Source organism: Cornus florida, unplaced genomic scaffold, assembly GCF_030987335.1.
Source record: "Cornus florida cultivar Cherokee Brave unplaced genomic scaffold, ASM3098733v1 CherokeeBrave_3.0.0_Hap2_Chr06, whole genome shotgun sequence".
NCBI classification, from domain to species: Eukaryota; Viridiplantae; Streptophyta; class Magnoliopsida; order Cornales; family Cornaceae; genus Cornus; species Cornus florida.
The window spans coordinates 6,871,332-7,015,510 of NW_026775576.1; the positions used below are offsets into that span (position 1 = coordinate 6,871,332).

The 144,179-nt window shown below is 35.8% G+C and overlaps 1 long non-coding RNA gene and 1 pseudogene across 14 annotated transcripts; both read right to left on the bottom strand.

Annotated features, from left to right (window-relative positions):
• Positions 1-12,184: 12,184 nt before the first annotated feature.
• LOC132315368 (small nucleolar RNA R71) lies at positions 12,185-12,283 on the bottom strand (annotated as a pseudogene).
• A 12,412-nt stretch (positions 12,284-24,695) lies between these two features.
• On the bottom strand, positions 24,696-70,069 carry LOC132311082 (uncharacterized). 14 transcript variants are annotated; one of them, XR_009482824.1, is made up of 7 exons: positions 69,645-70,065; positions 69,043-69,112; positions 68,874-68,962; positions 58,327-58,456; positions 54,284-54,437; positions 40,638-40,705; positions 24,696-24,889 (listed from the first exon to the last, which is right to left on the bottom strand). It is a non-coding gene; the product is annotated as an uncharacterized LOC132311082 (long non-coding RNA). The 14 variants fall into 14 exon arrangements; XR_009482825.1 differs by lacking the exon at positions 24,696-24,889 and adding an exon at positions 27,634-27,648; XR_009482821.1 differs by lacking the exons at positions 24,696-24,889; positions 40,638-40,705 and adding exons at positions 43,517-44,275; positions 44,371-44,854 and having other exon boundaries at positions 58,364-58,456; positions 69,645-70,069.
• Between the last annotated feature and the right edge of the window lie 74,110 nt (positions 70,070-144,179).

Genomic DNA, 144,179 nt, shown 5'->3' on the forward strand with positions numbered 1-144,179 from the left:
AATTATATACAAGCCCATAAATGGGTAAGGAAAGGAAAATGATTAAGCCAGCTAATCAACCATATTTGCTACCACAAAGGAGGAAGCCCAGCCCAACAAAGTCCCAACCCTTCTTCATTCAAACGGTAGTTGCAATTGGAACATGCTGTTTGTAATGGACTGTTTATATGATCTCAAATAAAGTTATAAATTAATTTTGAATCTCTAAAGTTGAATTTTGTAATGAACAATAATTTAATTTATTAAATATTTATTATAAATAATAGTTTAACATAGAACTAAACTATCATTCGAGAACCTTATCAAAATATATATATTTATGTTAGTTTTTATGGCAAGTGGTTTTTATTTAAATTGTTAAACAAATATAAATGCCAAATAAACATCAGGCTTTGTTTAAAATCAATAAAATAGTGCTACAATTAAGTAAAGACTAGAGAGATTCTTTCTCCAAAAGTTATAGTTTAAATTTGATATATATATATATATATATATATATATATATAAATATTTAATGTCCTCTTTTTTATTGCGTATATACGAGTAATAATTGATCTAATGCTACCTAGGTACAAACAAATTTTTTTATTGAATTGAACTAGTTTGAACCTCCTGAAAATCTCATTCGTTTTAATGTATTCATTTTGAGTGTTCTTAAGTAAAATTCTTCAAGTTTGTTTAGCTTATTCCAAGCGAGTTTTTTTTTTAATGCAATAAAATGAAAAATAAAAAATAAATAAGAAGAAGAATAATAAGACAGAATAAAACACACAATAACATGATATGTGTATTACAATGGTCCATGACTTAAAAATACCACCGATACAAAATCCGACCACCCAACGGGCAAAAAGGCAAAAATGGAACTTGAAATGAAAACTCGGAATCCAAAAATACAAAACGTGGTCAAATGACCGTTTGGCCCTTGGCCATACTTCAAACATGATTTATAAGACCCTATGAAAGAATGAAAATGGAATTTCCACATCCGATGTAACTATGGTGAGATAATGACTTGGCATTTTTCAATATTTTTTTAATATTTCAAGAAGTTAGAAGTTACAAAAAATTCAATATACATGTCAATGGCCTCCGGCCTCATCTCATACATGTTGAATACATTGAAAAAAGTGCACTTAAGTACACATTACATACATGGAATCAAATTTACACATTTTGACATATAAAGCTATAAATGGCATTTTAAGCCAACATTTACATGAAATGAGAACTTCAAGTTTACAAATCATCCAAGCATGATGTGAATCCCAAATCTTGATCCCGGTACTTAAAAAATGTCCCCACTACGTGGGTGAGTAACATAAAGCTACTCGTAGGAGATGAGCACGTATCGACCTAGCATTTTACAATTCTATCACCTTAAGGTGAACACATGTTAAAAGGGCTCATGCCGCCTAACGTCTATGTCAAAATGAGACTCAGGGATCATCCTAAGCTACTCATGCAATTGAAATGAACAATGACATACAAGTATACATGCTCAAGTACACTAAATCGTATTAAAACATGATACACGACATATAAGCATACATTTCCAAGTATACTAAACCATATTAAGACAAATCATGTAATGTCTAAGCATATGTACACAAGTATACATTTTATATGGAAATCTCGTAAATCAAGTATACGAACATAAGTATACTAAGCTAAAAGAGATACGCCTAAAACAAGTATACACGGCACAAGCATACTAAATGAAATATAAACTCACAGAGCAAGCATACAAGTTCAAGTACACTATATGAGATCTAAATGCACAAAACAAGTATACAGTTTCAAGTATGCTAAGTAAGATTCAAATATCCAAAGCAAGCATTAATTCTCAAGCTACAAGTAATCCATGATTAATAACTTGAAATTGAATGCGAAATCAAAGTAGAAAGACTAGGACATGTGGTCACTAGACAAAGCAAGTGTTTCCGGGTAATTACAACCCATAAGGCACTACCTAGTGCGCACATGTATAAGTTATTCCGGGCAATTACGACCCACAAGGTACTACCTAGTGCGCACTTATGACTTAGAAGACTCTTGTCTCCGTATTAGAGCCAAACCCTAGCCATCAAGTGAAATATGTCCTTACAAGCTTTTCAGAATCAATAAGTCCAAAACTTATACAAAAATCAATAAGTTAGACCAAACTTATACCAAATCCACTAATGCATAAAGCCATATTCCATGCACAAATAAGGTTGAATCCACATAAACCATGTCCTAGAATTCAAGTCTAGATAGCATATGACATGTCAAGCTTCCAATATGCAATTTATACAGCAAAACAAGAATATTTTACAACAATTGAATCACATTACCATCCTAAGCCACAAGTACTAAATAAGCTTCAATTTAGTAACAAGCTTTCAAGGTAAACAATTATAATATTCTAACAAGCTATATACTTACACAAGATATATTTAAACAAGCTTTACAAGTCAATGATATTCTATGTCATGCTAAGTCCAATTACCATTTTAAGAGGCCCCAAGTACTAATTCTACATCCAATTAGTAATATGCTCACAAGGTAATTAATTTCACTACATTAAAAGGGATTTGCAACCTAACATGAAAAGTCTCTAGATTTCATATTAATTCCAAATAAACTCAAATGAATATATATTAAAGGACATAGCATAATCTTCACACATATTATATCCAAAATCAATTTAAGTGACTACAACACTTAAAAATAAAATTAATTAAGCTAATTAATTAATTTTTTCTAGATTTTCAGACATATCTAAATGTCCTCAATTTAATATATGTTAAAGAACTCACCAAGGCCTACTTTAATATCACATTACAAGTTGATTTCATGCTTGATACAACTAGGTGAATTAAACTTTCACAAAAGATAAATATTAAATAAAATTTGCAATTCTTATTCAAAGAATCCCAATTTAATATATATCAACCACCATACCAAGGCCTGAATTTCTAGCATGCCACAATTTAATTCTAAATTGCCTAGCATCATGAGAATTAAATCTTAAACAAAGAAAATAATTAAATTAAATTCTATAACTTGAACAAGGCATGCTCACAAGTTGTATATGCTTATATAACAATCAATACAACATTAATATAACCTTAAAACATCCTCTACCTCAATTGGAGATAAAAATCTCAAAAGCTCACCAAAAAAAAAGTGCTCCGTATCCAACGATACCGAAGGGTTTTGTCGGGGACAACACGATCTACATAAACCCACAAGAAGCTCCATCAAAATCACAACCTGACTTTAAACCCGAACTCAAAATTTGGCCAAAAACGGGTTCTAATAAGGGGGAAAGATGCGCGTGGTCGAGACAAACACAAAACGCGAAGACACTTCAACTTTTTAACAAAGGGAAGAAGGTTCAAATGAAAGAAGAAGGGTGGCAGCCCCCTTAGGCTGCCATAGCAGGTTCTGGTCATGCATGGAGAGGGGAGAAGATGACTTTTAATTTTAAGTCTCCCTATTTATAGAAAATCTCAAAAAGTGCCCCAAACGGGCCCCGCTGGGTCCGAAGAAGTGAAATTTGAGCAGACGCGCTCAAATGGCAAAACTCTGTAAACGAAAAAAATTCAAAATGAGAAAATATGAACAATGGAAGAAAGGACATTAAAAACCGAGTCCCAAGCAAAGAGTTATGCCCCAAACAAGTTCGGCGGCAACTAGGGCCAAAAACCCTGAAACTAGAGAAAAATGACCAGAAGGAAATTCTCTGAGTACATGACTCAATGAAATGTGAAAATGAATTTCATACAAGGATTCAGGCTCCAGACGAGGTATTTTGCAATAACTTTGGTTAATTGCACAATGGCCCCTCCAAAAAGTGAAAACTGCACAACTGCCCCAGAATGAAAATATCTTCCAAAAATATTTTCTTAAAAACCCCTGAAACAAAATATCTCCAAAATATATTTACGAAAAACACCCCAAGAAAATAAAAAGATTCTGAAAAACTGTGCATCCATGCCCCTATGGACACCGAGAGCAACCAGAGTACTTTCTTGCAAAAGTGAATATACGTATTTCATGGAAACCACTTAGAATGAAGATATGTGAAGTCAAAAACCAACTCCAAACACAAGGAGTGAGGTTATGCCAACAAAGTGACAAACGGGGAAAAGACAAAATAGGGAAAAGGACGAAAAGTGAATAGTGTCAAAAAACGAAAAATGTGGAAATGACTCGGTCCTCAAAGGAAGTTGTCAATCCAAGGGAAAGAGTCTCAAAAACCAATTCTGAGCACTTGAGACGACACTAAGCGATGAGAAGCTGAACTCAGAAAAGAAATTTCAACGAAAAAAATTCATCCGTAAAATTCTGAGGAAAAAGGAAAAGAAGGAAATGACTGGGTCATTACAATTTACCCTCCTTAAAGAGATTTCGTCCCCGAAATCAGGAACATTCCCAGAAGAACCAAAGAAGGACCGTACATAAGGTCACACGAAAGAACAGATCATAAAGTACCTAAGGACAACTCCAAAGGTCTCAAAATCAACGAAGAGACACGAAACCGTGAATAGTGAGACACCTCTCCAACGAATTGACATACTAACCCAATGTCAACCACCCAAAAGAGATCAAGGCATCTACACAACTAAACAAGGAACACAACCAGAAGCAACATGGCAGCATGAATCCTGACTAGAACCTGCCTACAATGTACCCAAGGTGTGGTAGCATCCATAGTGTCAAGTGCCCGCCCACACTCACATTACTAGCTAGGTAATGCAAGGTAGCATCGACGACAACTAGTACTCGCCCACACACAACCTGTACGGTAGCATGACAATATAAAGCCCGAATTCGCCACCTGCCCCCAACAAGCTTACCCGTAAAACCTATCGATACAAATGACATTAAACTCTAACAATCATTACCAAAAGCACAACAGAAACAAAGCATTCTGTGAGAGTTGTGATATGGTCCAAAATGTCCGGCCGAACCATTTTGGCGAATCCAAAACTCTGACAACAATGTCATAGGCACCGCTATGCTTAAGGCCTTAAATCCTCAATACGTGAAAAACTGACAACCTCAAGTCTCAAAACACCATTGTCAACCACATCAGTCACGAATCCAAAGCCTGACAAGTCTATGCCTTCAAGCCAATGGATCGGACTTTACAAATCAAATAACATCATCATCGCCCTAGTGACAACGACTCCCAACAAAATAATGCACCCAAAATCCTCCACGTCATGCTAAAGCTAACCTACTACAAGGCTACGCCTAAGAGTCAAGACTTCGGATCAAGCTCACACACACAATCCCAACAACCAAGGTTATACAACCCTAAGTACAGTACAGGAATAATAAAAGAAATGAACTAATTAGGCAATTAGTCATGAAACATATATATATCTATACAAGTATACATTCACAAGTATACTAAGAAATATCAAAATGGAAATACAATATATGTATATACACAAATATACACTCTACAAGTATACTAAGCAGTACTAAATCCATGGTAGACAAGTATACAGTTCAAGTATACTAAACCAAAATGAAATGAAATAAGCAACGTACAAGCATACTAGGTACAAGTATACTAAACGTAATGAAAATCCATACACCAAACAACTAAACACATAGTGTATAAGGGCAATTAAGTATGTTACCTATGATAGGGGTCAAGCATCAGAGACACGCTACACATCACCTATGATGCTAGCATGACAAGCAGATATAGGAAATGAAAACACATCACCTATATCATCACATAACTACCAAATAGTCACATCTCCTAACATATTTCTAAGGCATGCACAAAACAACAAGGCATATAAACATGTAAGAATGACTATGAAAATAACAATCCCGCAAAATCACAAGCAAGAAGGGATGAAATGCCTCTCAGAAGAACAAACTCATTAAAGTGAATCCCAAAACCCGGATGAGTCCAATTCCTCACAGCAAGGAAGTGAATCATCTCCTAGAATGAACACTAAGGTTCCCGAAACAAAGAGTCTACAAGTCTTTCCTATGACTGGCTCAAACACAAGGTGGAATCCTAATGCCACACAAGATAAAACCACCACTCTAAGAAGAAAGGGCACGGGAACCTCGCCGTTAAGGCCTATAAAGACAAAACTTCCAATCCCCAAGGAAGGACTTGAGTCAATCCGACTCATTGCCCCATGACGCTAGAAATAAGACCTCAATGACGTCACCACATCAAGATCACCACGAAACCCCAAGAGATGATGCCCTAGCATCAGTCTCAACCAACCAAGTTGGAACAACCCACAATGCCTAAACAAGACATAAAAGTAAGCAGTTGTCACGTAACACAACAATGGATTACGTACTCACACGAGTAGAAAAGAATCACATAAGGCATGTCAATGTAAGCATCATACAATCATGCTAAGAATAACAAGCACATATGTAATGACCCGGTCATTTTCTTTTTTTTCTTTTTTCCTCAAATTTTGCGGATAAATTTTTTTCGTTGTCTTTTCTTTTCTGTGGATGGTTTTTCGTCACTTAGTGTCGCTTTGAGTGCTCGGAAATGGTTTCTGTGACTCTTTTCCATGGATTGACAACTTTCTTTGAGGACCAAGTCATTTCCATAATTTTCATTTTTCGACACTATTCACCTTTTTGTCCTTATTCATATTTCGTCCCTTCCCCTATTTCGTCTTTTCCCCATTTGTCACTTTGTTGGCAAAACCTCACTTCTTATGCTCGGAGTTGGTTTTTAACTTCATGTATCCTTATCGTGAGTGGTTTCGACGAAATACGTATCTTTACTTTTGTAAGAAAGTACTATGGTTGTTCCCGGTGCCCATAGGGGCATGGATGTATAAATCTTTGGAATTAATTTCATTTGTTAGGGTGTTTTTCATAAATATCTTTTGAAGATATTTTATTTTAGGGGCATCTAAGAAAATATCTTTTGGAAGATATTTTCATTCTGGGGTAGTTTTGTAGTTAACCCTTTTTATAGGGGCCATTGTGCAATTAACGAAAGTTATTGCAAAATGTCTCGTCTAGAGCCTGGATCCTCGTACGGGATTCATTTTCACTTTTTGTTGACTCGTAAATTCATAGAATTCCGTTTTGGTCGTTTTTCTCCAGTTTCGGAGTTTTTGGACTCGGTTGCCGCCGAACTTGTTCGGGGCATAACTTTCTGCTCGGGACTCAGTTTTTGACGTCGTTTCTTTCGTTGTTCATATTTTCTTATTTTGAATCTTTTTTGTTCACGGAGTTTTTCTGTTTGAGCGTGTTTGTTCAAATTTTACTTTTCCGGACCCGGCAGGGCTCGTTCGCGGCACTTTTTGGATTTTCCTATAAAAGGGAAGTGAGATATTTCATTTTTGGCCATCTCCTTCCTTGATGCATGACCAGCAGCTCCCATGGCTGCCAAAAGGGGCTTCCACCCTTCTTCTTCCATTTAAACCCTCTTCCCTTTGTTAAAAAGTTGAAGTGCCTTTTCGTTTTGTGTTCGTGTTGACTACGTGCTTCTTTTACCCTTATTAGAACCCATTTCCGACCAAATTTTGAGTTTGGTTTTGAGTTCAAGTAGTGATTTTCATGGGGCTTCTTTGGGATTCTTGTGCACGACGTTGTCCCCGACAAAACCCCGAAGTATTGTCGTATTCGGAGCCGTTTCGTTTTGATAGCTTTTGAGATTTTCATCTCAAATTGAGGTAGGGGAGTGTCTAAGGATTATATTTATGTTGTATTGATTGTTATATGAGTGAGCATGTTTTTTTTTTATTTTTTTTTATTTTTTTTATTTTTTTTTTTTAAGATTTAGAATTTAATTTAATTAATTTCTATATTTAAAATTTAATTCATATGGCTTTATGTATAACATGGAATTAAATTGTGGCATGCTAGGAAATTAAGTTTTAGTATATTGATTAACATATATTAAATTTGGGGCATTTGGATAAGAATTACAAAAAATATTTAATATTTATCTTTTGTGAAAGTTTAATTCACATGGTGATAGCAAGCATGAAGTCATGATGTAATGTGATATTTGGATAGGCCTTGGTATGTTCTCGAACATAGATTAAATTGAGGGCATTTGGAATTGTTTAAAAATCTAGAGGAAATAAATTAATTAGCTTGATTAATTTTGTTTTAAGTGTTTTAATCACTTAACTTGTCATTTGATGTTATATATGTGATGACCATGACATGTCTTTCAATATACATTAAATTGAGGTTAATTAGGACTAACTTGGAATTTAGAGAATTTAAATATTTATGTTTAATTAAATTCTATTTTATTACTCCATGGATTTAATTGCATTTTGGAAGTTGTTTTTTATATTTAAATCATGGATTTGGATTTGGTGTATGTTCACTTGATTACTTTTGAGCATTGGATAACATAGTTGTTACTTTTATATTTATGAGAATATGTTTTTCCTTATTGAATATATTGTTGCTATATGTAAGGAATTGCACATTTTGTATTTGATATCTTTCATGCCATAGTAGTTGTAGACTTTGAGCATGTATTGTATAAGTTTCCAAAATTGGATTGTGCTTGGTAAATAGTTGATATCTTGTATATACATGTTGATATATATATACGTTGTTGCACAATTTGTTGATTTTGGAAACTTGGGGATGTCGTTGTTTGGCTACGGCTAGGACTTAGTTCTAGTACGGGGGATTGTCCCTCTATATAATCTAGTGCGCACATAGGGAGGTTACCCATGGGCTAGTAACCCTAAAGTAACTATGTTGTCGGTCTGATCGGGCGTGACGTCCGTGTATCCACTTTGTTTGATTTCGTATTTTATTTCAAGTTGATAACTAGATGATATCGTAACTTGTTGTTCTTTGTTTGATTTCCCATTTTAAGTTGCAAGATGTTAACTGTGAGAAATCATGCTTTAAGTGTTGTATTGGAAGTTCCAATGTTGGTTAAATTGCATCGATATCATAATTTATGTTTTGATGTTCAAATGTAGTTTAGGAATGATCTTATAGATTCACTTTGAACATAGAAGTTAGGTGGCATGATCCACTCTTGTTGTTTTCGTATCTTGGATTTCAAGTTGAAGACTTTGAGAATCTAAATCTTGTTGCTTTGTATAACATGTTTCCATATTGTTTGAATTGCATGAACAATGTGATTATGCTAGAAATGTTTTAAGGTAGCTTAGGATGCTTCTTGAGTCTCATTTTGACATAGACATTAGGTAGCATGAACCCCTTGATATGTTTCACCTTAAGGTGATAAAACTGTAAAATGCTAGGTCGATGCATGCTCATTGATAAGTGCTTAAATGTTGCACATTTCAGCACTTAAGCTAGGGTATTTCAGTCTTTGCATCTATCTTAATTTCATATTTTAGTCCTAATTTATGTTTATGTGTATTTCAGGGCAATAAAGTTAAAATGAGCTAATTTTGGTTCACTAAAGCCTTTTTGGAGTCAAGCAAAGATATTCAGAAAAAGTTCAGAAAATGACAAAAACGAGGTCGCAGCCCATTGCTCGTATAGTGTGTTTATTCTTCAAAAGCAGTCAATCTCAGGCCTTTGATGATGTTGCCAAAGATGAAGAAGCAAACCAATGAGCTCGAGGCCAAAATGGAGCTAAATAAGGCTTAAAGGAAATTTCCAACTCTGGGGGATCAATCCCCCAGGGTAGGGGATCAATCCCCCAGGACTTGGCAACATTATAGGATTTTCTTATTGTTTGGGCTTATTTTGTGAACTATTGGGCTTTAATAGGGTTATTGCTTAAGGCCCAGTGAACCATTAGTTTAGAGTTAGTTTTTATTTTATTTAGGAGAGAGTTTTTTTCACTTAATTTTAAGTTTTATTTATTCTGGACGATGATATTACGTTCTCTCGGGGAAAAAAGGAAAAGCTAGGGTTGGAAGAACATTTTACAGAGGCTTTGTCTACAATTGGAAGGAAGAAGAAGAAGGAGCCAAAAGATGGAGAAGGAGCTTGTTGACACCATGATCATCTTCTCCATGAGCTAGTCCTTCACTTAGGGCTGACACCATGATCATCTTCTCCATGAGCTAGTCCTTCACTTAGGGCTTGGATGAGCCCTAAGTTTATGTAACCCTAACCTTTGTTTTTATTTTCTTGGGGAATTATTATGCTGTAATTAAATATATGGCCTTGTGATTTATTTATATATACATGCTTGATTTGACAAATTAGGGCTTGTATTATTAATTCTTCCATTGAAATCTCCAAGTTGATTATATGTCTATATATGATTAATTAAGGATTTTATTCTTCATTAGATGATTGAAAATTAATTCTTCCATTGATTCTATATGAAAATTGCATGTCTATGTGTGATTGATTTAGAATTATACTCTACACTAGATACTTGTTTTAGTTGTGTTTAGTGATGGCCATAGCATGAGACTTAGTTGATACAATTGTCAATTAATTTGATGGATAAAGGCTTAATTTTGATAGGTTGTTCTACAAATTAGCTTATTGTCATTAGGCAATTGTAGTAAAGTAGGCAATTTATGCTTGATTATGTTAATTCATACTCTAATTACAATTAGTATTATCCTCTTGATTGATGTGTGCTTTTATCGGATACATTTGTGAATGTGTATGGTGGGTTATGACGTAGTATTGAATGGGTTTTACACTTTAGTTTAATTGTCATTAGGTAGAGAATTCATTCTTGATGTTGATAATCTATGCTTATAATTGTGATTTGTGATGATAATGTGACCACATCTATAATTACACTAATGAATTCCCCATTAATTGAAAGCATATGGTTAATTGCATGGGCTTAGTGGTGAATCCTAACCCTAAGACTCTCTTCATATCTCTTTAATTCTTAGTTTAATTTAATTTAATTTACTTGTATTGTCATTTCTATTTCCATGCTTTCGATTTCTAGTTTAACCACTTCACCAAAAATCTTTTTCTCTCTCCATATCTTTCTCTTTCTCTCTCTCTTTCTCTCTTGTGCAATCTCATTAGCACTAAAATCAAGTTTAATCCCAACACGTGTTCAATCTCTTGGGTTCGATCCCTACTCACTATATAGTTCAGAGTATAAGTGTCTAGCGCTTTTGTAAATTATAAAATATGATGCCCACTTGACATTAATTCTAAACCTAAAGTGTTGTGCATTATTTTGTGCACATGTTCGGGTCGCATCATAATTTTGGCGCCGTTGCCAGGGATTGACGGTTTAGTTGGAATTAAATTAGGCATTAAGGCTAATTTGATTTTTTTCTTTAAATTACTATTTTCTTACAAATCCCTCTTTTTCAATTAGGTACTTGAAAAGAAAAGGAGCAAGCATTGGATCTTGGCACCATTGTGACGTTGTTGCTACGGACTTTCGTGAGCTTTCTTGAATTTCTTTTACTATAATTGTTCAATTCTCTACATGCTTGCAAGATAGCCCTTGTTGAGGCTATCACATTGTTTAAATTCTTGTCCAAGCATAAGCCCAAAAGGAGGCTATTACTTTCTTGATAGAAAGCATCGGCCCATGTGGAGGCAATTTAATTTTGTGCATTGATATAACATGGGAGTATGGGAACATCGTATGTGGAGGTGGTGAATTGTTGTTGTGGTTTGTTGTTTCTAGGAGAATTCTTCCTATTCTTGACTATCCCACAATTAATGGAAAATCATTTCTAATATCTAGGGAATATGGATAATCTAGGTGAGTATCACCCTCTCAATGGGCATCCACCTCAAAGTGTGCATCCACCCTTGAGAATTCCCCATCCTAATGTGTTTTTATAACCCAATCAAATGCAACAACCTCCAATAATACCAATCAATCCTCAAGATCATGTAGTGTATCCCCCTAATCCTCAATTATCTCTTCGGGATCACTACACTTCCAATGAATACAATGCATCAACATGCATCCAGTTACCAAACTTCCGGGCACAACAATATGAAATCAAGCCTGCAACCATCCAAATGTGCCCCCTTTTATATGGGTTAAGCAATGAAGAACCACATAAACATGTGGATGAGTTTTTGGAAGTTTGTTCAACCGTGAAAATCACGGACCTTTCGGAAGAAGTCTTAAAAATGAAGCTTTTCCCTTTCACTCTTCAGGAAAAGGCTAAATATTGGTTTAACAACTTGAGGGCAAATTCAATCACATCTTAGGCTCAACTACAATATGATTTGCTAAAAATTTTTACCCTGCAAGTAGAACTGATGCTATGAGAGCTTCTATCCGTAAATTCTCCCAAAATGAGGGAGAATCTTTACATGAAGCATGGGAGCGTTTGAACGATTTGCTACGGAAGTGTCCACATCACGACATTCCTAAGTGGCAATTAGTTCGCTGCTTCTATGAAAGCTTATCCGATACCCAAAAAGGTATGGTTGATGCTTCATATGAAGGAGCCTATTTGGACAAAAATGAAGATGATGTGTGGCATCTTTTTGATCGCATGAGTGAAAATTCAATGCATCGTTCTTCATCGTCCCGATTTGGCCAAAATTTGAATGAAGGAGGGAAGAAAACCTCCAGTCTTTCTCAAGTGGAGAATTCCATGGAAATTGCCGCCGAAGTCAAAAATCTTACTCAAAGGTTTGATAAATTTCTTTCGAGCTAAAACTCGACAATTCAATCATCCAACTCTTTCCATTCTCAAGGTGTGATATGCATGACTTGCTCTAGTTATACTCACAATACTTTCAATTGTCCTCTTGGACAAGTTTTTTCGAGTAAGTATCAAGAACAAGTCAATGCTATTTTCATTCATCCGGGAAGTAATCCAAATTCTAACTCCTACAATTCCGGATGGAGTGATCCTCACTTCTCTTGGAGAAATAAAAGAGGAGGTATCATTCCTCCTCTTCATAAAAATTCTTAAGAAAAGTATGTACCGCCCCACCTCCGAAATGCAAAGTCTTAAGCATACCATTCTCCATCTTATCCTCCTTCAAATGTGAATCAATTCTCCAATTCTCAATCTTCAAATCATCTATTTTACTCTCATCCACCTCAAGAGCCTCCTAGAAATCCCACTTTTGAAGACAAGGTTTTAGAAGCTTTGGTTGATCTTCAAAAGGAAAATCAAGTGTTTCATTCGCATTCTGAATCAATTGCAAAGCTTGAAGTCCAAATAGGGCAAATGGTTCAAACAATGAAAGGGAAAGGGCCTATTCAACCCAAACTTAACCAAAAGGCATACTCCATTTCCACCTTGAGGAGTGGGAGAAAAATTGATAACAAAGTTGAGAGACCTAGTGAAGTTAGTGTTCCGGTGCAACCAAGTGTTAGCCCATTTACCATTCCCGATTCCATTCCTACTTCACTAGGGACAAATGGTCACATTAATGAGCAAATTCCATCATCATCATTATCTTCCTCCCATGTAGAGAAGTCTTATGAGCCCAAAGCTCCATTTCCACAAGCTTTAAACGTTACTCCATTTTCGAGGCAAGAAGGAAAAATCTATGACATGATGGAAGTTTTTAAACAAGTTAAAATTAACCTTCCTCTTCTTGATGCTATTCAACAAATTCCACCATATGCCAAGTTCTTGAAGGACTTGTGTACTCAAAAGAGGAAGAACAAGGGACCAAGCCCAAAGAAAATGCTTCTCATGGAGCAAGTGAGCTCTATCATTAAGCTTAACACCCCACCTAAGTTCAAAGACCCCAGTGCGCCAACCATCTCTTGTACCATAGGGAACCATGAGGTCAAAAGGGCTCTTCTTGACTTAGGGGCTAGTGTTAACGTTATTCCTTACTCCATATATCTTCAATTAGGTTTGGGAAACCTTAAGCCAACTTCGGTAGTTATTCAACTCGCCGATAGGTCTACAAAATAACCAAGGGGAATTGTTGAGGACATCCTCATCAAAGTCAACAAATTCTATTTCCCGGTTGATTTTGTTGTGCTTGACACTAAGCCGGTTCCCAATCCTACCACTTACATTCCCATCATTTTAGGAAGACCATTCCTTGCCACCGCTAATGCGACAATCAATTGTAGGTCCGGCATTATAGACATCTCTTTTGGCAACATGATGGTTAAGCTTAATGTTTTCAACATAAGCCAACATCCCATCGATGAAGGCGAGTGTTTCATGGTGAATGTCTTGGATGAAATTATTGAAGAAGTCTTTCCTTCCATTCCTTCTAAAGATCCTTTTGAGGCATGCCTCTCTCACTTCAATATGGACGCATTTGACATTGAAAGCTCCATATATGAAGTTAATTCTCTAATGGACTCCGTGGCCATCTTAAACTTCTCGCCATGGAAAAAATCAAAAGAACCTCTTCCTCCAATCGTAAGTACTCTTTCTTATCAAAAAGAGGAAGAAGTTGTAAGTTCACCAATGGCCAATCCAATTTATGAGGACATTCCTTGTAATATTGAGCATGAAGTCATCGAGGCAACCTTAGTGAAGGAGGAGAAAGTGATCAATGTGGAAGTTGACAAAAAGGATGAAGAAATTGAGTTTCCTAATAATCCAACCAAGTCTTTGAAAGACATTACCTTGCCAAGTGCAAGGTCGATCATGATGGACTTTATTTTCAAGACCGTGGATGAAAGGGAACAAATTGCATCTTCCATCATTTCTTTCCAAATCATTCTTTTAGGAGATGTATTCATTGTTGTGAGAGAACATCCATTGGGGAAAATAGATAAACGGATCAATGAGGATGTCTCATATTCGGTTTTTGATTCTTTCGACTAATGAGTCGCTCCAACGTCTTTCTAGTGACGTTAAACACTAGTTTTTCATAGAGTTTCCCGACTTTACTTCTCCCTCATTTCTCTTCATTTTATTTCTTACATCTTCGTCTAAATAAAATTTTATTTTATTTTCTTCTTTTACTTTATTTTATTTTTTGTACAATTCTGCTTTCAGAAATTCAAAATAAAAAAAAAAAAATTTGTAATGGGTAGTGTAGGATGGTATTTGATTTGATTTCAATTTGATTTTTATTATTATTATTTTTATATATACTTCATTTTAGTGTATATATTTAATTTTAGTTTTGCTTTATTCAAAAAATAAAATAAAATAAAATAAAATTTGTAATGGGCCATGTATGTTAGTATTTTATTTTATTTTTAATTTAATTTAATTTTCTGTATATATTTCTTTTTAATTTTTCTTTGTTTAAAAAAATAAAATAAAGGGGATTGATCAATCCCATGCTGGGCAGAAAGCACAAAAAAAAAAAAAAGGCCCAAGTGGATTGATCCCCCACCCATATGGATCGATCCCTTTTTAACTTGTGCCATCACTTTTTCATTACACAGAAGGAGCAATTTTTTTGGTCTAAAATAATCGATCCCTCCTATTGAGGGATCGAGCGCCCTTAACCTTGCCCATTCACTGCTTACCTTCACCCCACATAAATTCCTCTCTTTTCCCTTCGGATTCCTTAACCCAAATCTCCACTTCCAACCTCCCTGCCCAATTTCTTCGCCCAAACCTCATTGTTCTGTCCTTCTCTTTCGTGGCATCAAAGGCGTTAAATTCTGGCGCCATAGTTCTGAGTTCTTCTCCACCGACGGTTTAAGTTCGCCGTTTGCTTCGCCTTTTATTTTCCGACACAGCTGGGTCATTCTCCGGCATCGCGGTTCGTTGTTCCTTCAGGCGAGTTCTGAATCGCCGTTTCCTTCCGGTGAGTTTTTGGGTTGCGCCGAGCTTGGTTGCCGAAGTGGTGCGATTAGGGAAGTGGCGTCATTCCATTTCCTTCCGGCGATTTTGATTTGTTCAACGGTGGTCGCTGCTGAATATTCTCCGGCGATTCCGGCTGGGCTTAAATTCCGGCGCTGTTTGAGACTCGCCCTTTATTTTTTCGGCGTTGCAACTGGCTGTTCCCTCCAGCGATTTTGGCTGGATTTTGATTTGGTTTCTTCAGCGATTCCGGCGGCTTTTGACTGGGCTTTTCTCCGGCGAGTATGTGGGTAAGTGCTGATTTTGTGATTTTGGCAAGTTTGTGAGTTGTTAATTAGGTTCCAAATTCCACTGTTTTAAAAAAATTTGCATTAATGTTTTTTTAAAAAAAAAGACAGTTGAATTGTTGTTAAAAAAAAAGTGCATAAAAAATTTGAATTGATGATTTAAAAAAAAATTTGTCATTGGAGTAGGGTTATTGAATTTGAACTACTTCCCATATATTTTAATCTTTAAGAAATGACTCGTGTTTCTTCTTCCAAACGTTTCAAACCCTCCAAAGAGACTCCCAAAGCTGTGTGGCGCAACAAACGTGACATTGAAGGTACATTTCGCCACAATGACACGACTGAATGGGCAGTGTTAGAATTTGAAAGGAGGCGTTTGTCCTGCCTTTTTAGACCAGCTGTAGAGGTTGCATATCCCCGTATTGTGCGCTTGTTTTATCAGAATATGGAATGGTTTAGTGATGCGCCGGACATATTAGCTACAACCATTGATGGTGTCCGAATTCACTTTGGTGTCTTGGACATAGCCCAGGTATTAGGGTGTCCACATTTGTGCCCCACTGACTTGCTAGCAGAGAATGGGGAGCTACGTTTTGGCAAATTCTCGGAAAAACCTACTATGCATTCTATTGTTAAGGATATGTGTGACGGGAAGTATGGTGACAAGAAGAAGAAGAATTGTGCCAGCAAGTCCTCACTACCTAAGGATATGTGGTTTTTTGATCAGGTTCTGAAACAGAATGTTTTTCTAATAGGTCATAAGGTACAGCGGGGACAAGAGTTCTTAATAGCGTTGTATGCTACCCACACTGGAGCATGGTTTTCTGTTCCAACTTTCGTCTTTAACCAGATGCATAAATATCGGAAGCATTTAGTGGCGAGTGGGGATCCGAAGGCGAAAAAATGGAAACTTCCGTTTTCGTATCTTATTACCCAGCTCTTTGTCCTTCGGCGCTTCGGGGTTGATAATGATGAGATCTCTGAGGCTCCAAGGGTGACTTTTAGGCTAGCACAGTGGAACTTAAGCCTTTCTCATATGCCAAGTGCCAAGAAGGAAGGTGATGGCATGGTAGCAGGTGCTAGAGAGGACGTGAATGCCTTGGTTGAGGACGTCGTTGGGAGGTCTGAGGAGCAGATTGCTGATGGTGCTACTTATGAGATAGCATAGGCTGTGTCACCACATGCAAAGGAGTCTGCAGGGGTGACTAGGGCAGAGTTCAATGCCATTGTGGGGCAGTTGAGGACCGAGTTGGCTGAATCTCAAGAGCAGCATCGAGTCGAGCATGCTGAGCTTATACAACAGCATACCACTACCCAGCGCATGCTACGAGATCTATATGAGATTGTTTCATCGAGTCTCCCACGCACTTCCACATTGCCACCTGATGCATGATTTCTTTTGTCTATTTTATGCTGTTTAGATTTTTCTATTTTAGGTGGATGGGATTTTATGTGGCTATAGCCAGATTTTTGTGATTTAAAGCTGGCTATTTTGGGAACTTGTAATTCTGGGTTTTGATGATATATTTTGGTTTAATTCATCCATATATTTTTTGTATTGATGTTTTTGCTATAGATATATACATGGATGATTGTTTTTGGCTTTGTTATTCATATTCATTTTTTTTTTTTTTTAAAAAAATACAATAATAAATAAATAAAATAAAAAACATAAAAAAATAAATAAATAAAAATTGCAAAGTATCATTCCGTCTTGCTAGAGACGTTAAACTTAGCCCATTTTTCTTATTTTTGTTTATTTATTTTATTTTGTTGGTTGTATATACATGTTCTTTTCCTTTGTTTCTGTAAAAAAAAAAAAAAAAAAAATGTGTTACCAGTATGCCCTTATACTTGGTTATGACTGTTTTTATCTTTTATCAAGAGCATTCATCTCATATTTCTTTGCTTCTTATTATATATTATTTTGAACTGTATGTATTGCTTATTTCATATGTATTTGATATGAGTTTGCTAGTTTGGTTATACAGCTAGGTTTTTGCATCCAAGTTTAGGGGAAACATCTTTCCTACTGGATCATTGCCGGACTTCATAGTCTTTGCCATTACGGTATACTCTTTCCATCATTTTTCATTATTCTCGTTGCACATTGAGGACAATGTACAGTTTAAGTTTGGGGGTAAGGTCATCATGATTCACTCTATTTTAAGTTGAGCTTTAAATGCATGATGAGATTTGAGATGTGTTTGGCAATGATTTCGAACTTTTGAAGCATAGTGCCTTTGAAAAACAAGTTGTTAGAGCCTAATACTTCTTGTATGCTCTAGGATGCCATTTAGGAGTAAATTTTTAATTTTTGATATCTATTTGCTCTTGTGGTACACATTATTTTGTTGGTTGAAAATGCTTTGAGAGTTGATTCTAGAATTCTACACTTGCACTTGCGCACACTAGCATTCAAATTGTGGGGTACATGCTTAGTTGATTATTGTCTTGGTTTATCCCAATTGAGCTAGTATGCTTTGAAATCTTTCATTCTTGATAAAATGACCTTGCAAAGAAAAGAAATAAAAACACTCACCAAATGTGAGGAATTAAAAAAAAAAAAAAAAAAAAAAAAAAAAAAAACTGCATTTTTTCAACATGTCAACTGATTAAAAAGGAAGACAAGGAAAGAATGTAAGATGTATGATTAGTTTGAGTTCGTAGCCTAACCATTCCGAGTCATTACGCCCTTAGGAGTGTCTTTACACTTAACGCCCTGAGACCATCTGGTTTGGGATTCGTTGGCTCAACGCTTGTTACATGGGGTGATTAGAGAGCTTAAGGAACTTAGACATTGCACATGGTCATACATAAAAAATAAAAAATAAAAATATTTGTTTGAATAACAAGGTTCATTCAATGTCTTGATGTCAGGTACTATATCTGTATGCTAGTTTGAGGGTAAGGCTACGCCATTACTTTGATTTGCTAGGATAGCAACACATTTTGATGCCGGTTCACTCAAAAAGGGTGATAGAATTGATTCAATTTGCATGATTAACTTGCTTGATGTGTGGAGGACCATTTTTGCTTACATGATGTTGAAATGTTGAGAATAACTTAGAAATGGCAGAAATTTGCATACTTAAAGTAGTCTACTTTCAACACTTGTTTGATATGTGTCGTTGCTTCTCAAATAAGAAAGAGCTGTTGATGTTTGTGGGTACCATTTCTGGAAACCCTCACGAGACTTTACTCGTCCAGTAGGGGTTTAAAAGGCTTGTGGCATATGCTAAATGCAATCGTGATCCCTACGAAAGTGGTGTTATCTTTATTTATTTTATTAGTTCATAGTTGTATATATGTTTATTTCATTTTCATGTTGTAGTTCATTGCTAGGGACTAGCAATATTAAGTTTGGGGGCGTGATAACTGCTTAAATGTTGCACATTTCAGCACCTAAGTTAGAGTATTTTAGTCTTTGCATCTATCTTAATTTTATGTTTTAGTCCTAATTTATGTTTATGTGTATTTCAGGGTAATAAAGTTAAAATGAGCTAATTTTGGTTCACTAAAGCCTTTTTGGAGTCGAGCAAAGATATTCAGAAAAAGCTCAGAAAATGACAAAAAGAAGGTCGCAGCCCATTGCTCGTATAGTGTGTTTATTTTTCAAAAGCGGTCAATCTCAGGCCTTTGATGATGTTCCCAAAGACGAAGAAGCAAACCAATGAGCTCGGGGCCAAAATGGAGCTAAATAGGGCTTAAAGGAAATTTCCAACTCTGGAGGATCAATCCCCCAGGGTGGGGGATCGATCCCCCAGGACTTGGCAACATTATAGGATTTTCTTATTGTTTGGGCTTATTTTGTGAACTATTGGGCTTTAATAGGGTTATTGTTTAAGGCCCAGTGAACCATTAGTTTAGAGTTAGTTTTTATTTTATTTAGGAGAGAGTTTTTTTTTTATTTAATTTTAAGTTTTATTTATTCTGAACGGTGATATTACGTTCTCTCGGGGGAAAAAGGAAAAGCTAGGTTTGGAAGAACATTTTACAGAGGCTTTGTCTACAATTGTAAGGAAGAAGAAGAAGGAGCCAAAAGATGGAGATGGAGCTTGTTGACACCATGATCATCTTCTCCATGAGCTAGTTCTTCACTTAGGGCTTGGATGAGCCCTAAGTTCATGTAATCCTAACCTTTGTTTTTATTTTCTTGGGGAATTATTATGCTATAATTAAATATATGGCCTTGTGATTTATTTATATATACATGCTTGATTTAACAAATTAGGACTTGTATTAATTAATTCTTCCATTGAAATCTCCAAGTTGATTGTATGTCTATATATGATTAATTAGGGATTTTATTCTTCATTAGATGATTGAAAATTAATTCTTCCATTGATTCTATATGAAAATTGCATGTCTATGTGTGATTGATTTAGAATTATACTCTACACTAGATACTTCTTTTAGTTATGTTTAGTGATTGCTATAACATGAGACTTAGTTGATACAATTGTCAATTAATTTGATGGATAAAGGCTTAATTTTGATAGGTTGTTCTACAAATTAGCTTATTGTCATTAGGTAATTGTAGTAAAGTAAGCAACTTGTGCTTGATTATGTTAATCCATACTTCTAATTACAATTAGTATTATCCTCTTGATTGATGTGTGCTTTTATCGGATACATTTGTGAATGTGTATGGTGGGTTATGACGTAGTCTTGAATGGGTTCTACACTTTAGTTTAATTGTCATTAGGTAGACAATTCATTCTTGATGTTAATAATCTATGCTTATAATTGTGATTTGTGATGATAATGTGACCACATCTATAATTACACTAATGAATTCCCCATTAATTGAAAGCATATAGTTAATTGCATGGGCTTAGTGGTGAATCCTAACCTTAAGACTTTCTTCATATCTCTTTAATTCTTAGTTTAATTTAATTTAATTTACTTGCATTGTCATTTCTATTTCCATGCTTTCGATTTCTAGTTTAATCACTTCACCAAAAATCTTTTCTCTCTCCCTATCTTTCTCTTTCTCTCTCTCTCTCTCTTGTGCAATCTCATTAGCACTAAAATCAAGTTTAATCCCAGCACGTGTTCAATCTCTTGGGTTCAATCCCTACTCACTATATACTTCAAAGTATAAGTGTCTAGCGGTTTTATAAATTATAAAATATGATGCCCACTTGACATTAATTCTAAACCTAAAGTGTTGTGCATTATTTTGTGCATACGCTCGAGTTGCATCACTCATCTCCTACGAGTAGCTTTATGTTACTCACACCCCTAAGATACTGGGGCATATTTCAGGTACAGGACTCAAGACTTGAAGATTTCATTACCTTGGATCGTTTGGTAGCTTTATGTATCAAACTTGTATTCTTTGATTCTACGTATGTAAAGTGTACATAAGTACACTCCTTTTAATGCATTTTACATGTATGACATGAGGCCAAGGGCCATTAACTTGAAAGGTTACAAGTATGTTTCCTCTAAAACTCAAGTATTGCCATTGTAGCTTATTTGTGAGAAATGGAGGCTTTGTATGCTAAAACTTGTTAATGGAATGTAAAGAGGCTTTAAGCCATGTTGGTACATCTATTTTATCATATTGCATGCACTTGCATACTCACTTTGGCAAACAATACCATCCTTGATGAAACAAAAACTCTAAGTAGCATTTTTAGGGAATTTTACCCTATTCTGTTCCAGGGGCATTTCGGGTATTTCACAATGCATTTTTTTTTTTTCATTTTTCCACAAGAATCACGTAGAAAACTCAATTTTGAGGGGGGGTTTCTTCTTTGTGTTTTTCCAGAAAATGCCATCTTGGCCCTAAAAAATCCATATTTGTCCGAAAAATCCTTGCTGCCAGGTTTTGCAGATTTTTAGTGCAAATGTACTTGGTACTATTCATCGACTTTTTTTTGAAAAGTGTGATGACCGATCCGAAACTTCCGGGGGTCTTGTTTTTAATTTAGGCAATTTAAAAACCTCCCGAAGCCCTATTTCCTTTCCTTGGGCAGCAGCTCGGAGAAATTTTTACCCCCTTGACCAGATTTTCTTGGGGGCATTCTGGGCATTTTACAATGCATTTTTTTTGTTTCCGTCCACAATCGGGGTAGGAAACTCGATTTTAGGGGGGTTTCTTCTTTAAGTTTTTCCAGAAAAGTCCGTTTAGATGCCCGTTTTTACTCTCAGTTGCAGCAGTAGTGGGTTGAAGGCACTGTAGCTGTCACGGCCTTCGTCGGGCCGCCGCGACGTCGATTTTGCTTTTGACCTTTCTCCCTCATCCGGACTCCAAATCAAGTGATTTTTTTTTTAAATTGATTAATTTTTCATTTTCTATCCAACAGTATGCTCGGTTGCACCCATATATTTCTGGATAATTACCATTTTACCCCTTTTAGCTTCATTGCTCGTTTTTCTTTGTTTTGTCGTTTCTCCTTCGTCCGGAATCCGAATAATAAAATTCTTGAGTCCATCATGATTAGTTTTTTATTGTCTTCCCAGTGGTGTGCTCGATAGCACTTGAATCAACTTTTTTACAAAATGACCATTTTGCCCCTAGGTTCCTTTTTGTCCGTTTTTGAAATGACACTTCCACATTTGTTTTCCTTTGGGTTCCATGACCTCATTGAGGGTCACATTGGTGTCTTAGAGACGCATTGTATCTCTAGAGACCGTTGTTTCACCTTTCGCTTTCGCATTTCGGATCCATTATCGGGTCATCTTTTGGTCATCACTGATGCACCGGATTTACAAAACTTAGGCCGTGACAACATGCAATACGCCAAGGCAAATAAGCATTACCATCATGCAAAGCATACAAGCGTAAATCAACATTCTAAAACAGACAAACACATACAATATGCTGAGACCTACAAGTATACGCAATGTACTAAGACAGACTAGCACATATAATATACTAAAGCAAGCAACCATATATATATCATGCTGAGACATTTAACGAAACTTCTAAACATACGTCCACATAAGCACGTAAACATGTGATCACATTCAACATGTTATCAAAAGTAATTAAACACATAGAGCATAACAACACAAGCATGATATGCACCCAAAACCCGTCGTCCTAAGGTTTTTGAACCTAGGAGCTCTGATACCACCTGTGATGACCCTGGTTTTTTCAACCCAGTGTGTCCTGTGATGAACCATAGTTTGACCTGATAACAAATCCGAAATACAGAAGTGAAAATAGAAAACAAGACTCTAAGAAGTCCGTGGAACTTAATGAGAACTGATGCGGAAGCAAAGATCAAAAATATGACAAATAAGCCCCCAGGGGTAAAATAGTCATTTCTGAAAACTATGGACTCGAATGCTACCGAGCACACTGCTGGAAGGAAAACAAAAAACTAATCAAATTAGACCCAAGAATCACTTGATTCGGAGTCCGAAAGTAGAAGATATGAAACTCCAAAGTTTCATAAAAATCACATTTTTGGGTTTGAAATCAATGCAGCAAGGGTACTTCGTAAGGGGTAAAATGGTCTTTTTAGACAAAATTTGATGCAACTGAGCATTCCGTTAGATAGACCGGGAAAAATTAATGAATCTAGACTCAAGAATCACTTGATTCGGAGTCCGGACGAAGAAGATTTGAAACTTCAAAGTTTCATAAAAACCAACTTTTGGGTTTAAAATCAGTGCGGCAAGGGTACTTTATAAGGGGTAAAATGGACTTTTTAGATAGAATTGGATGCAACCGTGCATACCGTTGTATAGACTAGCAAAAACTAATAAACTTAGACTCAAAAATCACTTGATTTGGAGTCTGGATGATGAAGATTTGAAGCCTCAAAGTTTCAAAAAATTAGACTTTCTGGGTTTCAAGTATGAGCAGGGCCTGCACACATTTTCCGAATTCAAATGGAATTTTGAGGGCTTAAATGACATTTTTTGGCAAAAAGTTGTGACCCCCCCCCCCCCCCCCCTAAAATCTTGTTTTCTACATGGCCATATCAAGATAAGATTTTATTTTACAAATGAAATACCCCAAAATGCCCCTTAGATCAGCACTTTTTTCTGAAAAAACCTGGAACGACTTGATTTTCCAGATCTGCGAGTTGTTTTCGGTATCAAGATGATTTTTTTTGTAAAAACACGAAGAAGAAACCCCCCCTAAAATCACGTTTTCTACCCAAATCACGAACAAAAAGAGAAAAGAAACACTATGAAGTACCCAGAATGCCCCTAGATCAGGAAAGGGCAAGAAGTTAAAAAAAAGCTGCTATAGCATAGCAGAAAAACCAAACTTTGCACGGGATTTCCAGTACCAAGATGACATTTTATGGAAAAATACAAAAAAGAAACCCCCACTAAAATCATGTTTTCTAAGTGACCATGTTAAGAACGGAATTATTTCCCGAAGGAAAACCCTAAAGTGCCCTAAAATCATATTATGCAACAAAACTTCAAAATGAGTTCATAGGAAGCTCAAAACACAAACGATAAGGTTTTGCCCGGAAATGACCATGCACGCAAACGTAACTTACCTATTTGGATATGCTACAATCGTCCATGACTTAAAAATACCACCGATACAAAATCCGACCCCCCAACGGGTAAAAAGGCAAAAATGGAACTTGGAATGAAAACTCGGAATCAAAAAATACAAAACGGGGTCAAATGACCGTTTGGCCCTTCGCCAAACTTCAAACATGATTTATAAGACCCTATCAAAGAATGAAAACGGAATTCCTACCCCCGATGCAACCATGGTGAGACAATGACTTGGCATTTTTCAATATTTTTCTAATATTTCAAGAAGTTAGAAGTTACAAAAAATTCAATATACATGTCAATGGCCTCCGGCCTCATCTCATACATGTTGAATACATTGAAAGGAGTGCACTTAAGTGCACATTACATACATGGAATCAAATTTACACATTTTGACATATAAAGCTATAAATGGCATTTCAAGCCAACATTTACATGAAATGAGAACTTCAAGTTTACAAATCATCCAAGCATGATGTGAATCCCAAATCTTGATCCCGATACCTGAAAAATGTCCCCATTACGTGGGTAAGTAACATAAAGTTACTCGTAGGAGATAAGCATGCATCGATCTAGCATTTTACAATTCTATCACCTTAAGGTGAACACATGTTAAAAGGGCTCATGCCACCTAACGTCTATGTCAAAATGAGACTCAGGAATCATCCTAAGCTACTCATGCAATTGAAATGAACAACAACATACAAGTATACATGCTCAAGTACACTAAATTGTATTAAAATATGATACACGACATACAAGCATACATTTCCAAGTATACTAAACCATATTAAGACAAGTCATGCAATGTCTAAGCATATATACACAAATATACATTTTATATGGAAATCTCGTAAATCAAGTATACGAATACAAGTATACTAAGCTAAAAGAGATACGCCTAAAACAAGTATACACGGCACAAGCATACTAAATGAAATCTAAACTCACAGAACAAGCATACAAGTTCAAGTACACTATATGAGATCTAAATGCACAAAACAAGTATAAAGTTTCAAGTATACTAAGTAAGATTCAAATATCCAAAGCAAGCATTAATTCTCAAGCTACAAGTAATCCATGATTAACAACTTGAAATTGAATGCGAAATCAAAGTAGAAAGACTAGGACATGTGGTCACTAGACCAAGCAAGTGTTTTAAGGTAATTACGACCCACAAGGCACTACCTAGTGCGCACATGCATAAGTTATTCCGGGCAATTACGACCCATAAGGTACTACCTAGTGCGCACTTATGACTTAGAAGACTCTTGTCTCCGTACTAGAGCCAAACCCTAACCATCACGTGAAATATGTCCTTACAAGCTTTCCAGAATCAATAAGTCCAAAACTTATACAAAAATCAACAAGTTAGACCAAACTTATACCAAATCCACTAATGCATAAAGCTATCTTCCATGCACAAATAAGGTTGAATCCACATAAACCAGGTCCAAGAATTCAAGTTTAGATAGCATATGACATGTTAAGCTTCCAATATGTAATTTATATACCAAAACAAGAATATTTTACAACAATTGAATCACATTACCATCCTAAGCCACAAGTACTAAATAAGATTCAATTTAGTAACAAGCTTTCAAGGTAAACAATTATAGTATTCTAATAAGCTATATACCTACACAAGATATATTTAAACAAGTGTGATGACCCTGGTTTTTAGGCCAGCGTGTCCTGTGATGAACCGTAAGAATGATCCGATAACGGATCCAAATGCGGAAGCGAAAACGGAAAACAAGACTCTAAGAAGTCAAAGTGACTTTCCATGAGGTCGTGGAACTTAACAAGAACTGATGCAGAAGCAAAAGATTGAAAATATGACAAATAAGCCCCCAGGGGAAAAATTGTCATTTCTGAAAACTGTAGATTCAGGTGCCACTGAGCACACCGCTGGAAGGACAACGAAAAACTAATCAATATGGACTCAAGAATCGCATTATTCGGAGTCCGGACGAAGGAGAAACGGCATGACAACGAAAAATGGGCACTTAAAGCTTTAAGGGCAAACTAGTAATTATTTAGAAATATCCGGGTGTAACCGAGCATACCGTTGGATAGATGACGAAAAATTAATCAAGTTCAAAAAAAAAAATCACTTGAATCGGAGTCCGGACGAAGGAGAAAAGCCCAAAAGAAGAATTGACGTCGCGGCGGCCTGACGAGGGGCCATGATAGCCCCATGCGCACGCCCATGCGCGCTCCCATGCACGCCGCGGGCACGCCGGGTGCACACATGGCTGGCAGCAGCCCATAAAGCTGCTGTGTGGGCTTTTTTTTCAGAAAAATCCGGAACAGAGGCTGAATTTGGAGGCCTAGATGAACTTTTTTGCAAAAACACAAAGAAGAAACCCCCCTCAAAATTGAGTTTTCTATATGACTTGCAAGAGAATTCAGGAAAAACTTAATGTAAAATGCCCAAAATGCCCTTCCAAGAAATCTGGTCCAGAGGGTCGAAAAAGCTGCTAAATTGAAAAACTGAGAGCTGAACTTCGTAAGCAACTTCCGATGCCAAGACGACATTTTCTGGAAAAACACGAAAAAGAAACCGCCCCTAAAATCATGTTTTCTATTCAACCATGTTAAAAGAAGGAAATAAAACTGAATGGAAAAGTCTAGAATGCCCCTCGATCAGAATATGCAACAAAAACGCAAGATGAAATCGTAGGAGGCTCAAAACACAAACTATGAGGTTTTGCCCGGAAACGACTATGCACGCAAACGTAACTTACCTATTTAGACATGCTACAATGGTCCATGGCTTAAAAATATAGCCGATACAAAATCCGACCCCCCAACGGGCAAAAAGGCAAAAATGGACTTGGAATGGAAAACATGGAATCCAAAAATGTAAAATGGAGTCAAATGACCATTTGGCCCTTGGCCACACTTCATACAAGATTTATAAGACCCTATAAAAGAATCAAAATGGAATTCCCACACCTGATGCAACCATGGTGAAGCAATGACTTGCGAGTTTTCAAGGTTTTCATAACATTTCATGCAGTTAAAAAGTTGCATAGAATACAATACACATGTCATTGGCCTCCGGTCTCATCTCATACATATCAATTACATTGAAAGGAGTGTACTTAAGTACACATTACATACATGGAAACAAATATACATATTTTGACATATAAGTCTACAAAATGACATTTCATGCTAACATTTGCATGAAATGGAAACTTGAAAGCTACACGACATCCAAGGAATGCTAGGCGTCACGAACCAAGTCTTCGTACCTGAAATATGCCCCAGTATCGTAGGGGTGAGTAACGTAAAGCTACTCGTAGGAGATGAGCATGCATCGACCTAGCATTTTACAAATTTATCACCTTAAGGTGAAACATGTTAAAGAGGCTCATGCCACCTAACGTCTACGTCCAAGTGAGACTCGGGGAGCATCCTAAGCTACCTTAGAGTCTAAGCAACAAGAATCATGATATACATACATGTATGAAACGAATCATGGTTGGAATAATCCAAAGAACACGACAAGAAGAATGCTTGAGCATAGATTAACATGAATTGCATTTTCAATACAATTGAACTAGGTCTAGAGTAATACATACAACATGACAAAAGCATATTTGAATAAAAGTTAACAAGAATCATATTATCCATGCAATTCAACAACAAAAGAGCATGTTATACAATGCAACAAGGTTTAAGTTCTCAAAGCCATCAACTTAGAATCTAAAGCACAAAATAACAGTAGTGGTTCATGCCACCTAACGTCTATGTTATAAATGAATCAATAGGATCAATCCTAAGCTTTATTAGAACGTCAAAACACGATTTTCAATATCGATGCAACATTGGAACTTCCAATACAACGCATAAAGCACAATTTCGCAAAGTTAACATCTTGTAACTTAAAATGAAACGACAGATAAAAAACAACAAGTTACAACATCATCTAGTTATCAACTTGAAAATGAAATGCAAAGTTAAACAAAGTGGATACTCGGACGTCACGCCGGATCAGACCGACAACATAGTTACTTTAGGGTTACTAGCCTATGGGTAACCTCCCTATGTGCGCACTAGACTATATAGAGGGACTATCCCCCGTACTAGAACCACGTCCTAGCCATAGTCAAATAACGACATCCCCAAGTTTCCAAAATCAACAAGTTGTGCAACAACGCATATATCAACAGGAATATGCAAGATAATCAACTATCTATTAAGCACAACCAAATTTGGAAACCTATACAATACATGCTCTAAATTCACAACTAATATGATATGATGAATGTCGAATCTTCAGTGTACGATTCGTTACACGCTATGCATGAAAGATGTTAAATACGAAGTGTGCAAATCATTATACAAGGCAACAATATATTCAATAAGGAAAACATATTCTCATGAGTATAAACATAGCAACTATGCTATCCAATGCTCGAAACATAACCAAATGAATATACAACAAGTCCATGTCTAGGATTTTGATATAGAAACGACTTTCAAACACAATTAAATCCATGGCTCAATTCGATAGAATTTAATTAAATAAAAATAATTAAATTCCCTAGATTCTAATTCAATTCCAAATAACCTCAAATTAATACATATTAAGGATCATGGCATGGTCATCACCTATATCCATTCTAAAACTCAATTAGGTTATTGGAACAACAAGTAGAACTCTAATTAAATCATGCTAATTTAATTACCAAGGTTCTGAAGCAACTTCAAATGGTCCACAATTAATATATACTAGTAAACAAGTCATGGCCAATACAAATATCAAGTCGGAATTCAAATAGAGTGAATAGTACACTCGGGGTAAATTAATTAATTAAATTAATTAATAATTACTAATTTTCAAAACACCTCCAATTGCTTTCAAATTCAACTATGTTGGAGAGCATGCTAAGGCCTAATTTAACATGCTAACACATATCGATTTCAAGCTAGTTAAGGCCATGTGAATTAATCTTTCACCTAAGATAAATATTAAATAAAATCTTTAATACTTATTCAAATATTCCAATTTTAATACACGACAATGAGCATATCAAGGGGCAATATAAAATCACGCTACATGTTTAAACCAAGTTATGAGCAATCGGGAAAATTAGATCCCGTACAAGAAAAATAAATAATAAAATCTCTAAATTTTATATTTAATCATGCAAACAAGTAGTATAAGCATCACAAGCATGCTATATAACAAGAATTTAAACCTAGAACATCTCCTACCTCAATTTGAGATGAAAATCCCAAAGGCCCACCAAAATAAAAGTGCTCCAAATTCTACGATACCGAGAGGTTTTGTCGGGGACAACACCGTAAACAAGAATCCGCAAGAAGCTCCATGAAAATCTCAACTTGACTACAAACCCGAACTCGAAAAATTGTCGGAAATGGATTCTAATAAGGGCAAAAGGTAGAGCACGTCGAGGAAAGTAATAAATGATAAGGCTGAAGGATTTCTACCAAGGAAATCAAGTGGAAGAGAAGAAAGAGTGAAGGCAGCCCCTTGGGCTCCCATGGCTTCCAGCCAAGAGGAGAAGAAGGCCTGAAAATCTGATTTTAAAAATTAGGGCAACCAATTTATAGAAATCTCAAAAAGTGCCCCGAAAGGGCCCCGCCGGGTTCGAAAAAGTGGATTTTGAGCAAACGCGCTCAAACGGAAAAACTCCATGAACAAAAAAGATTCAAAATAAGAAAATATGAACAACGAAAGAAATAGCGTCAAAAACTGAGTCCCGAGCAAAAAGTTATGCCCCGAACAAGTTCAGCGGCAACCGGGTCCAAAAACTCTGAAATTGGAGAAAAACGACCAGAACGGAATTCTATGAATTTACAAGTCAACAAAAAGTAAAAATGAATCCCGTACGAGGATCCAGGCTCCAGACAAGACATTTTGCAATAACTTTCATTAATTGCACATGGCCCTTACAAAAAGGGTTAACTGTGAAATTGTCCCGGAATGAAAATATCTTCCAAAAGGTATTTTCTTAGATGCCCCTGAAATAAAATATCTTCAAAAGATATTTACGAAAAACACCCCAAGAAATGAAAAAGATTCTAAAGAATTGTACATCCATGCCTCTATGGACACCGAGAGCAACTAGAGTACTTTCTTGCAAAAGTGAAGATACGTATTTCTAGGAAACCACTCAAGATGAAGACACGTGAAGTCAAAAACTAACTCCGAGCACGAAAAGTGAGGTTGTGCCAAAAACTGACAAACGGAGATAAGACGAAATAGGGAAAATGATAGAATAGGGAAAAGACGAAATGGTGCATAGTGTCCGAAAAACGAAAAATGTGAAAATGACTCGGTCCTCAAAGGAAGTTGTCAATCCACGGAAAAGAGTCTCAAGAACCAATTCCGAGCCCTCGAGATGACACTTAGCGACACGAAACAGAGCTCAGAAAAGAAAATTAAACGAAAAAAATTCATTCGTAAAATTTCAGGAAAAAGGAAAGGAAGGCAAATGACCGGTTTGTTACAACAAGCTTTACAAGTCAATGATATTCTATATCATGCTAAGTCCAATTACCATTTTAAGAGGCCCCAAGTACTAATTCTACATCCAATTAGTAATATGCTCACAAGGTAATTAATTTCAATACATTAAAATGGATTTTTAACCTAACATGAAAAGTCTCTTGATTTCATGTTATATTATACCTAAAATCAATTTAGGTGACTACAACACTTAAAAATAAAATTAATTAAACTAATTAATTAATTTTTTCTAGATTTCAAACATATCTAAATGTCCTCAATTTAATATATGTTAAAGAACTCACCAAGGCCTACTTTAATATCACATTACAAGTTGATTCTATGCTTGATACAACTAGGTGAATTAAACTTTCACAAAAGATAAATATTAAATAAAATTTGCAATTCTTATTCAAATATTCCCAAATTAATATATATCAACCACCATACCAAGGCCTAAATTTCTTGCATGCCACAATTTAATTCTAAGTTGCTTAGCATCATGAGAATTAAATCTTAAACAAAGAAAATAATTAAATTAAATTCTATAACTTGAACAAGGCATGCTCACAAGTTATATATGCTCATATAACAATCAATACAACATTAATATAACCCTGAAACATCCCCTACCTCAATTTAAGATAAAATCTCAAAAGCCCACCGAAAAAAAAATGCTTCGAATCCGACGATACCGAAGGGTTTTGTTGGGGACAACATGATCTACATGAACCCACAAGAAGCCACATCAAAATCACAACTTGACTTCAAACCCGAACTCAAAATTTGGCCAAAAACGGGTTCTAATAAGGGGGAAAGATGCGCGTGGTCGAGACAAACACAAAACGCGAAGGCACTTCGACTTTTTAACAAAGGGAAGAAAGTTCAAATGAAAGAAGAAGGGTGGCAGCCCCCTTGGGCTGCCATAGCAGGTTATAGTCGTGCATGGAGAGGGGAGAAGATGACTTTTTAATTTTAAGTCCCCCTATTTATAGAAAATCTCAAAAAGTGCCCCGAACAAAACCCGCCGGGTTCGAAAAAGTGAAATTTGAGCAGATGTGCTCAATGGCAAAACTCCGTGAACGAAAAAGATTCAAAATGAGAAAATATGAATAATGGACGAAACGGCATTAAAAACCGAGTCCTGAGCAAAGAGTTATGCTCCGAACAAGTTCGGCGGCAATTGGGGCCAGAAACCCTGAAACTGGAGAAAAATGACCAGAAGGAAATTCTATGAGTGCATGACTCAACGAAATGTGAAAATGAATTTCGTACGAGGATACAGGCTCCAGATAAGGTATTTTGCAATAACTTTCGTTAATTGCATAATGGCCCCTCCAAAAAGTGAAAACTGCACAACTGCCAAGAATGAAAATATCTTCCAAAAATATTTTCTTAAAAACCCTGAAACAAAATATATTTACGAAAAACACCCCAAGAAAATAAAAAGATCTGAAAAACTGTGCATCCATGCCCCTATGGACACCGAGAGCAACCAGAGTACTTTCTTGCAAAAGTGAATATACGTATTTCGTGGAAACCACTTAGAATGAAGATACGTGCAATCAAAAACCAACTCCGAACACAAGGAGTGAGGTTATGCCAACAAAGTGACAAACGGGGAAAAGACAAAATAGGGAAAAGGACGAAAAGTGACTAGTGTCGAAAAATGAAAAATGTGGAAATGACTCGGTCCTCAAAGGAAGTTGTCAATCCAAGGGAAAGAGTCTCAGAAACCATTTCCGAGCACTCGAGACGACACTAAGTGACGAGAAACTGAACTCAGAAAAGAAATTTCAACGAAAAAAATTCATCCATAAAATTCTGAGGAAAAAAGAAAGGAAGGAAATGACCGGGTCATTACAACCTACCCTCCTTAAAGAGATTTCGTCCTCGAAATCAAGAACATTCCTAGAAGAACCAAAGAAGGACCGTACACAAGGTCACACGAAAGACCAGATCATAAAGTACCTAAGGACAACTCCAAAGGTCTCAAAATCAACGAAGAGACACGAAACCGCGAATAGTGAGACACCTCTCCAACGAATTGACATACTAACCCAATGTCAACCACCCAAAAGAGATCAAGGCATCTACACAACTAAACAAGGAACACAACCAGAAGCAACATGGCAGCATGAATACTGACTAGAACCTGCCCACAACGTACCCAAGGTGTGGTAGCATCCACAGTGTCAAGTGCCCACCCACACTCACATTACTAGCTAGGTAATGCAAGGTAGCATCGACGGCAACTAGTACTCGCCCACACACAACCTGTATGGTAGCATGACAGTATAAAGCCCTAATTCGTCACCAGCCCCCAACAAGCTTACTCGTGAAACCTATTAATACAAATGACATCAATGTCAAACAATCATTACCAAAAGCACCACGGAAACTTGGCATTCTGTGAGAGTTGCGATATGGTCCAAAATGTCCAGCCAAACCATTCTGGCCAATCCAAAACTCTGACAACAATGTCATAGGCACCGCTACACTTAAGGCCTTAAATCCTCAATACGTGAAAAATGGACAACCTCAAGTCTCAAAACACCGTTGTCAACCACATCAGTCACGAATCTAAAGCCTGACAAGTCTATGCCTTCAAGCCAATGGATCGGACTTTACAAATCAAATAACATCATCATCGCCCTAGTGACAACGACTCCCAATAAAACAATGCACCCAAAATCCTCCACGTCATGCTAAAGCTGACCTACTACAAGGCTACGCCTAAGAATCAAGACATCAGATCAAGCTCACACACACAATCCCGACAACCAAGGTTATACAACCCCAAGTACAGTACAGGAATAATAAAAGAAATGAACTAATTAGGCAATTAGTCATGAAACATATATATATCTATACAAGTATACATTCACAAGTATACTAAGAAATATCAAAATGGAAATACAATATATGTATATGCACAAATATCACTCTACAAGTATACTAATCAGTACTAAATCCATGGTAGACAAGTATATGGCTCAAGTATACTAAACCAAAATGAAATGAAATAAGCAACGTACAAGCATACTAGGTACAAGTATACTAAACGTAATGAAAATCCATGCACCAAACAACTAAACACATAGTGTACAAGGGCAATTAAGTATGTTACCTATCACATAGGGGTCAAGCATCAGAGACACGCTACACATCACCTATGACGCTAGCATAACAAGCAGATATAGTAAATGAAAACACATCACCTATATCATCACATAACTACCAAATAGTCACATCCCCTAACATATTTCTAAGGCATGCACAAAACAACAAGGTATATAAACATGTAGGAATGACTATGAAAATAACAATCCCGCAAAATCACAAGCAATAAGGGATGAAATGCCTCTCAGAAGAATAAACTCACTAAAGTGAATCCCAAAACCCGGATGAGTCCAATCCCTCACAGTAAGGAAGTGAATCATCTCCTAGAATGAACACTAAGGTTCCCGAAACAAAGAGTCTACAAGTCTTTCCCAAGACTGGCTCAAACACAAGGTGGAATCCTAACGCCACACAAGATAAAACCACCACTCTAAGAAGAAAGGGCACGGGAACCTTGCCGTTAAGGCCTACGAAGACAAAACTTCCAATCCCCAAAGAAGGACTTGAATCAATCCGACTCATTGCCCCATAACGCTAGAAACAAGACCTCAATGACGTCACCACATCAAGGTCACCACGAAACCCCAAGAGATGATGCCCTAGCATCAGTCTCAACCAACCATGCTGGAACAACCCACAATGCATAAACAAGACATAAAAGAAAGTAGTTGTCACGTAACACAACAATGGACAATGTACTCACACAAGTAGAAAAGAAACACATAAGGCATGTCAATGTAAGCATCATACGATCATGCTAAGAATAACAAATACATGCAATACGCCAAGGCAAATAAGCATTACCATCATGCAAAGCATATAAGCGTGAATCAACATGCTAAAACAGACAAACACATACAATATGCTGAGACCTACAAGTATATACAATGTACTAAGACAGACTAGCACATACAATATACTAAAGCAAGCAACCATATATATCATGCTGAGACATTTAACGAAACTTCTAAACATACGTCCACATAAGCACGTAAACATGTGATCACATTCAACATGTTATCAAAAGCAATTAAACACATAGAGCATGGCAACACAAGCATGATATGCACCCAAAACCCATCGTCCTAAGGTTTTCGAACCTAGGAGCTCTGATACCACCTGTGACGACCCTTGTTTTTTCAACCCAATGTGTCCTCTGATGAACCATAGTTTGACCCAATAACGGATCCGAAATGCGGAAGCAAAAATAGAAAACAAGACTCTAAGAAGTCCATGGAACTTCATGAGAACTGATGCGGAAGCAAAGATCGAAAATATGACAAATAAGCCCCCAGGGGCAAAATAGTCATTTTTGAAAACTATGGACTCGAATGCTACTGAGCAAACTGCTGGAAGGACAACGAAAAACTAATCAAATTAGACCCAAGAATCACTTGATTAGGAGTCCGGATGTAGAAGATATGAAACTCCAAAGTTTCATAAAAATCACATTTTTGGGTTTGAAATCAATGCAGCAAGGGTACTTCGCAAAGGGTAAAATTTTCTTTTTAGACAAAATTGGATGCAACTGAGCATACAATTAGATAGACCAGGAAAAATTAATGAATCTAGACTCAAGAATCACTTGATTCGGAGTCCGGACGAAGAAGATATGAAATGTCAAAGTTTCATAAAAACCAACTTTTGGGTTTAGAATCAGTGCAGCAAGGGTACTTTACAAGGGGTAAAATGGTCTTTTTAGATAGAATTGGAGGAAACCGTGCATACCGTTGTATAGACCAGCAAAAACTAATAAGCTTAGACTCAAAAATCACTTGAAGCCCGGATGCTGAAGATTTGAAGCCTCAAAGTTTCAAAAAATTAGACTTTCTGGGTTTCAAGTATGAGCAGGGCCTGCACACATTTTCCGAATTCAAATGGGATTTTGAGGGCTTAAATGACATTTTTTGGCAAAAAGTTGGGAAGAACCCCCCCCCCCCCCCCAAAAAAAAATCATGTTTTCTACATGACCATGTCAATATAAGATTTTATTTTACAAGTGAAATACCTGAAATGCCCCTTAGATCAACACTTTTTCCGGAAAAACCTAGAACGACCTGATTTTCCAGATCTGCGAGTTGTTTTCGGCATCAAGATGATTTTTTTTGTAAAAACGCGAAGAAGAAACCCCTCCTAAAATTACATTTTCTACCCGGATAAGGAATAAAAATGAAAAAGAAACACTATGAAGTACCCAGAATGCCCCTAGATCAGGAAAGGGCAAGAAGTTAAAAAAACTGCTATAGCATAGCAGAAAAACCGAACTTTGCAAGGGATTTCTAGTACCAAGACGACATTTTTCGGAAAAACACAAAGAAGAAAACCCCCCTAAAATCACGTTTTCTATGTGACCATGTCAAGAACGGAATTTATTTCCCGAAGAAAAACCCCAAAGTGCCCTAAAATCAGATTATGCAACAAAACTTCAAAATGAGTTTATAGGAAGCTCAAAACACAAACGATAAGGTTTTGCCCATAAATGACCATGCACACAAACGTAACTTACCTATTTAGACGTGCTACAATGGTCCATGACTTAAAAATACCACCGATACAAAATCCGACCCCCCAACGGGCAAAAAGGCAAAAATGGAACTTGGAATGAAAACTCAGAATCCAAAAATACAAAACGGGGTCAAATAACCATTTGACCCTTGGACACACTTCAACGATGATTTATAAGACCCTATGAAAGAATGAAAACGGAATTCCCACACCCGATGCAACCATGGTGAGACAATGATTTGGCATTTTTTAATATTTTTCTAATACTTCAAGAAGTTAGAAGTTACAAAAAATTCAATATACATGTCAATGGCCTCCGGCCTTATCTCATACATGTTGAATACATTAAAAGGAGTGCACTTAAGTACACATTACATACATGGAATCAAATTTACACATTTTGACATATAAAGCTATAAATGGCGTTTCAAGCCAACATTTATATGAAATGAGAACTTCAAGTCTACAAATCATCCAAGCTTGATGTGAATCTCAAAACTTGATCCCGGTACCTGAAAAATGTCCCTACTATGTGGGTGAGTAACATAAAGCTACTCGTAGGAGATGAGCATGCATCGACCTAGCATTTTACAATTATATCACCTTAAGGTGAACACATGTTAAAAAAGCTCATGCCACCTAACGTCTATGTCAAAATGAGACTCAGGGATCATCCTAAGCTACTCATGCAATTGAAATGAACAACGACATACAAGTATACATGCTCAAGTACACTAAATCGTATTAAAACATGATACACGACATACAAGCATACATTTCCAAGTATACTAAACCATATTAAGACAAGTCATGCAATGTCTAAGCGTAAGTACACAAGTATACATTTTATATGGAAATCTCGTAAATCAAGTATACGAACACAAGTATACTAAGCTAAAAGAGATACACCTAAAACAAGTATACACAGCACAAGCATACTAAATGAAATCTAAACTTACAGAGCAAGCATACAAGTTCAAGTACACTATATGAGATCTAAATGCACAAAACAAGTATACAGTTTCAAGTATACTAAGTAAGATTCAAATATCCAAAGCAAGCATTAATTCTCAAGCTACAAGTAATCCATGATTAACAACTTGAAATTGAATGCGAAATCAAAGTAGAAAGACTAAGACATGTGGTCACTAGATCAAGCAAGTGTTTCCAGGTAATTACGACCCACAAGGCACTACCTAGTGCGTACATGCATAAGTTATTCCGGGCAATTACGACCCACAAGGTACTACCTAGTGCGCACTTATGACTTAGAAGACTCTTGTCTCCGTACTAGAGCCAAACCCTAGCCATCACGTGAAATATGTCCTTACAAGCTTTTCAGAATCAATAAGTCCAAAACTTATACAAAAATCAATAAGTTAGACCAAACTTATTCCAAATCCACTAATGCATAAAGCCATCTTCCATGCACAAATAAGGTTGAATCCACATAAACTATGTCCTAGAATTCAAGTCTAGATAGCATATGACATGTTAAGCCTCCAATATGCAATTTATACAGCAAAACAAGAATATTTTACAACAAATGAATCACATTACCATCCAAAACCACAAGTACTAAATAAGCTTCAATTTAGTAACAAGCTTTCAAAGTAAACAATTATAATATTCTAACAAGCTATATACCTACACAAGATATGTTTAAACAAGCTTTACAAGTCAATGATATTCTATATCATGCTAAGTCCAATTACCATTTTAAGAGGCCTCAAGTACTAATTCTACATCGAATTAGTAATATGCTCACAAGGTAATTAATTTCACTACATTAAAAGGGATTTTCAACCTAACATGAAAAGTCTCTAGATTTCATATTAATCCCAAATAAACTCAAATTAATATATGTTAAAGGACATAGCATAGTCTTCACATATCTTATACCCAAAATCAATTTAAGTGACTACAACACTTAAAAATAAAATTAATTAAGCTAATTAATTAATTTTTTCTAGATTTTCAGACATATCTAAATGTCCTCAATTTAATACATGTTAAAGAACTCATCAAGGCCTACTTTAATATCACATTACAAGTTAATTCCATGCTAATATATATCAACCACCATACCAAGGCCTAAATTTTTAGCATGCCACAATTTAATTCTAAGTTGCCTAGCATCATGAGAATTAAATCTTAAACAAAGAAAATAATTAAATTAAATTCTATAACTTGAACAAGGCATGCTCACAAGTTGTATATGCTCATATAACAATCAATACAACATTAATATAACCCTAAAACATCCCCTACCTCAATTTGAGATAAAAATCTCAAAAGCCCACCGAAAAAAAAAGTGCTCCGAATCCGACGATATCGAAGGGTTTTGTCGGGGACAACACGATCTACATGAACCCACAAGAAGCCCCATCAAAATCACAACTTGACTTCAAACCCGAACTCAAAATTTGGCCAAAAACGGGTTCTAATAAGGGGGAAAGATGCGCGTGGTCGAGACAAACACAAAATGCGAAGGCACTTCGACTTTTTAACAAAGGGAAGAAGGTTCAAATGAAAGAAGAAGGGTGGCAGCCCCCTTGGGCTGCCATAGCAGGTTCTGGTCGTGCATGGAGAGGGGAGAAGATGACTTTTTAATTTTAAGTCCCCCTATTTATAGAAAATCTCAAAAAGTGCCCCGAACTGGCCTTGCCGAGTCCGAAAAAGTGAAATTTGAGCAGACGCACTCAAATGGCAAAACTCCGTGAACAAAAAAGATTCAAAATGAGAAAATATGAACAATAGAAGAAACAGCGTTAAAATTCGAGTCCCGAGCAAAGAGTTATGCCCCGAACAAGTTCGGCGGTAACTGGGGCCAAAAACCCTGAATCTGGAGAAAAATGACCAGAAGGAAATTCTATGAGTACATGACTCAACGAAATGTGAAAATAAATTTCATATGAGGATCCAGGCTCCAGACGAGGTATTTTGCAATAACTTTCATTAATTGCACAATGGCCCCTCCAAAAAGTGAAAACTGCACAACTACCCCAGAATGAAAATATCTTCCGAAAGTATTTTCTTAAAAACCCCTAAAACAAAATATGTTCAAAAGAAATTTACGAAAAACACCCCAAGAAAAGAAAAAAATTCTGAAAAACTGTGCATCCATGCCTCTATGGACACCGAGAACAACCAAAGTACTTTCTTGCAAAAGTGAATATACGTATTTTGTGGAAACCACTTAAAATGAAGATACGTGAAGTCAAAAATCAACTCCAAACACAAGGAGTGAGGTTATGCCAACAAAGTGACAAACGGGAAAAGACAAAATAGGGAAAAGGACGAAAAGTGAATAGTGTCGAAAAACGAAAAATGTGGAAATGATTCGGTCCTCAAAGGAAGTTGTCAATCCAAAGGAAAGAGTCTCAGAAGCCATTTTTGAGCACTCGAGACGACACTAAGCGACGAGAAACTGAACTCAGAAAAGAAATTTCAACGAAAAAAATTCATCCATAAAATTATGAGGAAAAAGAAAAGGAAGGAAATGATTGGGTCATTACATTTACCCACTGTGCAGTACTTTTTCAAGAACTCTTGTTGCAATATGTCCCATGCAGATATAGAATTTGGTGGAAGGGTTTGCAACCAAGTTTTTGCTTTGTTCTTGTGAGAGAATTGGAAAAGTCACATCCTAAATGAATCATTGGTAATAATGGTCAACTTGGTAGTCAAACATAATTCTAAAAATACATCCAAGTGTGCATAAGGATCCTCTGTTGCAAACCCATGGAAGGTAGGAAGCATTTGGATCATAATAGGCTTAATCTCAAAATGGGTTACATCAACATCCGGAAATACAAAGCACGAATGGGAAGTATATGTAGTAGGAATAAAATGATCCCTCAATTGTGGTTGTGAAGGAACAGGTGGCACCCATTCTCCATTACCATAACCATTAGCTGGTCCATCATGATTATCAGCCATGTTATTAGAGGAATTTCATATTGTATTCAAATGTTTTTTAAGTTTTCTTAATTGACTAAGAGTTCTCTCTATTTCAGTATCATGCACTAAAGGTTTCGATTGAGTATGGCGAGTTAACATACACTAATTCCTCTAATCCTAATAGTGACAAAAATTAAATTTTCCAAGTAAAAGAAAGCAGCAAAAACTCACAGAAGGTTTAATAAACCGAAGCTTTTTATCCCTTAAGCATCTTTATTCTCACTGCTAATTTCCTGCACCTGAAAAGAAAAAGAATTAAGGTGAGATATCAGAAAGTTTGAAAACTGGTAAATCAAAAATAAAACTAATTAAAAACTAAACTAATAAACAAATCTCCTCGGTAACAACGCCAAAAATTGTTGTGTTGTGTCAATTATAAATAACCACTCGTAATAATACGAATCTTTGTAGGATAGCACTACAGAGAAGGTGTCGAACCCACAGGGAGACGAGTTATTATGTTCTGCTTTTAATTAATCTCTATTGGTTTATAGGTAACTGGTTGAATTGATTGATTGGTTGTCATGATTATAAACTAAAACTAACTAAAATTAAACTAGAGTAATCAGAGAGAGAAAGGTCTTAGGGCTTTGACTTCACCACAATCTTTATACTATGGTTAACTGTTTCAATTCTAGGGATTTAACAAATTATATTTCAAATGAATTGAACTCAATAACATTCGTTCAATTCGGGTTTTAAAGAAAGATGTTTTATAAAATGCAGTTAATTATAACCTATTTGCAATTAGCATAGACTATCCACCTACCTATTCCAACTATTTTAACTAATTTGTAAACAATCCATCTTTCCTAAGCATAGACTATAAAAACATTCTTTTATTAAAAAACATTGGAACACCATTACATGACCTCTATTCTTATGTCCGGCAGGGCTCCACCAAATACCATCCAATAAGAATAGGTTGAGAATAGAAAAAGAATAGTTATATTTAAGACAAGGTAATAACAATTTGAAAACTACTTAAAGCATTAAATCTAATTGAGTTGTCTCAATTACTCATAGTCATGTAATAAAAAACAAAATATATATTAAAAATATCCCAGAGTTAAAACAATCAAACCATAGTACTAGATTGGGTTACATCAGTGCCCTAAGAGAAGAATTAGCTACTCATGACAATACCGAATATCATCTTTGTTGTAGTCGTCTCCATCGTTACGGATGACACTTCTCTTCTCAGGATCTTCACCTTCTAAGGTTATGGAAACCCTAACAGCTACCACCATAGTATCAGCCTTTTGAATAATATGAGAAAAAGGAACTTCTTCTATCAAGACCTGTGCTTTATTTTATAAAAGAAAACGAAGGTCTGGTGGGCTTTTAGGTCTTTTGGCCCATCTGGAATGAGATTCAACTTTAAAAAGAATAATCTCATAATTTAAATCTGACTGTCATGGAAGGCTCAAGCTTTAGGAAGTAGAGCTCGAGCTTTAAGGTTCGGGCTTCTGCTTTGGGAACAAGGCTCGAGCTTCATTGAGTTATTGCTCGAACTTCAAGGAATGGTGCTCGATCTTTACTTTTACACTTAGCCAAATTTCTTCAACTATTTTCCAAAGCATCTTTTCCTTCAACACTTAAAATATTTTGGGATTCATCTTTTTTGACATTACTCGATCCAAGCTTCATGGGCTCGAGCTCTAGGTACCAAGCTCGAACTTTGGGTACACAAGGCCCGAGCTTTGGATGATGATGCTCGATCCTTGAGGTCTAGTACGAGGCCCTGGGAGATTGGTTCTTCCATTAAATTAACTCTTCAAATTCTGACATATTGTGCTCAAGCTTTAGGGCCAAGGCTTGAGCACCATGTGGTTAGGCTCAAGCACCCCTGAGTAAGGCTCGAGCTCTAAAGGTACAAGGCTCGAGCTTCAATGCCTAGTTGATTTTTCTTCTTTTTCTTACAGGGCTTGAGCCTCAGGACTTGGGCTCGAGCTTTGGTTCCTAAATTCTTCCAAATTTCACCATTTAAGCTCTCGTCTTGCTCTGAATGACCGGCAACGACTCTGTAAGTTTCGATATCAGTCTTTTCATCATAAAGTCCCGGTTTTAACCGTTGCTTTGAGAAAGTACCTATAAACACACATTAAACATAAATCAATCTAACAATGGATAGAAGTATTACTTTAGGCCTTAACATACGTATATTTAGGGGCTCTGACTTGTATACGCCAAAATAATATAGTGAATGTGCGGTTCAAGAAAAGCCTTTTAGGTCAAGTTTAAATTTATAAAAACCACTACCACCACTACTACTAACGTAGCAAGAGTGAGTAGGGATCGTCCCAAAAGATTATACGTGTTGGAATTTAACTTCGACTCTAATGTACCAAATGATTGCAAAGAGAGAGATTGGTTGATTAAACTAAAATGCAAAGAAATTAAAATGCAATTCAAATAAACTAAGTTAAGATAGGGATTTAAGAGATAAGAAGTGAGGTTTTGAGGTGCATTAGAATCGCTACCAAGCTCGTTCACCAAACCATATACTTTCAACTAATTTGGGGAAAACCTTCTTGTAAACAAAATGCGACTACCAATTGCAATATTAAGCATGGACCATCAAATTAAAGAATGAATTGTCTACCTAACCATAAACTAAGTGTAGCACAACCCATCAATTTTAAGCATGACCCATTAAATTATTAACAATTGTAGCACACATCAATCTAGAGAATTATGAAATTTGAAATTATAAGCTATGGAATATCAAATCAAGTATAGATTGTCTACCTACCTACAAACATGAATTAAATTGTAGAACAACCCATCAAGCATAAGAATAATCGGTCAAATTAATTGACAAACCCATCTAATAAAAACCATGTCTAACCATCACTAGATTCTCAATCAACCACACATAGACATGCAATTAATATAGAAAAACTAGTGTAGAGATCAATTCCCAAATAATCACACATAAGACAACATGTAATCACAAAGAAAATCAATAGGAAGAATTAAATCATATGAATCATGTGAGACATAATTCCCAATTTAATCACACATAGACATGTAAATAAACTAGAAAATTAATAGGAAAAATTAAACCATAGAAATCATAGAAATACACCAAGATTCATGAACACAAATCACAAGATATTATTCCCCAAAAAGTAAGAAAAAGATAGAGGTTTAGATTACAAACTTGGGGCTTATCCAAGTCCCAATGAGAAGTCTAGCCAATCATGGAGGAGGTGGGTGTGATCTTGGAACCCTTAAGGGCAAGCTCCAAACATGGCTCCATCTTCTTCTTTGAAGCTCTAGAGAGAGAGTGTGTGTGGATCTAGAGATGGGTTCTTGAGATGTGCCTCCACTTCCTTCTTTTCTTCTAACCCTAATCTCTAACTTTCTAAAGAGAGAAAGTAACGAAAATATAGAAATTACAATGAAATATATGAATTTCCCTACAAAAATGGTTCAATCTCTCATATATACAAGGCTTTGAGAGCCCAAAAATGTGAGAACTCGACCCTAGAATCTCCCCTTTCAAGCACAGCCCGAGTTGGGTCGAAATGAGCTTTTGATCTGCTTTTTAATTACTTCCGCGAACAGTTCAACCGATCTCACTTTTCTTCAATCGATCTGGATTCGATCGATCTCACTTTTCTTCGATCGATCTGGGTTTAATCGATCTCACTTTTCTATGATCGATCTCACTTTTCTGCGATAGATCTCACTTGGCAATTTTCAGCATCAGCCTCAATTTTGCCTCAGATTCTCACCAAGACTTAGTTTGACTCCAAAAAGGCCTTAAGAAGCCATTTTTAGCCCGTTTTAACTTTATTGACCTGAAATAAACAAAAACACAAATAAGTACTAAAACAGGAAAATAAGATAGAATAAGGTCCTGGAATACTCAAGCTTAAGGGGTTTAAATGCACACTTTTCAGCGCTCATCAGGCTCGAATATGCAATATTTAGCGCTCATCAATTGACAGACAGTAGCTATGGCAAGGATAGAGATGTTAATGTCGTGTCCATCTATAGTCGTATGCATCAACTAACGGTCATCCTCGTCCATCTAGTGGTGCTCGAAAAACAAAGCAACCAATCAGGGATAGATTACAGTGTCTGCCGGAGTCATAATAGCATCGATGCCCCTACGGGTGAGCTCATTATAAGACCACTGTGTTTACTCCAACCCGATAAATAAATCTCGGTCAAATTTGAATTCTGGCTCCAATTTCCTGCCGGAGAAAAAGAGAGAAGGTACTTCTTTGATAATGAGACCTTGTGCCTCCATGAAAGATGGCTCTAAAGATGTAGATGCAGTAGCCTTAGACAAAGATGATAACTCCTCCGCTAGAGATGAAGGAGGTTGTGTTGGCTCTGGCTAAGTGCTTTCGGGTCTTTTACTTATGCTGCATCTACAAAAGCAACAAGTATAAATTAGTGCACAGGTATAAAGTAGGTAAGCATCAGATAAGAAAACACAAAGCATGCCTAAATCAAGTAGAAGCTAAAAATAGACATATAGGATCATGCTTGTGCAAGAAGTGATCAAGAAAGCTTCAAGAATATTGTTCAACATGCTTCAACATGACATAATAAATCATGGAACAATAAGCAATCTTAGGTATGCAAAATAATGCAATGATAGCATAGAGGACAGAAAAGTCACTTTTGGAAACATTTGAGAAAAAATGGGATCAAAAGGATAAGTGTAGGATGTGATGTGCATAAAGGATGCAACGTGCATTCACAAACCTAAAACTTAAGAAGATTCTGTAATTTCATGGCAAGTAGACCCTAGGATGACATCGTATCAATTCTTAAGCAAGAATGTCTACAAATTCAACATTTAAGACCAATGGAGCAAGAAAGATAACATGGAGAATACAATTATAGTAACTGTCTACCTAGAACTCAAGAAGCATGTATATCATGAAATAAAGACTAAATGAATTGCACGGTTGCAAAACACTTCAATCCTAGGCATTTATTGGTAAACAAGTTCAAAAATGAATCCTGGACATGGTATGCAACTACATTGCATGTATCTGAATAATACACAAAGTCAAACTCTAGTCAAAGAAATATCCCGTACTCCATTTCAACAAAATCAACATCCTATGATCACTAATGGCTCATGAGCCCCTCTAAGCAATAAATAAGAAGAAAATTGATCGTTTATGTCTCGCAATGCCCTTGAAAGTTTAAATGAAGCAAAGAATGACCAAAGACTGAAAATAACAAGAAACTTACCATTTTTGAATCAAAATCATGACCGGCAAATAACCTCGATCTCAAGCTCTTACTAACTTTCAAGAGATGGATCACTAGTATATAATCAAGCAAATGGCATTTTATAACAACTTTACAATATAAGACAAGATATTCCCAAACTTACTTCAAATTGCATTTGAAAATTCAAGTTATGCTCTTAAATAGTTACTAAGGCCAAAGAACAGCAACGACCTCCCAAACTTGAATTTTGAACTCCAAACATTATATCCCTCCCCCAAACTTATTCAAAGATCAATGCCAAAAAGGTTTATTCAAAGGATGCACACAAACTTTCAAAACCATCAATGTGACAAAAATGTGTGCAAAATGTGTATAAACAAGCAACTAGTTGCAATTTATTTCAAAATACACACAATTATTCAAAGAAGATCACATTAACAAGTTTTAACCTTATCAAGCAACATTGGAACATTTGACTTCAACAAGTTGGGTTTGGAATGGCAATTCAACACATTTTCAAGAGAAGTTCAAAATCATAACAATTTGGGGTCAAAAAATATCAAACTTATGCCCTAGCATGGCAAGAATCAAGAATTGAGAACAAATAAGTTCAATAGCACTTAGCACATGCATTTGGATAGAAAGAAAACAAATGGAACAAGTTTCATCTCATTTAAGGGCATTTTGGTCAACTTTGGGAATTTTTAACACTCTTGGGGTAAAGTTGGAATTTTTGAAAACGTTGAGGTCCAAACATTCAAATGCATTATGGATAAGCATCGTAACAAGAATCATGCATTAAATAGTCAACAAAGGAAGGAATTACGCAACTCGACTTCTCATTTTCAAAATAAAGTTCAGAAATTCCTTTTTACATTTTGGAAACCAACAACTGTGATCACAAAGACATTTTAAGCAATCAAGAATCAATTTGCCAAACAATACATCTTAACATGAGCAAAAATCAATTTAAGATAAAAAAAGCTATCAAAAAGTTCCATTTGAAATCACATTTATGCAATTTAAACACGACTTTGCATTTTAATTTTCAAAAGCACAAGTTTCAAATCAAGACATGCATTTCATACTCAATACAAATGAAACAAGTTAGGAAGCATGCTCATAAGTATTCAAATTCATTATGCCATTGCAACTTTAAGATTTTCAAGGAATTTTCAAGTTCAAAAAGCTTTATTGGAATTCATTTCTTTCAAAATCATTTTTTGCATTCAAGCTTCCATTTCAATTTACAAAGCAACATTCTCATTTAGTACATTTAAATTCCAAATCCATTCAAGTTAGAATCACAACAACTTTCCAAATTTTATTTTTCTTTTTCAATCAATTCAATTCCAACATCTAACTTTAAAACTCTTTTTCAATTTCCTTTTCAATTCAAGTTCACACAAATACACCAAGTGCCATTTAGAGAATGTAAAATCAAAACACAAGTTTAATTTTTTCAAAAATCCGACATGGGTTCCCCTTAAAATGTGCATTCCATGAAAATTTTCAAGAAATGCACACATATAAGCAATCAATCGAACTTTCAAACATTCAGAAAGATCCAATTTAAGGTCTCAACTCCATTCAACACAAGAAAAAGGGACACCGCCCACAATCACAAATCCACATTAAATTTTTGCCCATTCTCCTTATATACTATAAGTTATTCCCATACTCCAGTAATCTACAAACTTTAATGTTGTCTCAATCCTGCATTCAACAAGGTACCCATCTTCAACATCATAGTGAATAATTCCAAAGCAAAAGTTCACAGTCCCATAGTGAAGTATTATAGTGTAAGAATCCCACAGTTCCATTCCAATCCAAATTTTTGTTTTTTTATTTTATTTTATTTTTGAATTTTTTTTTCTTTGATTTTCAATTTTTGATTTCCATGATTGAACATAAAAATATATACAAACATATATTCAGAAAGAAAATAAAACTAAAATGGAAATATGCAAAAATAAAATAAAAACTAAAATAAAAAATAAAATAAAAATGAAAATTAAATTAAAAGAAAATGAATTTCTACATGCCCGATTCGGAAATGAGAAGTGGAGATGGAAATGGAGAGATTTAGGATGAAATCAAGGATTTCGGCCTAACCATGGCCAGAAGTGATGACTGAAGTCTCGTTGGAGACTCGCCGAAAATTGCAAAGGGATGCCGGAGTCAAATCAAGTTCTCCTTGGCCTAAATCAGCTGGAGAAAAGAAGTATAGTATAATCCAAAGGAGATTAGAGCGAGGAAAGAGAAAACGAGTTTGGCCGAATGGCCAAAGCTTCTCGCAGGATAAAATAGAGGACGGCGGCTACCTTGGGATTTTGGGTCTCATTGGAAAAGAGGGACAAAGGGGGCTTGGTGCTCGCTGGAGTTGGGAGAGGGAGTTTGAGATTGAGGGAAAATGAGAGATTAAGAGATTGAGAGGTTGAGAGGGTTTGATACGAGGAGAGAGAAAAGAGGGGAGGCTGATGGTTTAGAGAGAGAAAAAGAAAAAGAAAAGAAAGAAAAAAAGAAAGGGAAAAAAAAGGGAAAAAAAAGGGAAAAGGAGGAGAGAGAAAAAAAAAATAGGGTTTGGGGAAGGCCAACGGCCAAAGTAGTTTTCTCAGAATTTGAAAAGACGTAATCTCGATTCATCGAAGGGGTCTTTGATCGATCGAACATTTACTTCAATCGATCCAAATGGACTTTGATCGATTGAATGGAAGATGAAAAGTTGGATTTTCAGAGCTTCGATCGATCCAAATAGACTTCGATCGATCGAAGTGGTAAGATCCTGAGAGCAATTTCTAAGGCAAAATAGGCCTCTGCAGAGTTCGATCGATTGAGAAGGGGTCTTCGATCGATTGAAAATGACACTGATAGTGCAGGAAATGTAATAAGCTGCCCAGAAACATGAATGATCAACTCAAAACATATCTAGATGACGCAGGAAAGAACAAAAAAAGAAATGAGGGAGGAATAGGGTTAAAAAACCTTATGAAGGACTAGTCTTTAACGTTTCTAGCAAGACGTTGGGCTCTTTTAGCCCGAGTCAAAGATCTTGTTAAGCATCCCCTTCTCAATGGGGTGAATTGGATTTTGAATCCCACCCAACAAATCATTCCCTAAAGAAATTATTGGATTTGATTCAAGTGCATTAGATGGCTTTTGATCAACGAAACTTTTGGGCTTCCATGCTCTTTCAACATTGCAATTTAAGACAATATCTTTTGAAAACTCTTTCAAAGGCAAACCATTTAATTTTTCAACACAAAGAGAGGACTCATTATTTTCAATTTCACTTTCAAAACATTTTTCCACAACACAAATGTCTTCATGTTTGTCCATAGCATTGGGGGTTGGATTAAAAATATTCAACTTCACCTTTATGTGGCCAAAAAAGATCTTCATTATCCCCGTCCTACAATTGATGTTGGCATTAGCGGTAGCCAAGAAAGGACGGCCAAGGATAACGGGTATTTGGCTCTTAGGATTGGGAACCAATTCCATGTTAATGACAACAAAATCAACAGGAAAGAAGAACTTGTCAACCTTAATCAAAACATCTTCAACAAAACCCCAGGCTTTTTAATGGATCAGTCGGCTAGTTACAAAACTACCGACATTGGTTTCAAGTTGCCTAAGCCTAATTGGACATATACCGAATAGGAAAGAAGATTTACGCTCGCTCCTAAATGCAAAAGAGCCCAATTGATAAGATGGTCACCTATAGTGCAAGAAGTGGTGGGTGAATCGGGGTCTTTGAATTTAGGAAGAGTGTTGTGTTGCAAAATAGAGCTCACTTGTTTGGTGAGGACAACCTTATTAGGTGCTTGTCTTTTGTTCCTTCTCTTTAGAGTGCATAGTGTTAACCTTAAAGATTTCATCCAATGACAATCTAGATGTTTTGATGACAACAAACCATTAATGGTGTTTAAGGACTAATGTTCACATTAAGTATTATAGATAATTTACATTCAAAAAAGAACCTCAATGAAGCTATAGAGATCATTCCAAGTATTCCATTATTCAAGATCACATCAAGAAAAATAATGGATACAAAGAAGACTTGAAGTTGCAAGAAGCCAAATGCAAAGTCCATCCAAAGATAGTTTGGACTACAACGAGGAAGAAAGCAACTCAAAGAAAGGATAAAAGCAAGGATACCTCAAAGCCTAAAGATCATGGACAAAGCTTCAAGAAAGGGGTAGATAGAATGGTGAGTGTTTAGGATTCAATGTCAAAGTATTTATGAATCCATTTGAAACTCATCTCTATAGGACCATGCATGTCATCATTCATAAGTTCCTATGACCATTAGCAATAGACTATGCACTTCATTCACATATATAATAGACATATGAAGTCATTGCTAAAGAATGAGTTAGTTCAAGCTTGCTTAAGCTTTGAAAGAACTCATTACTTGTGCTAGAAATGTAAGACCATGCACATCAATTACATGATTCACTTTGGTCTCTAGAAAGTAAATGCTAAGGCTTAGAACATATTTGCTCATCTATAAAGCCTTCATTACAATGACTTGGTAACGGACTTTAGGACCCAATATCCGCCTGATGAAAAACTGTCTCTTTGGCTAAGTGTGAAAAATGAATTTTTGAAATAATGATTATTTCAAAATAATTTTTCCTGGTAATAATTTTTTATACTTCAAATAGCCTAAACTGATTTTATGGGATTTTTTCATCCATTCTACAATGGTCTACATACGGATTCATTTTTACCAAAACTGTCAAAAATCCAAATTTGTACTAAAACTAAATTTCTACATTTTGATTTAGTTGGATTTCAATTTTCTAGTATTTTTTATTGAATCCAAATGGGGGCTACTTCCTTATTTACATTGTAAACTTAAAGTAAATGGACATATAAATACTGTAAAGACATTTACTTAGTTGAACTGTCTGACACACTATCCCTAAAATCTAATGACCATTTAACCGATTAGGAATTTTCATCTAACCGTTTAAATGAGCTAAACAGAAAGCAACATGGTCAAATCCACCTTATAACCGGTTAGGAAGTTTCATCTAACCGTTTAGATGAAACAAAACAGAAAACTTGATCTTTTTATCCGCACCTTGTAACCGGTTAGAAGAATTGTTCTAACCGTTTAGATCAACATAGAAAACATTGTATCTACCTTCTCGTAACCGGTTAGGAGAACTCAAGTAACCGTTTACATGTACTTAAACAGAATACGATTTTTTCTTAGCCAATGATGTAACCGGTTAAAAGAAGCTATATAACCGGTTAGATGTGCTTTAACAGAATGAAACTTTTCTTGGCCATTGATGTAACCGGTTAGGATGAAGCTTGTAACCGTTTAGTTGAACTAAGCCAGAATAATGTCTTCAATCATTTGCATTCAAGTAACCGGTTAGACAACAACTTGTAACTGGTTAGATGAGATCTAGATTTCATCTACTCGAGTAGTTTAAGCCTTGTAACCGGTTAAATGAATGGGCAGAAGCTTCCCAACGGCTATTTCAACCATCTGACTTCCTGGGAACTTGCCATAATGCCCCCAAACGGCTATATTCTTCCAAGGGCCTATAAATACACAATGTAAGGACATTGTGGACATGCAAGGGAGCCAACACTTGAGAGACCTCATTAAGCATCAAAGAGAGCTTTTGTTCTCATTTTTTTCTCTCCATCTCTCTCATTCATTCATATACTATACTTGAGAGATTCAACTAAGGATTCGAAGAGCTTTTGCTCTATCTATACTTGAAAGATCCTATTAAGTTTATAAGAGCTTTTATTCTTCACATATTTCATCTTCTCTCATTCATATCATTCATAGAGTTTGACCTTCATTAATATTCATATATACTCTAGTTGAGAGCTAAATTTGTATATCTATCTTGAGAGAGATTCAATCTTGTGTTTCAACTACAAACTTTTCTACAAACTTGTAAGGGTTGATGTGACCCAAAAGAAGCTTAGGAGAAGGGTGTTCTCCTAGCAAGAAAGAGAAGTAAGGAGTTGTTTCATGTAAAGGTTTGCTCTCCACCCATAAGGAGAAGCCATAATGGATTGGGAAGTCTCAAGAGGGGTCTTAAGCCGAGGAGTAGGAGTTTTCGAATCTCGCTAAAATCGCCGAGTCATTGTTTACAATTTTTCTTCCCTTATCTCTTTTACAATTGTGTTATTAATTGTTTCCTTTCATATCTTGAATATTGCATAATTACTTAAGTGGTTGATTAGAAATTGTAAATCTATAAATTGCGAAAATTGGCCATTGACTCTATTCACCCCCCTCTAGAGTCAATCATTGGGCAACACATAGATCTTTTAAAAACTTGGCATAAGCCGGAATTTATCGAATTACATCCAAGAGAGGAAGATTGATTTTAACTTGCCTAAACACATCAATGATTTCATTCATTTTATATTGTTGCTTTTTAAAAGATGTGGATGCTTGTAAAGCATCCGAGAATGGAGCCTTTGGCTCAAAAGATTTCTCAAAAAATTTTTGCGAAGAATTCTCAACAACGGGGTCCTTTGCACTAAATAAAGGAGGAATGGGATGTGAAACGGGACGAGTGCCAACACTAGGTTGCACCGGTTCACTTTCTACATTAGACTCACCAACTTGATTGTCAATCACCCTTCCACTTCTCAAAGTGATCACCGCATTTACATGTTCAAGTGTAGAACCTTTCGAAGGGGAAGTGGTCTATACAACAAATTGTTGCTTTGGTGGGGGGTTAAGAGGCATTTTTCCTTTCTCTCTTGCATTCAAAGTGCTAGCTATTTGCCCTTCTTGGGTTTCTAGCTTGGCAATTGATTGGGAGTGAGAATGAAGCAATTGAGTGTTCGCCTTCAAAGTACTTAAAATCAATAAAACTTTTTCCTCAAAAGCGGGACTTCTTGAATGACTTTGAAAATAAGATTGTTGATTGGGAAAATGAGAGTTTGAAAATTTATTTCTATTAGGAGCTTGGTAGGATGAACAATAGCCTTGAGAATTTTAGCCTTACATGGGGGGTGGAACATATTTCCTTTGAAAACCACCATGGGGGGGTTTGAACCTTCCCCTTGGCTTTTCCAAGAGAAATTGGAGTGGTTCCTCCACTTGGGATTGTAATGATTTCCATAGGGATTATTCCCTTGATTCACAAATACAGTATTGACTTGTTCATGATACTCATTATACACATGTCCATGGGGACAATTAGAAGTAGTATGCAACACACTTGAACATGTCATGCATGATTCATTAGAATGATGATGCTGATTAGGGGAGGAAGACACTTGACATGCCGAATTTTGATTAATTAAAAATTGATTAAACCTTTGAATTAAAAATTTCACCTCGGCAACTATGTCATTAGAATTGTCCACTTGATATAAGCTTGAATTCTTTCTTCGTCCATTCACATTTCTACCATTTTTAGAAGACAAAGATTGGTGCATTGAGTTTTCACTTTTGCTTTCATATAAACACCACACATCATCTTCATGTTTATCTAAATAGAAACCTCCTATTGAGGCATCAACCATGCCCTTAAGGGAATTGGACAAACTTTAATAAAAGTGTTGAACTATTTGCCACTTAGGAATATCGTGATGAGGATATTTCCTAAACAAATCATTCAACCATTCCCATGCCTTATGTAACATCTCCCCATCCCCTTGTGAAAACTCACGAATTGAAGTTCGCATTGCATTGGTTTTAGACATGAGGTAATATTCCTCAAGAACTCCCGTTGCATTTCCGCCCAAGAAGTTATGAAAAGAGGTCTCAAATTGTTAAACCAATATTTTGTCTTGTCTTTTAGGGTGAATGGGAAAAGTTTTAACCTTAAAACTTCTTCCGGCATGTCCATGTATTTTACGGTGGAAACTTCAATAAATTCATTCAAATGCTTATATGGTTCCTCATTAGGTAGCCCAAAATAATTAGGAAGTATTTGAATAGTTTGTAGCTTAATTTCATAATGATGTGCCCTAAATTGAGAAAGTTGAATGCATGTAGGTGCATTATACTCATTAGGCACATAGTGATCTTTCAAAGCATGGGGAGGATTTGCAATTAGTGGCTCTACATGAGCTCCATTGTTAGCTTGCACATTTGGTGGTAAAGGTGGCACAAAGAATGGCCTTGGCATTCTAATTGAAACTTGGCCTTGTGGTTGTAGAGCAAAAGGTCTAGGCATACCTATTGTACTTGCATTTATCATATTGTTGTACATTAGGGTGAAGAATGCCTTGTTGGTCTATATGACCAAGGTCTTCAATATGGTCATCCATTGATTCAATGAATTCACTTGAATTGCCTCTACCCCTTATATTACGCACAATCGATTCAAGATTAAGATTCAATGGAACAAGAGGATGATTTAAAGACCTACAACCATGCATGCACAATGCAAATCAACACAATTAGCAACACAACAAATAGCAAATACTTCTACAACACAAATCAATCAACAACAAGCCTCCACATACAATGATCCCACACTACCATGCTTTTTAACAATACAAGAAGAAAATGCCTCCACATGGGCCGATGATTTACACTAATGAAATAAAATGCCTCCACACGGGTCGATGATTTAATTAAGCAAGAGGAGTTTAGAATAACTTACAAAGGGTCCTTAAGCAACTTCAAGAAATTTTTAAGCTTTTTGTTTTGCTTTGCTTTTGCAATTTTTATTTTTATTTTTATTTTTTATTTTATTTTGCTTTGTTTGCTTGCTTTCTTTGAGGTTCCTTTGCTTTGCTCCTCCTTGCTCCAAGTACCTAGCCAAAGAGTGATAATATGAGAAATAAAATAAAAATAAAGTAAAACAAGGATCAAAGGAGTACTAATTCCTAATCAATTCCGAATACGGCGTTGCTAATCCCCGACAATGGCACCAAAACTTGGTGCGAGGTCGCTTGTATAAACCCAAATTGCATAGTGCGAGTGCGGTTCAAGAAAGCCTTTTGGTCAAGTTTAAATTTATAAAAGCCACTACCACTACTACTACTAACGTAGCAAGAGTAAGTAAGGATCGTCCCAAGGGATTTGAAAGGTACTACGGAATTAATATTGGATTAGTAGGTCGAATGATCAAAGAGGGGTTTTGGTTGGTTGAATTAAACTAATGATTCAATTAAAAACATGCAAATTAAGATCAATCTAAAGATTAAGGTAAAGAGAATGAGAAAAAAGTCTTGGGGCATAGAGTTCACCATTAAGCTTCAGTTCACTAAACATTGGCATTTGTTAATTTAGGGGGATTCCATGTTGTAAAGCAAGTGTGTGCCATTAATTGAAATACTAAGTATGGATGGTAAATTAAGCATAAATTGTCTAATCAATCTAGTGAGTAGCACAACCTATCAAGCTAAGCCATTAACCATTTAATAAACCCATAATTAATGCACACACAAAAATCTAGAGAAATATACTACTTGCACTCATAAGCATGGATCATCAAATAACAAGAATGGATTGTTTACCTATCTAGAAATTTAAAGCAACTACACTACAACTATGCTAATGACATGGAAATTAAACTAATTAAGCTAAGGAGGTAGAACAATCCATCAAGAAATAAACATGATCCATCAAACAAACCACAAGAGTAATTAATTATGCACCATGCCTTGACCATCACTAGATTTATAATTTCAACACACATAGACATGCATCAAACTCATAAAACCTAGTGTAAGCACATACCCGTTCATTCTAGCATACATAGACATATGGATAGAAATAAAAGATCAATTGGAAAAATTAATCCATACAAATCATGTAAAAACTCAAGATCTATATATAATCATGGTCAAAACATTATTTACAACATAAATTCCCAAAAACTACAAAATATTAAGTTTAAGAAGCAAGCGTAGGGGCTATCTTTAGCCCCAAGAGAGGCATTTAGCCTCTTATCTTAGGAGTCATCCAACCCTCAAGGGCTATCTTCAATGTAGGCACCATCTTCTTTCTCTTTGCTTTGCTCCAAAAACCCTAGTTCTAGAGAGAGAGAATATCTAATAGCTATGTCTAATATTGTAACACTAGAGAAAACAATTCTTGGAACCCTATACAAATTGGTTCATTTAATTTAAATACATGCCTCTTTGAGTAGGCACAAGTCAGAAAATAGGCCTTTGATTAGTGCAAATTCGCAGCTACAAAAGTTGGTAGAGTTTAGGCGCGTTCGGCAATTAGACAACTCACTGCAAGCAGGGGCTTCGATCGATCGAAGCTATTTTTGATCGATTAGAACTTACTTTGATCAATCAATCAAAGATGACGTGGTAAAGATAATTTGGACAACTGGCAACCTTATCCACTGAGCTGGAACCGCCTTAATTTCGATCGATTGTAAATATTTTTGATTGATCCTAACTTCCTTTGATCGATTGAACCTTGAATAGTGCAGTTTTTCTGACTTTTTCTGAATTTTCTTCTTAACTCCAAAAAGGAGTTAAAAGGCTCTTTTTAGCCTGTTTGAACCTGTGTAATGACCCGGGTTTTTGTTCAACCCGGTAGGTCAGTGATGAACCGAAAATTGACCCGTTAACGGATCCAAGATGCGAAGCAAAAAATAAGACAATGGTCTCTAGAGATATAACACGTCTCTAAGACACCAATGTGACCCTCAATGAGGTCATGGAACCTAAAGAAACAAGTGTGAAGGCAAAGATCAGAAAAATAACAATTAAGCCCCTAGGGGCAAAGTAGTCATTTTAGAAAGTATAGATTCAGGTGCCACCGAGCACACCACTAGAAAGAAAACAAAAAACTAACCAAGATGGACTCAATAAACTCTTAATTCGGAGTCCGGACAAAGAAGAAATGACAAGATGAAGAAAGACGAGCAAAATCTGTTAATCAAGGGCAAAATGGTTAATTTACAAATGAGATGGGAGATTTGACCCTAAGCAAGTCAAATAAGGTCCATACAACCTAAACTAATCGTTTCACAACATTCCAAGAGGCTCCAAGAACATTGAACAAGAATCACACAAGAAGCCCTTTCCTGGTTCAAACCAAATCCCGACACTACTTCACTAAAAAATGAATAACTCCCACTGTGATTTGAATATGAGAATAACATAATAACCATTGGAAAACTGACTCAAAATCCTTGAGTTTAGGCTCAAGAATCACCCCATTTGGGTTAGAAATGAAGGAGATATGACCGTTTGAAGTCGGAACAACAGTGTTGAAACAAAACTGAAGAGTGCTGTGTATGGAAGAGTGCTGTGTATGGAAACTATTTAGGTCGACCAAAATGGCTATTTCGGTCGACCGAAATGACCAAAAAAGTTCCAAAACTCTTGAAATTGAAAAGAAATCACTTAGTTCGACCGAAATGATGAATCGGTCGACCAAAATGGACCTGAACAAGGTAAAGGCTACTGGAAAATGACTTTTTACTGTGCAAATGAAGTCCAAAAGGTTTCGGTCGACCAAAGTGACATTTCGATTAGCCGAAATGGCTTGAGAAAGTGCAAAAACCACTTGTTATGCACCCAAGGCTGAAAGTCTATTTGGAATCCCCCATGGCTTGATAAATTTACATCATATGCTATTGTATGATGTTGTGAACATGCACGCAAGTGTAATATGACATTTTAAACATATTACAATGACCTACGGCCTCATTACACTCCATTTACAAAATTTGACATGCCAAAGTTGGAAAGGTTACATTTCAATGGTAAAACTTGAAGTTTAAATACAAACTCTTGAACTTAAAGGTTTGTGGCCCTTGGCCTCATGTCATACATATCAAATAAAACCCAAATAGTGTATCCAAACACACTTTACATGTTATAAGGCAAAAATGACATATTGAACCTAGCTATGTATTACATCCTTATAAGCAAAAATTAAACATGCTAACACTTGCATGCGAACAAGAAAACTTTAAAAGGAACTTCAAATCTCCAAGTCACCCAAAGTGCAAATCTTTGAATCTTGAATCCTGTACCTGAACAAATCCCCTAGTAACTTCGGGGCGAGTAAATAAGTTTACTCGTAGAGAATGAGCATGCATCGACTCGATTTCTTTCAAATTTTTAGAACAACATGAAACAGTTCAAAAAGGTCATGCCACCTAACGTCTATGTCAAAGGTGAGACTCATGGAGCATCCTAAGCTACTTTAGAATATAAACAACAAGAATCATGATATTTAAACATATATGAGACGAATCAAGATTGGGATAACCCAAAGATCACGATAAGAAGGATACTTCAATATTGATTAACATGAATTGCATTTTTAATACAATTAAGCAAGGTTTGGAATAATCCAAGAAACATGACAAAATGATACTAGAATACAAAGATCACATTATCAATGCAATTTACATGATTGGGACATACCGATTAACACGACAAGAATTTTACATGGAATCAAGAATAAGGCATAATATCTATGCAATTAATCAAAGATGGAATCTTCTATACAACATGAAAAAGAATCTTAAATCTTCAAGGAATACAACTCTTGAAATATAAGGAATAAAATCACGAATGAATCATAAAATCTATGCAATGAAACAGGATTGGAGCATTTCACATACACGACAAGGTTTAAATCTTTAAAGAATAGCAACTTAAAATTTAAAGAGTGAAATCAACTAATGTGGAAACTCGGATATCGCCTGGATTAAAACCGTACTCTTGAGATCACTTTAGGGCTACTATCCCATGGGTACCTTTCCCCAAGTTCGCACTATAGTGTAAGAGGACATTCTCCCGTACTAGAACCAAGTCCTAGCCATGTCAATTCTTGATTGATATCCCAAGTCCTAAAATCAACAAGTTGTGCAAACCAAGATAATATTAAAATACAAGAAATGCATTAACCACGTTTCATGCACAACCAAGATTTTGGAACATATAAGTCATGCCCTAGATTCATCAACTAAGATGGCATGTGAAATGTCAAGAAATCACAGTGTGCATCTATAGAGACTAGAACCAAGATATATAGCACAAGAAATCCATTGAAATAAATATACCACAAGTATAAGATACATGATTCAATTACCTACTAATTAACACGTGTAATTAAACCATTCCAAGACAATTGTACAAGTCTATGAAGTACATTAATGAAACCAACATATAAGGGGTCATGATTAAATCGATGGAAGCATAAAAGGGAGATTTAATCTACTTAAAGGATTAAATTATCAAAATTACAAGGCAAGTCATAATGTTCTACGAATAAGGCATGTCAAGGATCATGTCAAGGGCAAGTTCAAAATCAAGTTACAAGTTCATTTCATACAAGACACAACTGTGTGAATTAAATTCCATACAAAGGAAATAAATAAATGTAAGCCTCAAAACTTATCCGATTATTCCCAAATTGATACACGTAAAGGAACTTGTCAAGGAAATCATGACTACCTAGTTAGAAACTTAATCAAGCTCATAGAACCATTGAATGGATTTAATTAATTCTTTTAATTAAAATCTCTAAATTTTGAAACTCATCTAAATGATCTCAAATTAATATATGTCATATAACATGCCAAGACTTGATTTAAGAACATGATACAAGTAGATTTCATGCAAGGTACGGCCATGAGTATTAAATCTTAATACTTGAAAAATAATAATTGAAAGGTTTCAAAACCTAATCAAATATTTTAGATTTAATATATGTGAAAGCACATGACATGCATATCAATAAAATCAAGTCAGAATTTCGATAGAGTGAATAGTACACCCAGAATAAATTAATCAATCAAATTAATTAAATATTACTAGATTTCAAAACATCTCCAATTACTCTCAAATTTACCTATGTTGAAAAGCTTACTATGGCCTAGTATAATATGCTAACACATATTGATTTCGACCTAGTTAAGGTCATATGAATTAAATATTTACTCAAGATAAATGTTAAATAAAATCTTCGTTACTTGTCCAAATACTCTAAATTTAATATATGTCAATCAACATATCATAGTGTAATATAATGTCATGCCACAAATATAAAACATGATATAATCCACCGGGAAAATCAAATCTCATATTAGAAAATAAATAATTAAAAATTCTAGATTTGATATCCAAGCATGTAAATGAGTTGTATATGCATCACAAGCATGCAATATAATATGAAAATAAATTATAACACCCCCTACCTCAATTTGAGATGAAAATTTCAAAAGCCCACCAAAAGAAAAGTGCTCTGAATCCAATAATACCGAAGGGTTTTGTCGGGGACAACACGGTGAACAAGAATCCCAAGGAAGCCCCATGAAAATCACAACTTGACTTCAAACCCAAACTCAAAAAATGGTCAGGAATGGGTTCTAATAAGGGCAAAAGATGCGCGTTGTCAAGACAAGCATTAAACACGAAGGCACTATGATGTTTCACTCGAGAGAAGTGGCCGGAAAAAGAAGAAGAAACATGGCAATCCCTTGGCTGCCATGGCTACCGGCCAAGAGAGAGGAGGGAGAGAGAAAAATCTGATATTTTTTCTTTAAGTCCGATATTTATAAAAAATCTCAAAAAGTGCCCCGAAAGGGCCCCGCCGGGTTCGGAAAAGTGAAATTTGAGCAAACGCACTTAAACTGCAAAACCCCATGAATGAAAAAGATTTAAAATGAGAAAATATGAATAACAGAAGAAACGGCGTCGAAAACTGAGTCCCGAACAGAGAGATATACCTCGAACAAGTTCGGCGATAATTGGGTCTAAAAACCCTGAAACTGGAGAAAAACGACCAGAAGGAATTTCTAAGAGTTCACGACTCGACAAAAAGTGAAAATGAATCTCGTACAAGGATCTAGGCTCCAGTCAAGGTATTTTTGCAATAACTTTCATTAATTGCACAATGACCCTACAAAAAGGGTTAACTGCAAAACTGCCCTAGAATGAAAATATCTTCCAAAAGATATTTTCTTAGATACCCCGAAAATAAAATATCTTCAAAAGATATTTATGAAAAATACCCCAATAAAAGAAAAAGATTCTAAAGAATTGTGCATCCATGCCCCTATGGATACCGGGAGTAATTATAGTACTTTTTTACAAAAATAAAGATACGTATTTCGTGGAAACCACTTAGACTAAAGACACGTGAAGTCAAAAACTAACTCCGAGCATGAAAAGTGAGGCTATGCCAAAAAGTGACAAACGGGGAAAAGACAGAATAGGGAAAAGGACGAAAAGTGAATAGTATCCGAAAAGTAAAAATGTGAAAATAACTTGATCCTCAAAAGAAGTTGTCAATTCACACGAAAGAGTCTCGAAAACCAATTCCAAGCACTCGAGATGACACTATGTGATAAGAAACTGAACTCAGAAAAGAAAATTAAACGGAAAAAATTTATCTGTAAAATTTCAGGAAAATAGGAAAGAAAGAAAAATGACCGAGTCATTACAACCTTATTGACCTAAAATAGACAAAAACACAAATTAGAACTAAAACGGGAAAGTAAGATAAATGAATAGACTAAAATACCCTATTTTATGTGCTAAAATGCATCGCATTTGATCACTTATCACTAAACCACATTCAGATATGATCAAAACTTGAGCCAATGTCAACCTGACCTTCAGCTCCTGAAAAGCAAAATCACAAACCTCATTCCATATGAACTTGACTCCCTTGCGAGTAAGTCTAGTCATAGGTGCCGCTAAACGAGAGAAATCCCTAAAAAATGTCTGATAATAGCCGGCTAGGCCAAGAAAACTCTAGATCTTGAACACACTCTTCGGATGTCCCCAATCCATCACAGACTCAATCTTAGATAAATCAACTGAAACTCCGCCCCCTGATACAATATGACCAAGGAACTTCACTTTAGGTAGCCAAAACTTGCACTTCTCATATTTCGCATACAACCAATTATCCCGTAGGATCTGCAAAAACTGTTCGCAAGTGATACTCATGCTCTTCTCTCGAAGATGAGTACAAGATCGTTAACAAGCATCATGACAAATCGGTCAAGATAGTCATTAAATACACGGTTCATCAAGTCCATAAAATCTGTTGGAGCATTGGTCAAACTAAATGGCATCACCAGAAACTCGTAATGGTCATACCGTGTACGAAAAGCGGTCTTAGAAATGTCCTCATCCTTAACCCTTAATTGGTAGTACCCTGACCTCAAGTCAATCTTCGAAAAACATGTCACTCATTTCAACTAATCAAATAAGTCATCAATCATAGGCAAAGGATACCTGTTCTGGATCATAGCGTGATTTAATTTGTGATAATCGATGCAAAGTCTCAAGGACCCATCCTTCTTCTTCGCAAAAAAAACTGGTGCTTCCTATGGTGAAGCACTAGGACGAATAAAGCCTTTAGCTTTCAAATCATCCAACTGTCCCTTCAACTCATCCAACTCTACCAGTGCCATGAGGCACGGTGCCATAGAGATGGGCATTGTACCGGGAATGACATCAATGGCAAATACAACTTCCTGTATAGGAGGTAACTCTGTTGCTGCGGGCGCCCACCAGTTGCCATCACTAGCACCAAGTGCCCCTTTGCCAGTGCGTGGAAGCCAGCTTTGACACCCCACGGGTGCCTGCCCTGTGCTGCGAGCGCCCGCTAAGCTGTAAACATAGGTCGCCAACACTGTTGTTTTGCTCAATGTTGTCCCCTTGACTAAATGAATGGCTCTGCATTCTTCTACGGATTTCTAGCCACGAGATTAATTGATTTTGGTAGGATTTGTGGCTTATAAAAAGGGTTTGAAGGGTTGTAAAAAGATATCCAACATTGTAAGGTTTTGTAATGAGAGAAATATTGTGTTCTTGAGAGCTTGGGTTAGAACTTGTTTCTAGGTGCAGAAATGGAGGGGCTGATCCTCTCAACCTCCTCCTCCCTTGCTTCTATGGGTAACTAACTCCATTTCTAGGGAGGTGATGAAGCCCTTCTTTGTAAGCATGCTTTAGTTTTGTTTAATTTGGGGAATGAAGTACGTATGTGGTAGTTTCATAATCTAGAGCACTACACTTGATGTAATGGATCTTAATCTCTATAAATGATTATGTTGAATCTATTATCTTGTCTTAGATTATATTTTCTCATGATTGAATGGCTTGCATTTTCATAGTGAGAATGGAAATGAAATTGTGAAATGGTTTGTATTGGCATGTCGTATGAGAAACTTGTTAGTCCATAGCTTAAGGTCTTCCTTTGATGGATTATTCTTGATTCTTGACTCCATGTGCTATTACCATAGTTATTGAGGGGTTTGATAGTCCGTAACTTAGTGAGCATGTCATAGCTACACTCTAATTTAGGTAGTTCAAGCATGTGAAACTTTGAGGGATTATACTTAATTCTTGATTCTATGAACTTCTTGAAGATAATGTAGTAATCTTGTATTGCCACATATCATTGCCATATATCTAAGTTGTTTCCCAAGTTAATCACAAGCTAGCATGTTTATAGGGTTGGTAGTTGATTCACTTACCTAGTCATCTCTACACAATTTCCTCTCCTCTTAAATTCCTTCCATTTATTATTTTATGCAACTTCCATTTCCTAGTTCTAAGTGACAAACAAACCAAACCTTTTACACCTCTATCATTAACAAAGTAATTTTAAAGACCTTGGTTGCCATAAACTTGCAGTCTTTGTGATTCAACTTGCCCCTATGATAGCCCTATTTTACAATGATTTGTGCTATCGCAAAGGTTGATTACAATTAATAATGAGTAGCCGTGTCTGAGCCGTGTCCGAGCCGTGTCCGAGCTGTCTGAGCCGTGTCCGAGCCGTGTCTGAGCTGTCTGAGCCGTGTCCGTGACGTGTCCGAGCCGTGTCCCAGCCGTGTCCGAAAATTAAAAAAAAAAATAAAAATTCCAGACACGTTTTTTGACGTGTCCGACACGTGTCGGATACGGATTCTTCGCCCATTTTGGAGTGTCCGTGCTTCCTAGTCTAGCACAATTCAAATGCTTCCATCCTTTTATGGCTTTGAAAATGAAAACCCCTATAAGCATCTTGATGAGTTCCTTGAAATCTGTTCTACCATCAAGGTGAGGGGCTTCCCTGATAATGCACTCCATTGGCATCTCTTCCCATTTGCCTTAAAAGATAGGGCAAAATATTGGTTGAACTCCCTTGTTACAAATTTCATCACTACATGGGCACAATTGCAACAAGAATTTTTAAAAAATATTATCCGGTGAGTAAGACCAATCAAATGAGGTGTTCCATCTTTAGCTTTTCACAAATCAATAGAGAACAATTCCATGAGACTTGGGAAAGATTTCAAGACCTCCTTAGGAAATGTCCGCACCACCTAATTCTAAAATGGCAATTGGTGCGAGCTTTCTATGATGGTTTAACCGAACAACATAAACTCATGGTTGACTCATCATGTGGAGGGATGTTCGTGTCTAAAAATGCGGATAAAGCTTAAACCCTACTCGAGAATTTGAGCGAAAACTCATTGCAACATAATTCTCGTAGGGCTCCAACCTCAACCAATGCAAAGAACACCAATCTATGTCAACCAAAGACAATGAGAGAAAAATCTTCTTAGGTGGATGCTATAGCTCACAAATTTTATCAATTAATGGCACCACATCTCTCTCCTTCGTTATTTCAAAATTCAGCAAGTGCGATGTGCGCATCATGCACTAGCCCATTCCATCTCTTGGAAGATTGGCCCACACCGGAGCAATTTCCTAGTAACAATTACGAGCAAGCTAATGCCATGTTTTCCAGGCCCGAAAATAATCCTTACTCCAACACCTACAATCCGGGATGGAGAGATTATTCGAATTTTTCGTGGAGGCACCCGCCCCCACAAAATTCGACATTTCAAAGTCAAGGGCATCAAAACCAGCCCTCTTTTCAATTTTTAAATAGGCAATTTCAGGCCTCTTCAAGTTACCGTCCACCCTATAATCCAAATGTTTCTACTCCACCTCCTGTGTTTCCAACTGATGAGATTCTCACTGCAAATAAACAAATGATGGAATCCCTTAACAAGTAAATGTTAAAATCTAACAAGCAACTCCTGACATCATTGCAGCCCATTCTCCAAATGGTTCATTCACATACTCAGTCAATAGCTAAACTTGAGAATCAAGTGGGACAAATAGCTAATTCAATGAACCAACTTCTTCAAAGAGATAAGGAAAAAATTCCCGCTCAACCATTTGAGAATCCTAGAGGGATCCATGTGATTGACGAATTCCATCCTCTGAGTGGGCCTACTTAGGAACATATCTAAGCAATCACCACCCTTAGGAGTGGTCGAATCTTGGACAACAAGGTTGATGGAGGAAAAGATGAAAAAATTCTTCCTCCAAAAAATCCAAATCCTAGCTTATCTAATCCAAATTTCACTCCTGAAAATCCAAAGTCGAACACTGAAAATTCCAAGCTTGTGACCCCAAATGTGGAGACTTCTTATGAGCCTAAGGCTCCATTTCCTCAACGTCTCCAAAAGTCGACACATTTTGGGAACAAAAACTGTAAAATTTAGGACACACTACAATAAATTGGGCTTTTTGCAACCAAATTTTTTGGTCGCAAATGCCCTTTAGCGACCAAAACGTTTTGGTCACCCCATGGTCGACGATACTCGCGACGCGGATAGTTTTTAGCGACCAAAAAATGAATTGGTTGCTAATAAGCCCTATTTTGCGACCATTATATTATTAACCAAAATGAATTTTAACGACCAAATTATATGGTCACAAATAGTGAACCCTTTTGCGACCATTATGTTTGGTCGCAGATAAGCTCCCCTTTTGCGACCATTATATTGGTCGTAGATAAGATGCCCTTTTGCGACCATTATTTTTGGTCGTAGATGAGGGACCCCTTTGCGACCATTATTTTAGTCGCAAATGAGCTACCCTTTTGCGACTCTTATTTTGGTTGCAAATGAACTACACTTTTGCGACCATTATTTTTGGTCGCAAATGAGTTACCCTTTTGCAACCCTTATTTTTGGTCGCAAATAAGCTACCCTTTTGCGACCATTAAATTTAGTCGCAAATAAATTATTATTTTTCGACCATAGCATTTGGTCACAAATAGATAATCATTTTGTAGCCATCAAATTTGGTCACAAATATCCAATTCTTTTATTAAAAAAAAAAACAATTTTGGACCGGTAATATAATTAATAAATCTATCAACATTTTAATTTTTTTAATTTAAAATACACTAGTAATTAAATACCATTAATCATATATAGTAAAAACTTAAAAAATAATTCAATTAATTATTTCAAATAAAATACATCCATTACACATCGTATACATATATCCATATGGTTTATCTATAAAAAAAGAGAAACTATTAAATACATCCATGCATGGCATTTCCATTACATCTACCAATGGTTTGTCCATTAAAAACTAACAAATAAATTAAAAAAAAAAAAAAAAAAAAAAAAAAAAAAAACTAACATATCCATAATAAAACAAAATATGAACGAATTACTAAAGATATCGCTTTGCTCAGGGAATTAAGGTATGTCAAGCTTGTCCGTGATAGTTTTATACATTTGTGTCGTTTACTCATATTGCTCCAAATCCTTAACAGTCTTTCTTTCGACTTTTCATACCCGGTCTCACTTTAAGTGTTTGTAGATTCTCTAGAACAATAATTTTCTTCACAGCATCCCATTTATTAGCTGCAATTTGCCTTTATGATAACATTTTGGGTATTATATAGATTGTCTATCAAGAGAAACAAGAAATATAAAGAATGGTTATGACCATTAAATAATTCATATAATGAGTAGGGCAACACAATTTTTGCTAAGAGTGTCCCGATTAGGAAATACAATATCTTAAAATTGAATATGATGATTCATAAAATAATATAGAAAGTTAAAGTCATTTTATCATCAAGAATGAAAGGATGGCAACACTTTAGTCATCCTACATTGAATAAAAATTACAACTTTATTGACTTCCACTCTGCCAATAAAATCATAGCGAAGAATAAATTCCAGATTGGACACGCAAACAAAAAAATTATTGTTTCATTGGAAGAAAGTATGACCTGGTCCACTCCACTAGACTATGTCTTAGCGTGTCATTCGCAATCACATACAAATGTATCAAATTTATTTTTGTAAAATAAAAAATCAAACTAGATTCAGAATAAAAAAGATAAATTACAACATTTTTCCCAGTGAGTTTTTTTTTTTTCAAAAAGTTTTTCACTAGGGAGTTGGTAGGATATTTCCTAATAATTAAAATGTAATGTTGATTTAAAGTAAAATTGTAAAATTGTAACATAGTAATCTTTATAATGATTTAGAGTGCAAATGTCAAATATTGATTCATAGAACTTTTGGTAAAAATGTAACCTTTATTGATTTTGTAAAGAGGTCAAATACTGATATACCTACATCCAGCCCTTTTGATTTAGCATAATCATAGTAATCTTTATACCAGGATTCAAACCAAAAGTATAAATATTTCAAATCTAGTGTAAACTTCAAAAACTATGAATAATGGTTGTTTAAATTCAACTTGTACCAGCAAAATATTTTCTAATAATTAAAATGTAATGTTGATTTAAAGTAAAATTGTGAAATTGTAACATAATAATCTTTATAATGATTTAGAGTGCAAATGTCAAATATTGATTCATAGAACTTTTGGTAAAAATGTAAAAATGTAACCTTTATTGATTTTGTAAAAATGTCAAATACTAATATACCTACATCCAGCCCTTTTGATTTAGCATAATCATAGTAATCTTTATACCAGCATTCGAACCAAAAGTATAAACATTTCAAATATAGTGTGAACTTCAAAAACTATGAATAAAGGTTGTTTAAATTCAACTTGTACCAGCAGAAAATAATTTAACAGTAATCTATTGTCTAATAGGAGATGGTTAAACCCATTTTTGAATCACTTTATTTAGTTTAGAAATTAAGTGAAATTGAATAGCCAAAAAAAAACAAAAAACAAAAAACAAAAAAATAATGACTATACAATTACAATAGTACTTTACATTTATATCATGTATATTTGCTCTTAACCCACTACAATTTAGTACAATACAGTATTCGTCAAATATGTATAGAGGTGTATCCAGTAATTATAAAAATAAAATAGTTAAACAAATGATTAACTTGTTACAATTAAAAACCCCGTGCTAGAGGCGTATTTAGTTACTTAGCAAGAAATTCTACTCCAATAATGATGGCAACACTTTAGTCGTCCTACATTGAATAAAAATTACGCTTTATTGACTTCTAATTTGTCAATACAACCATAGTGTAGAATAAATCCAAGACTGAAATATATATATATATATATATTTCTTTATCACAGTAGAACTAATAGCCAAATATTACATTTTTCTTCTCCACTCTTGAGACATTCAAAAGGCATTCATGATTATTTAGTTTCACTTTAAAATGATGCATGATTATAGCCAAATATTACATTTTTCCTCTGCACTCTTGAGACATTCAAAAGGCATTCATGATTATTTAGTTTCACTTCTAAAAATGATGCATGATTATTTAATATCAGAACTAAAGCGTTAACCCATCGTCATTTAGTGAGGAGAAATACAGAAGGTATTGATTGGCAAGGAATATCTAATAAGAAATGCCAACAAAAACTATTCCATATAATTACATACTCAATGAGAAGTCTAATTAGGCAAAAGGCTTAAGGACTTATAAATTTATATATTTAATTGATTAAATATACTTTTTGTAATTTGCAGAGGACTATGTTTTATGGTGCTTGGCCCAAGAGTTTTGAAAAAACTAGATTTTTGTTTGATAAATGCATATATTTTTGTTATGGTTCTTACCAAAGTTCACCCAAACACAACTTCACATTTGGAGACGAAATGAAGGTGCCAATGCGACTGGCAATGTTATAATTTGAACATGGTTTCAGCAAACAACCAAATTTATTGAAAACATGCCTTCCCTTAACTTTCAATACATGATAATATTTGTATAAACAAAGAAGCTTGTGGTTCTTCCACTTTCAATTTGTCATCATATATATGAGAATAAGCATTATAATTGAGGTTCCTTGAAGCCATCAGAAATACAAACAAGTACGGAAAAAAAAAAGGTATATAAAATATTTTGTGAAAAAGAAATACCATGCACAAAAACTTTCACAAATACACATTATGCCTAGCCAAGCCTAGACTAGCAATCTACTCAATTTAAAAAAATTAAATTAAATTAAATTAAATTAAATTAAATTAAATGTCAAAATAAAATTTACCTGGATAGATATTGATAACGAATCTACACCATCATCATCATCCTTGGGAATCCCCCATATGAATTATCTCTCTCCAAGTTAGATATAATCTGAAAACCCCAATTTCATAATACACATTAAAGACTAACTCCAATTTCATAAATGTATCAGAAAAATTGAAAACCCTAACCTTTTCTTTAACTCCTCTGCCCAGCTCTAGCATCAAAAATCACATCAGAACATCAGATGAGTCCTGCAATCTTCAAATGAAACAAATCACGAATCAATTACACAAACACGTTGATATACAACACACACATATTTATAATTTACAAAAACACATTGATTTCTTTATGTTTTTATAGATGTTTGTATCTAATCTAAATCAAAAAATTTGAAGGAATGTATACGTTTGAGCCCTAAGTTTGTATCAAATCAAAGCATGCACATATATATATATATATATATATATATATAAATTTGTATCAAATCAAAGCCCTAAGTTTCTAAGGTTACTAGAGGATTGTAAATTTTTGTTTGCAAAGAAAGAGAGAGAGGAGATTAGAGAGAGAGTCTCAGACTCATAGTGAGAACAAGAAGAGAAAGTTTCAGCTATGTCATCAACAAAAAATTTATCCAAGGTCACTATTTTCAACAACAGGAATAAATAATTATAAAAAAAATTAAAATTAAAATATTCAGAAATTAGAGCTATAATATACAAATAGGACATTAAAAGAAAAAATGATAATCAAACACAATGAAGAGAGAGAGGGTGAGAGAGAGTCTGACTTGGCCGGGCTCATAAATGCCGGTTTTCTTCCTTCACATCCTCGCCGGAATCCACCGGAATCTACTGGATTCGTGGTTTTTCCGCGGCCGACGCCGGAAACGGATAACACAGACAAAATGTTCGAAGGGAGATCACTAAATTTTGGGTTTGGACCCAGATCGAGAATTGGGGCTTTGGGTAACGAATCAGACACCTCTTCCCTACTGAAGAAGATGAGTTTTTGGGTCCAGATTGTTCAGGTTCTTGTGGGCGTGGTTCGGATTGCTGCGGGTTATGTCTCCGCCTCGACCAGTAACATTCACGTTGGACAAGAATGAAGAAAATGATGGAAGAATCGGAGTTGCGACTTAGGGCTGGTTACTCAATAAAATCGTAGAGAAAAGTTCTAATGGTACAGATAAGATAGAACTTTGTGGCTTATATTGATTGTACGGAGGGTTGGGAAGCATGTAGACGGCGTTGTTTTAATTTTGTAGCGGCGCCGAAAATTTTAGCCGTATAAGATATTAACCGTGAAATTTAAAAATAGTCTGAAATTTTTAGCAGATATTAACCATGACAAAATAATTGTGGTAAATATTTTTAAAATAAATTTTCAAATAAGTTCTATTTGTTCATTGAAATATAAGTAAGTTGAAAAAAATTTCTTTAGTACTAGTAAATCTGAATTTTGATTTTTTTTTTTTCATTTACGTTCTAAAATAGATTTGTTTCTTAATTTAATAAAAATAATATTTCATCTATTTATATAATTTTGATGTTTTATTCTATAAATAGATGAAATATTATTTTTATTAAATTAAGAAACAAATCTATTTTATTTTTATATTTTTATTTTTAAAATTATCTTCTTCTGTTTTAAGACTTGCTTCAATATTAATTAATTGTCATGTGGTAATTTTAACCCGACAAAGTTAATGAGATACCTCCCAAATTTAAACTATTTTTAATTTAATTTTTGTCACAGATGGTGGTGTCGGGTCTCTCTTAGAACTATCTTTTTTTTTTTTTTTTTTTTCTTCTCTTTTTTTCAAACCAACTAGTTCTTTTAAAATCATCTCCTACTAATTCAATGGCAATGAGTAAGTCAATCAATTTTATTATGAGTAACAATTGATAATGAAAGAGTTCCTATAACCAAAACAGTGCAGTTTTTAAACTTTGGTAAATTTTTCTTATCTCAAAACGGTTCAATTTTCAAACTTCATTTAAATTAGTTGACGTAATTTAACACCAGCAGTAAATAGATTTTAAATGTCACGTGTCAATCTGTAACAAATTCAATTTAAAATAACTTAGAGAATATTTAAGTTAGAGGATCCAATTCCTTAGTGTAGAGGGGTCGTGTTCATGTAGATATTCTATTGTATTTATTTTAACTTAAGAAAAGGGCATTAAAAATATTATTTTTAAAATAAGTCTTAAAAGATATATATATTTTTATTTATTTATTTTTGATAGATTTGAGCATTTGACCATTACGCTCACGAGTCGTGTTAAACATTAACTCCTCTCTACAAAACAAATTCTATATTTTATTAAAAAAAATTGTATAAAATGATAAATATTCCTCCTACCAATTTTGTTAAATATTTATATATCTCTCTATATATATACGCTATTATTAAATGTACGCAGAATTTTTGTACTTAAAAAAAAAGAATTAAACAAGAATCTATAGTTATTTATATATAAATAACAAAAAGTTGTATGTAACACAAACTTTATTACTTAATTAGTCAATTCTTTTAAATATATAATACATTTTTTTTAAGAGAAGAGATATCGTTGTGGCTGAGAACAAAATAAATTAAGAAATAAGATATCACTGAAATTGCAAACAAAAATGAGATATCGGTTTACCCTAAACAGAGAAGAAGTTGAAGGTTGTAATAAGAGTTTTTGAAGAATATGACTGAGAATAGAGAAATATAGTGTTTGCGATGTTGATATCGCTCTTAAAATTTTTAATATTTAAACCTTAGTCAATTATCTTAAAAATATACTATAATATATATTTTTATTAAATAACAGTAGTTATTTATTAAAATATTTAATGCACAAGTCAATTTAGATCGAGAATTAATAAAACACTTAATAATTAATAAAATAATTAATAATTGTAGATAAATTATTTTATTTTTTATGTCAATTAATAAATATTTTTTATATTAATAATTCTTGTATAATTAGCTTTTCTTTTATTAAAAAACTCATAATAAATAGATAAATAAGTAATTTATGTTAGAGTTTTATAAAAATTCTTTAAAAAAACTCTTTTTATATCAATTAATAAATTTTTTTTATATTAATGATTCTTGTCTAATTAGATTTTCTTTTATTAAAAAATTCATAATAAATAGATAAATAGGTAATTTATATTAATTAATAAATAATGAAATACTGAAAGACTAAAATACTGAAATATTGAAACTCGTTATACTTTAATAATATAATTAAATAATTTTTATAAAATCTACAACAAATTAGCTACTTTATTTTCTGTAAAACTCTATCACAATATCTATTTATTATGACTTTTTTTATAAAATAAAATCTAGTTAGACAAATAATATATTTGAAGAAAACAAAATAATTTTTATAAAACTCTTCCACAAATCAACTATTTTATTTTCTATAAAACTCAATCACATATAACATGTATTTCATCTATTTATTATGATTATATTAAAGAAAATAAAATAATTTCTATAAAATTCTATCACAGATTACCTATTTTATTTTCTTTAAAACTTTATCACATATATACTGTATTTATCTATTTATTATGAGTTATTTAATAAAAGGAAATCTAGTTAGACAAGGATATATTTAAAGAAAATAAAATAATTTTTATAAAACTCTACCACAAATTACCTATTTTATTTTCTATAAAACTCTATTACATTAGAGAAAAATATATTTAAAGAAAATATATAATATATATAATAATACATATAAATAAAATATAAAAATTTGTAACAACCCTAAACTGATACCAATTATATATAAAAAAGAATTGGGCATGACCTCTGCTGAAAAGAGGTCCTACAACAACCTGCTTAAATGCATAGGGCCTCTCTTGGACCTTCAAAATTTACCTAACCTATCACAGCACAATGCAAATAATACATTTCTTTCATCCATTCATTATATCTCAACATAGTTCAGTTTATGGTAGAACAGCTACATGTTATTTAATCCAAATATCATAATTACAGTCCCAAAAATATAATTAAGGTCAAACGTCCATGTCTAACAACGTTTAGACAACTTCTAATGAAATTACAGCCCATGAATATAACTACAATAGCATGAGTCCATAAGCCTCAGTATAGAATACAATATGCTAAGTTTTACAAAAATAGTGGGACTTAGATACAAAAATAACAAAAAGGTCTTTTAACCCAATTTAAGCCTATGGTGGAAAGTCATCCACCACTTCTTTCCCGTTTTCTGAAAAAGAAAAAATGTTCAATATAAGGGGTGAGCATAAGCTCAGTAGGAAGTGTCTAAGGTACACCTCTTGAGACCCCATGAATCCACACAAATAGGAATAAGGAAATTGAGATCATACCATGCCGAAAAAATAATTATATATATAACCACAATACCACCGATACCACAAATGAATATGTCAGGCAATGATATGCCATACCATGCAATGTCACTCCCCATTTGCCAAAACTATTTCCATTATCATTTTTAAACCGTTAGTGAACCCGTCCCATGGCAACTCCCTAGCGGCACGAAAAAAGGATTGGCCACTGTCCCTGACCTATGGCAACTCTATGGCGTCATTTGGGGCCTATGTAACTCAACCACACTAGAGTGATTTTCCTAGTTCCCTCTAGGCCTCACTAACGCCACAGTCCCTAAGCAACTCCTAGGCGGCCGGGTTTGTTTTTTTTTTTTTTTTTTTTTAACAAAATCATTTTCAACATTCTTTCCCAAATATATATATATATATATACAAAATAATATTCCCCATTTCTTCCCAATGAAGTGCATATATGTTTCATATTTTCATGTCATGGCAATATTTATCAACACACATGAAATTTTCAAACTCATGCCACTTTACATGCTTTACAAAAATTTCAAAGAAATTATCACATTATTTACATTCAACAATAAGCTAGCAGGATTAGGCATGCAAGACATGAATTCTATATCATTCAAGCATGCTATTACACATAATGTCAATTAAAACACATAGTCATATAATTTATTTAGAACAATTAAATCATTTACAGGAATATCAACACAAAATAGCATGCTAAGTAGCAAAATCAAGAAGGAAATTCACTAAGGTGCAAGAAATTGTACATTAAGAACCCTTACCTCAAAGGAGGAGAAAACCCCCAATTCCAAAGCCCTAGATTCGAAAATTCAAGGAGGCACCAAAGCTAAAATTGCTTACATCTATGTCAAGATCTCGCCGCGCTCTTCGTTTTGCCGCAAACGGCACCCAAAAATTCTCAAAAATGAGAGAGTAATTGTAGTTTAAAGTTGATGAAAAAAAAAAAAAAAAAAAAAAAAAAAAAAAAAAAAAAAAGAGAAAGATGCTTACTGCCGAGGAGAGAAGAAAGGTTTCAGGCTAAAATAATGGCCCTTTGGCCTTTAGAAGAATAAGTGGGGAGTGGGCCCTACCACAAGCATTAAACCCATTTTTTTTTTTTTTACATTATATTTATATTAAAAAAAAAAAACATTCATAACATTACATTCTCCCTAACTTTAAAAGATTTTGTCCCCAAAATCAAGTCATACTTGAGGTAGAAAACAACTCTGTATACTTGGAGTGAACCTCTTGTTTAAGCTCCCAAGTAGCCTCCTTAACTCCATGATTCCTCTAGAAAAATTTCACTAATGGTATCATCTTGTTCTTTAACACTTTCTGCTGTGTGTCAAGGATCTGCACGTCCCTCCTCGTAGGAAACATCTTCATCAATGTCCATATCAACCCAACTTAAAATGTGAGATGGATCTGGCTCGTACTTCCGTAGCATCGATACATGAAAAACATTGTGAACTCTGTCCATCTGCGGTGGCAAAGCAAGTCTGTAGGCAACATCTCCTACCTGGTCTAAGATCTCAAAAGATCCAATGAATCGTGGCGATAACTTGCCACTCTTCCCGAACCTCAACAACCCCTTCCGTGGAGAAACCCGAAGAAAAACATGGTCTCCCACCTCAATTGAAAGTGGCCATCTATGCCTATCCGCATAACTCTTCTGTCGCCTCTGAGCTGTAAGCAATCTCTGTCTGATCAGCTTAATCTTCTCAGTAGTCTCAAGTACAATGTCGGGTCCTAGGGCGGCTATCTCGCCCACCTCATTCCAACAAACAGGAGGCCTACAAGGTCTACCATACAACGCCTCAAATGGAGCCATCTGAATACTCACCTGATAACTGTTGTTGTAGGCAAACTCAATAAGTGGTAGATGATCTTTCCAACTACCACCCAAGTCAAGCACACATGCCCAAAGCATATCCTCCAAGATCTAGATAGTACACTCCGACTGGCCGTCTGTCTGTGGATGGAATGTCATACTAAGATGCAACGCTGAACCAAACGCTGCTTGAAGTCCTTTCCAGAACTTCAAAATGAACTTGGCATCCCTATCTGAGACAATGGTTACTGGAACTCCATACAACCTTACAATCTCCTTCACATAAAGAACACCAAGCTTTTTCTGCATCGTCTGTTGCCTTAATAGGCAGAAAGTGAGCTATCTTGGTCAATCTGTCAACGATGACCCATACGGCTTCATTGCCCTTCCGTGACCTTGGAAGACCTGTCACAAAATCCATAGCAATATATTCCCATTTCCACTGCGCTACAGGTAATGGTTGTAACAAACCAGCTGGTCTCTGACGCTCGGCCTTCACCTGTTGACAGGTAAGGCACTTAGCCATAAACCGTGCAACATCTTTCTTCATTCCATTCCACCAATACTAACGTCTCAAATTATGATACATCTTGGTACCACCTGGATGAACTGCAAAGCGGGAAGTGTGAAACTCCCGTAGGACGTCCTCACGACATCCTGTGGAAAAAACTAACAAGCCTCTATACCGTAAACCTCCATCTATATGTAAGGTCCAATCTTTCACTGTCTCACCACTAGAGATTAAGGTGTAAATGGCATCTAAATCCGGATCCTATCTCTGCGACTCAATCACTCGTCTAACAATAGTAGGCTGAGCCACAAGACTAAACAAGAATGCCGACTCACAGCAAGCATTGTCATCAAAACACTACAATCCCATTTCTGCCAGATCTTCAAGCATTTATTTTCGAATGGCTAAACTAGCCAAAGTTCCATAAGATTTTCGGCTTAAGGCATCTGCTACCACATTTGCCTTGCCCGGATGAAACTGCAAATCAAAATTATAATCTTCCAAAAATTCAACCTATTGCCTCTGTCTGTTGTTCAAGTCCTTTTGAGAGAAAAGGTACTTGAGACTTTTATGATCCGAGTACACCTTAAATCTCTCACCATACAAGTAATGTCTCCAACACTTCAGGACAAATACAACGACTGCTAACTCTAAATCATGAGTAGGGTAGTTGTACTTATAAGTCTTCAGCTGTCGAGACCCATAAGCCACTACTCTACCATCCTGCATCAACACACATCCCAAACCATCACGTAAAGCGTCATAATAAATCATATAAGGTATCACCAACACTAGAGCTGTAGTCAATCTTGTCTTCAACTCCTGAAAAGATGATTCACAGGCTTCATTCCACACGAACTTGATCCCTTTCTGGGTCAAACGGGTCATAGGCGCTGCCAAGTGAGAAAAATCCTTCACAAATCTTTAGTAGTAACCCACTAAACCAAGAAAACTACGGACTTCAAACACATTCTTGGGTTGCTTCCAATTCATAATTGCCTCTATCTTTGATAGATCAACTGATACTCCACCTTCTGAAACAACATGTCCCAAACACTTCATCTATTGTAGCCAAAATTCACATTTCTCATATTTGGCATACAATCGGTGCTCCCGTAAAATTTGCAATACAATACTCAAATGGATCTCGTGCTCCTCCCAAGATCGTGAATACACAAGAATGTCATCCACGAAAACTACCACAAACTGGTCTAAGTAATCATGAAAGAAACAGTTCATCAAGTCTATGAATGCCGCTGGAGCATTAGTCAAGCTAAAAGGCATACCAAGGAACTCATAGTGTCCATACCGTGTACAGAACGCTATCTTCGGGATATCCTCATCCCTAACCCGCAACTGATAATAGCCAGACCTCAAGTCAATCTTCGAAAAATAACTGGCTCCTCTCAACTGATTAAACAAATCATCTATCCTTGGCAAAGGATACTTGTTCTTGATAGTGGCATGATTCAGCTTTCGGTAATCAATGCACAACCTTAAAAAACCATATTTCTTCTTAGCAAACAAGACTGGTGAGCCCCATAGTGACACACTCAGTCGGATGAAACCTTTTATCCTCAAATCATTAAGCTGCCTCTTTAATTCTTCTAATTCAACTAGTGCCATACGATACGGTGCCATAGAAATCAGCGCGGTACCGGGCATCAAATCAATAGTGAACTCCACTTCTCATTGTGGAGGTAACTCTGTCAAATCTTTCGGAAACACATCCAGAAAATCACGAACAACTGTAGGATAATCCTCTTTCACAATATCATCTTCTTTGGCTAGAAGACTAGCCAAGAAGTAATCACCACGACTCTGTCCACGAATTCTATACAATAATGTTGGTTGGGAATTACCTCGATCTCCCATGAAAAAGAAATAGTCTCCTTCAAGAGTACAAACTGTGACTCTACCTCAGAAACAATCGATTGTGGCACGAAAGGAAGCTAACCAATCCATCCCGACAATGACATCAAAGCTAGTCATCTTCAGGAGGATAAGGTCAAACACAAAAGTCCGCTCGGCTATAATAATGGAACATTCCCTTATAACTCGGCTCAAGGACACTGAAACCCCAACTGGTGTATCAACACACAACACCTGATCCATAAAACTGACCTCTAACCCTGATTCAAGTGCAAATGATGATGCAATGAAAGAATGAGATGCACTAGAGTCAAACAGAACACAAGCCCAAGAACTAAACACTGGAAATATACCTTGGAGAACTGATAGACCAGAAGATGTATCAGTCTGAGTAAGTGTAAAGACACGCCCCTGTGGTGTCTGTGCCTGAGAACTACCAACTTGAACACCTGACTGCTGCACTAACATAGTTGGAGTATCCCTCCTAACTGGCTGTGAACCCTGAAAGGACATGGCAGGTTGTGGTAGTGATGGTTTGAAACCTGACTGAACTGTAGCCAACTATGACGGCCTCTGTTGTGACCCTTTGCCACTACCGGTGCCTGCTCCCTGATTAGGAAAATTCTTAACCTTATGTCCCTATTGGCCACAACCAAAACAAACCCTAGAATTAACCGATGTCTGTGGACACTTTGACTTGTAGTGACCCAGCTGATTGCAGTGACAACAGATGACACCACTCCTAGCAGACCCTGGCATAGGGGTAGTAGGAGTGGATCGTGCTAGCAGCTGCCCCTGAGACTGAGATGAACAACCCGTGTTCCTCTTCCATGACTGCCCCTCTGAAGATGGTCCTGTATTTCTCTTTTGCTTCCACTGTTCCCTTCTTGCATCTTTATCTTTCACCTCCACCTCTAGCATCAATGCCTCTTCCACTGCCTTCGAATAAACCTTGATGCCCTGTGTTGTTAACAACGGCCTCATTTTGTAATCAAGACCGGAAATAAACTTTCGAGTCTTATCAATTTCATCTCTCACCATTTTTGGAGCAAAGTGGGAAAAAGAAGTGAACTTGTTCTCGTACTCTGTCATCAACATATTGCCTTGGATAAGGCCAATAAACTGAACCTTTAACTCCCATCTCTTGGGAGCAGGGAAATACTTCTCATAGAACAGCTCCTTGAACCTATCCCAACTCATCTCTCCAATCTTATACTGATTTGTGATCAACTTCCACCAAAACTTGGCATCATTTGAAAACTTGTAAGTGGCTAGGATGATTTTCAAATGATCATCCGTCACATCCATAAAAGTCAATTGAGTTTCAACTTGATCCATATAGTCATCCGCTTCCATTGGATCCGCACTACCCTCAAACATCACTGGCAATAATTGAGAAAACCCTTTAATAATCTTGAGACATTTCTATGCTGGTGTCTCCTCTACCTGAACTACCGGTTGTGGGATTGGCTGCGGATGTGTAGCAATTGTAGCCCTCAAGGCTTTTTGTAACAAACGGTTCAATGCAAGTTCCATCGAACCTTCACCCTCCTCAAGGGGTGCTTCAACATTATCCCTCCTTGTAGGAACAACTCTTAGGGCAACCAAATCCCTAAGAAGTGTGTCTTCATCAACTGGCTCCGCCAGATTGGAGCTAGAGCTCTCGCCAACATCACCCCTTGTTGGCCTAGGGCCAACTTCTCTTGGTTCTTCACGCCGTGACATCGTTCTATAAAATAAAAAAAATGGTTCAATAACGATTACACTAAGGTCCAACCGTGAACAACTTAACACAAAATGACACTATACTAACACTTAGCATGTAAGACTATGCAATGAACACATTAATATAAGTATATAAGCACATAAGTACGTAAATAAGTAAACAGTTAAGCATGCTTTTTCACATAGCAAAATACTTTTGCAAATAAGGAAATAACAATGCCAATGACTTCCCAGACAACCCTAGGTAGGCCTCTACCCGTGTCCTAATGGTTTTCGAACTGACGCTCTGATACCAAATTTGTAACGACCCTAAACTAATACCAATTATATATATATATATATATATATATATATATATATTGACATCACCTCTGCTAAAAAGGGGTCATACAACAACCTGCTTAAATGCAAAAAAATGCGTAGCACCTCTCTTGGACCTTCAAATTTACCTAACCTGTCCCAGCACAATGTAAATAATACATTTCTTTCATCCATTCATTATATCTCAACATAGTTTAGTTTATGTGGAACAACTACATGCTATGCAATCCAAATATCATAATTACAGTCCCAAAAATAAAATTAAGGTCGAACGTCTATGTCTTATAACATTTAGACAACTTCTAATGAAATTACAGCCCATTAATATAACTACAATAGCAAGAGTCCATAAGTCTCAGTACAGAATATAATATGCTAAGTTTTACAAAAATAGTGGGACTTAGATACAAAAATAACAAAAAGGTCTTCTAATCTAATTTAAGCCTATGGTGGAACGTCATCCGCCAGTTCTTTCCTATTTCTTGAAAAAAATGTTAAATATAAGAGGTGAGCATAAGCTCAGTAGGAAGTGCTTAACGTACACCTCTTGAGACCCCGTGAATCCACACAATGAATAAGAATAAGGAAATTAGGATTATACCATGCCGAAAATAATATATATATATATAACCACAATACCAAGTCATTAATCCGATACCATAAATGAATATGCCATGCAATGATATGCCATGCCATGCAATGTCACTCCCTATTTGCCAAAACCATTTCCATCATCATTTTCAAACCGTTAGTGAACCCGTCCCATGGCAACTCCATGGCAGCTTGATAGGAGGATTGGCCTATAATGACCCGGATTTTCGGATAAATTTTTTTCGTTGTCTTTTCCCTTCTGAATTTGGTTTCTTGTCGATTAGTGTCATCTCGAGTGCTCTGAAATGATTTCTGAGACTCTTTTCTTTGGATTGACAACTTCCTTTGAGGACCGAGTCATTTCCATATTTTCACTTTTTAAACACAGTCACTTTTCGTCCTTTTCCCTATTTCGTCTTTTCCCTATTTTGTCTTTTCCCCGTTTGTCATTTTGTTGGCGTAACCACACTTCTTGTGTTCAGAGTTGGTTTTTGACTTCACGTATCTTCATTCTCAGTGGTTTCCATGAAATACGTATCTCTACTTTTGTAGTAAAGTACTCTGGTTGCTCCCGGTGTCCATAGGGGTATGGATGCACAGTTCTTTGGAATCTTTTTCTTTTCTTGGGGTGTTTTTCATAAATGTCTTTTGAAGATATTTATTTCAGGGGTTTATAAGAAAATATCTTTTTGGAAGATATTTTCATTCTGGGGCAGTTTTGCAGTTTTCACTTTTATGAGGGGCCATTGTGCAATTAATGAAAGTTATTGCTCAATGTTTTGTTTTGAGCCTGGATCCTCGTACAGGATTCATTTTCACTTTTTGTCGAGTCGTGTACTCTTGGAATTTCCTCCTGGTCGAAGTTTTCCAGTTTCAGGGTTTTTGGCCCTAGTATGCGCCAAATTCGTTTGGGCCATAACTTTCTGCTCAGGACTCAGTTTTTGATGCCGTTTCTTTCTTTATTCATCTTTTCTCATTTTAAATCTTTTTCGTTTACAGATTTTTACCGTTTGAGCGCGTCTGCTCGAATTTCATTTTTCCGGACCCGGCGGGGCCCTTTCGAGGCACTTTTTGAGATTTTCTATAAATAGGAGTACTTAAGAGAAAATATCAGATTTTTCTCCCTCTCTCTCTCTTTTCTCTTGGCCGGATCTCATGGCAGCCATGGATGCCATGCTTCTCTCTTCTTTTCCGGTCACTTCCCTTGGTTGAAAAGGTGTAGTACCTTTGTGTTTATTGTTCCCCTCGCCATGCTCTACCTTTCCCCCTTATTAGAACTCAGTTTTGGCAATTTATTGAGTTTGGATTTGAGGTCAAGATGTGTTTTTGATGGGGCTTTCTTTGGATTCTCGTTCGTGGTGTTGTCCTCGACAAAGCCTAGAAGTTTCATCGGATTCGGAGCACTTCCATTTTGGTGGGGATTTGAGATTTCATCTCAAATGGAGGTAGGGAATGTTTTAGGATTATTTGTGTGTTGTATTATGTGTTTGCTATGATTATACAACATATATGTATGCCTTGTATCAAATCTAGAAAGTTATTAATTTTTATTTCTTTGTATAAGATTTAAAATTCATGATGATATATAACTTTGATTTGAATTGTGGCACGCTAGAAAGTTTAGTTTTAATATATTTGTTAACATATATTAAATTGGGATTAATTAAATAAGAATAGCACTTTTTAATTAATATTTATCTTTTGTGAAAGATTAAAGTTCTTGGCTATACCTTGCATGAAATTGAGTTGTATTATGCTTCTAAATTAAGTTTTGGCATGTTGTTTAACATACTTTAAATTGAGAGCATTTGGTTGAGATTGAAAATTTAGAGACTTTAATTAAGAGAATTAATTAAAATCTATTTAGTGGTTTCATGGGCCTAATTAAGCTTTTGAATGAATATATGTAATGACCATGATTTATCCTTTAACATATATTAAATTGAGGCAATTTGAAAATGATATGAAATCTAGAGAGTTTAATTATTTTGATTTAATTAAATTCTATCTTGTTTGTCCATGGATTTAATCATGTTTTAGAAGTTTTTTCTATGTTAAGATCATGGATATGGACTTGTCGTGAAGTCACTTGGATATGCTTTAAGTATTGAGTACCTTGTTGTTAAATTTATATTTATGAGAACTTGTTTCCAATATTGAATATATGATTGATTTGTGTAATGAATTGTACACTTTGTGTTGACATTATGTATGTCATTTTAGAATTTGAATCCTAAGACATGGATTGTGTGGTTTCAACCTACTTGTACATAGAAGGTGGTTTGTATGCCTTATTTTATATATATATATATATATATAAAAGTTTTGAACTTGATATATATTTTGGAATCTCTTGCGACATTGTTACATGTGACATGGATAAAGTTCGGCTTGAGTGCGGGAGGTATGAGTTCTCTCCAATTGAGATAGTGCGCACTAGGGTGGTCTTCCCAGTGGGTTAATGCCTGGGATAACCATTTTGTTTTCGGCGGAAATCCGAGATGTGATGTCCAAGTCTTCCACTATTTGTTTTCACACTTTTAGATTTCTAGTTGATAATCTAGATAATCTATGTCATGATGTGTGGTATTAGATATTCTAACTATACTAAATTGTTATATTTAGTTGATCTCACATTTTTAGATTTCTAGTTGATAGTCGAGAGAATCTATGTCTTGATGTGTGGTATTAGATATTCTAATTATACTAAATTGCTATATTTAGTTGATTTCGCATTTTAGATTTTAAGTTGATTACTTGGAAAATCTATACCTTGTTACTTTGTGTAAGCATGTTCCTATATTGATGCTTGGTGTAAGCATGTTCTTATATTGTTGCTTTGTGTAAGCATATTATATCGTGTTGCTATATGTAGCATGCTCTTGGGTTATTGAAATTAGATAAAGGATGTGTTTTATGCTAGTAATGATCTTAGGTAGCTAAGATGCTCCCTGGGTCTCACCTTTGACATAGACGTTAGGTGGAATGAACCACAATGATTAAATCATGCAAACTTGTAAAACGTAGGTCGATGCATGCTCATTTCCTACGAGTAGTTTTATGTTGCTCACCCCTACGTTACTGGGGCATATTTCAGGTACAGGACTCGAGATTGGAGTTTTGCACTCGCTTTAGGTGAATTACAGAGTTGAAGTCTCTTAGAAGTATTCTTGTTTACATGCAAGTGTTGGCATGTTTAGTTTTGCTCATGAGATGTAATTTTTCTAACTTGGAGGGTTGACATGTCAAATGTTGTAAATGAATTGTAATAAGGCCTTGGGCCATTGTAACATGTTTAAAATGTTATTTTACACTTGCGTGGATATTCACATCATCACACACTTGCATATAATGCATTTTGATCATGCAAGGGGGTTTCTATTTGAGACTTAAGAACTCTTCTTCATTTTAGTGCATAGCTGGTTCAGAAGCACATTTTCGAGCCATTTTTATCGACCGAAATGCCACTTCGGTCGACCGAACCTCTTTGAATTTCAGTTGAACAGTAATTCATCTCATTCCAGTAGCCTTTTTCACTTCGAGGCTATTTCGGTCGACCGGTTCATCATTTCAGTTGACCGAAGTGAAGGTTCATTTCCTTTTTTCCTTGGTCCATTTCGGCAGATCGAAGCTCCATTTCTATCGACCGAAATGGAGCTGTTTCGTGGTTTTTGCTTGGTCGTTTGTTTCGGCTGGTTAGTTTTATCTGTTGTTCCCACGGTACTTGGTTGATCTTGTTTAAGTCATTTAGTGGTGTACTTGGTCTAGTTAGAACTAGATCGTATTCCTTTGGTTGTCATTGGTGCCATAGGGTACCATTTGACCTTTTTACTCTAGTTTCTCCTCTGGTTATTTCCTTAAGTTTCATGACTTCATGGAAAGTCATCTAGGTGTCTTAGAGATGATTGATATCCCTTTAGACCTTGTTATTGGTTTCGCTTCCGCATTTCGGATCCGTTATTGGATCAACTTTCGGTTCATCACTACACACCAGGTTGAAAAACTTAGGTCTTCACAAGTGGTATTAGAGCTTCTAGGTTTGAATACCTTGGACGACGGGTATGGGTGCATATCATGCTTATGTTGCCATGCTCTATGTGTTTATATGCTTCCTGATATCATGTTTTGGTTTGGTAACATGTTTATGTGCTTACGTGCTGTATGTGGTGTGCTATCTGTTTAACTTGTTTTAATTCTAATGTAAAGAGCATGACATGTGATGTATGCTAGATTATAATTGCATATGCATAACTGTGTTGCATATTTGGCATGGCACGGGATTGGTCTTTGAGGCACGAGTTGAGGTTGATGGTGATTGTAATCACAATTTCGTGGTAGTGTAGATTGTTATCGACCTAGCATTGGTTTTGAGGTAGGTGGATGGTCACCTTTTTGTTTAGCCTCTCGTGAAGTGAGTCATTTAGCGTTGCCATAGTGATGGATTTATTAGTTTTGAGCCATGATGAGGTTATGGACCTCTTAGGATCCTTGATTGTTCGTAATGATTCCTCTGGGATTGCATTTTTCATGGACTGGTACGTTGTGGTTGGGTGCATGGCACTATCATGCTACCATACTGGCAAACTACAAGTGTAGTTCGGATGGAGTCAGTGTTGGTTTTGTTGTGATAGGTGTTGTCCTTTTGACCGATAATGATGATGGTTGTTTTGGAGATCAGTCGTGGTGATTGATTTGGTTGTTGCTGGTATGGCCATAGTTGCCATTTTCTTTGGAAGTTCTCCTTGCGTGATGACGCTTTTGGGATCAAGTCGATTGATTGATGTTTCAAGTAGAGAGAGCATTGCATTGTTAGTGTCACTTGTAGTGTCACCTTTAGATTCGGAGATGGATTGTTAGAGTCTTACCGTTATGGTAAGGGCTCACGTTTGTTTTGAGACAGGTTGTTATCGCATTCGTTTTTGGAGACAATTTATGATTAGGACTTGTCCTTCCTTTACCTAGGCACTCTAGGACACGACGTCCATAGGGTTCATTATTGCATCATTTTTATCTTTTGTAGTTTCGTTTACTACCATGTTAGTAGTATGATTTATGTTATTGTGATGCATGAGTAGGTGGAGGTCTATCCACATTTGCCTTCTTGTTGGGTGGCATTAGCATGCCTTCTTTATATACTTAGAGATGCCATGTTGTTATTGTGCTTTAATGACATGCTTTTGTGCTTACGTGGAGACGTGTTGCATGTACCCTTGATTTTATCTATGTGAGTAGATTTTCTTTTTGGTAGTTGCATTCCTTGTCATATGCATGACTTCCAGGTTTGGTTTTCCCTTTTGTTTTCCCCTTGGCAACACATAGGGTGTGTGTGGGTTTCCGTAAGGGTTTCGTTGTGAAATTCCTTGTAGAGGAGTTATCACATCTGTTTTGTCTTGAGCTGTCCGCTTCCCTAAGGTGGGAAGGATGCTCTATTTCTGTGTTTGTCATATCGACACTTGTGGGAGGATATTCTTCTATTTTCTGGTTCGTGTTAGGGACCTCACAAAGTGTGAATCTCTTCTCGTCATTGCGTTGTGCACTGTTTTGGGGTTGGTTGGTCCGTGAGGATCACTACCATTGTCTTAAGTCCTTGGTGAGGATTTGATGGATTTTGGTCAACTTACTTCCATGTAGGGAGTAAAGTCTTTGACCTTGTTGTCTTTCATTTCAGAGATGGAATTATGGTGTAGTCCTTTTTAGGACTGGTGGTTTCCTTTCTTTCGTGTCTTCCCTTGGGGAGTTTCTGCTATGGTTGTTGATAGAGTTGTGGTGCTCAGAGTGAGTTGATTGGTGTGAGATCATTTTATGGGGACTTGTGTCCATATCATTGAGGATTTGTTTGATTATGAGGTGAGCTCGATGCTCTTTTGAGAATGTCTTTTGGAGACTTGTTTCCATTTTGGAGACCTGGATATGGTTGACTCTTAGGAGGAATTTTGGAGGATCGCTGTTGGATATAGCTTGTTTGTGGAGTTTCTCGTCCTAGTTATGACTAGGTGTGGTTTTGAGGAATTATAGTTCCGATGATTGGTTAAGGATTAAAATTAAGGAATTTTGATTTAGCTTGGTGTTGCCAAGCACGATTTTGAGAGATTCATTTTGTGACCTTGGTTGTTGGTATTTTAATGTGTGTGCCACTTGGTGGATTTGTATTTTGAGGATTTAGTTATCCGTGATAGGGATATGGATTGGATGTTTGATCATGGTGATTGGTTTTGTAGTTGATCTGTTTTAGGGATAAATGTAGGACTTTTGATGAAATATCTTGTAGTGAGACTTGTTTTGATTTCTGAAGTTTGCTTTTCAGGTTTTGGATTCTCGATTGATGTTGTTGGTAGTAGCATTTTGAGGCATTAGAGTTGTTAGTTTTGTTGTATTGAGGATTTGAGGCCTTAAGGATAGTGGTGCCTATGACATTGTTGTCAGAGTTTGGGATTGACCAAGATGGTCTAGAACGTCTTTGGGCCATATTCCACCTCTCACAGATGCCTAGTTCCCACATTACTTTTGGCCATGATCGTTTTGTGACATTGATGTCATTGGTATCGAGAGTTCTATGGGTAGACCTAGTGGGGCAAGTTATAAACTAGTGCTTTATACTGTCATGCTACCGTATAAAGTTGTGTGTTGTGGGCGAATGCTAGTTGCCGTCGATGCTACCTTACTGACGAGTAAGTGTGGGCGGGCACTAGGTACTGTCATTGCTACCACACATTTGAGTACGCCGTGGGCGGGTTTTGGTCGTTATTCGTACTGCCATGTCGTCTTTGTTTGGTACCTTGATTCGATATGTGGTTATCTTGGAGTTCTTTTGGTGGTTGTTTTTGGTTCCTTTGGATGGTTTGTCAGGAGGGACGCTTACGGTTGTTGTTTTCCGTTCTTTGGCTGACCTTGGGTTCTGTATGTGAGTTCAGACTTGTCGTGTGGCCATGTGGTCACTTTTCCTTTGAGAGGTTGTTTTGTCATGAGCACGTGGGTGTAAATGACACTGGTTTGTGTGTTCCTTTCAGCTTTGAGGTCGCTGGTGTGGTGTTTTGTGTAGGGTACTTGGAGATGTACTCCATAGTTATCCTGGTTTTGCCTTTTTGTTTTGTTGGGGCTGGATTTCAGGGACGAAATCCCTTTAAGGTAGGAAGGTTGTAATGACCCGAATTTTCGGATAAATTTTTTTCGTTGTCTTTTCCCTTTTAAGTTTGGTTTCTTGTCAATTAGTGTCATTTCGAGTGCTCTGAAATGATTTCTAAGACTCTTTTCTTTGGATTGACAACTTCCTTTGAGGACTGAGTCATTTCCATATTTTCACTTTTTAAACACTATTCACTTTTCGTCCTTTTCCCTATTTCGTCTTTTTCCCTATTTTATCTTTTCCCCGTTTGTCACTTTGTTGGCGTAACCACACTTCTTGTGTTCAAAGTTGGTTTTTGATTTCACGTATCTTCATTCTCAGTGGTTTCCATGAAATACGTATCTTTACTTTTGTAGTAAAGCACTCTGGTTGCTCCCGGTGTCCATAGGAGCATGGATGCATAGTTCTTTGGAATCTTTTTCTTTTCTTGGGGTGTTTTTCATAAATATCTTTTGAAGATATTTATTTCAGGGGTTTATAAGAAAATATCTTTTTTCTGGGGCAGGTTTGCAGTTTTCACTTTTAGGAGGGGCCATTGTGCAATTAATGAAAGTTATTGCTCAATGTTTTCTTTTGAGCCTGGATCCTCGTATGGCATTCATTTTCACTTTTCGTAGAGTCGTGTACTCTTGGAATTTCCTCCTGGTCGATGTTTTCCAGTTTCAGGGTTTCTGGCCCCGATTTGCGCCAAATTCGTTTGGGGCATAACTTTCTGCTCGGGACTCAGTTTTTGACACCGTTTCTTCCGCTGTTCATCTTTTCTTATTTTGAATCTTTTTTGTTCACGGAGTTTTGCCGTTTGAGCACATATGCTTGAATTTCACTTTTCTGGACCTAGCGGGGCACTTTTTGAGATTTTCTATAAATAAGAGCACCTCAGAGAAAATATCAAATTTTTTTCTCTCTCTCCTCTCTCTTGGCCGGATCTCATGGAAGCCATGCTTCTCTCTTCTTTTCGGTCACTTCCCTTGGTTGAAAAGGTGTAGTACTTTTGTGTTTATTGTTCCCCTCGCCATGCTCTACCTTTCCCCCTTATTAGAACTCAGTTTTGGCCATTTCTTGAGTTTGGATTTGAGGTCAAGATGTGTTTTTGATGGGGCTTTCTTCGGATTCTCGTTCGTGGTATTGTCCCCGACAAAACCTAGAAGTTTCGTCGGATTCGGAGCACTTCCATTTTGGTGGGGATTTGAGATTTCATCTCAAATGGAGATAGGGAATGTTGTAGGATTATTTGTGTGTTGTATTGTGTGTTTGCTATGATTATACAACATATATGTATGCCTTGTATCAAATCTAGAAAGTTATTAATTTTTATTTCTTTGTATAAGATTTAAAATTCATGATAATATATAACTTTGATTTGAATTGTGGCATGCTAGAAAGTTTAGTTTTAATATATTTGTTAACATATATTAAATTGGGATTAATTAAATAAGAATAGCACTTTTTAATTAATATTTATCTTTTGTGAAAGATTAAAGTTCATGGTTATACCTTGCATGAAATTGAGGTGTATTATGCTTCTAAATTAAGTTTTGGCATGTTGTTTAACATACTTTAAATTGAGAGCATTTGGTTGAGATTGAAAATTTAGAGACTTTAATTAAGAGAATTAATTAAAATCTATTTAGTGGTTCCATGGGCCTAATTAAGCTTTTGAATGAATATATGTAATGACCATGATTTGTCCTTTAACATATATTAAATTGAGGCCATTTGGAAATGATGTGAAATCTAGAGAGTTTAATTAGTTTGATTTAATTAAATTTTATCTTGTTTATCCATGGATTTAATCATGTTTTAGAAGTTATTTCTATATTAAGATCATGGATATGGACTTGTCGTGACGTCACTTGGATATGCTTTAAGCATTAAGTACCTTGTTGTTAAATTTATATTCATGAGAACTTGTTTCCAATATTGAATATATGATTGATTTGTGTAATGAATTGTACACTTTGTGTTGACATTATGTATGTCATTTTAGAATTTGAATCCTAAGACATGGATTGTGTGGTTTCAAACTACTTGCGCATGGAAGTTGGTTTGTATGTCTTATTATATATATATATAAGTTTTGAACTTGATATATATTTTGGAATCTCTTAGGACATTGTTACATGTGACATGGATAAAGTTCGGCTTTAGTGTGGGAGGTATGAGTTCTCCTCAATTGAGATAGTGCGCACTAGGGTGGTCTTCCCAGTGGGTTAATGCCCGAAATAACCATTTTGTTCTCGGCAGAAATCCGAGATGTGATGTCCAAGTCTTCCACTATTTGTTTTCACACTTTTAGATTTCTAGTTGATAATCTAGATAATCTATGTCATGATGTGTGGTATTAGATATTCTAACTATACTAAATTGTTATATTTAGTTGATCTCACACTTTTAGATTTCTAGTTGATAGTCTAGAAAATCTATATCTTGATGTGTGGTATTAGATATTCTAATTATACTAAATTGCTATATTTAGTTGATTTCACATTTTAGATTTTAAGTTGATTACTTGGAAAATCTATACCTTGTTGTTTTGTGTAAGCATGTTCCTATATTGATGCTTGGTGTAAGCATGTTCTTATATTGTTGCTTTGTGTAAGCTATTATATCGTGTTGCTATGTGTAGCATGCTCTTGGGTTGTTGAAATTATATAAAGGATGTGTTTTATGCTAGTAATGATCTTACGTAGCTAGGATGCTCCCTGGGTCTCACCTTTGACATAGACGTTAGGTGGAATGAACCACAATGATTAAATCCTGCAAACTTGTAAAATGTAGGTCGATGCATGCTTATTTCCTACGAGTAGCTTTATGTTGCTCACCCCTACTTTATTGGGGCATATTTCAGGTACAGGACTCGAGATTGGAGTTTTGCACTCGCTTTGGGTGAATTACAGAGTTGATGTCTCTTAGAAGTATTCTTATTTACATGCAAGTGTTGGCATGTTTAGTTTTGTTCATGAAATGTAATTTTTCTAACTTGGAGGGTTGACATGTCAAATGTTGTAAATGAATTGTAATAAGGCCTTGGGCCATTGTAACATGTTTAAAATGTTATTTTACACTTGCGTGGATATTCACATCATCACACACTTGCATATACTGCATTTTGATCATGTAAGGGGGTTTCCATTTGAGACTTAGGAACTCTTCTTCATTTTAGTGCATAGCTGGTTCAGAAGCACATTTTCGAGCCATTTTTATCGACCGAAATGCCACTTCGGTCGACCGAACCTCTTTGAATTTCAGTTGAACAGTAATTCATCTCATTCCAGTAGCCTTTTTCACTTCGAGGCTATTTCGGTCGACCGGTTCGTCATTTCGGTCGATCGAAGTGAAGGTTCATTTCCTTCCTTCCTTGGCCCATTTCGGCAGACCGAAGCTCCATTTCGGTCGACCGAAATGGAGCTGTTTCGTGGTTTTTGCTTGGTCATTTGTTTCGGCTGGTTAGTTTTGTCTGTTATTCCCACGGTACTTGGTTGATCTTGTTTAAGTCATTTAGTGGTGTACTTGGTCTAGTTAGAACTAGATCATGTTCCTTTGGTTGTCATTGGTGCCATAGGGTACCATTTGACCTTTTTACTCTAGTTTCTCCTCTGGTTATTTCCTTGAGTTTCATGACTTCATGGAAAGTCATCTAGGTGTCTTAGGGATGATTGATATCCCTTTAGACCTTGTTATTGGTTTCGCTTCCGCATTTCGGATCCGTTATTGGATCAACTTTCGGTTCATCACTACACACCGGGTTGAAAAACTTGGGTCGTCACATGGCCATTGACCTTGACCTCTGGTAACTCCATGGTGTCATTTGGGGCCCAGGTAACTCAACCACACTAGGGCGATTTTCCTAATCCCCTCTAGGTCTCACTAATGCCACGGTCCCTAGGCAACTCCTAGGCGGCCAGGTTCTTTTTTTTTTACAAAATCATTTTCAACATTCTTTCCTAAATATATATATATATATATATATATATATATATATATATATATATATAAAATAATATTCCCCATTTCTTCCCAATGAAGTGCATGTATGTTTCATATTTTCATGCCATGCCAATATTTATCAACACACATGAAATTTTCAAACTCATGCCATTTTACATGCTTTACAAGAATTTCAAAGAAATTACCACATTACTTACATTCAACAATAAGCTAGCAGGATTAGGCATGTAAGACATGAATTATATGTCATTCAAGCATGCTATTACACATAATGCCAATTAAAACACATAGTCATGTAATTCATTTAGAACAATTAAATTATTTACAAGAAGATCAACACAAAATTGCATGCTAAGTAGTAAAATCAAGAAGGAAATTCACTAAGGTGCAAGAAATTATACATTAAGAACCCCTACCTCAAAGGAGGAGAAAACCCCCAATTCCAAAGCCCTAATTTCAAAAATTCAAGGAGGCACCAAGGCTGAAATTGCTTACATCTATGTGAAGATCTCGCCACTCTCTTCGTTTTACCGCAAACGGTACCAAAAAATTCTCAAAAATGAGAGCGTAATTGTAGTTTAAAGTTGAAGAAAGAAAAAGAAAAAAAAAAAAAAGAAGAAGAGAAAGAGAGAGAGAGAGATGCCTACTGCCGAGGAGATAAGAAAGCTTTCAGGCCAAAATAATGGCCCTTTGGCCTTTAGAAGAATAAGTGGGGAGTGGCCCCCACCACAAGCATTAAACCCATTTTTTTTTACATTATATATTAAAAGAAAAACATTCATAACATTACAAAATTATTAAAAGTATAAAGAGTTTCAGTGTTTCAGTATTTATTTATTAATATAAAAAATATTTATTAATTAATATAAATTACCTATTTATCTATTTATTATGAGTTTTTTTTTTTAATAAAAGGAAATCTAATTAGACAAAAATGATTAAAAATAATAATTAATTGATATAAAAAGAGTTTTTTTAAAGAATTTCTATAAAACTCTAACACAAATTATCTATTTATTATAAGCTTCTTAATAAAAGAAAATCTAATTCTACAAGAATTATTAATATAAATTTTTTTTAATTGATATAAAAATAAAATAATTTCTATAAAATCTACCACAAATTAGCTATTTTATTTGCTATAAAACTATATCATAATATCTAAATGACTTTTTTAATAAAATAAAATCTGGTCATATAATAATATATTTAAAGAAAATAAAATAATAGTGTTTGTAATGTTGATATCGCTCTTAAAATTTTCAATATTTAAACCTTAGTCAATTCTCTTAAAAATATACTCCATAATATATATTTTTATATTTTTATTAACTAACAATAGTTATTTATTAAAATATTTAAGGTGCAGGTCATTTTAGATTGAGAATTAATAAAACACTTAGTAATTATATATTAATACTTTTCTTTATATTTTTCTTATATTGACATTTTTATAAATTAATTAAGCTCAAAACAATAAATGACTAATTTGTCTATCTTGTAATTAATGACATTTTTGCCGAGTCATTAATTAGTCGATATATTATTTTACAAAAAATTTGTCCATTTGCGACCATAAGTTATTTTGGTTGTTAATACCTTGTCTAATTGCGACCAAAATTTGATCATTTTGCAACTATAAAATTCGGTCGTAAAAAACCAATCCTTTCGCGACTATAATTTATTTTGGTCGTTAATACTTTGATCAATTGTGACCAAACTTTGATCATTTTGCAACCATAAAATTTGGTCATAAAAGACCAATCCTTTCGTGACCATAATTTATTTTGGTCGTTAACATTTTAACCAATTGCAACCAAACTTTGATCATTTTGCAACCATAAAATTTGGTCCTAAAAGATCAATTCTTTCGCGACCATAATTTTTTTTTGTCGTTAATACTTTGACCAATTGATACCAAACTTTGATCATTTTGCAACCATAAAATTTGGTCGTTAAAAATCAATCCTTTCGCGACCATAATTTATTTTGGTCGTTAATACATTAACCAATTGCGACCAAACTTTGATCATTTTGCAACCATAAAATTTGGTCGTAAAAGATCAATTCTTTCGCGACCATAATATTTTTTGGTCATTAATACTTTAACCAATTGCGACCAAACTTTAATCATTTTGCAACCATAAAGTTTGGTCATTAAAAATCAATCATTTTGCAACCATAATTTATTTTGGTCATTAATGTGCTTATTAATTGTGACCAAAATTTACTTTAGTCGCTAATATGTTAACTTTTACGACCAACTCATTTTGGTCACAAATAACATAGTATTTACAACTTTTTTAATTTGGTCGCAAAAGGCCCTGTTTGTTGTAGTTGTTGGGATTTATATACCCTGGCATAGCAAATTCCTGTTTGGATTAATTGACATATGTTTCTGACGTTTCTGAAATATTTATGTTTTATACAATTGGTGAATTCAATATATTATATTTCGATTCACTATGAAATTGATAGTGTCCATGTAATTACAAGAAATATTTATATATATGTATGTGATGGCAATCAATGCATGATATATAAATAGTAATTATAAATTGTTCATAGTCGGTAATTATGGATGGATTCATAATTAATTAAGACTTGAACTGGATCCGCGTTAGGTTGAGATAGATTGCGAGAGCCGTCGTATGCAATTACTCCCTATCACCGTCATGGGATTTGACTCTTAAGCATGAGAAAAGTATAGACTCTTTTATTAATTAATAATTACTTTGATTTGTTCGGCGGATTCTTCGGGATCCTTAGACCGACACTTCGGGTAGTTATGTAATTAATAGTTAGAGGGTTATATTTTCAATATTTGCATCATTGCTACTTGTATTTATTTTGTATTGATTATGGTTGATCACAAAGTAAATTCGAAGGCCTTCGTGTGTTTTTAGACAAAATGATTTATTATATATTTATTTATTTAAATTATTATTTTTGTCAAACAAATGTTTTATTGTGATCGAGCCAGAAATAATCAAAGGTACCAAAATAAATATATTAATTAAGTAGTCGGATTGATGGCTATATTTATCCGATAACTAATTATGCATAGAGGGGTCAAAGTGCAATATTGACTTAGAGGTTATTTATTATTTAATTGGAGTTCAATTAATTTCTTTTAGCGGAGTAGAAATTAATTTATGAATTAATTGAATTGGGTCCATGGACCGGGCTAATTATTAATTCATTGTAGCCAATAAAATAATAAGCCCAATGGATTCTCACTCATAGCCCAACTTGATATTGGAATCATATTAGATTTGAGACATATGAATTAGAGATGGAGAAGGATTTGTTGTTTCCTTTTCTTTATTTTTATGTTGCCTATAAATATACATGGTCTATGTATATTTTATGTGGTGATTTTTATGAGAAGGAAAAAGGAATAAATTTTCTCTCTCTAGAAAATTAGGGTTTATGGTCTCATCTAATAGAGGCTCCCACAAGCCTAGTTTTCAAAGGTAATTCATGGAGGCTTATGAGTGATTCCTAAAGACAAAATAATTACCAAGAAGATGGAAATCCAAGGAGAAGGCATCTTGCTAAGGGATCTACAATAAGTGAGAACATTCACTTTAGAGGAAAGTTTTAAAGGTTTACTCAGACCTTTGATGTAAGTATTCAATCCATTAATTGAATGATACATTATATTTTTATTTTTGCATAAAACTTATCTCTATGTGATGAATCAAGATCTATGAATCAAAATCCCTCGAAAAGTTTTTAAAACTTGCACGTTTCCCAACAGTGGTATCAGAGCACATGGTTTGATTCATTACTAGAGATCATGTTTTTATCAAAATCATCGTCATGGATCCAAATTTATATATGCATATGTTTATATTATTATATGATCATGATGTATGTATAATTGTGAATGAATGATGATGAATGTTTAGGCCATGGATGAAGCTTATAGGTATATAGAATGTAATTTTATTTTTGGATGAATGTAATTAAGGCTTTGTTTTAGCCGTTTGAAAATTCAATGATGTAATTTAATTTTTTCCATTGTATTTCAAATTGTAAGTATTTATTAAAGCCATGTAATATTCATCAAAGGATGCTATGAAGCTTCAAGAGGGTCCGAAAGGGTTAAATTATGCTTCAGTAATTTTCTGGAATTTTTCGGGAATTTTTTGAGGCTAAATTTAATTTTCTGGGATTTTTTGGAATTTTTCCGGCGTTTTTCCGGTGGCCGGAGCTTCGCCGGCGGCGAGAAGGGGCGTCGGAGGTGGCCCGGATCAGGTGTGGCGTCAAGATGGTGAGCCTGGCGCGTGTTCCACACGCGCCAGGAGAGTGCACATGCTGGTAGCCAAGGTAGCTTGACCTCCACGCGCGTGAAGGCGCGTGGAGGCGCGTCCCACGCGCCCCAGGCGCGTGGGAGCGCGTGGGTGTGCATTCCACGCGCCCAAGGCGCGTGCCGGCGCGTGGGAGCGCGTGGGAGCACGTGCAGCTTGCCCTAGGCGCGTGCCAGCGCGTGTGGGGTCCTCCGGGCTTGTTTCAAGCGGCGTTTTACTTCTCCTGACGCGTACAAGCTTCCTATGGGTGTTTACAGACAGTTGAAGGATGCCCGTACAGCAAGAATAGTTTTTAAATGTTAAAAGCTGAATCTATTGGCCATTTATATTGCTTCTGTCTATTATTTGATGCATGGAATAATTTAATAGTTGTTATAATTGTTTCATGCATTGGATCCATGATTTTTAATTAAATGGCTTGATTTATATTAATTAAATTATGAAGATAAATTGGATTAGATTGCTAATTAATTTGAGAGCATTTATTGGGAAACAGAAAAATTATTTTTAACGTGTGCTTCAAATTAAATATTAGTGAATCGTTTAAAGTCCAAATATTTTCTAAATTTAATTGGATTAAAATCAAGACGTTTTGCATGCATTATATCATGTAAATGAATAAAATGAAAACCCTAATTATGAATGATTAAAAATTGAGTGGGAGCGGGGATTTTTATACATTGCCCCATGGCCTTTGTTATTAACACCATTGTAATTAGATCTTCAAAAATAAGGCCCCACGCATGATTTGAAGAGTCTTAATATTACAAGAATGGTTGTCTCATGAAAATACAAATATTAAATGTTCATTGTAATTAGATCTTTAAAAATAAGGCCCTACGCATGATTTAAAGAGTCTAGATTATAATGACAACATATTTAATGTTTAATTTTTCGTTAGAGTTTTAATAACGTTATACACTCAATCTAAAATCAATAGTGTTAGCTTCCCAACGAAGTGGTCTATACTAGGTGATTTTAGAAAGGCTAAATTAAATCGGGAATCATTTCATATGATAGACAAGGCATTGTCTTAAGAGATATGGAAATGATGGGATTTGCCCGCCAATAGCAATAATGAACTTCGCCAACCGAATAAGTTATTGGCGTATTGGTTATTCGATTTTTCATGCAGTGGTTAAGGGACCCACATATTATTATTTTAATGGAAGTGCTCGCTTAATAGCAAATGAATATCAATAATAGTAATAATGAACTCCTCCAACAGGATAAGTTATTGACATATTGATTAGTTGATTTATTATGCTACAGAGTTGAGGGACCCGCATTAATTAAAAGGGATTGTTCACCAATAATGATAATGATCTCTTGTTCGATTGAGATTTATTGTATTATGTGGTTAACAAGCTCATTTTAATTTTAAATATGCATGACATTATTAATAGTTCACCTTGCATATTGTATGAATGCATTTATATTCAGATTAATTATGTCTACTCCAGTTTATCTGCTTGCTTACATATTTTATGATATTGGACCTTATTTATAATGACTGGAAAATGAACTTAGATATTTTATTCACAACGTAAGGGTACAAAATGTGTTTATTACTCCTATACCTATTTCTTTTATTTTGAGATACCAAATTTGACATTAATGCTTTTAATAAATTAGATAAGGCAAATGATATGACTTGGTGCAATATTCTAGAGTTTAGCTCGAATATACTCCAAAGCTAACATTTGTATTATTTTATTTTCTTCAAGCATCATATTAAATGTCAATGAGATATTTTGGTGAGATTAGATAGAGCATATGCCTAAGTACTGTGTCAAATTTAAATACCATCAAGATAGCCTCATGAACTCCAGTTTGAAATCAAATTTTGGAAAATGATTGTTTATTATTTAAAAATTAGCTGGAGATCAATAAGGCTGACTTGGGTGGTAAGTTTCAAGTTGACATGATTATTGCCTTGTTACCAAACTCATTCGACTCTGTTAGAGTGAACTAAATAAAGAATCAGTTTGAGTTCACACTTGCTGATATTCTTATAGAATTGGTAACAGATGAAGGGATAATCAAGAGTATGGGCGTTCCTATCAATCTAACCTAGTCTAAACCATCTTCTTCTAGGCCCAAGTGGACGGGCAAAGCAAAGAAGAAGGATGATAATAGGACTAGACTAGCACAAAACATGGGTATTCAAATAGGTTAAAGGGAATAAGGCAGTGTATGTTGAGAGCGAAGAAAACTGTTTCTTTTGTCGCTAACTAAAACACTAAAGGACGAACTGTTTAAGCAATGACGTGGCATAGAAAAATATATATTTAATCATTGAGCCATGTTATGTGGTTGTGTCTATTAATTCCTGATGGATAGATTCTGGAGCCACTAAACATGTTTGCAATTTATTGTAAGGATTTCAGGATTCCAGAAGCCTCGATGATATGGAATATATTTGTACTTAACCTGATGTCAAGGTTGTAGCTAAGTCAGTGGGAGTATTACATCTGAAAATAGAGAGTATGAGGATATTAGTATTAGAGAACTATTTTTATGCACAGAAGTTAGACGCTATCTTATTCTTGTTTCACTTGTGGTTTATAAAAACTGTGTTGTTATTTTGTAAAACTGGTTTTATAAAATTGAATAGATATGCGATTACTTCTGGTGCGTTGAAAGATGGTTAATATACTATAATCACAAGCTCTTAAGATTTGCAGGATGTAGAAACTAATGTTGCATCTTCTAGATTGAATGTTAAGAGAAAATTTGTTATTCCTGACTCATTGTATTTTTGGTGTCTATTTTTGTGTTATAATCAATCAAAATGAGATTTAAAGATTGGTTAAAGAAGGTTTATTACCTAGTGAGGCAGAGGAGCCTAAACCAAACTTGTGAATCTTGTTTTGAAGGATAGATAACTCTAAGGGCTTAATCAGCCAAATGAAATAGACATAAAGAACAATTGGAGTCGGTACACACTGACACGTGTGGTCTTATGAACATCCAAGCAAGATTACTCACGTTTTGGATAAGTTTATCTGATGCAACACAAGTCTTAAACTCTTGGTATTTTCTGAGAAGGTTAAGACTGATGTGGAACACATATTAGGTAAACTTGTCAAGACACTTCGATCTGATCGAGGATATGAGTATTTCTTGGGATAGTGCAAAGACTATATGGTCAATGAGGGTATTATGTACCAGTTTTCCGCAATTGACGCTAAATGTATTTAGGTGTCAAATAGGAATAACAAAATTCCACTTAACATGGGTAGATCTATGATCAACTATGCTACATTATCTCTTTCATTTAAGAGTTTAGCGTTAATGACATCGATGCGCATTATGAACTGCATTCCATCTTAGTCTGTCTCAAGGATACCGTTGAGCTGTGTTTTTTTTACTAAATATTAGTTTGAATCATATGCACATATTGGGTAGTCTTGCACATGTGCGCTTGATATGGACAAGTAAGTTGGAAGCAGATCATAGGCATGCTAGATTTGATAGCTACTCTAAATGTCACTAGGATGGATTATTTTATGATCTCAAAGATAAAAGTTAATTGTTTTTTCTCACTGTTTATCTATAGGAGAATCATATTATGAATCACATACCTAGTAGCATAATGTTAGAGAATTTGGTATGAGTACCAGATGTACCACATGTGAACACACTTATTATAGAGATTGAGAATAATATATGAATTCCCTATTGATGCGTTAGCATCATCTACTACACAGATTCTTGCATCGGTACATTGATGTAGTGGGAGGATTATCATCCAATTCGACAGAATCATGTTTTTAGGTGAGACCATTATGGACATCCCTGTTAAACATGAGTTGGACCCAGTAAGCTACACGGAAGCGTGAACCGATGTGGATACAGATCGTTTTGGTGAGTTACTATGAAATCAGAGTTGGAATCGATGTATTATAATAAATTCTGGGATCTTGTAGAACTTTCTAGTAGGGTGATTCCTATGGAAGGCAAGTTAATCTACAAAAAGATACCAGAAGATTTCTTAGTGAATAAATCATGAGTGTGCAAGGGAATGTCATTATTTTTCTAATTATATATATATTGATGACATCCTAATTATTTAGAATGATGTGGAAGTTGTGTCATCAATAAAAAGGTAGTTGTTCAATTACTTTTAAATGAAGGATTTTTAAGATGTAAGCTATATTCCTAGGATCAAGCTTTTGCAAGATCAGGTTAAAAGGAAAATAGGCTTATCTTAATAATCCTACATTGATAAAGTTTTGACCAGGTTTGGTATGCATAACTCAAAGAATGAGTTCTTACTTTATTGATATGGATGGCTCTCTCTAGTAAGTAGTTTTTCAAGACTATCAAAGGAGATTGAGCAAATGAGACTGGAACAATATGTTTCGGCATATGAGAGTCTCATATATGCCATAGTCTATACCAAACAGGACATCCGCTACATAGTAGGGATAGTCAGTAGAGATCAGTCCAATACTGGACTTGACAACTGGTCTATTGTGAAAAATATCATTAAGTACCTAAGGAGAATCAATGATATCATACTCATTTATGGATGTGATGATATGGTCCTAGTCAGGTATGTTAGTTTTGATTTTCAATCAGAAGTAGATACTATGAGGTTCATGACTTAGTGTATGTTCACTTAATGGAAGGGAAATCAGTTGGTAGATTGTCAAGCAGATTTCAACTGTTGACTCAAACCTGCAGGTGGAATATATTGCAGCCTTAAAGGTGGCAATATAAGCCTATTGGTTTGATCTCACTGATTTAGAGGTTGTGGAGCATACTAGCCTGCCTATCGAGCTATATTGCGACAATAGTGCAGAAATAGTCCAAACCAATGACCCAAGGTTCCATAGATGAACAAAATACACTGATAGGAAGTATCATGTTCTACATGATATTATCCGGCAAGAAAATGTACTTGTAGCTAGAACATTGCATTGGAACACAACTTTGTTGATCCATTATCAAAGGTGTCATTGATCAATAATTTTGATCATCATCTGGATAACATTGGAGTTAGGTGCAATTTGAATTGGCTATGAGGGAAAGTGGGAGCTGTTGGGATTTATATGCCCTGGCATAGCAAATTCCTGTTTGGATTAATTGACATATGTTCCTGACGTTTCTGAAATATTTATGTTTTATACAATTGGTGAATTCAATGTATTATATTTCGATTCACTATGAAATTGATAGTGTCCATGTAATTACAAGAAATATTTATATATATGTATGTGATGGCAATCAATGCATGATATATAAATAGTAATTATAAATTGTTCATAGTCGGTAATTATGGATGGATTCATAATTAATTAAGACTTGAACTGGATCCGCGTTAGGTTGAGATAGATTGCGAGAGCCGTCGTATGCAATTACTCCCTATCACCGTCATGGCATTTGACTCTTAAGCATGAGAAAAGTATAGACTCTTTTATTAATTAATAATTACTTTGATTTGTTCGGCGGATTCTTCGGGATCCTTAGACCGACACTTCGGGTAGTTATGTAATTAATAGTTAGAGGGTTATATTTTCAATATTTGCATCATTGCTACTTGTATTTATTTTGTATTGATTATGGTTGATCACAAAGTAAATTCGAAGGCCTTCGTGTGTTTTTAGACAAAATGATTTATTATATATTTATTTATTTAAATTATTATTTTTGTCAAACAAATGTTTTATTGTGATCGAGCCAGAAATAATCAAAGGTACCAAAATAAATATATTAATTAAGTAGTCGGATTGATGGCTATATTTATCCGATAACTAATTATGCATAGAGGGGTCAAAGTGCAATATTGACTTAGAGGTTATTTATTATTTAATTGGAGTTCAATTAATTTCTTTTAGCGGAGTAGAAATTAATTTATGAATTAATTGAATTGGGTCCATGGACCGGGCCAATTATTAATTCATTGTAGCCAATAAAATAATAAGCCCAATGGATTCTCACTCATAGCCCAACTTGATATTGGAATCATATTAGATTTGAGACATATGAATTAGAGATGGAGAAGGATTTGTTGTTTCCTTTTCTTTATTTTTATGTTGCCTATAAATATACATGGTCTATGTATATTTTATGTGGTGATTTTTATGAGAAGGAAAAATGAATAAATTTTCTCTCTCTAGAAAATTAGGGTTTATGGTCTCATCTAATAGAGGCTCCCACAAGCCTAGTTTTCCAAGGTAATTCATGGAGGCTTATGAGTGATTCCTAAAGGCAAAATAATTACCAAGAAGATGGAGATCCAAGGAGAAGGCATCTTGCTAAGGGATCTACAATAAGTGAGAACATTCACTTTAGAGGAAAGTTTTAAAGGTTTACTCAGACCTTTGATGTAAGTATTCAATCCATTAATTGAATGATACATCATATTTTTATTTTTGCATAAAACTTGTCTCTATGTGATGAATCAAGATCTATGAATCAAAATCTCTCGAAAAGTTTTTAAAACTTGCACGTTTCCCAACAGTAGTGACATGTGGGAGGTCTTTAAGCAAGTAAAGATCAACCTACCTCTCTTGGATGTTATCAAATAAATTCCTCCCTATGCCAAATTTCTCAATGATTTGTGCACTCAAAAGCGCACTTCCAAAAGTCATTTGCCGAAGAAGGTAAGACTAACTGAACAAATGAGTGCGATAATTCAACACAACACTCCTCCAAAGTATAAGGATCCGGGTGCCCCGATAATGTCGTGTGTCAGTGGTGACAACAAGATAGAAAGTGTCTTCCTTGACTTAGCGGCGAGTGTGAACTTGATTCCTTATTCAGTTTATTTACAACTTGGTTTGGGAGATCTTAAGCCAACCACCGTGGTCTTGTAGCTTGCCGATAAATCGGTCAAGCACCCACGGGCATTCTTGAAGATGTCATAATCAAAGTGGACAAATTCTACTTCCCGGTAGACTTTGTGGATCTTGACACAGAACCGGTGCATGATCCAAAAAAATATATTCCCGTGATCCTCAGTAGGCATTTCTTAGCTACGGCTAATGCTTCGATAAATTGCCGAACCGGGGTGATGGATATTGTGATACCCCTCATTTCTAGAGCCAAAGGTGATCAAGTCCGAGTACAGATCCGAGGGATACCAAACAATCAATATGTAAACAAGCAGGAATAAAACTGAAGTAGGATTTAAATAATAATAAACAGAAAGAAAACTAATATGAAAACCCTCAAACCTTAAATAATAATTTAATATAATTTAAATCCGTACAACTCGGGAATCCACCTGGTGGACCCCTAAATACAAATCTTTAGATAAATTTACAGAATTAAAATCCAAAACCATAATAGGAAGGAAATCCTATGTAACCGGTAGAGTGAGTGTCTGTATCTGCATCAACACGATCAAACTCTAAGCTGGAACTGGCGAATACCTGAAAAATAGGAGTGGGTCAGGCCCACATGCAAGTTCCAATCTACTATAATCCGTACATAAACCCGATACGCAGATACATCCTAGATAACTCGGCAATATCTACAATAGTCCATAGATATATAAATACACACTATAGGATGCTCACTAGCCTATAACATAGTTCAGCCTGGGTAGAAGGTGACATATAAAACACGCTTTCCAGCGGCCAAGTACCTAGACCTACCAGGGAACATTAGCTATATCCAGCTACTCAACCTTTGCGATATCCGCACCCTAACCGTGATCAGGAGACTCAAGCTCGTATCACGGTACCATAAATATATATATATATAAATTCCTTCCTAGTGCAGAAAGATAAAACAAATATCCATTATGTCGTTCAACTGTTTTAGTTGACAGGACATGCATTTATGTAGGATTTAACTGTTTTAGTTAATCCATTCCTTATGTATGAAGGGGTAGGACTTAACTTTTTGATCTAATCCATTCCTGATATGTCACCGTCCCATACCGGTACATATAATGCAAATGATCCTTGAATGATGCAACATTTTCAACAGTTCATCAAATCATACCCACGTAATCCAAATAGTTGATATACAGAGTTTAAACAGTTCATCAACTTGCAATCCAGAATCCATCCATGTAATTAACGAGACAAAGTTTAATAATTCATCAAGTTAAGATCCAGTATCCATCAATGTCATTGACAATTTAATTCATTTAATTAAATTTCAACTAACCCATAGTACAGTCCAGCAGTTGACAATATTAACAATAGTAAGAGTCAATTATAAAGCTGAGAATGCCAAACTATAACTTAGAAAAATCCACAGTACTAACCAATAGTTGCTGAAACATAAAGAACAGTTTAACCATTAAAATAACAATCTCCATTTAATTAATGGAACCTAATTTATTAGTTCCTTAATTAAAATCCAACCTATGCACAAATAAGGTCTAATAAATACATAACCCTATTCTGTATCTAACATAGATTTTAGAACCATCCTCCAGTCATCTAAGTTGCTAAATTAAATTTACACAACTAGATACTTTACAATCGCCAACAATGTGCGTCATTACTTAAAACTCCCACACTGTGAAAACCCTTAGCATATTAGGATAAATTATTCATGATGAGTTCTAATAAAGCATAATATCATATTTAGATTCCATGCAATAGTCCGTTAAATTTTTAAAACAAAACTTAGCGCACTAGTCCTTCCTATCCGTTAGCAGCGTACAAAGTCGCTTATTTTTACACTGTTTATTCCATTTGCCCTATGAACCAAAATATACAATTAGAGGAATTAAAAACCCTTGAAAATACTTTTAGAATTCTCATTCCAGTCCCTAAAACCATTTAGAATTTCAAACTTAGCCCAAACAGTGCCCAAACAGCTCCAAAATGCATCAAAACGTGTCTTAACCAAGGGAGCCTGCTCTAAAATCAAAAAGCAGGCTCTTTCTCACTTAGAGCTGGCTCCCTAACCCCTTGGAGCCGGCTCTTTGAAGGTGGAGACGGCTCCCACAAATCTGGAACCTTCTCTTCCCACTTTGAGCCTTCTCCACTCCTCTGCTTCACCTTCTTCTTCCACGATGATCTTCAACCTTCTGTTCCCAGTTTTTTCTAAAGTTTTTAGAGTTCAAACAAGGTCTAAATAGCCCTAGAAATTCTTTAAATTCCATTATAAATTGATTTATAGAGGTTAAAATCCAAATCGAAGTAGTCTATACAAGGAAGCAAACAAAGTTATACACAAAATGTAGAACAGATTTCAATTTGATTCATTACGTATAAACACTTGTTTTAAAGTTTATTATATCCCTGGAGGCTATTTAGAATGCACAGAACACAAGTTTATAGGAAAGGAATAGACTGAAACTTGCCTCACGATTCCAGTTTGAAACCTCAAGCGTCGTCTCTAAGTTTCAGAATTCTCCAAGTCTGTTTCCCCTCTGCTCTGCTCACAGTTCCCTTCCTCTATTGCTTCTTGGTTCCATCCAGAAGCAACCCCTCTGTTCTTCCTCCAGTCTTCCTCCTTTAGCCTCACAGAAAATCACCCGAGACCCTCTATGTTTCTCTCAAGACCAGTCTAAAGCCTCTGTTTTCCTTCTCATAAATATTACGTGAGTAGGATTGTTCCCAACCCTAGCAGACTTAAAAGAAAAATATATATAGACGTCCCAAACCCTAATCTACGTAACTCTATATTTACCGGGTTTAATTTAAAACTTAATATAAGTCTGCGTCCATACTATAAAAAAAATAAAACCCTAATCCTATATCATATACAAGACCAAATAAAACAATTAATTTAGACAACTAAATAATTAAAATTAAACAATTTCTTTAAAACAAATAAACAAGTAATTTAGAATTAAGAACAAATACACAATTAATTTAAAATAAAGAAACAATTAAACAATTACGCAAATGAGCACATAAATCACATAATGAAATAAAAATGCAATAAAATCAAATTTAAATTCCCATTGTATCCTTTTGAAAACTAGGGGTATTACAGATATTGCCTTTGGAAATATGCAAGTCAAACTCCACATTTTCCATACAACTCAACATTCTTCCAAAGAGGATGATTGTTTTCTCATTGATGTGGTAGATGAAGTGGTCGAAGAATCTCTCCCCTTCATTCTAAGCAAGGATCCTTTTGAAACTTGCTTGTCTTACTTTGATTCCGCAAACTTTGATATCGATCAATCCATCCAAGAAGTAAATTCTTTGCTCGACATTGGTGCTATCATGGACTTTCCTTTTTGGAAAGTGCCAAGAGAACCACTTCCTTAACTTTTCGCTACTCCTCCGGTCCCTTCATTAAAATCTCCACCACAACTTGAGTTAAAGCCACTCCCGGTCCACCTTAAGTATGTGTTTCTTGGTACAAATAAAACTCTTTCGGTCATCATTGCATCGGACCTTTTAAAGGACCAAGAAAATAGCCTTTTAGCGGTGCTACAAGAGCACAAAGAAGCTATTGGCTGGGCAGTGGCTAATTTGAAAGGAATTGACCCTTCTATATGTATGCATTGCATTCACATGGAGGATGACGCCAAACCTTCTAGAGAGGTGCAGCGCCGGTTGAATCCAAACATAAAGGAAGTGGTCATGAAAGAAGTGATTAAGCTACTAGATGCGGGAATCATCTACCCCATCTTTGATAGCAAGTGAGTAAGCCCCACTCAAGTTGTTCCCAAGAAATTCGGCCTTACCATTGTTGAAAATTTAGCGGGAGAGCTCGTGCCACATCGCATCACCACCGGGTGGCGTGTGTGCATTGACTACCGGACACTCAATTCTACCACTAAGAAGGTTCATTTCCCACTCCCATTCATTGATCAAATCCTAGAAAGGCTTGCCGGCCACAGCTACTACTGTTTCCTTGATAGTTATTTCAGCTATAACTAAGTGGCAATTGATCCTCAAGATCAAGAGAAGACCACATTCACATGTCCCTTTGGAACCTTTGCCTATAGACGCATGCCCTTTAGGCTATGCAATGCACTGATAACTTTCCAAAAATGCATGATGTCCATATTTTCCGATATGGTCAAAAAGTTTCTAAAAGTATTCATGGATGATTTTTCCATCTTTGGATCTTCCTTTGACTCATGTCTCCATAATTTATCCCTTGGGCTTCAAAGATGCAAGGAGACAAATCTGATTTTAAGTTGGGAAAAGAGTCATTTCATAGTCTAAGAAGGCATTGTCTTGGGGTATGTTATTTCTAAAAGAGGAATAGAGGTCGAGAAGGCAAAAGTCGAATTGATCTTTAACCTTCCTCCTCAAAATTCTATCCGACAAATCTGTTCCTTTCTTGGTCATGCCGGCTTTTATCGCCGCTTCATCAAAGATTTTAGCAAAATATCTTGGCCCTTGTATAATCTTTTTGCCAAGGATATTCCTTTCAATTTTAATGAAGCATGTTTAGAAGCTTTCAAGAAGTTTCGTACTCTTCTCTCTTCAGCCCTAATCATGAAACCGCCTAACTGGTCTCTTCTATTTGAGATCATGTGCGATGCATCTGATTATACATTGGGTGCGTTTTGGGCTAGTATGTGGACAAGCTACCACATGCTATCTATTATGCTAGCAAAACTCTCTCTGATGCTCAATTAAATTACACCACCACTGAAAAAGAGTTGCTAGCTGTGGTGTATGCCTTAGATAAATTCTGTTCTTACCTTCTTAGATCCAAGATCATTGTCTTTTCGTACCATGCCGCTCTTAGGCATTTGCACGCCAAAAAAGAGACCAAACCCCGGCTAATTCGATGGATACTCTTACTCCAAGAGTTTGATTGTAATGACCCGGTCATTTCCTTCTTTTTCTTTTTCTTCAGAATTTCACGGATGAATTTTTTTCGTTGAAATTTCTTATCTGAGTTCAGTTTCTCGTCGCTTAGTGTCATCTCGAGTGCTCAGAAATGGTTTCTGAGTCTCTTTCCTTCGGATTGACAACTTCCTTTAAGGACCGAGTCATTTCCACATTTTTCATTTTTTGACACTATTCACTTTTTATTTTTTCCCGTTTGTCACTTTGTTGGCACAACCTCGCTTTTCGTGTTCGGTTTTGCTTCCATTTTTGCATGCACTCATGATATATGATTTCTTACAAATGTGTATTTTTATTTTCTTAGAAAAGCATGCTAAGTGTTTACTTTTCTTATAAAGGGTATGGATGCATAACTTTTTTCGTAATAGTCTTAACTTGTGGGGTTTTAGTGTAATTATGTAAAATAATTATTTTTTGTCTTAGGGACTATTTTGTAATTTAATTTGGAAGATATTTTCAAAAAAGACCTTTTTGCAATTTTCGAAAAAGAGTGACAAGTGTCACATTTTCATCGGTCCACTTGTCGGCATTTATGTGGGGACACTTTGATGCCTTAGATGATGACATGTGGAGGGTGGAGATTGAACCACTTGTTGACCTAGGATAGGTGAACTTGTTGGCTTGGATGGTTGACAAGTGTAAGCTTAGGATTAAGCCCACAATAGATGCATGGATGAGTGACAAGTGTATGCTCCAAATTAAGTCTTGTAATTATTTTTGGGCCACTTTGGGATTATGGTTTTAAAGAGGGATTTTTGTGCAATTGACTAAGACTTGTGAGTGCTGACCATGGTGTAAGATTACATAGTGAGTGGAGGACACTTCATCGCATTGTTTCATTTCCCCCCTCACCAAAAACCCTAGCCACCATTAGAGGAGCTTGATGTTTAAGCTTTGACCTTTATTTTTGAGGCCCATTCACTCACCTTTGACTATGAAGCTTGGAACATTTTTTGTTCCCCTCATCCTCCTCTACATAACCCTTGAAGGGTCTGCCATTTTGTGTTGATTTGTCTTGGATTGAAGTGGAACAATCCTGTTGTGAGGTAGGGGGTCTTATAGTTTATTTTCCAAGTCATTTTGATTGTTTTTGTAATGGAATACAAGTGATATGCATGTTTTAATGTTAATTTGAGAAATTAATGATTGTTGTAACTTGCATATAATTCACTTTTTGATTTGGTATGTGGCATGGCCTTCACTTGATCCTCGTTATATAATTAATTGGAGCCACTTGAATGAGTTTTCAAATCTATAGATTTAAATGAATTTAATTTGATTTAAATTCTATTTAATTGTACCTTACTTGTTTTCCATTTTTGACTTGATATATGACATGGCCATGACTTAGTTCTTGTCATATATTTATTTGGGACAATTACACAGCTTTGAAAAATTAGAGATTTAATTAATTTAAATTAATTAAAATCTACATGATGATGTCTTGCTCATTTTGCTCTTTTCATTTGATATATGCAATGAGCATGCTATGTTGTAATACATATATTAATTTGAGGTTATTTAGGATAGATTTGAAATCTAGAGACTTTCCATGATTAGGTTGAAAATCTCTTAAAACGTAGTATTCTAATTACCTTGTGAGCATGCTACTAACTTGATGTATAATTAGTACTTGTGGCCTCTTAAAATGGTAATTGGACTTAACATGATATAGAATATCATTGATTTGCAAAGCTTATTTAAATGTATCTTATGTATGTATATAGCTTGTTAGAATATTATAATTGTTTACCTTGGAAGCTAGTTACTAAATTGAAGCTTATTTAGTGTTTGTGGCTTAGGATGGTAATGTGGCTCAATTGTTGTAAAATATTCTTACTTTATGTATAAATTACATATTGAGGACATGACTTATCATATGCTATTTAGACTTGAATTCTAGGACATGAATTATGTGGATTCAACCTTACTTGTGCATAGAATATGGTAACTTGCATTCGATTTTGTATAAGTTTTGAACTTATTGATTTTGGAAAGCTTGTGAGGACATAAATTATGTGATGGCTAGGGTTTGGCTCTAGTACGGAGACAAGAGTCTTCTAAGTCATAAGTGCGCACTAGGTAGTACCTTGTGGGTCGTAATTACCCGAAAATACTTGCTTGGTCTAGCGACCACATGTCCTAGTCTTTCCACTATTTGTTTTCGCATTTAATTTCAAGTTGTTAATCATGGATTACTTGTAACTTGCGAATTGATGTTTACTTTGGGTATTTGAATCCTATTTAGTATACTTGAACTCGTATACTTGCTCCGTGAGTTTTGATTACATTTAGTATACTTGTGCCATGTATACTTGTCTTGTGCGTACTTGTTTAGCTTAGTATACTTATGCTTGTATACTTGATTTATGAGTACTATATATATATATATATATCTTATACTTGTGTATATATGCTAGATATTGTTTATCCCGTTTAACGTGATTTAGTGTACTTGTGAGCATGTGTGCTTGGATGTCGTGTATCATGTTTTAGTACGGTTTAGTGTACTTGAGCATGTATACTTGCATGCTGTAGTTCATTTCAATTGCATGAGTAGCTTAGGATGATCCCTGAGTCTAACCTTAACATAGACGTTAGGTGGCATGATCCTTTTGAACTGGTTTATGTTAGTCTAAAAAATCTGTAAGAAATCGAGTCTATGCATGTTCATTCTCTACGAGTAAATTTGTTTACTCACCCTGAAGTAACTAGGGGATTTGTTCAGGTATGAAGACTTGGTTCGTGGTGTTCATACTTGCTTGGATGATTGTAGACTTGAAGGTTTTAATTCTTGTAAAGGTTGGCATGAAATGCCACTTGTAGTCTTTTAGGTCAAAATGTTTATATTTGATTTTATTTATGTAGTGTGTACATAAGTACACTCTATGCAATGTATTTGACTTGAATGTAATAAGGCCAAGGGCCAAAGACACTTTATGTGATATGTATGCAAATTTTTAACTTCATTGTTGCTTATGGAAGTTAGGAGATTTCATGCATTGAAGGGTCATATTTTACATACAATATGCCATGAGGCCGTAGGCCATTGTAGTACATCTAGTTTATCATATTACATATGCTTGCATGTTTACTTTGGCACACAATACCCTTCTTGATGAAACAAAAACTTAAGGTTGCATTTTTTTGAGTTTTTACCCTAATCTGTTCCATAGGCATTTCGGGTATTTTGCTATGTGTTTTTTTCTTTTTCGCCCTTTTTATTGGGTAGAAAACTCGATTTCGGAGGGGGTTTCTTCTTTATGTTTTTCCAGAAAACATCATTTTGGCCCTGAAAAATCCATTTTTTTTTTCGAAAAATCCTTTCTGCCAAGTTTTTGTTGAATTTTAATACAAGTGTACTTGGTACTATTCATCGACTTTTTCTTGAAAAGCGTAACGACCGATCTGAAACTTTCGGGGGTTTTGTGGGTTTATTTTAAGATTGCATTTTCAATTTAGGCAATTTAAAAACCTCCCGAAGCCCTATTTCCTTTTCTTGGGTAGTAGCTAGGACGGATTTTTACCCTCTTGACTTGATGTTCTTGGGGGCATTCTGGGCATTTTACAATGCATTTATTTTGTTTCTGTCCTTGTTTTCGGGTAGAAAACTTGATTTTAGGGGGGGTTTCTTCTTTGATTTTTTTCCAAAAAAGTCCGATTAGATACTCGTTTTTACTCTCAGTTGCAGCAGTAGTGGGTCGGCAGCATTGTAGCAGTCGTGACCCTCGTCGGGCCACCGCGACATTTTTTTTGTTTTTGACCTTTCTCCCATGTCCGGACTCCAAATCGAGTAAAATTTTTTTTGAACTTGACTAATTTTTCATCATCTATTCAACGGTGTGCTTGGTTATGCCCAGATATTTCTAAATAATTACCAATTTACCCTTTTTGCTTTATATGTCTATTTTTCTTTATTTTGCTGTTTCTCCTTCGTCCAGACTCCAAATCATGTGATTCTTGAGTCTATCATGATTAGTTTTTCATTATATTTCCAGCGGTGTGCTCGGTAACACCCAAATCCATATTTTGTAAAATGACTATTTTGCCCCTAGGGGCTTATTTGTCATATTTCTGATCTTTTGCTTTCGTGTCAGTTCTCATTGAGTTTCACGACCTCATGGAAGGTCATCAAAGTGTCTTAGAGGCATTTTGTGCCTTGGGAGACCGTTGTTTTATGTTTTGCTTCTGCATCTGGATCCATTATCGGGTCAATCTTCGGTTCATCACAGAACGCACTGGCTTGAAAAACCAGGGCCGTCACAGGTGGTATCAGAGCGTCCAGGTTCGAAAACCTTAGGATGACGGGTTTTGGGTGCATATCATGATTGTGTTGCCATGCTCTATATATTTAGTTGCTTGTTGATAACATGTTGAATGTGATCATATGTTTACGTGCTTATGTGGATATATGTTTAGAAGTTTACTCTAACTGCCTCAGCATGATATATGTACTTGTTTACTTTTGTACATTGTATATACTTGTAGATCTTAGCATATTGTATGTGCTTGTTTGTTTGAATACATCGTATATACCTGTTTACATTAGCATATTGTATGTGCTTGTTTGCCTTAGCATACCGTATATGCTTGTCGGCTTTAGTACACTGTATATGTTTGACTGTCTTAGTATGTTGATTTACGCTTGTATGCTTAGCATGATGGTAATGCTTGTTTACTAAAGCGTATTACATGTGCTTGTTAGTCTTACATGATTGTGTGATGCTACATTGACATGCCTTATGTGACCTTACTACTTATGTGAGTATGTAGACTATTACTATGTTACGCGTTAACTGTTTATTTTTGTGTCTTGTTTAGGCATCGTGGGTTATCCCAGCTTGGTTGGTTGAGATTAATGCAAGGGCACTGTCTCTTAGAGTCGTTGTATCCCTTAGACACATTATTGTCTTGTAGAGTTTCCTTCTTGGGTAGGAGAAATTCATTCTGTAAGGACCCTGTGTCGGGAACCTTCTTGTCATTTTGTTGGTTTGAGTGTTTTATGACCTTGGTCTGACGTTTGATGTGAGTAAGGCTCATGTGAGTGTAGAGTCGCAGTCTTTGTCTAGTGGAATGAGACATGGGCCGGGGAGGCACTGTTTCATTTTTCTTTTCCTTCGTGGCTTCACAACATGGTCGGGGAGCGTCTGGGGTGTTGGTATCGTCACTTGGGGTTTTATGGTGACCTTGATGTGATGATGTCATTGGGGTCTTATTTCTAGCGTCATGGGACGATGAGTCGGATTGACTCGAGTCCTTCCTTTGGAAATGAAAGGTTTGTTTTCATGAGCCTCAATGGCGAGGTCTTCGCGTTTCTTCTTCTTAGAGTGATGGTTGGAGATTTGATAGGTGCGTTAACCTAGGATTCTTCTTGTCTTGCCTTGGACAGCTCTTACGAGCTAAGGTTGGGGTGTGAGTGGTTTCGTGTAATTAATTGCATTAGTGCAATTAATTACTCTCCCTTATCCTTGGAGACTTGGGATTTTATGTTTAGGGTTCCGATAGGATCCTGTAGAGTTCTCATCGAACCCATTGGCATCTTGGGTTGAGTTATCTTGTTGGTGTCTTGTAATGGTTAGTATTGGGACTATCCATTACATCGTTGTTTGTTTTGTGTGGTGTTAGGATTCCACCTTGTGTTCAAGCCATTCTTGAGAAAGACTTGTAGACTCTTTGTTTCAAGGATCTTAGTATTCAGTCTGGGAGATGATTCCTTTCCTTAAGGTGAGAGATCGGACTCATCCGGGTTTTTGAGATTCCTTTTTGTGAGTTTGTCCTTCTGAGAGGCATTTCATCCCTTCTTGCTCTTGATTTTACGGGATTGTTATTTTGTATAGTCATTCTTACATGTTTATATGCCTTGTTGTTTTGAGCATGCCTTAGAAACATGTTAGGGGGTGTGACTATTTGGTGGTTATGTGATGATATGGATGATGTGTCTTCCATTTACTATATCTTCTTGTCATACTGGCATCATAGGTGATGTGTAGCGTGTCTCTGATGCTTGACCCCTATGTGATAGGTAGCAAAATTTGATTGCCCCTGTAAACTATGTGTTTAGTTATTTGGTGCATGGATTTTCGCTTACGTTTATTATACTTATACCTAGTGTGCTAGTATGTTGTATACTTTATTTCATTTTGGTTTAGTATACTTGAGCCTGTATACTTATCTACCATGGATTTAGTACTGCTTAGTATACTTATGGATGTATACTTGTACATATATATATATATATTGCGTTTCTGTTTCAATTTTGCTTAGTATCCTTGTGTATACTTGCATATGTGTATATGTTTCATGATTAATTGCTTTATTAGTTCATTCTTTTTTATCATTCCGTACCATGCTTAGGGTTGTATGACCTTGGTTGTCAGGTTTGTGTGTGTGAGCTTAATCCGATGTCATGATTCCTAGGCGTAGCCTTGTAGTAGGTCAACTTTAGCATGACGTGGAGGATTTTGGGTGCATTGTTTTGTTGGGAGTCATTGTGACTAAGGCGATGATGATGTTATTTGATTTGTAAAGTCTGATCCATTGGCTTGAAGGTATAGACTTGTCCGGCTTTGGATTCGTGACTGGTGTGGTTGACAACAGTGTTTTGAGACTTGTGGTTGTCAGTTTTTCCAGTATTGAGGATTTAAGGCCTTAAGCGTAGCGGTACCTATGACATTGTTGTCAGAGTTTTGGATTGGCCAGAATGGTCCGGCCGGACATTTTGGACCATATCGCAACTCTCACAGAATGCCTGGTTTCCGTGGTGCTTTTGGTAATGATCATTTTGACGTTGATGTCATTTGTACCGATAGGTTTCACGGGTAAGCTTGTTGGGGGTAGGTGATGAATTAGGGCTTTATACTATCATGCTACCGTACAGGTTGTGTGTGGACGAGTGCTAGTTGCCGTCGATGCTACATTGCATTACCTAGCTAGTAATGTGAGTGTGGGCGGGCACTTGACATTGTGGATGCTACCACACCTTGGGTACGTTGTGGGTGGGTTCTAGTCAGTATTCGTGCTGCCATATTACTTCTGGTTATGTTCCTTGTTTCGATGTGTAGTTGCCTTGATCCCCTTGGGGTGGTTGACATTGGGTTAGTATGTTAATTTGTTGAAGAGGTGTCTCACGGTTCATGGTTTCGTGTCCTTTCGTTGATCTTGAGACCTTTGGAGTTGTCCTTAGGTACTTTATGATCTATTCCTTGGTGTGACCTTGTGTACAGTCCTTCTTTGGTTCTTCTGAGAATGTTCCTAATTTCGGGGATGAAATCTCTTTAAGAAGGGTAGGTTGTAATGACCCGATCATTTCCTTCATTTCTTTTTCCTCAGAATTTCACGGATGAATTTTTTTCGTTGAAATTTCTTGTCTGAGTTCAGTTTCTCGTCACTTAGTGTTATCTCGAGTGCTCAGAAATGGTTTCTGAGCCTCTTTCCTTTGGATTGACAACTTCCTTTAAGGACCGAGTCATTTCCACATTTTTCATTTTTCGACACTATTCACTTTTTGTTTTTTTCCCGTTTGTCACTTTGTTGGCACAACCTCACTTTTTGTGTTCGGTTTTGCTTCCATTTTTGCATGCACTCATGATATATGATTTCTTAGAAATGTGTATTTCTATTTTCTTAGAAAAGCATGCTAAGTGTTTACTTTTCTTGTAAAGGGTATGGATGCATAACTTTTTTTTTGTAATAGTCTTAACTTGTGGGGTTTTAGTGTAATTATAAAAAAATAATTAGTTTTTGTCTTAGGAACCATTTTGTAATTTAATTTGGAAGATATTTTCAAAAAGTACCTTTTTTCAATTTTTGAAAAAGAGTGACAAGTGTCACATTCTCATTGGTCCACTTGTTGGCATTTGTGTGGGGACACTTTGATGCCTTGGATGATGACATATGGAGGGTGGAGATTGAACCACTTGTTGACCTAGGATAGGTGAACTTGTTGGCTTGGATGGTTGACAAGTGTAGGCTTAGGATTAAGCCCACAATAGATGACTGGATGAGTGACAAGTGTATGCTCCAAATTAAGTCTTGCAATTATTTTTGGGCCACTTTGGGATTATGGTTTTAAAGAGGGATTTTTGTGCAAATGACCAAGACTTGTGTGTGTTGACCATGGTGTAAGATCACATAGTGAGTGGAGGATTTCTATTTCCTCCACTCACACTTTATCTCATTGTTTCATTTCCTCTCTCACCAAAAACCCTAGCCACCATTAGAGCAGCTTGATGTTTAAGCTTTGACCTTGATTTTTGAGGCCCATCCACTCACCTTTGACCATGAAGCTTGGAACACTTTTTGTTCCCCTTATCCTCCTCTACATAACCTTTGAAGGGTTTGCCATTTTGTATTGATTTGCTTTGGATTCAAGGGGAACAATTCTCTTGTGAGTATGGGGTGTTATAGTTTATTTTCCAAGTCATTTTGATTGCTTTTGTAATGAATACAAGTGATATGCATGTTTTAATGTTAATTTGAGAAATTAATGATTGTTGTAACTTGCATATAATTCACTTTTGACTTGGTATGTGGCATGGGCTTCACTTGATCCTTATTATATAATTAATTGGAGCTATTTGAATGAGTTTTCAAATTTAGAGATTTAAATGAATTTAATTTGATTTAAATTCTATTTAATTGTACCTTTCTTGTTTTCCATTTTTGACTTGATATATGGCATGTCCATGACTTAGTTCTTGTCATATATTTATTTGGGATCAATTGAACAACTTTAAAAAATTAGAGATTTAATTAATTTAAATTAATTAAAATCTACATGATGATGTCTTGCTCATTTTACTCTTTTGATTTGATATATGCAATGAGCATGCTATGTTGTTTAACATATATTAATTTGAGGTTATTTGGGATAGATTTGACATCTAGAGACTTTCCATGATTAGGTTGAAAATCTCTTAAAATGTAGTATTCTAATTACCTTGTGAGCATGCTACTAACTTGATGTATAATTAGTACTTGCGGCCTCTTAAAATGGTAATTGGACTTAACATGACATAGAATATCATTGATTTGCAAAGCTTGTTTAAATGTATCTTGTGTAGGTATATAGCTTGTTAGAATATTACAATTGTTTACCTTGGAAGCTAGTTACTAAATTGAATCTTATTTAGTGCTTGTGGCTTAGGATGGTAATGTGGCTTAATTGTTGTAAAATATTCTTACTTTATGTATAAATTACATATTGAGGACATGACTTATCATATGCTATTTGGACTTGAATTCTAGGACATGAATTGTTTGGATTCAACCTTACATGTGCATGGAATATGGTAACTTGCATTCGATTTTGTATAAGTTTTGAACTTATTGATTTTGAAAGCTTGTGAGGACATAAATTATGTGATGGCTAGAGTTTGGCTCTAGTACGGAGACAAGAGTTTTCTAAGTCATAAGTGTGCATTAGGTAGTACCTTGTGGGTCGTAATTACCCGAAAATACTTGCTTGGTCTGACGACCACATGTCCTAGTCTTTCCACTATTTGTTTTCGCATTTAATTTCAAGTTGTTAATCATGGATTACTTATAGCTTGAGAATTGATGTTTACTTTGGGTATTTGAATCCTATTTAGTATACTTGAGCTTGTATACTTGCTCAATGAGTTTAGATTACATTTAGTATACTTGTGCCTTGTATCCTTGTCTTGTACATACTTGTTTAGCTTAGTATACTTGTGTTTGTATAATTGATTTATGAGTACTCTATATATATATATATCTTATACTTGTGTATATATGCTAGATATTGTTTATCCCGTTTAACGTGATTTAGTGTACTTGTGAGCATGTGTGCTTGGATGTCGTGTATCATGTTTTAGTACGGTTTAGTGTACTTGAGCATGTATACTTGCATGCTGTAGTTCATTTCAATTGCATGAGTAGCTTAGGATGATCCCTGAGTCTAACCTTGACATAGACTTTAGGTGGCATGATCCTTTTGAACTGGTTCATGTTAGTCTAAAAAATCTGTAAGAAATCGAGTCTATGCATGTTCATTCTCTACGAGTAAACTTGTTTACTCACCCCGAAGTAATTGGGGGATTTGGTCAGGTACAAAGACTTGGTTCGTGGTGTTCATACTTGCTTGGATGATTGTAGACTTGAAGGTTTTAATTCTTGTAAAGGTTGGCATGAATGCCACTTGTAGTCTTTTAGGTCAAAATGTGTATATTTGATTTTATTTATGTAGTGTGTATATAAGTACACTCTATGCAATGTATTTGACTTGAATGTAATGAGGCCAAGGGCCAAAGACACTTTATGTGATATGTATGCAAATTTTTAACTTCATTGTTGCTTATGGAAGTTAGGAGATTTCATGCATTGAAGGGTCATATTTTACATACAATATGCCATGAGGCCGTAGGCCATTGTAGTACGTCTACTTTATCATATTACATATGCTTGCATGTTCACTTTGGCACACAATACCCTTCTTGATGAAACAAAACTTAAGGTTGCATTTTTTTGAGTTTTTACCCTATTCTATTCCAGGGGCATTTTGAGTATTTTGTAATGTGTTTTTTTTTTCATTTTCGCTCACGGTATCGGGTAGAAAACTCGATTTCAGAGGGGGTTTCTACTTTATGTTTTTCCAAAAACCATCATCTTGGCCCTCAAAAACCCTTTTTTTTTTTTTTTTTTTTTTTTTTTTTTTTTTTCTGAAAAATCCTTGCTGCCAGGTTTTTGCTGAATTTTAATACAGGTGTACTTGGAACTATTCATCATCTTTTTCTTGAAAAGCGTGACGACAGATCCAAAACTTCCGGGGGTCTTGTGGGTGTATTTTAAGATTGCATTTTCAATTTTGGCAATTTAAAAACCTCCCTAAGCCCCATTTCCTTTTCTTGGGCAGTAGCTAGGACTGATTTTTACTCTCTTGACCTGATTTTCTTGGGGGCATTCTGGGCATTTTATAATGCATTTTTTTTTTTGTTTCCGTCTGCATTTCCGGGTAGAAAACTTGATTTTTTGGGGTTTTTTTTTTTTTTTTTTTTTTGAGTTTTTCCAAAAAATTCCATTTAGATGCCTGTTTTTACTCTCAGTTAGAGCAGTAGTGGGTCGGTAGCACTATAGCAGTCGTGACCCTCTTTGGGTTGCCGCAACAATTTTTTTTTTTGTTTTTGACCTTTCTCCCGTGTCTGGACTCCAAATCGAGTAAATTTTTTTTTGAACTTGACTAATTTTTCGTAGTCTATTCAACGGTGTGCTCGGTTATTCCTGGATATTTTTGAATAATTACCAGTTTACCCTTTTTGATTTATATGTCCGTTTTTATTTGTTTTGCCGTTTCTCCTTCGTCTGGACTCCAAATCATGCGATTCTTGAGTCCATCATGATTAGTTTTTTTTATTGTTTTTTCAGCAGTGTGCTCGGTAGCACCCGAATCCATATTTTTGCGAAATAACTATTTTACCCCTGGGGGCTTATTTGTCATATTTCTAATCTTTTGCTTTCGTGTCAGTTCGCATTGAGTTTCATGACCTCATGGAAGGTCATCAAAGTGTCTTAGAGGCGTGTTGTGCATTGGGAGACCATTATTTTATTTTTTGCTTCCGCATCTGGATCCGCTATCGGGTCAATCTTCGGTTCATCACAGGATGCACTAGCTTGAAAAACCAGGGCCATCACATTGATATTGAAATTCGGAACAAAAAAGGGAAAGACAATGTTGTCATCGACCATCTCTCTCATTTACTCATTGAGAAATCTTCTGAATTTGTTACAGTTCATGATTCCTTCCCAGATGAGCAACTGTTTCAGATTTCTCATTCAAATCTTCATTTGTTTGCGGATATTGTCAACTACCTTGCGGTAGGAAAAATTCCGTCCAAATGGTCTAAACAAGAGAAGGACCAGTTTTTCTCCCAAGTTAAAAATTTCTTTTGGGAAGATCCAGAATTATTCAAGTATTACCCGAACCAAATCATCCGGCGATGCATTCCCGAAACTAAATTTTCAAGTATCCTAAATTTTTGCCACACTCTTGCATGTGGAGGCCACTTCAGTGCCAAGAAAACCATTGATAAAGTCCTTTAAAGCGGATTTTATTGGCCCTCTTCGTTTCAGGATGCTTACAATTTCTACATGTTGTGTGAGCGTTGCCAAAAGCTCGGATCCATGTCCAGGAGAGACATAATGCCCCTTACCGCCATTTTAATTATAGAAATTTTCGATGTGTGGGGAATTGACTTCATGGAACCATTTCCATCATCTTATGGCTATGAGTATATTCTCGTAGAGGTAGATTACGTGTCTAAATGGGTTGAGGCTAAAGCTACCAAAACAAACGATTATAAAGTCGTGGTCAAGTTCATTCAATCGAATATCTTCAGTCGATTTGGTATGCCAAGAGCCCTCGTCAGTGACGGAGGATCTTATTTTCGAAATCGCTATGTCAATCCGTCCTTCTTAAATACTCTATCATTCACAAGGTTGCCACACCTTACCACCCTTAAACGAGTGGTCCAGTGGAAGTATCTAATCCTAAGATCAAGCATATTATAGAAAAAATGGTTCGACCGGACTGTAAAGATTAGTCATTAAGACTAAACAATGCACTCTTGGCCTACCGGACAGCGTATAAGACGCCTATTGGCATATCACCGTATCGACTTGTCTTTGGCAAAGCTTGTCATCTCTCGGTAGAGTTAGAGCACCGAGCTTTTTGGGCCATAAAACGGTTTAACTTTGATCTTAAGCAAGCCAGCTCTACTCGCAAATTACAGCTCAATGAGCTTGAGGAAATTCAAAATGATGCGTATGAAAGTGCCAAAATCTATAAGGCAAAGACCAAAGCATTCCATGACAAGCACATTGTTAACAAGTCTTTTGCCCCTGGACAGAAAGTTTGGCTTTTCAATTCTCAGTTGCGACTCTTTCCTGGTAAACTCCGTTCACGGTGGGATGGTCTATATGTTATCTCATCTGTCTTTCCTTATGGTGCCATTGAACTTCATGATCCAACCGATGGATCTCTCTTTAAGGTTAATGACCAAAGTCTTAAACCTTACGTTGATGGCATAGTCCCAATTAGAAAAGTGGAAAAAGTCTTACTAAGGAACCCAATTTACGAGGACTTATGCGAAATCTTGGTTCGTCTAGCTATCGACACTAAATTTAGAACTCTTGAGAAACAATTCTTTCAACTCCAAAGCTTCCCTCTTCCAAGTTGCCTTAGCCAATTTTTTTTTCGAAAAATAGCTAAGTATAGCCAAAATTTGACCTTTTTTGGAACTATCTCGAATTGTGTTCCAAAAGTCACTTTAGGCTTACTTAGTCATTTTAAGGTCTTGGTACCATTTTCGGAATTTTTCAAGGTTGTTTGGCAATTTTCTCAAAAAATCCAAAAAATCACAGGAAATTTGGACCCCAAAATTAGCGCTTTTGCAAGTGAGCTCCGAATCACGTTATGAGGGTTATTCAAGGTGTCTAGGGTCCATAGGAGCTTAAGTGTCTAATTGGAAATTTTTTGGATCTCGGCATGGCCTCCGTTTGGCCAAAATGAAAAAATAGTTCCTGGCCAATTTGGCGGCTGCCTGCTAATTCCTGCGGGGGCCAGCCGAATGCCACAAGGTGCCGTAGCTGCACACCTGGCTTGGCCCATGCCATGCCTTGGCATCCTGCAGGCACCTGCCCTACGATACGGGCGCCCGCTATGCTCTAGCCTTTCATTAAAACCCACATTCACCCATTTCAAAATTCTAACTCTCTCTTTCTCATCCTCTAGTCGACCCCAACCTCTCTATTTCTCCCTTCTTCTTCCTCTTCTCCCTCCTAAACTTACTTCCATCTCACCCTCTCCCATTTCCTTTATTCTATCAAGCCCACATCTCTCATCCACATCACCACCACTTACCACCAAGCAAAGGGGCCTTCTTGTAATGACCCGGTTATTTGCCTTCCTTTCCTTTTTCCTGAAATTTTACGAATGAATTTTTTTTAATTTTAATTTTCTTTTCGTGTCGCTTAGTGTCATCTCAAATACTCAGAATTGGTTTCTGAGACTCTTTCATGTGAATAGACAACTTCCTTTGAGGACCGAGTCATTTTTGCATTTTTCGTTTTTCGGACACTATGCGCTATTTCATCTTTTCCCTATTATGTCATTTTCCCTATTTCGTCTTATCTCCGTTTGTCAGTTTTTGGCACAACCTCACTTCTCATGCTCAGAGTTAGTTTTTGACTTCACGTGCCTTCATCTTGAGTGGTTTCCTCGAAATACGTATCTTTACTTTTGCAAGAAAGTACTCTGGTTGCTCCCGGTGTCCATAGGGGCATAGATGCACAATTCTTCAGAATCTTTTTCATTTCTTGTGGTGTTCTTCGTAAATATCTTTTGAAGATATTTAATTTCAGGGGCATCTAAGAAAATATCTTTTGGAAGATATTTTCATTCTGGGGTAATTTCGCAGTTAACCCTTTTTATAGGGGCCATTGTGCAATTAACAAAAGTTATTACAAAAATGTCTCATCTGGAGCCTGGATCCTCGTACGGGATTAATTTTCACTTTTCGTTGACTCGTAAATTCATAGAATTTCCTTCTGGTCATTTTTCTCCAGTTTAAGAGTTTCTGGACCCGCTAGCAGCCGAACTTGTTTAGGGCATAACTTTCTGCTCGGGACTTAGTTTTCAACGCCGTTTCTTCCATTGTTTATATTTTCTCATTTTAAATCTTTTTTGTTTACAGGGTTTTTCTGTTTGAGCGCGTTTGCTCAAAATCCACTTTTTCGGACCCGGCGGGGCCATTTCGAGGCACTTTTTGAGACTTACTATAAATATGGGACTTAAGAATAAAAAAAATCAGATTTCTTCTTCTTCTTCCTCTCCCATGGCCGGCCAAGCTCCCTCCCAAGGCTGCCACTTTCTCTCTCCTCCTTTGATCCACTTTTCTTTAATGAAAAGTCTTCGGCCTTAACTTTTGTTGTTCGCCTCGTCGTGCTCTACCATTACCCCTTATTAGAAACCATTTCTGACCAAATTTTGAGTTCGGGATTGAGGTCAAGTTTGGATTTTCATGGGGCTTCTTGGGGATTCATATAGATCGTGTTGTCCCTGACAAAACCTAAGAGTTTCGTCGGATTCGGAGCCGTTTCAATTCGGTGGGGATTTGGGATTTTCATCTCAAATTGAGGTAGGAGGTATTATAGGTTTAATTCTTGTTATATAACATGCTATTGATGCTTATATAACTTGATTGCATGCTTAAATATGAAATCTAGAGATTTTATTATTTAATTTTCTTGTATTGGATTTGATTTTCCCGGTTGCTTATGATTTGTTTTAAACATGTAGCATGATTTTATATTGCCCCTTGATATGCTCATTGTCGTGTATTAAAATTGGAACATTTGAATAAGTATTAAAGATTTTATTTAATATTTATCTTAGGTGAAAGATTAATTCACATGGTCTTAACTAGCTTGAAATTAATATGTGTTAGCATATTATATTAGGCCTTAGCATGCTCTTCAACATAGTTGAATTTGAAAGTAATTGGAGGTGTTTTGAAAGTTAGTAATTATTAATTAATTTGATTAATTAATTTTCCCCGAGTGCACTATTCACTCTATTTAAATTCTGACTTGATATTCTTGACTTACATGCCATATAGCTTCACATATATTTGATTTAGAATATTTGGTTAGGTTTTCAAACCATTCATTTAATTAAATTCCTTATTTAAGATTAAATCCTCACGGTGATATACAACTTGGAATTGTATTGTGGCATGCTAGAAAATTAAGCTTAGGTATAGTTGTTCACATATATTAAATTGGGATTAATTGCATGAGAATTACAACTTTTAATTTATATTTAACTTTAGTGAAAGTTTAATTCACATGGTCGTAAATTGAATGAAATAAACTTGTAATGTGATATTACATTAGTCCTTGGCATGTTCTCTAAGATATGTTAAATTGAGAGCATTTAGTTAAGTTTGAAAATCTAGAGATTTTAATTAAAAGAATTAATTGAAATCTATTTCGTGGTCCCATTAGCTTAATTAAGGTTTTAACTTGATATTTGTATTGGCCATGACTTATTTATTATATATACTAATTTGGAACTATTTGAAGTTGTTTTATAACATTAGCATGATTTAATTAAAGTTCTACCTTGTTGTTGTATTTAAACTCATGAGCTTATGTTTTCAATATTGAATATATTGTTATCTTGCGTAATGATTTGCATACTTCATATTTAACATCATTCATGCATAGCATGTAACGAATCGCACATTGAAGATTCAACATTCATCATATCAAATTAGTTATGGATTTAGAGCATGTGTTGTATAGGTTTCCAAATTTGGTTGTGCTTAGTAGATAGTCAATTATCTTGCATATTCCTGTTGATATATGCGTTGTTGCACAACTTGTTGATTTTGGAAACTTAGGGATGTCGTGGTTTAACTATGGCTAGGACGTAATTCTGGTACGGGGGATAGTCCCTCTATATAGTCTAGTGCGCACATAGGGAGATTACCCATGGGTTAGTAACCCTAAAGTAACTATGTTGTCGGTCTGATCCGGCGTGACGTCCAAGTATCCACTTTGTTTGATTTCACATTTCATTTTTAAGTTGATAACTAGATGATGTTGTAACTTGTTGTTCCTTATTTGTCGTTCCATTTTAAGTTACATGATGTTAACTTTGCGAAATTGTGCTTTATGCGTTGTATTGAAAGTTCCAATATTGGTTAAATTGCATCGATATTGAAAATTGTGTTTTGGCGTTCTAACAAAGCTTAGGATTGATCCTATTAATTCATTTAGAACTTAGACGTTAGGTGGCATGAACCACTACTGTTATTTTGTGCTTTAGATTCTAAGTTGATGGCTTTGAGAACTTATACCTTGTTGCATTGTATAACATGCTCTTTTGTAGTTGAATTGCATGGATAATGTGATTCTTGTTAACTTGTATTCAAATATGCTTTTGTCATGTTGTATGGATTATTCTAGACCTAGTTCAATTGTATTGAAAATGCAATTCATGTTAATCTATGCTCAAGCATTCTTCTTGTCGTGTTCTTTAGATTATCTCAACCATGATTCATTTCATACACGTATGTATATCATGATTCTTGTTGCTTAGACTCTAAGGTAGCTTAGGATGCTCCCCGAGTCTCACTTGGACATAGACGTTAGGTGGCATGAGCCCCTTTAACATGTTTCACCTTAAGGTGATAAAATTGTAAAATGCTAGGTCGATGCATGCTCATCTCCTACGAGTAGCTTTATGTTACTTACCCCTACGATACTGGGGCATATTTCAGGTACGAAGACTTGGTTCATGACGCCTAACATTCCTTGGATGTCGTGTAGCTTTTAAGTTTTCATTTCATGCGAATGTTAGCATGAAATGTCATTTTGTAGACTTATATGTCAAAATATGTATATTTGATTCCATGTATGTAATGTGTACTTAAGTACACTCCTTTCAATGTATTTGATATGTATGAGATGAGGCCGGAGGCCAATGACCATTATATTGTATCCTATGTAATTTATGACTTCATGAAATATTATGAAATTATTGAAAAATGTTGAGTTATTGTTTCACCATGTTTGCATCGGGTGTGGGAATTCCATTTTGATTCTTTCATAGGGTCTCACTAATCATGTATGAAGTGTGGCCAAGGCCCAAACGGTATTTTGAAACCATTTCATAATTTTGAATTCCGAGTTTTCGTTCCAAGTCCTATTTTTGACTTTTTGTCCGTTGGGGGGTCGGATTTTGCATCGGCTATATTTTTAAGCCATGGACCATTGTAACGCGTCTAAATAGGTAAGTAACGTTTGCGTGCATAGTTGTTTCCGGGCAAAGCTACTTCTTTTGTGAAATGAGCCTCCTACGGACTCATTTTACACTTTTGTTGCTTAATCTGACCTAAGGGTATTTTGGGAATTTTCTTTGGAAAATAAATTCTGTTCTTCAATGGTCACTTAGAAAATGTGATTTTAGGGGGGGTTTCTTCTTCGTGTTTTTCCAGAAAATGCCATCTTGGCATCGGAAATCGCATCCAAAGTTCAGTTCTCAGTTTTTAAATTTAGCAGCTTTTTGGACCCTCTGGACCAGTTTTCATGGAGGGGCATTTTGGGCATTTTACAATGCATATTTTTCAATTTTTGGCACGAGTCACGTAGAAAACTCGATTTTGAGAGGGGGGTTTTCTTTATGTTTTTCCAGAAAATGTCATCTTGGCCCTTAAATTTCCTTTTTTCCCAGAAAAAACCCCTGGTGCCAGGGTTTCTTGTTGCCCATTCTGCCGCCTTCACATTTAAACGTATACGAGGGGTTTCGTGACCGGTTAGATGAGTGTGGGCAGTGTATATGTCGTCTCCTAACCGGTTAGATGTTCATGGGTTGCCTCTTTTTGACCATTTTGCCCCTTCTTCTTCCGTAAGCCATATCTTCTTCATCCGGACTCCGAATCAAGCGATTTTTGAGTCTAAGTTCATTGATTTTTCGTTGTCTTTCCAATGGTGTGCTCAGTGGCACCCACTTTTTAGCTGGAAATGACAATTTTGCCCTTAGGTTCAATCTTGTTCGTTTTTGAAATGTTGCTTCCCCATTTGATTCCTTTGGGTTTCGTGACCTCGTTGAGGGTCATAATTGTGTCTTAGAGCCATGTTGTATCTCTAGAGATCGTTGTTTTTTCTTTTGTTTTCGTATTTTAGATCCATTACCGGGTCATCTTTCGGTTCATCACTAACGCACCGGGTTGAAAAACTTGGGCCGTCACAGGTGGTATCAGAGGGTCCGGGTTCGAATACCTTGGACTACGGGTTTTGGGTGCATATCATGCTCATGTTGTTTTGCTTTGATATGTCATTTTTATCTTAATAACATGCCTTGTTTGATAATATGTCTTGTGTGATAACATGTTAACATGCTTAAATGTTGTGAGACGCCTATTAGTATTGTTACGTATGCTTTCAGTGTATATGTGCTTCCTGATAACATGGTCTAGGTTAGTATCATGTCTTGGTGTGACATTATATTTGTGTGCTTGTGTTAGCATGACTGTATGCGATGTATGTCGGCATACCTTACGTTTTTCATTCACGTGTATTGTCATACCATTTACTTACATGCTTCTTGATAACATGTTTTGAGTTGACAACATGTCTATTTACTTATGTGGCAACTTGTTTAGAAGCATACTTTGACTGTCTTAGTATATGAAATATGCTTGTTTACCTTAGCACATGGTACCTGTTTGTCATCTTAACATGTGGTATATGCTTGTCTACCTGAGTATATTGTATACGCTTGTTCATCTTGACATGATTATATGCAGCATATCATTATACTTTATGTCCTTCTCCTATATACTCTGACATGTTCTATGTGATTCTTACTACTTGTGTGAGTAGATAGTCTATTGTTATGTTGTATGCTAGCTGTTCCCTTTTATGTCTAGTTTTGACATTGTCTCTTAGGATCTGTCGTATCCCTTGGATGCATTCTTGTTTCACGAGTTTCTTCCTTAGATAGGAGAAATTCATTCTATAAGGACTTATGTCGGGAACCTTCTTGTCTGTTCTGTCGATTGATGCGAGTAAGGCTCATGTGAGCGTAGAGGACTGCGATTCACTTTTTTTTTTCCTTGTCTGGTGGATTGAGACGTGGGCCAGGGAGGCACTATTTCATTTCCTTTTCCTTCATGCCTTCTAGATCTAAGGCCTTAAGCGTAATGGTGCTAGTGTCATTGTTGTCAGAGTTTTGGGATTAGCTACCCTAACTCTCGCAAATGCCTGGTTTCCGTAGTGCCTTCGGTAATGACCATTTTCGACATTGATGTCATTTGTATCGAAAAGTTCCCTTCTGGAGCATGTTACGAACTAGTGCCTTATATTGTCATGCTACCTTACTGACGAGTAAGTGTGGGCGAGTTCTGGTCACTGTTCGTACTGCCTTGTCACTCTCTTCTTCTATCATGTTTCAACGTTTTGTTATCTTGGGATTCTGTCGATAGTTGACATTGAGTTAACATGCCGATTCGTATGAGGTGTTGTCTCAGTTCATGGTTTCGCGTTCCTTTAGTTAATTTTTAGACTTCAGGATTTGTCCTTCAGTGCGTTGTGAACTACCCTTTGATTTGACCTTTTGTTCGGTCATTACTCTGTTCTCTCTGGTATGCTCCTAATTTTGGGGACGAAATTCCTTTAAGGAGGGTAGGTTGTAACGACCCGGTTATTTGCCTTTCTTTCCTTTTTCCTGAAATTTTACGAATGAATTTTTTTTCGTTTAATTTTCTTTTCTGAGCTCTGTTTCGTGTCGCTTAGTGTCATCTCGAGTCCTCAGAATTGGTTTCTGAGACTCTTTCATGTGAATTGACAACTTTTTTTTAGGACCGAGTCATTTTCGCATTTTTCATTTTTCAGACACTATGCGCTATTTCGTCTTTTCCCTATTCTGTCATTTTCCTTATTTCGTCTTATCTCCGTTTGTCAGTTTTTGGCATAACCTCACTTCTCATGCTCGAAGTTGGTTTTTGAATTTACGTGCCTTCATCTTGAGTGGTTTCCTCGAAATACGTATCTTTACTTTTGTAAGAAAGTACTCTGGTTACTCCTTGTGTCCATAGGGGCATAGATGCACAATTCTTCAGAATCTTTTTCATTTCTTGGGGTGTTTTTCGTAAATATCTTTTGAAGATATTTTATTTCAGGGGCATCTAAGAAAATATCTTTTGGAAGATATTTTTATTTTGGGGCAATTTCGCAGTTAACCCTTTTTGTAGGGGCCATTGTACAATTAATGAAAGTTTTGCAAAAATGTCTCATCTGGAGCCTGAATCCTCATACGGGATTCATTTTCACTTTTCATTGACTCGTAAATTCATAGAATTTCCTTCTGGTCATTTTTCTCTAGTTTCAGAGTTTCTGGACCCGGTTACCGCCGAACTTGTTCGGGGTATAACTTTCTGCTCGGGACTTAGTTTTCAATGCTGTTTTATCGGTTGTTCATATTTTCTCATTTTAAATCTTTTTTGTTCATAGAGTTTTTCCGTTTGAGCGCGTTTGCTCAAAATCTACTTTTCCAGACCCGGCGGGGCCCTTTTAGGGGACTTTTTGAGACTTACTATAAATATGGAACTTAAGAACAAAAAAAATCAGATTTCTTCTTCTTCTTCTTCTCCCATGGCCGGCCAAGCTCCCTCCCATGGCTGTCATTTTCTCTCTCCTCCTTTGATCCACTTTTCTTTGATGAAAAGTCTTCGGCCTTAACATTTGTTGTTCGCCTCGTCGTGCTCTACCATTTCCCCTTATTAGAAACCATTTCTGACCAAATTTTGAGTTCGGGATTGAAGTCAAGTTTGGATTTTCATGGGGCTTCATGGGGATTCATATAGATCGTGTTGTCCCCGACAAAACCTAGGAGTTTTGTCGGATTCGGAGCCGTTTCAATTCGGTGGGGATTTGGGATTTTCATCTCAAATTGAGATAGGAGGTGATATAGGTTTAATTCTTGTTATATAACATGCTATTGATGCTTATATAACTTGATTGCATGCTTAAATATGAAATCTAGAGATTTTATTATTTAATTTTCTTGTATTGGATTTGATTTTCCCGGCTGCTTATGATTTGTTTTAAACATGTAACATGATTTTATATTGCCCCTTGATATGCTCATTGTCGTGTATTAAAATTGGAACATTTGAATAAGTATTAAAGATTTTATTTAATATTTATCTTAGGTGAAAGATTAATTCACATGGCCTTAACTAGCTTGAAATTAATATGTGTTATAGCATATTATATTAGGCCTTAGCATGCTCTTCAACATAGTTGAATTTGAAAGTAATTGGAGGTGTTTTGAAAGTTAGTAATTATTAATTAATTTGCCCCGAGAGCACTATTCACTCTATTTAAATTCTGACTTGATATTCTTGACTTACATGCCATATAGCTTCACATATATTTGATTTAGAATATTTGGTTAGGTTTTCAAACCATTCATTTAATTAAATTCCTTGTTTAAGATTAAATCCTCATGGTGATATACAACTTGGAATTGTATTGTGGGATGCTAAAAAATTAAGCTTAGGTATAGTTGTTTACATATATTAAATTAGGATTAATTGCATAAGAATTTCAACTTTTAATTTATATTTAACTTTAGTGAAAGTTTAATTCACATGGTCGTAAATTGAATGAAATAAACTTGTAATGTGATATTACATTAGTCATTGGCATGTTCTCTAAGATATGTTAAATTGAGAGCATTTGGTTAAGTTTGAAAATCTAGAGATTTTAATTAAAAGAATTAATTAAAATCTATTTCGTGGTCCCATTAGCTTAATTAAGGTTTTAACTTGATATTTGTATTGGCCATGACTTGTTTACTATATATATTAATTTGGGACTATTTGAAGTTGTTTTATAACCTTGGGATTTAAATTAGCATGATTTAATTAAAGTTCTACCTTGTTGTTGTATTTAAACTCATGAGCTTATGTTTTCAATATTGAATATATTGTTATCTTGCGTAATGATTTGCACACTTCATATTTAGCATTATTCATGCATTGCGTGTAACGAATCACACACTGAAGATTCGACATTCATCATATCATATTAGTTAAGGATTTAGAGCATGTGTTGTATAGGTTTCCTAATTTGGTTGTGCTTAGTAGATAGTCGATTATCTTGCATATTCCTGTTGATATATACGTTGTTGCACAACTTGTTGATTTTGGAAACTTGGGGATGTCGTTGTTTGACTATGGTTAGGACGTGGTTCTAGTATAGGGGATAGTCCCTCTATATAGTCTAGTGCGCACATAGGGAGGTTACCCATGGGCTAGTAACCCTAAAGTAACTATGTTGTCGGTCTAATCCGGCGTGACGTCCAAGTTAACACTTTGTTTGATTTCACATTTCATTTTTAAGTTGATAACTAGATGATGTTGTAACTTGTTATTCCTTATTTGTCATTCCATTTTAAGTTACATGATGTTAATTTTGCAAAATTGTGCATTATGCGTTGTATTGGAAGTTCCAATATTGGTTAAATTGCATCGATATTGAAAATTGTGTTTTGGCGTTCTAACAAAGCTTAGGATTGATCCTATTAATTCATTTAGAACTTAGACGTTAGGTGGCATGAACCACTACTGTTATTTTGTGCTTTAGATTCTAAGTTGATGGCTTTGAGAACTTATACCTTGTTGCATTGTATAACATGCTCTTTTGTTGTTGAATTGCATGGATAATGTGATTCTTGTTAACTTGTATTCAAATATGCTTTTGTCATGTTGTATGGATTACTCTAGACCTAGTTCAATTGTATTGAAAATGCAATTCATGTTAATCTATGCTCAAGCATTCTTCTTGTCGTGTTCTTTGGATTATCCCAACCATGATTCGTTTCATACACGTATGTATATCATGATTCTTGTTGCTTAGACTCTAAGGTAGCTTTGGATACTCCCCGAGTCTCACTTGGACATAGACGTTAGGTGGCATGAGCCCCTTTAACATGTTTCACCTTAAGGTGATAAAATTGTAAAATGCTAGGTCGATGCATGCTCATCTCCTACGAGTAGCTTTATGTTACTCACCCCTACGATACTGGGGCATATTTCAGGTACGAAGACTTGGTTCGTGACGCCTAGCATTCCTTGGATGTCGTGTAGCTTTCAAGTTTCCATTTCATGCGAATGTTAGTATGAAATGTCATTTTGTAGACTTATATGTCAAAATATGTATATTTGATTCCATGTATGTAATGTGTACTTAAGTACACTCCTTTCAATGTATTTGATATGTATGAGATGGGGCCGGAGGCCAATGACCATTATATTGTATCCTATGTAATTTATGACTTCATGAAATATTATGAAATTATTGAAAAATGTTGAGTTATTGTTTCACCATGTTTGGATCAGGTGTGGGAATTCTATTTTGATTTTTCCATAGGTACTCACTAATCATGTATGAAGTGTGGCTAAGGGCCAAACGGTATTTTGAAACCATTTCATAATTTTGAATTCTGAGTTTTCGTTCCAAGTCCCATTTTTGCCTTTTTGTCCATTGGGGGGTCGGATTTTGCATCGGCTATATTTTTAAGCCATGGACCATTGTAGCGCATCTAAATAGGTAAGTAACATTTGCGTGCATAGTTGTTTCTGGGCAAAGCTACTTCTTTTGTGAAATGAGCCTCCTACGGACTCATTTTACACTTTTGTTGCATAATTTGACCTAAGGGTATTTTGGGAATTTTCTCTGGGAAATAAATTCTGTTCTTCACATGGTCACTTAGAAAATGTGATTTTAGGGGGGGGGGGGGGTTTCTTCTTCATGTTTTTCCAGAAAATGCCATCTTGGCATCGGAAATCGCATCCAAAGTTCAGTTCTCAGTTTTTAAATTTAGCAGCTTTTTGGACCCTCTGGACCAGTTTTCATGGAGGGGCATTTTGGGTATTTCACAATGCGTATTTTTCAATTTTCCTCGAGAGTCACGTTGAAAACTCAATTTTTAGGGGGGGTTTTTTCTTTGTGTTTTTCCAGAAAATGTCATCTTGGCCCTTAAATTTCCTTTTTTCCCAGAAAAAACCCCTGCTGCCAGGGTTTCTTGCTGCCCATTCTGCCGCCTTCACATCTAAACGGTTACGAGGGGTTTCGTAACCGGTTAGATGGGTGTGGGTAGTGTATATGTAATGATTTTTGGTCTCCTAACCGGTTAGGAAGGTCTCCTAACCGGTTAGATGTTCATGGGTTGCCTCTTTTTGACCATTTTGCCCCTTCTTCTTCCGTAAGCCATATCTTCTTCATCCGGACTCCGAATCAAGCGATTTTTGAGTCTAAGTTCATTGATTTTTCATTGTCTTTCCAATGGTGTGCTCGGTGGCACCCATTTTTAAGGTAGAAATGACAATTTTGCCCCTAGGTTCAATCTTGTTCGTTTTTGAAACGTTGCTTCCCCATTTGATTCCTTTGGGTTCCGTGACCTCGTTGAGGGTCATAATTATGTCTTAGAGCCATGTTGTATCTCTAGAGACCGTTGTTTTGTCTTTTGTTTCCGAATTTCGGATCCATTATCGGGTCATCTTTCGGTTCATCACTGACGCACCAGGTTGAAAAACTTGGGCCGTCACACTTTTGTTCCTTTATTGTTAGGTAAGTTTCTAACTCTCTCTTTCTTTCAATTTTTGGATTAATGGCGGATAGGATTGATTGTATAGAGGTGTAGTATGTGTTTGGGGCTTGTTTATTGTCAATTGCAGGTTAAAATTTTTCCTCATCTTTAATCATCATTTGTCTCTCTTCCTATTTATCTTGCACACCAGGTGTTTGACAAATTGCCTAAACCAACTCCCTCTTCCAAATGGCTCCCAAAACTTCCTCCAAGCATGCTCGCTCATCCGAAGGACCATCCGAGGATACTCTCACTCCAAATTGGGCTGAGTGGCCCATTGAAACCGAAGCTAAATTCATCATTAAGGACGAGTTTAAGGAAAATCCGGAGACGGCTTGGTCAGTCAAAGAGTTGAAGGACCGAGGCCTAAATGCTCTATACAAGCCATGCACCTCGGCGTTCTATCTATGTATAGTCCACCTATTCTATTCTAACATGTTTTATTCATGCGCGGAGCCAGAAGTGATTAAGACAACCATTGATGGCGAGCCTTTTGCGTTCACCATTGATGACCTTGCCGCGACCTTGGAGTGTCTATTGGCATCTCCTTTGGATGATGATCTTCAACCTCTCTACGGTGCTTTCCCTAAGGATGTGACTTTGTCGAACGTTGTCCATGAGATATGCCACAACAATTATACTAGTAGTCACAAAATAAGCATGAACAAGTCCTATCTTCCGTGCCGGCTGTGGTTCTTGGACTCTGTCCTCACCAAAAATGTTCTCCCAGTCCCCAAGCACTCTGAATGTAAGGGCTTTTTTCTGAACACCCTTTATTCAGCTGAGAAGGGGTATTGGTTTTGTGTTTCACAGCTTGTCTGGGACCAACTTCTCAAGCTCTACAATGATTTATTCGTTCTGCAGTCGGATAATGCATTGACTTGGGCGCTTCCTTTCCCATACTTGGTTACCAAGTTGCTAAAGAACAAAAAGTTCAAGGCACCACGAAATAAGGAGCGGAATACTGAGGTATATTTTTATAATCTCGGTGTATGGAAGTCAAGCACCATCCAGCTTAAGACATCTCGTCAAGCACGCATTGGTGGTACACTGGATTGGGGGGGGGGGGTGCTGATGTCCCTATTGCTCCTGCACAGGCTGCTCCTACACCTGTTGTGCCGCCTCCACCTGCCATATCCTGTGCCGATTATGATTCTCTCAGCACCTGTCTTGATACATTGCAGCTACGAGTTGAGACCATGGAGGGCACCCTTACGGATTTTTGTAAGGAGACTCAGGAGGGGCAACAAGTCTTGCAGGCCATGCTGTAATCATTGATTGACTGAGCACCAGGCGGAGCCGATGGCTCATCCTCTACTCCGATGATGGAGTGATTTTCTGTTTTCAGTTCCTATTTTCATTTTCAGTTCCTATTTTCATTTTCAGTTCCTATTTTCATTTTCAGTAGTATTCTTTTGTTTTACTTTGGGTTGCGTTTGGTATTCCTTTCAGTTCCTATTTTAAACTTATAACTGCAATTCTTTTTGCTATTTTGCATGGATGCTCAGTTTTTGGTTAAATAAAATTGCAGTTGGTTAATTTTTATCTCTTTTTATGTTCCATATCCTGCTTGTTGTATATATTTGTATTGTTAATAGGTTTTTCGATTCAAGTTTGGGGCCGTGGCTTTTGGAATTCACATGGTGGCATGTTGTCACAACGCCACGGATTTTCCTCCTACTCGGTATTATTGCTCTTTTTACCCTCTCTATTTTTCATTTTTCATTCTTTGTCTTCTCACATTGAGGACAATATGACATTCAAGTTTGGGGGTATCATTTTGGTATGCATTTTTTATTTTGGTATGCATTTTTGTTTGCATGTGCAAAAAAATTGTTCATGTAAATTGATAAAATAATTTTTGGGAAGCAAGGATCTTGTAATCTTGGAACTTGTTGGAGATTGAAGCATATGTTTAATACTTTGTGTATAGAGGCAAATGATAGTTTTGAAGTAAGAAAAAATTTAAAATGATCATGTTGTTTCAAATTGGTTTGTATAAATGCTTCAATTAGATTTTCGTCAAAATTCATTCTCTTCTATGCTTCACACTTCACACCGGAAACTTAATTGTGAGACATGCAACCTGATTTACCTTGACCATGACTCAGTTGATTGAATTGATGACCCTAATGAATAGATATCTTTGGCATGAAACTTAAAAAAAAAAAAAAAAAAAAAAATGTTAAATAATGAAAATGACTAGCTTAAGTTTGTAGCCTTGCTAACTCGAGTTATTAAGCCCGTGGAGTGTCCTTACACTAAGTACCCTAAAGCCATCCGATTTGGGAGTTATTGGCCTAACACTTGCTACATGGGTTAGTTAGAAAGTTTAAGGGACTTCGACATTGCACGACCATAATATATATAAAAAATAAAAAAATAAAAAAAAATAGCAAAAGTTGTATTTTGAATAAATTCATTCCTTAGAGACTTCATTTAAAAGAGAAATTCAATGATTTGAAGACTTGTGTTCTTGAAATGGAAAAAAGAAGGTAAAAGCCACATATTGGGAATCCATTTCACTTTTAATGAAGCTAGAGATGATTTCTTTTATAGATATGACAATTGAAGTATTTATATAGACTATATGTTGATGCATGAGAATTAAAATATGTTTAACTATTTTGTTATATAAAGGCTTCATATACACAAGGTAGTCTTCATAATGATCCCATCTCCAATGTTCTCTTTGTTCTAAGTTGCAAATGAGCTTTGTGCATCTTCTTGTACCATGGTTGATATTTTTGGATAGCATTCCAATCATTGTCATTTCATTGAGTACTTCATTTTGGTTTTGCTATGGGACTAGCAAAATATAAGTTTGGGGGTGTGATAAGCGCCGAATATTGCATATTCAAGGGCCCTTATTTGCATTAGTTAAGTCCATTGGTTGGTTCTATTGTATAGGTTATCTTCATTTGCATGTCTTTGTTTATTTTCAGTTTTGTTTCCTAAAAAGGAATAAAAATGATGTTTTGATGAGTTCTTGAAGATCAAAGCATACCAGGCCAGGGATCGATAGTTTGTAAAGCTAATTCGTGCCATTGAACTCATGGCATTCTCCATATCGTGCTGAGAAGGAAGTTAGCATCTTCGGGCCGAGACAAAGGTCATTTTAAGAGAGGTGTCTTTGAGCCCAGGAGCATTGCAGGCGCCCGCCAGCCACATGCACAATTCCTGCGGGCGCCCGCCAATTTATGATCGAGCCTTTAAATTTCAAAGAATGAAACAAGTTCATTCCAGTAGATTTGAAATTTGGCGAGGCCCTGCCAGTTGCCATCACAAGCACCAAGTGCCCTTTGCCAGGGCGTGGAAGCCAGCTTTGACACCCCACGGGCGCTCGCCCTGCGCTGCAGGTGCCCGTCAAGCTGCAGATAGTAGGTCGCTAACTCCATTGTTTTACTCAATGTTGTCCCCCTAACTAAATGAATGGCTTTGCATTCTTCTAGGGATTTTTAGCCACGAGATTAATTGATTTTGGTAGGATTTGTGGCTCATAAAAAGGGTTTAAAGGGTTGTAAAGAGATATCCAACATTGTAAGGTTTTGTAGAGAGAGAAATATTGTGTTCTTGAGAGCTTGGGTTGGAGTCTGCTTCTAGGTGTGAAAATAGAGGGGCTGATCCTCTCAACCTCCTCCTCTCTTGCTTTTATGGGTAACTAACTCCCTTTCTAGGGAGGTGATGAAGCCCTTCTTTGTAAGCATGCTTTAGTTTTGTTTAATTTAGGGAATGAAGTATGTATGTGGTAGTTTCATAATCTAGAGCACTACACTTGATGTAATGGATCTTAATTAGGTAGTTCAAGCATGTGGAACTTTGAGGGATTATACTTAATTCTTGATTCTATGAACTTCTTGAAGATAATGTAATAATCTTGTATTGCCACATATCATTGCCATATATCTAAGTTCTTTCCCAAGTTAATCACAAGCTAGCATGTTTATAGGGTTGGTAGTTGATTCACTTCCCTAGTCCTCTCTACATAATTTCCTCTCCTCTTAAATTCCTTCCATTTATTGTTTTATACAACTTCCATTTCCTAGTTCTAAGTGACAAACAAACCAAACCTTTTACACTCTATCATCAAACAAAGTGATTTTAAAGACCTTGGTGATAAACGCCAAATATTGCATATTTAAGCACCCTTAATTGCATTAGTTAAGTCCATTAGTTGATCATAATGTATAGTTTAGCTTTATTTGTTTGTTTTCTTCTACTTTCAGGTTGGTTCCTCCGAATATGGTTAGGAACAGTTTTGACAATCTCTTGAAGAATCAAAGGATGCCGTTGCTGGGAACCATCTTTTAAGCCAAGTTTCTTTAGTCATCATGCATGTGAGTTTTGCAGCATTGTATTCAGAATGACGATTATGTTGTCGGGTCAATACATGTGATTCAAAAAAAGGGTGATATGTGTTGAAGTCAAGCCTCCGCGGGCGCTCGCCAATCACCCCAATAACAAGCCTTCCACCGCAGGTCCCCGCTGAGCCACCGTGGGCGCCCGCCGTGCCACCTCGGGCGCCCACCATTTTGTCCTATGAGTTCCCTCGGATGTTAAGAACCTGCGGGCCCCCGCCGACCTGTAGGTAGCAGATCACCTGCTCCTGTTTTTGTGCTGAATCTTATTCCCTATGCAATTTTTGTGGTCCAGATTGCTTCTAGGGTGGTTGGAGCTCGAAATTGAGTGGTTAGAGGAGGATTTTTCCTAGATAAGAGGTTGGAAGCTTGTATTATGTGATAGAGATATTTTTGCTAAGTTTTAGAGAGAGAAAGAAGTGTTCTCGAGGGTTTTGAGTTCTAACTTGCTCAAGGTATGAAAATGGAGGGTGAGGCTTCTTCTTCTCCTTCATTCCTTTCATCCATGGGTAACTAACTCTCTATCTAGGGGGGTGATGAAACCCTTCCTTGTAAGCATGTTTAAAGTATGATTTATTTTGGGGAATGTATGTATGTATGGACCAAGTTTCATAATCTAGAGCACTTTACAATGTGTAATGAATATTATTTTGTATAAATGATTATGTTGAATCAATTACTCTTGTCTTAGATTATTTATTCTCATGGTTGTATGGCTAGCATTTTCATAGTGACAATGGAAATAAGATTATGAAATGGTTTTAATGGCATGGTTTTTGAGAAATTTGTTAATCCATAGCTTAGGGCTTCATTTTGATGGGTTAATCTTGTCTCTTGACTCCATGTGCGTTTACCATTTGATTGAGGGCTTGAAAATCTCTAGCTTATTGAGCATGTCTAAGGCTACACCCTAGTTTAGGTAGTTTAAGCATGTGAAGCTTTGATAGGTTATTCTTGCCTTGTGATTTAATGAATTTCTTGAAGATATTGTAGTAACCATGTGTTGCTATATATCATGGGAACATATATATATTATTTCCTGAAGTGACCCGGTCATTTCCTTCCTTTCCTTTTTCCTCAGAATTTTACGGATGAATTTTTTTCATTGAAATTTCTTTTCTGAGTTCAGTTTCTCGTTGCTTAGTGTCATCTCGAGTGCTCATAAATGGTTTGTGAGACTCTTTCCTTTGGATTGACAACTTCCTTTGAGGACCGAGTCATTTCCACAATTTTCGTTTTTTGACACTATTCACTTTTTTATCCTTATTCCTATTTCGTCCTTTTCCCTATTTTGTCTTTTCCCCGTTTGTCACTTTGTTGGTAAAACCTCACTTCTTGTGCTCGAAATTGGTTTTTGACTTCACATATCTTTATCGTGAGTAGTTTCCATGAAATACGTATCTTTACTTTTGCAGGAAAGTACTCTGGTTGCTCCCGGTGTTCATAGGGGCATGGATGCATAATTCTTTGAAATTAATTTCTTTTCATGGGGTGTTTTTTGTAAATATCTTTTCAAGATATTTTATTTCAGGGGTATCTAAGAAAATATCTTTTGGAAGATATTTTCATTTTGGGGCAGTTTTGAAGTTAACCCTTTTTGTGGGGGCCATTGTGCAATTAATGAAAGTTGTTGCAAATTATCTTGTTTTGAGCCTGGATCTTCGTACGGGATTCATTTTCACTTTTCATCGGGTTGTAAACTCTTAGAAGTCCCTTCTGGTCGATGTTTTCCAGTTTCAGGGTTTTTGGCCCCGGTTTGCGCTAAACTTGTTTGGGGCATAACTTTCTGCTCGGGACTCAATTTTTTATGCTATTTCTTCTGTTATTCTTATTTTCTCATTTTGAATCTTTTTTGTTCACAGAGTTTCATCATTTGAGCGCGTTTGCTCAAATTTCACTTTTCCGGACACAGCAAGGCCTATTCAGGCACTTTTTGAGATTTCTATAAAAGGGGGATGAAATATTTTATTTTTTCATCTTCCCCACTCTCTTACACGACCTGAAGCTTCCATGGCAGCCCAAGGGAGGCTGCCACCTTCCTCTCCTCATTTGAACTTCATTTCTTTGTCAGAACATAGTAAGGCCTTTGCGTTTTGTGTTCGTGTTGACTACACGCTTCTTTCACCCTTATTAGAACCCGTTTGTGGCCAAATTTTGAGTTTAGATTTGAAGTCAAGTTGTGATTTTGATGGGGCTTCTTGTGGATTCATGTATATCGTGTTGTCCCCGACAAAACCCTTCGGTATCGTCAGATTCGGAACACTTTTTTTTCGGTGGGCTTTTGAGATTTTCATCTCAAATTGAGGTAGGGGATGTCTTAGGTTTATATTATTATTGTATTGATTATTTTATAAGCATATACAACTTGTGAGCATGCCTTGTTCAAGTTTTTAGAATTTAATTTATTTATTTTCTTTGTTTAGGATTTAATTCTAATGATGATATATAGTTTAGAATTAAATTGTGGCATGCTAGTAAATTAGGCCTTAGTGAGTTGCGTAACATATATTAAATTTGGAGCATTTGAGTAAGAATTGCAAAACTTATTTAATATTTATCTTTTGTGAAAGATTAATTCATATAGTTGTATCAAGTATGAAACCAACTTGTAATGTGATATTAAAGTAGGCCTTGGTGAGTTCTTTAACATATATTAAATTGAGGACATTTGGATATGTTTGAAAATCTAGAGAAAAATTAATTAATGAGCTTAATTAATTTTATTTTAAGTGTGTTGGTCACTCAAATTGATATTGGAGGTAATAGGTTGATAATCCCTTGAAATGTAGTCTGTTTAATCACCTTGTGAGCATGTTACTAATTTGATGTAGAATTAGTACTTGAGACCTCTAGAAATGGTAATTGGACTTAGCATGATATAGAATATCATTGACTTGCATAGCTTGTTTAGAAATATCTTGTGTAGGTGTATAGCTTGTTAGAATATTACAATTATTTACCTTGGAAGCTAGTTACTAAATTGGGATTTATTTAGTACTTGTGGCTTAGTGTGGTAATGTGGTCCAATTGTTGTAAAATATTCTTGTTTTGGTATATAAATTGCATATTGGAGGCTTGACATGTCATATGCTATCTAGACTTGAATTATAGGACATGGTTTGTGTGGATTCAACCTTATTTGTGCATGGAAGATGGTTTTATGCATTAGTGGATTTGGTATAAGTTTGGTCTAACTTATTGATTTTTGTATAAGTTTTGGACTTATTGATTTTGGAAAGCTTGTAAGGACATATTTCACGTGACGGCTAGGGTTTTGCTCTAGTACGGAGACAAGAGTTTTCTAAGTCATAAGTGCGTACTAGGTAGTACCTTGTGGGTCGTAATTGCCCGGAATAACTTATGCATGTGCGCACTAGGTAGTGCCTTGTGGGTCGTAATTACACGGAAACACTTGCTTGGTCTAGTGACCACATGTCCTAGCCTTTCTACTTTGATTTCGCATTCAATTTCAAGTTGTTAATCATGGATTACTTGTAACTTGAGAATTGGTGCTTGCCTATGTATTTTGATCTCATTTAGTATACTTGAAACTGTATACTTGAACTTGTATCCTTGTTGGTGTATCTAAACTCTATCTAGTGTATTTACGCTTAGTATGCTTGTCTTGTGTGTGCGGATTTCATTTTTGTATACTTGTGCCATGTATACTTGTCTTGTACGTATGTGTTTAGCTTAGTGTACTTGTGTTTGTATACTTGATTTATGAGTACTCTATACATATATCTTATACTTGTGTATATATGCTAGATATTGCTTATCCCATTTAACATGATTTAGTATACTTGTGAACATGTGTACTTGAATGTCGTGTATCATGTTTTAATACGGTTTAGTGTACTTTGGCATGTATACTTGTATGCCGTAGTTCATTTCAATTGTATGAGTAGCTTAGGATGCTCCCTGAGTCTCATGTTGATGTAGACGTTAGGTGGCATGAGCCCTTTTAACATGTTTCACCATAAGGTGATCTTATTGTAAAATGCTAGGTCGATGCATGCTCATCTCCTACGAGTAGCTTTATGTTACTCACCCACATAGTGGGGACATTTTTCAGGTACAGGAATCAAGATTCGAGATTCTCATATTGCTTGGATGATTTGTAGCCTTGAAGGTTTCAATTCTTGTAAAAGTTGGCTTGAAATGCCACTTGTAGCCTTATATGTCAAAATGTGTATATTTGATTCCAATTATGTAATGTGTACATAAGTACACTCTATGCAATGTATTTTACATGTATGAGATGAAGTCGGAGGCCAATGACATGTATCTTGTATTCTATGCAACTTTAACTTTATGAAATATTATGAAAATATTGAAAAATGCTACGTCATTGCTTCATAACTTTTGCATCGGGTGTGGGAATTCCATTCTTATTCTTTCATAGGGTCTTATAAATCATGTTTGAAGTGTGGCCAAGGGCCAAACGGTAATTTGAAATCATTTGATAATTTTGGTTTTCAAATTTCCCTTTTCTTGTTCATATTTGCCTTTTTGGCCGTTGGGAGGGTCGGATTTTGTATCGGTGGTATTTTTAAGCCGCGGACCATTGTAGTACGTCCAAATAGGTAAGTTACGTTTGCGTGCATCGTCGTTTCCGGGCAAACCTTCTTCTTTGGTGAAATGAGCCAACTATGGACTCATTTTGAAATTTTGTTGCATAATCTGATATAGGGGCATTCTAGACCTTTCACATCAGTTTTAATTTTTTCTTTCGACATGGTTGAATAGAAAATGTGATTTTAGGAGGGGTTTCTTCTTCGTGTTTTTCCAGAAAATGTCATCTTGGTACCGGAAATCCCTCATGAAGTTTCAGTTTCCAGTTTGCATTTTAGAAGCTTTTTGGCCTTCATGACCAGATTTCATGGAGGGGCATTTTGGGTATTTTCCAGTGAGTTTTTTTTTTGAATTCTACACGATTCACATAGAAAACTCGATTTTAAGGGGGGTTTCTTCTTCGTGTTTTTCCAAAAAAACTCGTCTTAACCTCCGTTTTAAGCCTCAGTTCTTGAAAACTTGCTTTAAACCCTTGCTGTCAGCATGGGCATGCCATTGGGCGTCGGCACGCGCGCCGGCATGGATGCCGGGTGCGCATGGGGCATGTCATGGCCTTCGTCGGGCCGCTGGGACGTCAAAACTTCAAACACTCATTTCTCCCTCTTCCGGACTCCAAATCAAGTGAACTTTTTTTTGAACTTGATTAATTTTTCGCTAGCTTTCCAACGGTATACTCGGTTACACCCAGATCTTCCTGAATAATTACCAGTTTACCCTTTTAGCCTTAAATGCTCTTTTTCTTCGTCATGCCGTTTCTCCTTCGTCCGGACTCCGAATCATGCGATTCTTGAGTCCATCTTGATTAGTTTTTTGTTGACCTTCCAGCAGTGTACTCAGTGGCACCTGTAATACCCCTAATTTTAAAAGGATAGTCTCGGCATTTTTAATATTTATTGTATTGCATTTTTATTTATTTTATTATTTTCATTTGTTTAATTGGTTATTTGAAATTTGAATTAAATTGGTTTTATGTGCATTATTTGGTTTATTTAAATTCTTAATTGTTGTGTCTATTTTTGTAAATTATTAATTGTATTATTTGTAATTCACTGTTTTAAACTTAGGTAATTAACTTACTATAATTGTTAAAATTAAGTTATGTGATTTTTTGTTTAAATACATTAATTGGCTCACAGTTTTCTTTTGGGCATCAACATAGAATTTAATCATGAGTTTTGTTTATGGGCCGACTAAGATTAAGATTAGGGCTCTGCCTCTAAAATTACAAGGACTAGGGTTTTAGAGCTAAACCTATAAATACAACCATTATGCTTTAGCCTACGATTTACAACCATAAATCAGATTACATAAACGTGAAGTAAGTTCTTAGCACAGAGGGTTGTGAACGGAGGCCCTGTAAAAATTATCAAGGAGAAGAACAGTGAGTACCAAGGGAGGATTCTGGTGGATTAGACCAGAACCAGAGGAGGCTAGATGGTAGTCTGTGGTTGCTGGAAGTTAGGACGATGGCGACAAGTTTTGAGTCTAAAACTACAGGCAAGTTCTTCTCTTTCTCCTTCTCTTTGGCTCGTGTTATGTGCACCTAGATAATCTCTAGGGTTTAACCAATCAATAACTGGAAGATATATGTTTAATGTATGTCATGTGTATGGTCTGTTATGTTGAAAAATCAATCTGTTACATTTCATGCATGTCTTGTTTCAGTTTTCTGTTCTTTAAGCATGTTGCTCTGTTGTAACTTTAGTCTTTGGAATTGCTTTTGATCTCTGTAAAATGAACCATGGGGATGTTATTGGGATTGATATAAGATCTTTAGGTTTAGTGATAAAGGGGAACAGAGGGTTTGGAAGAGAACTGAAATTTTCTTAAATTAATTTTCAGTGTTGTCCTTCAAGCATACCAATTTAATGGCTTCGGTTAATCTCTGTAATTGGTTTCAAATTATTGTAATAAAGTCTTGGGGATGCTATTAGGCTTAAATATGACTCTTAAATTAGTTTTAAAACCCAACAGAAAGATTACAATTGGCCAGAGTTGGAACAGAGGTCAGAACGAAGCTGAAACGGAGGGGAAGCTCGCAGGGGGAGAGAGAGCCGGCTCTGGAATACCAAGAGCCGGCTCCCACCTGTTTAGAGTCGGCTCTAATGTGGTGGTAGAGCCGGCTCTAATGTGGTGGTAGAGCCAGCTCTATGCTGATTTAGAGCCTGCTCTATTTTTCTAGAGCAGGCTCTTTCATTTTTTGATGCGTACAGTGTTTTTTTGGTTACTGTTTGGGCACTTGTGGTTCTTGAACAGTTTTAAAAATTTAATGGGATTTTTAGTAAATAATTTATGATGCAATTAAGGTCTTGAATTGCATCAAATATGCTCTTGGGATTAATGGAATTAACAGTACGCTATTTGACAACTTTATGTACAGTTAACGGCTGAAAGGAGATTTGTTGACTAATTTTAATCTGATGGTTTAGGGTGCTATAAAATGAGTTTAAATTTATTTTAGATGCACGATGAAGTCTTTTAAAGTAATATATTAGACTTGTGGCATAGTGAGGGCTCTGTGCTAAAGGATACAACAAAACATAAGTATATGACTTAGTACTCTATTACCGGATGGAAGGAACTAGATCGCTTAGATTAATTTAGCGATTTATTGGACTATAATATTATTATAGAACTAATTTTAAATACATGATAGGGTCATTGTGTTATTAAATTTGAACTATATATGTGTTGGATGTTAATTGTTAGAATAGTTTCATTCTTCGATGCAATTACATGGATTACTTCTGGATTTTAATTGCTAGATTGTTAAGATTCCTTCTGCAATTATTTGGATGGTGGTTTTTGGTCTGTAAATTATTGAACTGTTATATATGTTGTAATTTACATGGATATGGAGGATTGTATGTACCGGTA